General features: G+C 38.9%; 3 protein-coding genes across 9 annotated transcripts in view; 2 read left to right on the forward strand and 1 right to left on the reverse strand.

The window, feature by feature from the left end:
* The window catches only part of slc25a23b (solute carrier family 25 member 23b), an 11710-nt gene extending 6479 nt beyond the window's left edge, over positions 1-5231 (forward strand). The window contains exons 6-10 of the mRNA XM_053648765.1: positions 9-155; positions 2387-2500; positions 3916-4083; positions 4278-4428; positions 4647-5231. Of these exons, the coding sequence (XP_053504740.1) occupies positions 9-155; positions 2387-2500; positions 3916-4083; positions 4278-4428; positions 4647-4828 (762 nt within the window). The 3' untranslated portion in view covers positions 4829-5231. The remainder of the gene's footprint in view (positions 1-8; positions 156-2386; positions 2501-3915; positions 4084-4277; positions 4429-4646) is intronic.
* Positions 5232-11748: 6517 nt separating this feature from the next.
* znf207a (zinc finger protein 207, a) lies at positions 11749-25325 on the forward strand. Of its 5 annotated transcripts, XR_008388387.1 has the most exons (13): positions 11749-11892; positions 14089-14215; positions 14918-15056; positions 15155-15328; positions 16373-16448; positions 18097-18167; positions 18309-18469; positions 18837-18917; positions 19384-19602; positions 19830-19986; positions 20114-20298; positions 20509-20595; positions 21293-25325. XR_008388387.1 is itself a non-coding variant. In XM_053648795.1 (12 exons), exons 1-11 carry the CDS (start codon positions 11852-11854, stop codon positions 20272-20274), a joined length of 1407 nt encoding a protein of 468 aa, XP_053504770.1. In that variant the 5' UTR covers positions 11749-11851; the 3' UTR covers positions 20275-20303; positions 20509-25325. The 5 variants fall into 5 exon arrangements, 4 of the variants coding, with proteins under 4 accessions (XP_053504770.1, XP_053504760.1, XP_053504752.1 ...); XM_053648795.1 differs by having other exon boundaries at positions 20114-20303; positions 20509-25325; XM_053648785.1 differs by having other exon boundaries at positions 20509-25325.
* A 15810-nt stretch (positions 25326-41135) lies between these two features.
* tnrc6c1 (trinucleotide repeat containing adaptor 6C1) lies at positions 41136-108744 on the reverse strand. Of its 3 annotated transcripts, XM_053648819.1 has the most exons (22): positions 108111-108741; positions 94032-94134; positions 90194-90215; positions 72782-73087; positions 61110-63467; positions 54918-55103; positions 53382-53545; positions 52817-52894; positions 52596-52653; positions 52354-52502; positions 52127-52258; positions 51885-52025; positions 50926-51045; positions 50684-50767; positions 49861-50113; positions 49569-49733; positions 49276-49464; positions 49008-49157; positions 47396-47611; positions 44423-44493; positions 44194-44333; positions 41140-43140 (listed from the first exon to the last, which is right to left on the reverse strand). In XM_053648819.1, the coding sequence occupies exons 2-22, from the start codon at positions 94092-94094 to the stop codon at positions 42771-42773; spliced, it is 5415 nt and encodes a 1804-aa protein (XP_053504794.1). In that variant the 5' UTR covers positions 94095-94134; positions 108111-108741; the 3' UTR covers positions 41140-42770. The 3 variants fall into 3 exon arrangements, with proteins under 3 accessions (XP_053504811.1, XP_053504803.1, XP_053504794.1); XM_053648828.1 differs by lacking the exon at positions 72782-73087 and having other exon boundaries at positions 41137-43140; positions 108111-108744; XM_053648836.1 differs by lacking the exons at positions 72782-73087; positions 90194-90215; positions 94032-94134; positions 108111-108741 and adding an exon at positions 66553-67445 and having other exon boundaries at positions 41136-43140.
* Between the last annotated feature and the right edge of the window lie 35435 nt (positions 108745-144179).

Genomic DNA, 144179 nt, shown 5'->3' on the forward strand with positions numbered 1-144179 from the left:
TGCTACAGGTTCATGGGTCAGCAGGTGTTAGCCTGTGGTGTGCACTGCAGCGAATGGTGCGGGAGGGGGGTATCATGTCCTTATGGAGGGGCAATGGCATAAATGTTGTCAAAATTGCTCCTGAGTCTGCAATCAAGTTTATGGCATATGAACAGGTAGGACACTTCACAGTCAATATGTGTGTGTGTTTTATTTATTTTGTGTCTGCATGTACAAAAGAGCCTCTTGCTCGTTTGCCTCTGAGACAAATATGTCTTGCAAGCTTCCCTTGTTAGCTACGTTAGCTATATTAGCGCACCCATCGGGCATTATAAAGCTTCTAAACCGCAGCTTTGGCCGATGGTGTGATGGTTATCCCCTCTGCAACTAGATCACTGGAGCTTGATAATAGACCAGTTGCTACTGAGCACAGTCCACAGTGTATTCAACTGTCATTTACAGTTTCATCATCAACGATCACCAAACAGAGGTGCACAAGCCAATTGGTTATACTAATTGTGGAAGTGCAGTTGGTACTAGACAAACAGGCAATACTGTAGGAATGGTTGCACAGACCACAAAGCCAAACAAATTTTTTTCAATATATTTTCTGATTCCAAAAAGGGGGTTGGATGAATGAAAGTGTAAGGAACATATAAATTATGACTCAACATCAGCATCTTTTTAAATGAAAGCTGTGTCGCTAGCACTTCAACAGGAACTCCTAAACGGTCTAATGTACTAGTGCAGACCAACAACCCCATGGTGGTATTTTACATTAACTATTGGGGGTCACAAATTACAAGTGAAATTCAGCTGGGTGAACATGTTCTGGAAATGGGCCGATGCTCCTGTCTCAGAGAGCTGCATATCCACCAGGCTGAAACAATCAGAGAGCAAATGTGCTGCGAGCCTATACCCAGATCCATAAGCTTATACCCAGATGCACAAGAAGGCATACTCTCCCAGTTGAGCAGGCAATTGTGGCAAAGCAGACCTTGAAATTTTAGGCATGGCCCCATGCTCTGTATACTGGTTATGTAAGCAACAGCATCTTATCACACAATGTTTTAGAGCTGACTAAAAGTGGCTCCTTCTAAGTCTACACTAACAGTGTGGCAGCACTGGCTGTGAACAGGTTACAGATTGATGGAAGCATATAAATTAGTCCAAACTTTTCTTAAATGTTTCTGAATGTGCAGAATGGATCCAACCTACATGCGAAACAGTGATCCCACAGTGGGACCCTGAATTGGTAATAAGAAGCTTATGTCATATGAACAAGTGGAAAATTAAACTATGACATCAGCTTTTAAAAAAACAACAACTGGCTGTCACTACAGTCAGTAGTAGGTGAATTGCTTGTGTTATTGGTTGTCACACATTATCAGTGTTCGATATCCAACTTAAATGTCACACTGTGGCCAAACCCAGCATTCATTCAAAAGAATTTGATGCTGAAGTATATCAAAAACCCTATCAAACTGTCTATGCTTCTCAGAAAGAATGTCACCAGACCAGCCCTGGGTCTAAGTAAAGTGACTATCAGGAGTCAGGTCATTGACCAACTGTTTATTTGCTTTGGTGAGCACCATAAAGTGTTTGTATAGGCATACTTGAAGGCAGGTCAAGAAGTGTCTTCTTTCATTAAATACCATTTGACAAGCACCAAGTCCCCTAAGAGAAGTGTCTTTGTGGACATTTGTGAAGTAGCAACATGGAGTTCAGCATCTACACCCAACAAAATACAGCATTAAGACTATGAGCCAATGTTATCCTTAAAAGAGTTCAATGTCAGTAACATGAGTACTTTTATCACTCTCAAGAGAGAGTAGTATCAGAATGTTGAGCGATTTCTATCCTCAGTAAGGAACATTATCAGTACAAGAGTGATTTTTATTCTCAACTGTCTAAAGAACAGTATCTAATGAGTCTCTTCCTCATCAAGAAGCAGTATTAACACTTCAGAAACACACAGAAAGTGTTTCTCAGTCTCAATATGTCTGAAGTATGGTATTTGAACCCTCATGATGACTTTGATACAGGGGATTCACTAGTTCTGAAGGAAACTGCCACAAGAAAACATCACATGACTGAAACAGGTCAATATATATACACAGTTTTGGGAAATGGTCAGTGGTATGTAAGTAATACAGTGACCATTTAGTGTCAATCCAGTGGGGTAATGAAACCAGTTCAAATTGGTTCATTGATGTCATAGTGTCAATTTCAATTTAATTTGTGATCCTCTACAACTTAAGTTATCTCGTTCAACTCCTTCTTCATTTCATTACTGCAAAAATAGCATTCACTGATCTCCTGCAGTCTTATAAATTCACATATTTACAAAATGTAACATTTGTAAACATCTTCTTATATGTCATGTCATATCCTTTCATATCTGTAGATAAAGTGGCTAATTCGAGGCACAAAGGAAGGGGGCACACTGAGGGTTCAGGAGAGGTTTGTTGCTGGCTCATTGGCTGGAGCCACTGCTCAGTCTATCATCTACCCCATGGAGGTAAGAAAGTGAGACTGAGAAAGAATAAGAGAGAGGGGGCTCTTAAAAGCTGCTGTCAATATAATTTTTATTTGTGATTTTTGCAGCTTCCAATTAACTGCTGTGCTATAGCACTTGGATATACTTGGAATAAGTGGATATAAACGTCATCATAATCTTTATTTATATTGTACTATTTGAGTTTCAGACTGCTTTACATCTAAAAAATTAGAAAGTCAAAACATTATTTATTATTTAAGTATATATAGTAAAGACACAGTAATGAACCGATTATTGTGATTCTACAATCTTCAGTTAATTAACTATAAATCTATTAAATTTATAATGGATGTGGAGCCCTGGGTGCAAGGTGGGAGAGTTCATCCAGAATGGGATGCCATTCAATCGCAGGGCACCATTCACACACACACACACATACACACACACACATACACACACACACACACACACACACACACACACACACACACACACACACACACACTACTACAAATCATGTTAAGGATATTTAACAGCATAAAAGGGCAAAGAACATGAAACCAGAATGCTATTAATCTGGATTTTAAAACACGTTCTGTGTAGAGCTTGCACTCTTTTTTTTTCTTTTCTCTGGAACACTAGGGCCAATATAAGAAAAAAACATCTTCCACACACTGTGAGTGATCTTTGGAATTAACATTAGGTCTGTCTCAGCTGAGCAAATGTCACAGAACAGACTAAACGTGTTTAGGAGATTAGAAGATTGCTCATATGCTGGTGCTAAACCATTTAGAGCTCTACAACTCCTAAGCAGGACTTGTGACACATTGTGTCTGTGGACACCTCCGTGGGCGGCTGTGGCTCAGTTGGTAGAGTGGGTTGTCCACTAATTGTAGGGTTGTAGGTTCGATTCCCAGCCCACATGACTCCACATGACTCCACATCCAGGCCCATGTGACTCCACATACCGAAGTGTCCTTGGGCAAGACTGAACCCCAAGTTGCTCCCGATGGCAAGTTAGCGCCTTGCATGGCAGCTCTGCTACCATTGGTGTGTGAGTGTGTGTGTGAGTGTGTGTGTGAATGGGTGAATGAGACACAGTGTAAAGCGCTTTGGATACAAGCGCTATATAAGTGTGCCATTTACCAATTTACCATTACCTCCAGGAAGCTTCTCTGGATGTCCATTAAGCATCTGCATGGCAGCTGTGTAATCAAATTGGACATGGCTGTGTAGAGCAATATCATAAAATGTGGAATTTTGTGCCATTAAATTGAGAAAATTGGAATGATTAACAAAAAAAAAAGAAGACTTTCTTCTGCTTCAAAATATATTGCACCAGGGGGATCCTTTGCTGTATAATTATCATCCTGTTTTCTGTAATTCTTTTTCTACTAGTTTGTTCCTTAACCACTGTTTCTACAATCCTTTCCTAGGTATTGAAGACGCGTCTAACTCTACGGACGACAGGGCAGTACTCTGGGATGGTAGACTGCGCCAAGCAGATTCTTCATAAGGAAGGGGTGCGAGCCTTCTATAGGGGCTATGTACCTAACACACTTGGCATCATTCCTTATGCTGGCATTGATCTGGCTGTTTATGAGGTATGTTCATGTAAGTGCCACACGTCATTGATATGTTCCATGAAAACCCTAGCTCATTCTGTCTTCTATCAGGGGGGTAAGTTTGTAGGTTTGTACTCAAGTCCATGCCTTTTTTTGTCTTCCCACAATATTTCATGGTCCACTCCAATTCTCTCTCTCTCTCTCTCTCTCTCTCTCTCTCCCTCTCCCCACAGACTCTGAAAAATGCCTGGTTGCAGCGGTACTGTATGGGTTCAGCTGATCCTGGTGTTTTGGTGCTGCTTGGCTGTGGCACTGTGTCAAGCACCTGTGGCCAGTTAGCCAGTTACCCGCTGGCCCTTATCCGTACTCGCATGCAGGCGCAGGGTGAGTGAGGTCCTGGAACATGTGACAATGAATTTTTAAAACGATTGTGAACATCACTTTCATAAGATTACTATTTTGTTCTCCCATGGTATTCAGTGTGTAAGGATAACCCTGACAGGAATTGGATAGCATAAACACAAATCATTGATGATTGCTTACATCTATTTAGGGGATTCTTTCATTTTCTCCAATGCTATCCTGTACTTTTGTCTCTGCAGCTTCCACAGAGGGTGCTCCAAAGCTATCCATGGTGGGTCAGTTCAAGCACATAGTGACCCAAGAGGGTGTCCCAGGTCTGTACCGTGGCATTGCCCCCAACTTCCTGAAAGTCATTCCTGCTGTTAGTATCTCCTATGTGGTCTATGAGCACATGAAGAAAGTCCTGGGAGTTGATTCGTAGAAACTGCTACCACAGTATGACAAATGACAAATGAATATTAGAAGAAGTGGGCATGCCTTAGAAGACTCAAATGAAGAATAAACCAAGACGAAGCAGACCGATGACTTGGTGATGAAGCAGAAGAGTAATGCTCAAAACCTAATCTACATTATATACAATCATCTGCAGCATATTTACATTATAATAGATTGGAAGGATGGCACTTAATTTGAATAGGTCTACAAACACATGGGTGTTACAAACACATTCCTTATTCCATTTTTTATTGTAATTACTAATTGCCACAGCGGTATACTAAAATGTTTGTTTAACAAGCTCAGATAACTATTTTTTATTGAATAAAACAAAATGTTTTATTACTGGACGTTTCACAGACGATGCTCTTTTGAATTAGTTTTTTGTTTTAAAATACAGTGTTTAACTTTAAACTGATATCGCCTTCATCAACTAACTTGTGCATGTTGATGTTGGGAATTTTTATAGGATTGAATTTTTTAATTTGCAGTGGTTGCTCTATATGTTTGGTTCAATGCATAGTTTCATGAATAGTGCAAAACATCAGAGCACTGCAAAATATGCTTTAAACCTATGTTTAGACATTTTTACTAATTTCAAGATTTAAATTTTTTGCAGTACACCGAATTTGGAAGTTTTCATATGTAACCTTGATTCTCTGACTGAGTGTAGGACCACCTGGGCTGTTTCCTATGGAACTAGTGGAGGCCATATGTCAAGGTTGCCACAAGGGTTTGTAATGTGTTGTAATATTACTCCCTGTTGAGAATGAGAATCAAAGGGTGATATTGTTCTTTAGTGAGGATAAGAGTCACTCAAGTGCTGATCCTGTTTTTTGATGAAGGAAAAGAATTGCTCAAAATCAGCGTGGTGCGATACTGTTCACTATTAAGGAAAAGAATCGCACAATATTCTAATAGACTTATAGGCTTACCACAGAGTCCATGGACTGTGATAAAACATTCAGTCTGTGAAGTCTGGCGAATATAGATGATGAACTCTCCACTTAGTGCTGCAAGGAGGAAGTCATAGCACGTGTCAAATGGCATTTAATGGAAGGCACCTGCTATACTATACTTGCACAATGACTTACCAAACTTTGGACATTGAAGCCCCTTTACAGCTCTCCTCAAGGCAAACAAATAGCCAGTCACTGACCCACCAGCAGGCAGTCATGTCCACAAAATGCTTGAGAGCACTCACTGGACAGGCCTGGGTACATTGTCATCTGTAAGAGTACTCTTACAAGAGTTTGTGGCGGTTGTGGCGCAGGTGGTAGAGCGAGTTGTCCACTAATCGTAGGGTTGGCGGTTTGATTCCCGGCCCACGTGACTCCACATACTGAAGTGTCCTTTGGCAAGACACTGAACCCCAAGTTGCTCCCAATGGCAAGTTAGCACCTTGCATGGCAGCTCTGCTACCATTGGTGTGTGAATGTGAATGGGTGAATGGGTGAATGAGACAGTGTAAAGTGCTTTGGATAAAAGCGCTATATAAGTGCACCATTTTACTCTGGTATTGATTGCAGACTGAATACATGATAAACATTAACACATGCAATTCAACAACTCATCTGGCTGCAATGATGTACAGAAAACTACTTCCTTAAGTGACGACCACCTTATACGTGCATACGGTTCACCTAGTTTGGAGTCCAAGTTCCACTGCTGGACCATTGTTTCAAGTGGATATTGGAGACATTCTGCATGATGACTGCAACTCTGCACTAAGAGCTCATGAGTTCTTAGTGGTAAACCCTCAGACAATCCCTGATGTATGAACAATGCCAAAAATGACCTTTAGACACAATAAGCTTTGCTGCTGCATTATGGTGCAGTTAGAGCAAGGCTCATGAAGATGCTCTTTTTTGGCTGAAAGAGAAACAAATCTCATGCTCTAATTTCTCATCGAGATGCTCATAATCTCCCTCACTTTCTGTCAAGGTAAATGGGGAATGTTTAAAGTTCATTAATGTGAAGTAAAATCTATCAGTATATATGTTTAACTTGTCTAACATTAGACACATACAAATGCTTTCAAATGTCTTAGCAAAGGGCCTGAACACATATGTCAATGTGATATTTAAGTTATTTTTTAAGTTATCACAAATCTGTTTTTTGCTTTGTGATTATGGGGTATGGAGTGTTGATTGATGTGGAAAAAAATGAAAGAAATAATTTATATCATTTTACCATAAGGTTGCAACATAAAATGTGAAAAAATGAAGGGGAAAACTTTCTGAATGGATTGTATATAGTTCACATTGGTTCATTATATTTATTAGGAATGTAAAAATTACTCTGATTTCAGCTGAAAGAGAAAAACATACAAAAATTGTTTACCCAAAAAGATTAAATAGGACTACAATGAAGTGTCAAATCTAACAATTTCCAAACATTGTTAATGTTAATGTTGATGACAATTAGAAAGTGATTAAATATCTACCCCCTCTGCTACTCTCTCCTGCTCAACAGTGAGCGGTATCAACAGAGAAAATGATGTCCATGCAGACATTAGATATTCAATTTCTAAAAGGATCATATCAAAATATGATATGTATTTCTAACTGTTTACTGCATATTACTGCAAAATCAGTTTTTGATTGCACAGCTGATAATGTTATTCAGCACTCCTTGAGCACTCCTTAAAACTGAAATGATGGACATGCATGTTTTCCTGTCTTTTAAAAAAAATATTATTATATTGGGTCAAGCTGAAGACCAAACACTGCGGACTATTTGCAGTATTATTAAAAGGAAAATCGCAACCAGGGATGTGAATATTGTACAAGTCTAACTGTAGTCAAATCTGAACAGAAAAAAACATTTTTTGCAACTAAGAAATAAGCTCTTTCTGTATCTGAGCTAGTTAGAACTGAGCTAGTTGGGTACCAGTGAGTGTGGCACAAAGCTCTAGGTGTGCCATGGACTCTTGTTTCATAGTTTCAAGCACAAACACTATGTGAATCTGGCCTTGATAATAGTCTGTTCCATGCACGTATGCTACGGATACATATGCCGACTCCAAAGCATCACAACAGATATGGAGGTCATGTGTGGCTGCAGTCATATACATAGCTCCTTGGAAGACTGATAAGCAGGGATGTCACTAGAGATTTATGAATAGGGGGGGCTAAGCCTCTTTTAGGGGGGTCTGGGCATTCCCCCCCCCCCCCCATTTCTTAAGTCACCAAAACATCTTTCTAGTCATGTATGTTTCAGAATAACGATGGGTGTATCTATAGAAATAAGGTATTTTTTTGGTCAAGGCATATCTGTTTCATAATTTGTGTTAGAGACTGATGTAATATGACTTACTTAAATTATATCAAAATAAAGAAATTAAGTCCAATTTTTCCCCATCAATCCAACACCAACAGGGCAAAAATGGCTATAGCCAAAATACTTTTTGGATTATATTTAGAGTGTGAGCGAGTGAGTGAGACTGTTGGCAATCAACACTACATTACTGCATATATATATATATATATATATATATATATATATATATATATATATATATATGTATTTGGACACTAGTATTTGCTATTTGCCTGTTTACCAAAACATATTCAAGTTACAGTCTCTCAACTTTAATTTAAATGTATTCACATCCACATTGGAGGAAAGGTTTAGGAATTACAGCTCTTTAATTTGTAGCTCCCTCTTTTTCAAGGGACCAAAAGTAATTGGACATTTGACTCAAAAGCTGTTTCATGGACAGGTGTGGGCTATTCCTTCGTTATTTCTTCATAATTTAAGCAGGTAAAAGGTCTGGAGTTGACTCCAGGTGTGTCATTCACATTTGGAAACTGTTGCTGTGAACCCACAGGATGTGGTCAAAGGAGCTTTCAGTGCAAGTGAAACAGACCACCCTTAGGCTGCAAAAAATACAAAATCCATCAGAGAGATAGCAGGAACATTAGGAGTGGCCAAATCAACAGTTACATTCTGACAAAAAAAAAAAAAAAAGAACACACTGGTGAGCTTTGCAACACAAAAAGGCCTGGACGTCCACGGAAGACAACAGTGGTGGATGATCACAGGATCCTTTCCATAGTAAAGTAAAAACCCTTCACAACATCCAGCCAAGTGAAGAACACTCTTCAGGAGGTAGGCATATTGTTATCCAAGTCTACCATAAAGAGAAGACTTCACGAGAGCAAATACAGAGGATTCACCACAAGGTACAAACCTTTCATATGCCTCAATAATAGAAAGGCCAGATTTAGACTAAAAAAGCCAGCCCAGTTCTGAAAAAGCATTCTTTGGAATCAGCATGTACCAGAATGATGGGAAGAAAAAAGTATGGAGAAAGCTTGGAACAGCTCATGGTCCGAAGCATACCACATCATCTGTAAAACATGGTGGAGGAAGTGTGATGGCATGGGCATGCATGGCTTCCAATGGCATTGGGTCACTAGTGTTTATTTCTGATGTGACAGAAGATAGAGGCAGCCGGATGAATTCTGAAGTGTATAGGATTTTTAAAAAAGCTACACAAAATATACACAATATAAAAAAATATAATTATGGTACACACAAAATATACCATAATTTAAAGCTCAATAGCATTTGAAGGAATGACTTACAGTCATAAAACCAACTGTAAAGTGTTCATGTAGGTTATGTTATGTCATGTTTATGTAGGCTATGTCGAGATCACAAGAAAATTAAGTCAAGATCAATAGAAAATCAAGTCAAGATCACAAGAAAACAACTTTTGTTATGTCGAGATCACAAGACAATTAAGTCGAGATCATGAAAAAAACACTTTTGGTTATGTCAAGATCACGAGAAAATTAAGTCGAGATCACGAGAAAATTAAGTCGAGATCTTTTGTTATGTCGAGATCACGAGAAAATTGAGTCGAGATAACAAGAAAATTAAATCGAGATCACGAGAAATTTAAGTCGAGATAACGAGTCCCTCCTTGGATTCTTTCTGTCGAGTTACACATGCTACTCCTGAGATACCAGTGATCCTGACTCCTTCTGCTCTCTGGACCAACTGATCCATCCTGATGCAATACTTCTGGCTGGAGAAGACTGAAGTCTCCAATAGTTGATAACAGGACAACAAAATAGACTTAATGTGAAAACTATAATGAATTTCTTGGTTACACAACTGCACATTTTGACCATGTCTTAGGTAAAGTCTTAGGTAAAGGAGCAGATCTGGAGGGTTCACAAGCCTAGAGTGTTGTGGTGAACTGGGATGTTCTCAGCTCAGAAGTTACTTTTATCACAGGAAAAACAACACCATAGATTGGTTTATGATCCTGTTCATTTGTAACTGAACACTGTACTTCCATATTTGGATCAAATCTATTCACGCATACCAACTGTACACCTGTACCAACATGATAGACCAGGCTGATTCTTCAAATCTGGCCATCAAGGTCCACTGTCCTGCAGAATTTACATCCAATCTCAAACTCAATTTTTTTGCAGCAAAATACTACTATGGAGGACTTATTTCTGTCAAAATCTCAGGTTTGTATCTGGTCTCCCACCAGAGATATTCAACCCGAAAGTGAGGGGAATTTTTAAAAAATTGCACTTTCTCGCCCCCATAAAAAAGAAAAAAAAGAAAAGAAGTCTCAAACCTAAAAAGTTCTGCATGCAGACTATACTCACCTAGGTACCCTCTAAAAATGAAGACTGAAGCTCGAAACCTTCCCATTATAAATTGACCCTAAATGTAGAACTGTGAGCAATCTTGAGCATTACATATGGACTTAAGTGCTAAGTTTAAGGAACAAGAATTTGCTAAATGTTTATATACAGTACTGTCAAAGGTTTTATGCAAACGCAAATAAATTTTGTAGAGCAAAGATACCTTCACAATAATGAAATTAAATGTTTCTACATTTTTAAAAAATACTGTAAATAGCAATAAACAGTAGTAAAGGAAACAAAGTCTATATTTGGTGTGACAAAAAAAATAAATAAAATAAATAAAAATAGTAGTCTCTGGTTCAATTAGTGCAGTTTTATAACGAAATGAGCTGTAAGGTTTATTGATCAGCTTGCAGAACCAGCCACGGTTCTTCTGGAGACTTTGACTTTTGCACTCGCTTCTTATTTTTGCAGCGAAACCCAGCAGTCTTCATTGTGTTTTTTTGTCTGAAAAGTGGTCTCTTATGTAATACACTGCTTTCTTTAATGACACACAAACATTTTTTCAGTAACATTTAATTTTGTGCTGGAAAACTAATGTTTGGGAATCTAAAATGTTTTTTGTACTGACCTGATAATGTAGAAGTCATAAAATAAAAAATCTTTAACAAATTTGTACTGAAAAAAATAGGGTGCTAAAACTTTTGCAGCACACTGTATATGTACATGTACCTTGTAATGTGCTCTAGAGATATGTTTTTTTTTTTTTTTTGCCAATCCTGAGCTGAGATATTGAGGTTTCCATAAATATTCTGGTTGTGCAATGCCAGTACATAGAGGCATTCACTCTGAGATCTGCCCTGGCCGTTCTCAAGGCTGCCGTGTCACCTGAACTGAAGGCTGCACTGCACACCCTTTATTAAAAATAAAAACACCCAAAACTGTATACGGTTCCATAACGAAGACGAACTTTATGTCGATACGTGAAATTCTGGAGGGAACGTCGGATGGCATGACGTGGGGACGTAATGACGTGTGCTGTTAATCGATCTATGTTCTATAACATATAAAAACAGGAGCATGAAAGGAATATTCTAAAAGAGACTCATGTAAACATCTTAATCACAATATTGTCTTATTCAGAATAAGATCAATACTTAGATCACTGCTGTCCATGTAAACATAGTGTATCAGTACATTTGTTCTTGTTTCTCTCACATTCTTACACTCCGCTCCAGTAGGGGGCGAAATCGCAGCGCTACAGTTTCACACTTCCGGTCGTACACTTTCATACACTTCCGTCTGCGCCATTTTCTGCTGCCAAATGTTCGGTCCCTGTACCGCGTCTTGGTGATTCACAAACAAATCGTCCACTATAGTACTAAAACATGGGAAGGAAAAAGAAGAAGCAGATGAAGCCGTGGTGTTGGTATCCTTTCTGAGAAAAGCTGTTACGTTATACGTTGTATGTTAGCCAGGTAACAAACAAATCTAGCCAAGCTAGCAAAACAATGACGTCCGGCGCAGGGTTATCCTGTTAGTCCGCTTGACGTATTATAGCTATAATCTGCGTGTTTGTCGTTTATTTGATATTTCAAAGACTCATCACTACCTCTGTCTTTGTAGTATAATAGACCCGAGGTTCTCATAGGATCCGATTAAGTGTGCAATAAGTTGTTGTACATATCGGTATTCGAGATTGTGTTGATTTAGTCACTGACGCATTCGTAGCAGGTTCACACACGTGAAACGAAATGTAGCCACTCCAAAGACTGTGCATAGCAGTATTTAGTTCATTAACTTTTTAATACTAGTAATATTTTGTATATTCAATAACGCGTTAGAGCAGGGGTGTCCTATCTGATCCGGAAAGGGCCGGTGTGGGTGCAGGTTTTCATTCCAACCAAGCAGGAGCCACATCCGAGTCTATTGAAAGCCAAATTTAACTGATTAAACAAGTGGAATCAAGGTGTGACTCCTCCTGCTTGGTTGGAATGAAAACCTGCACTTTCCGGATCAGATTGGACACCATTGTATTAGAGCTTTCTATTCCTCAACTTCCTGCTGACAGTAAACATCAGGTCCTAGTTGATATTTTATAGACATGCTTGTGTTTGAGTTATTGTTTGGATTAAACCTATTCGATTCAAGGCTTAAGGCCCTTTCACACCGAACGCAAAACCATTGATCGCCTTCAGCTAATTTCACACCTGTACACTAAGGGGTGGTGAAAGAGAATGCATTCCCCTCCTGCACACTAGGGGGTGCTGAAAGAGAATACATTTCACACCTGTACACTAGGGGGCGCTGAAAGAGAATGCCTTTTACACCTGCACACTAGGGGGTGCTGAAAGAGAATGCATTTTACACCTGCGCACTAGGGGACGCAACCCACTATTTAGCTGACTAGTCTGTAGTCTTTGACCACAGAGAATAATCACATAAATTTTGCTGTATAGCCCCACAACACAAACTGTTAAGAAGCACAGAAACTAACTTTTCTTATTGTATGTATATTCTACACAGAAAGGGAGGCAGAAAGTTTTTTTTAAATTTTATTTTAACAGCACCATCGATCTGTTTTAGTATAAATGAAATAATGTGAAGTATAATGCAAAAGTGGGACAAAACCTGAGTTTAATGCCCAAGACCAGCCCAATTTTTTTTCCATGGTGGAGGAACTTTGATAAATGAAGTGACAGTTTAGTTTTTACTATCCTGTTATATTTATTACTGACATTATTATTATTATTATTATTATTATTATTATTATTATTATTATTGTTGTTGTTGTTTTCTGCTACAAAATGTCCTCAAACAAATATGAAGTATTTCAGTAAGAAATATACTTTATACTACGCCTGTGACGACGGTTTGGTATGTGCAAACGGCACATTTTAACGCATAAGTAACTGATGCACACCATTTTATCGGTAAAAGGCCAATTAGAAGGAAACAGGCGGAAGACAGCAAATATCGCAAACTATTTTTTTTACGCACTTTCACTTTGTCAATAACAGAAATTGATGTAACAGAAAGTGGAAGGAAACTTGGCAAATGATAACAAGAACTCAATATCCATTCTCTTCTCTCTTCCGGAATACTCTTCTTCGGTGTTTATACTGGCTTTCAAAACAGGTTTCTGTCCTATAGCGTCACCAATCTCGCCCTTTAGTGCAACAGCAACGTCTCTGGGCATGTGATCTAAAGCTCAAATCTAATTGGACGGCCCGCTTTGTCGCCGAGTGACACACTGGACGAAAAAAAAAGTGTCGTTTTGTTGCTCCGTGAATGCTTGCACCCGGTGTGAACAGCTCTATAGGGATCTATTGTTTCGATTCAAGAGTGTCATCAAATAAAAGTAGAGAAGGGGTACTTTACGCTGTTCAGTGTGCACAGCTGTTATTTGATGTCACTCCGTAAACAGGGAAGGAGCTGGTAGCTGAGAAGACTACCCCTGGTTGAAGTTTGAGGCAAGAAAATGCAAGTTGCAACCATGCCTCAAACACAGTATTAGACCACCCAAAAACAATCCATATAGGTGCACTCAATACAACACCATAACTAGCTACCTAGATAGTACACCATCCATCTTGCTCCAATATGACCTTAACTGTCAATGCAGGTATTGTAATAGGGATTTTGATGATGAGAAGATTCTTATTCAGCACCAGAAGGCCAAACATTTTAAGTGTCACATATGCCATAAAAAGCTGTACACGGGTCCAGGCCTGGCCATCCACTGTATGCAGGTGAGTATTGGTTCATATTTCTACAGTGGTGCTTGAAGTTTGTGAATCCTTTAGAATTTTTTATATATCTGCAAAAATATGATCTAAAACGTCATCAGATTTTCACAACTGCTACAGGTAGACAAAGAGATCCCAATTAAACAATTGAGACAAAAATATTATGCTTGGTCAGTTATTTATTGAGGAGAATGATCCAATATTACAGATCTGTGAGTGGCAAAAGTATGCGAATTTCTGGGATTAGCATCTAGTTTGAAGGTGAAATTAGTCAGGTGATTTCAATCAGTGTGATGACTCAGATGTGAGCGAGTGCCTGGTTTTAGTCAAAGAACAGGGATCTATCAGTCTGATTTTTATAACACATATTTGGGTGGAAGTGAATCATGGCACCGAACAAAGGAGATTTCTGTAATATTGGATCATTTTCCTCTATAAATGAATGACCGAGTATAATATTCTAGTCTTTTTGTTTAATTACAAAAACATTAAAAAAAAAAAAAAAAATAGACAAAAGAGCCCTTTTTGTCTACTTTGAGGACTTCTAAAAGTATGTTTAAAAAAAAAAGAGTAAAGTTTTTGGTAATATTCATGCAGAAATGTAGGAAATTCTAAATGGTTCACAAACTTTCAAGCACCACTATATAACTATGACCCCCTTGATGCTCGAGTTAAAACAAAATACTATTTTCTGCTGTGTTGAAGGTTCACAAAGAAACAATCGACGGTGTTCCCAATGCGATACCTGGAAGAACAGACATTGAACTGGAAATTTATGGGATGGAGGGTATTCCAGAGAAAGATATGGAAGAAAGGAGACGGGTGCTCGAGCAGAAAACTCAGGGTAATTTAGTTTAAGCTTTTCTCACATGCATTCTCTGTGCCCTTTTATGTATACGTTATAGATCTTCCCCTAATTCCTTTTCCTTTTTTTTGACTCAGAAAATCAGAAAAAGAAACAGAACCAAGATGACTCGGATGAGGATGATGATGACGAAGAGGCAGGACCCTCATTCCAGCAGGCAACAGCACAGCCTCCGGCTGCTTACGCTCCTATGGCACAGCCTGGAATGGCACCTGTGCCCACACCAGGAATGCCACCTGGGAGCTACTCAGGTGAGCCAAATAGTTTCTCACATTTAAAAAAATAAACAACAACAACAAAAAAAACTGGCTTTAATGATAAAAATATGGACTGGAATATCTTTTATTTAATGTGCATCTTGATTGTCTGTTAGCCTCCTTACTATCTTCAATCAGCAGTCTGAGTAAAGTGTCTAGTGCTTACCTTTTTGATTAATTTGTTCCATTGGGATTTCTTTGCTAACTTTGTTCCGCACATGGTACTGTAGCTTTCTTTCGCGTCTTTCCATAACCTTTCTTTAATGGGAGATGCTGCGCTCTGTACATTTTTTTTGTTGTTGAAAATTGTAAGCTTTGTAATTGAAAATGTAGCTTTCTCAAATTCACCATTCCCTTTTGGGACTCCTGCTTATCACCTTTCTTGCACAACAACCAGAAAAAGAAAAAAACAAAACCCACCACTTTGTAGACTACATGGAACAATTTTTTTTTTCACTTCGTATATAGCTTTGATTAAACTTAATGCACTTCACAATCTTGATTAATCGAACTCGGTGAATTCTGAAGCCTACTACACTTCACCCACGGGGCTACAATCTGGCTGATGGTAGAACGATTTTTACTTGCTGAATTAATTAGTGCATAATTGAAATACAGCCTATATATGTTGTATGCCAGGAGAGATCTTTATATTCTATAGCTGAAATGTTGGTCATTAACTTGTTACATTAACTTTACAAACTGCTACATTGCAGGCTTTGTTATAAGAGGCTAATGCATTACAGGCTGTGTCTGTGTCTTTTATGCCTAGTGAGTTCCAGGCAGCCAAATCATGGACTTAGGAAGCACATTTCAGTGCTCACTTGCCAGTGGGCTGTCTATGAATTTATCATTCATCCACCCTGATATAGGCTGAAATATAACTTGTGCTGTATGGACTATGTGCAGCAGCAAAGCTTGGATATTGCATTTGGTAGTGTTCTCTAGCTAGGGAAAAATACACTTGCAGTAGGTGGCGGAGATTAACATGGTATTTTAAGTGGTGCCCCTTAAGTGTCTGTGCAATTTATTTTCCAGGAATGCCACCAATGATGCCTGCAGTCCCTCCAATGATGCCAGGGATGCCCCCAGTCATGCCAGGAATGCCACCTGGGTAAGAATTCACAGCAGAACATTATATTAAAGCAAATGCGGTCCCCTCTAAAAGCTTTGGAATGGCAATTCTTCTGTTTTTGCTATACACTGAAGATGTTTGGGTTTGAGATCAAAAGACGAAGGAGACGATGGATCAGAATTTCAACTTTCATTGCATGATATTTACGTCTGGATGTGTTAAACAACTTGGAACATGGTACCTTTTTTTTTGTTTGAGGTTTCTTTTTCCAGTGATCAGAAATATTGGAACATGTGAATGACAGGTGTTTCTTTTTGCCACGTATCCCGTTAGAGTGATTGTTTGAACAATTAATGGCTCTGAATGTCTACCCTTGGTTTGAGCCCTGGGTTTCGCCTGTGAAAAATCCATTAGTGAGCCGTCTATTGGAGAAAAACAAGCTATTTTGAAGCTGAAAAGAGAGGTACAATTGATCAGAGCGATTGCAAAAGCATTAGGCATAGACAATAGATTTAGAATGCCCTGAAAAAGAAAGAAACCAATGGTGCACTAATAACCAGACAGGGAACAGGTCAAACAAGGAAAACAATAGGAGTTCATAACAAACATTGTAAGACCTGTGAAGAAAAACGCAAAAACAACAGTCAGTGACATCACTAGCAACCTCCACAGGGCAGGGGTGAAGGTGTCACAATCCACCGTTTGAAGAAGACTTTGAGAGCAGAAATATAAAGGCCAAACCACAAGATACAAACCACTCATCAGCAGCTTGAATCTGGAAGGCCAGATTGGAATTCGCAACGAAATACAGAGACGAGCGACAAAAGTTCAGGAACTAAGACTAACCTCTACCAAAGCGATGGAAAGGCCAAAGTGTGGAGAAAGAATGGATCTGCTCATGATCCAAAACATTCAAGCTCATTAGTCAAGCATGGTGGAGGTAGTGTCATGGCTTGGACTTGCATGGCTGCGTCTGGAATGGGCTCACGAGTCTTTATTGATGTAAATCATGATGGTAGCAGCAGAATGAATTCAGACGTTTACTGTCAAAATCTGTCAATTTACAGAGAAGTTTATCTAATCTAATTGGGAGGAACTTAATCGTGCTGTAAGACAATGACCCAAAACACACTGCAAACACAACAACGGACCTCATCAGAGGGAAAAGTGGAAGGTTTGTCTGATCAAGTCAATCACCAGACCTCAACTCAGTTGAGCAGCATTTCACCTCCTGAAGAGGAGACTGAAGGGAAAAATCCCCTCAAACAACTGAAAGAGGCTGCGGTAAAAAACCTGGAAAAGCACCACAAAAGAAGGATGTAACAGTTTGGTGATGTCACTGAGTCGCAGGCTTGATGCAGTTATTGCAAACAAGGGATATGCAACCAAATATTAAGTGTTATTTACTTTATCTATTCATTTACTTTACTAAGCTGTTTAAAACATCTATATGTAAATATCAAGGAGTTAAAGCTGAAATTCTGATATTTTGTCTCATATTCATCTTTTGATCTCACACCTTAATATCTTCAGTGTATAGCAAGAACTTGCTGTTCCAATACTTTTGGAGAAGATTGTATGCAGCATGTATACTATCAATGTCACTGTAGTCCTGTTGTATTTGCCTTCCCCCATTCTGTGATTGGGGGGGGAAAAAATCCTGTTCCTTTGCTCTTTTTTTCCACAGCATGATGCCCATGGGTGGGATGATGCCACCTGGACCAGGAATGCCTCCGATGATGCCAGGCATGCCACCAGGTTCAATAGCTCCTTACTGACTTTATCATAACAATAGAAAAAATTGTCATCAAGCTTGTCCTATATGAAATGCAACCGAAAGTAATTTACGTAGACTTAATAGAAAATTGTGACAGACCTCTGATTTGTTGCTCCTGACAGGCATGCCCCCTCCTATGGGTCATCGTCCAGGTATGAACCACATGCCACAGGCTCCTTCCTCCACCACGTCAGGCATGATCCCAAGAGCAGCCACACCTGCAGCCACAGTGGCTGCTCCACAGCCTGTTGTCACCAAGCCCTTGTTCCCTAGCGCAGGACAGGTGTGGATACAATTCATTTTCGCTATATTTTGAATAATACTTGATAACTGGAGATGCGGACACCTAGCTTAAATTATTATAACTGTAGGATTCACATGCAGATTAACAATGATGCACAATATTCAATTGATTAGGGTGTTTTTCTTAGCTGAATAAATGCTTATGACGAAGCATGATAACGATTAAAATTAAAGGAATGAATTTTGCTAGCAAAGATTAGTAGCTTGCCACGTTTCAGACACCTTTCACAGGGTACGTGGAAGTACGTTGTAAGCATACACCGATTTGTGAGAGCATGAAACGCAGTGAAGTCATTGATGCAGCTGTGTTGAGGGATTTTGCTCTTTGCTTTTTCTCCATGCTGCAGATGGGGACTCGAGCTCCCAGCACAAGCTCAGCCTCCTCCAGTATGGACACTTTGTCAGCACCCTCTAAGCCGCTGTCGCAAGTACGCAGCAGCCTGCTGACCTAGTGAAACTAGGCTTTTACAAAACTATTCATGGCTAGCAGCAGATATACTGGTGCACTTGTATGCACAGTGCTTATCTATATAATGTTTATTCCCCAGTCTCTTATCCTTTTCCACTGATAGGGTGCCGGTGCCTGATCTCATATTTTACTGCAAAAAAAAAAAACCTGCTTGGTTCCTGCAACCTCTTTGTGGGTTTGCTGGTTCCAGCACCTTGTCAGTAGAAAAACAATAGCAAGTGCAGCCTTGGAGGACCACAGCACTGCACAGTTTATTGTTTTCCCTGTTATAAAAAAAAAAAAACTAACTTGCAAATGCTCCTCATGAAATAAGCTGTTTAGTGTCATGGCCCTCCAGGGCCAGACATGGGTAACAGGAATTCATCATGGATACTATTAGATGTTTTGGTGATTCTGGTTCATTTGGGACCCTTCTGTGTCTCCAGGCTCAGCAGGGGGTGCCTGGGGCAGCAGTGGGGCTTTCAGCCTCCTCTTCTGCTGCTCCCAAAGCCACATTCCCAGCCTACAGCCAGCCTGCACCCTCTGCTGCCAACACAGGCAGCACTGTGGCCAAACCTGCGACCCCCATTACAAGTAAGCCTGCCACCCTCACCACAACCAGTGCAACCAGTAAGTTGATCCACCCTGATGAGGATATCTCTCTGGTAAGTGTCCATATATGGCTCCACCCTTGTAAAGTAAGTAGTGAAATCAGAATGTAATATGTTACTAATTTAAAGTACCATGAATGCTATTACATTTTAGGTATGTCTTATCCACTGTATCTTAAAATATTATTTAGCTTGAACAGCATACAATTGCTGTCATGCCTAATTGTGCTTTTTGTGTGTGTGTGTGTGTGTGTGTGTGTGTGTGTGTGTGTGTGTGTCAGGAGGAGCTGCGCGCTCAATTACCACGCTACCAGTGTAAGATCCCTAGTACAGCACAGGCGCACATCAGCACTCCTCCTGTTGGGCCAATGGGAGGGGTGATGCCTGCTCAGCAGGGTGCTTCTTCACAGCAGCCAGGAACCAGGCATCCCATGCATGGTACAATCCCTTTTTTGATTCCTTTTTATATGAAGTAGGAGATGAATATATGTAATTGCTGTTATGAGTAATTTGACACTATTACATTACGAGTTTGTAATTTGTTGCATTTTGGTATTTTTATTAGGGCCATATGGTACCCCATCCCAGGCAGTGCCTGGCTATGTGCCAGGGGCAATGTCACCTTACGGGCAAGGCCCCCCAATGGTTCCTCCTTACCAGGGAGCTCCCCCAAGGCCGCCCATGGCCATGAGGCCTCCTGTAATGTCCCAGGGAGGCCGTTATTGAAGCTCAAACACCAGTCTCCGATAGGTTTGGTGATTCAACCATTTTCTCATGTAATGGTGTGCTTAAGAAGCCAGATCATTAAGCATAATTGTAATTCAATTTGTTTAGTAAGGGAAATGGAAAAAGCACTGGTTTATGCATGAAACTTTGAATTTTGCATAGTTTTTTATTTGGACCTCTATATGTTGCCGATTCTATAGTGTGGCTTTTTTCCTCCCCCTATGTTCCGTTTAGGTTTTTAGAAGTGAAGTTTAGTAAATATGGTTCGTAATAATTTGAAGCGGCTGGAGTAACGTGAACAGTACTGCACCTTTTATCAAGGCAAGTCTTTGTAAACATACTACTGTACTAAACAAATTAAGCCTTCACAGCACCTTTAGGTGCTGTTGGACTTCATGTCCCCAGCTTTGCTTGGTGAGGGCTTCAGTTAGCTATAACTGTTTTTGTATGCCTGCTTATCCTTACCTACATAGGAAATCATACAAGTAATAGCTGATGTGAAAAGTGTCTGTATTATTATGTAAACTGTAATAAACAGTGTTGAAAACCTAAGACTCTTTCTTCATGACAGAGGGAAGGATCTGTACAAAGGTTTGTACTGGCTGCATGATTGCAATAATGTGGCAGCAATGGAGTGTCTTCTGTTCACGACATCAACCTAGTCATCCACATTCATTTTAATTAACCCATACAATAGTGTCCTTTTAACACCTGGCTTAATGAAGAGAACAGTGTCAAGGGGGAAAAAAAAAAAAGAATTTGGATGGCTTTTGTCTGTCAAATTCAGTGCGTCATATTCATTGAAGTAAGTCACACTCGAAGACCTTAATGCACATTCACTGTGGGGGGAAAAAGGATAATCCTAGTGTGTGGTCACAGAGGGGTTCAGACAAATGTGGTTTTGGTTGTCTAGCTTGGGTGTGATTTTGGGGGGGGGGGATGTAATTTGAAACAGAAGTACTTTGGACCCAGGTGACTTTGTGTGTTGCTAAACTGAGGATCTTTCTTCTCCCTGTAGCGATGCCATGGGACCGGCTGAGGTTGAGTCTCACTGGTGCCCTGTTCAGGCTGAGGCAAGTCTCATATTTTTCTCTTTAAATTCTTACGAGCGGGGGGCCCTCACAGCCTCATGGCTGTTGGATTCCAATGTCCCCAAACTTGTAGCAAGTTTGGTGATGGCCCCTGTTATTATTCACATTAGAGAAAACCTATAACTAACCTCTTCTGCTTTTGTTTCCGAAGTTCAGAGGTGGGAACGAGTAACAAGTAAGTTTCAAGTCTTGATAATCGAGTCCCGAGTTAAGATAGAGGAGTCAAAATGCGTTCCTTCCCAAATTGAATCCCATTTCAAAATTTAACATTTAACAAAGTAAATGTGTAGTGTATTAAAGCCATGGTAAAGTATTTAACTGTTAACAACAGAATAAACAAAAATGTATTTTTTAACCACACATAAAATGACATGTAATGATTAAAAAAAAAAAAAAAAGTGTAAGCAAATTTTCAGGTGATTTGGAATTGACCCTGCAGTGGTATATGGCATTAAAGGCACTTATCTGTTTGCCTTCGCTTCACAAAATCCGTAAAATAACACTGTGTAATTTCATTTTTGCTTTTCACAAACCTATAATATGCATCTTGCACACTGAAATAATACAGTAATATTGCTTGGGGATGTAAAACGCCAGCCCTGGTGGGATACAGCCTTACAGATATTAGTTTTTCCTCTTCTAACACACCAAGTATAGTCCATGAAGGTCTCTGTAAGCCTGATGAATTTGTCCAGGTGTGTTTAAATATAGATTAAATGCAAAACTCTTTACAGCCCTCCAGAACTGGAGTCTGACACACCTAAATTAATAGTATTTATCAACACTACTCGGTTGGTAAATAGCTTAACTTTAAGGTGAAACTGATGGTGCTCTCCTTTAGGAATTGTGGTTAAAATATCTTTCCTACTGTCCAACACTGCCAACATACAAGTGTAGTAGACAAATTATTTTACTTACCCTTGGGATTGCTATAAGCAGATCCTTCTTACCTGATATTGGTCAACTTGAATGCTCAAGCTTTCTTAAGTTATCAGATAAAACTGGCACTTAAATAACCACTAAAACGTATATTTCTTAATTGTTTATATAGGTCTAACCATACTGTTCTTTATGTAGCCTCTAAGGCCAAATGAGATTGGAGGTAATGCTTGAATCAAATTTTTTACCAACGTTTATTGTTAACGGTGTAGACTTAAAGTTTGGTAGCATGTTTCAACCTGCTCAAGTGTACCTTTATTTAAACACTGGCATCATCCCTCCAAGCCCAAGTTATTGGTGTTAGTCAAGTTGTAAGTTTAAATTATTTTTAGGTTGAGTCTTTAGACATTTTAATTTGTGACTCCAAGCCATTTGTCTCGAGTCCACTCTTCTGCTACCCAGTTCTCTAGGTGGTGCTAGTGACTAGCAGATGTAATGTACTAATTTTTCTAACTTTCATAGAGTCCTCAAACGTATTTTTTTAACTCAGTATTCAGGTATGTGGTGCCTGTATTGGAGCAGGTAGATATATTGACATTTACAAAAACCCAAGCTAATTTCTAAGCCTAGGTACGATGCAGCCAATAAAATGTTTTCTAAAATGGCACTAAAGGAATACTCACTTATACAGTATGCACTAGCAATTTCTTTAAGATAATACATGACGTTTGCAGTGCTGTTTGTTGGTCTTGCTCTTCCTGTTTGTTTTGCATCAGATCTGATCACATTACCTGTTGTAGGTAAGTGTCATTGTCACTGGTTAGTCTTTTAAATGGCACACACACACACACACACACACACACACACACACACACACACACACACACACATATATATATATATATATATATATATATATATATATATATATATATATATATAAAAACACAGTACAAAAGTCTTAGGCATCCTATTTTTTTTTATTTTTTAGTACAAACATTTAGATTTTTTATTTTAATTTCTACATTATCAAGTCAGTACAAAAAACATTTTAGATTCCCGAACATTAGTTTTCTAGCTAAATTAAATGTTGCAGGAATATGTTTTTGTCATTAAAGAAAGCAGTGTATTACATGAGACACTTTTAAGACAAAAAACACAATGAAGGCTGCTGGGTTTCGCTGCAAAAATAAGAAGCGAGTGCGAAAGTCAAAGTCTCCAGAAGAACCATGACTGGATCTGCAAGATGCTCAATAAAACTTACAGCCCATTTCCTTATAAAACTGCACTAATTGTACTGGAGACTAATCACCAAAAATTTGCTTTTTCATTTACTACTGTTTATTGCTCTTTACGGTACTTTTTCTTTTTTAATGTAGAAACATTTAATTTCATTATTTTGAAGGCATCTTTGCCCTACAGCATTTCTTTGCATGTGCCTAAAACTTTTGCACAGTACTGTGTGCGCGTGTGTGTGCGTGCGCGCGCGCATATTATAGCACCCATGTGCTACTGCTGGATTACATTAGACTTACTGTGGACCAGAGCAACTTGTATAGCTGTAGAAAAATGACCTCAGTTGCATTCCTGTAATGGTAACTTTACACCACATATAGACTAAACCATCAACTTTTTCTTGAATAAATATTTGCTAAAATATCAACAAAACTGTGTGCAACTTAAATTGAAATACATTTTTAATTAACTTCATTTGAATATTTGTTGTATGGTTAGTTTAGAGGGATAGATGGCCAGCAGTATTTTGTGTGGAAATTTAGAAATTTTTTGACCTTGAGACGCTATACACCTGAATCAGGTTTTTAACATGAATTTATATTTACTCTAGTTAGATGGCTTTGCTCATGATTTAACCCTTGTACATCCTTATGGACATTTTTGTCTTTAAATTTTTTTCTTTTATTTTAATTGTTTTGTCTGTGTTAATGCAAACCGCATACATTTTGCAAAAGGTGTGGTTTTTTTATTTTATTTTTTTTAGGAATTTTAATATTTCACCCACCTTTGCTTTCATAAATCTATTTTAAACTAGGTACACAAAATAGTTCCACTCGGGACCTTAAGGACAAAAATGTCCCCAATGAAACCCATTCAAACTGCGATATTTAATCCCAGTGACGTTTAAGCATAAAATCATGCATGCTGTGTTAATAGGCTTTTGTTTTGTTGACAAGGTTTCAAAACATTTTAGTTTTTTTAAATTCTGAAATGTGTATTGTTTTCTCAGGTTTAGCCTATGGGGAAAATATATTCTTTTCCTTTTTTCTGATTCTGCTGTATTCTAGAGCACTGCAGACCAACTGAATGAACAATGCAGCTATAAGTGTGTGTGTGTGTGTTTGTATGGATATCGGAGTTGTGGTTTGTCTGTGTATGGAAAATTTGACGAGTGTGAACAGTTTGAAAGAAGTGATATTGTACTGGAAATCACAAATCCCGCTCCATGTATATGAGTCAAAGAAGGTTCCTGAGCTTTGAAGATTTTTGCATTTATGTAAAGAAACCAGCGTTTAAATTGAATGAAAATGAATGAATGTTTGGTAATTATGATCAGAACTGATGCTGGTAAAAATTTTTTTTTAAAAATCGAAGTAAGTGAAAGTGGAAGAAATAATATATTTTGGACAGTTTTTGGACATGGACATTTTTATCCCCTATGAACCTGAGTATAATTTTTTTTTTTATTTAAAAATTTTTTTTTTTATTTACCCACATGGGTTAATTTTTTTTTTTCATTATTTTTTTTGTCTGCTTCATTGCTGTTATGTTGTATGTCTATGAACTTGCACACAGTTGGAGTAGTACTTCCATCACTTTCAGAAGTAGTCTACATTGAGCGATGTGTCCTCAGCTCCAGTGGTATGATGTGGATATGTAATACGATTTAAAACATGTTACTTAATGGATAATAATGAAAAGAATGTGATTACATTTCAAAATCTTCTGTTTAAAGCTCTCCACTGTATTTTTGTAACTTACAAAATATTAAAGGTAAAATGAGTTTTTAAATACAGCACCAGCAGAGTTTCCTCCATCAGTGAAATAAAGTATACATAAAGACTACATTGTATGTGGGGGTTTTTTGTCTGTTTTCTCTTTATTTAATATAAATCACTGTGTAATTAATGATTTACTTAAACTTTCTGTGCTGTGACAGTGTCAAAGTACAGGTGCAAACAGGTAGCAGCAACACAAACCTCAGAGTACTGCCCATGAGGAGGACATACAGCTGCCTGGGTCACTCAGTGCTGTAAAGCATGTACTGGGCATAGTAAGGACTGCTCGGGTGCTTTCTCTTCATTGAGAGTTGCAGGGTCACCCGGGTGGTTCTTGAACGGGAGTCACATCACGCAGAAATCCTGGATTTGAACACAGGGTTATCTGGAAACTAGTGCATGCAAGGAGGATTTATTGCCAAAGCATTTATCTTTCTTACGGTTTTGGTTCTCTGGATCTCTGAAATATCGACTGACAAGTTGGGACTCTTTGGGGAGAGTAACAGGTGAAGGCATCTTGTCCCCTTCAGGATGGTTTTAATCAGCTTATGAGGGCCCAGTGAGACTTCATCCAAAATCTGGGACACTACTGCAATAGTAATTGGTGTTGATCCAGGATCATATTGGCATCTAGCTGTGTGACATCTTAGACCAAGTCCCCTACTGAAAAGAGTGCAGTATCAGCCAACTTTTAGTGAAGGTAGCTATATGTGGTATCTTTTCTGGTGAAGGACACATTGCAAGCATCGACAGCTAGCATGCTGCCCTTTTGTTTTTGCTTATTCTTTGAGTTTTTGTAAATTTCTGCATATATTTCTTCCTGATCCAATACAGGCACCCCACGGCAATACACACTGAGCTGGTAATACCTAGATTAACTTCCAGACAGTGTTAAGACATGGCAGTTCAACTGTTTTGCGTCTCCCAGAGGCGCTACAGACATGGTGTGCATAGAGAGAGACTTTAGTTTTTTTCTTGGTTCAGAGTCAAGATCGAATTTTGCCAGCCAGCTTTCCATGTCTGCCTCAGCATTGCTGTGTAATTAGTGTAGTGGATGCTTGAACTGAAGACTGTTTGACTGATAGTCAAAGCCAAGGTGGCAGACACATCAATGGTGCTCATTCATGGCTTCCAGTGAGCTTAGGCATTGGCTGCATGAGTGTGAATCCTGATGCATGGCTTGTAACCACGCAGGGTTGAAGCTGTTTATATAGTGGAAACCAGCTATCTAGGTGGTTAACCATGAAGAGCCCGCTTTATGCTGGGAAAACCCACGTTTCTAGTAGAACGGGTCACAGGCCCACTGGTCTTAAGGCTGTGGGGCATGTGAAAGCTAAATAAAGTGTTGAGTGAAAAAAAATGGCTCAGCAGGAAGAGAGAACAGCGGGAAGAATTGGCTCTTGAGCTATGCGGAGTATTTTGTCAACAGTCACAAATTCGTGGCCTCAGTACCAATTTGGTTGATCTGGTTACTGATCAGAAACCACTGTTGGGCCCTTGTGATCAGTAATCATTTTATTTAGCTTTCACATGCCCCACATGTGATACCAAATTCCTAACAAGCCAGGATATGCGAATACATTTTCACTGTACTGTAATGTATATGTGACAAATATATTAAGTGTTAATTTGTTAAGGCTGTCTGTTCTGATACTTTTGCTCACCTGAAATTAGGTGGTCTGCAAACAAAGGTGCTATATTCTAAGTTGTTTAACGCATCTAGATATAAATATCAGGAAATGAAAGCTGAAATTCTGATCTGTTGTCTAATATTCATCTTCTGGTCTCAAACTCGAATGTCTTAATTTTATAGCAAAAACAAAATAATTGGCCTTGCCCTTCCAATAGTTTTTGAAGGGACTGTAACTCAGAGTTATTATTGTACATAAATTTCACATAGTGATAAAAAATTTGAACTTTAACAAGTGTTAATAGAGACCCATGCTAGTTCTATGAATGGTTTCAAAGAATCAGAATGAAGTCTAATAAATTTCTGCAAACAAAGGCAAAGTGGAGAGTGTGTCTATCATGTAGGGAACCATTACTACTGTAAGATGTATTGGGAGAGGTTAAGGGGATTATGGAGCGGATAATCAGAAATGTGTGTGCACCACTGTGACTGTGTTTCCCCACACAAAGTTTGAGAAAAAGAAGAAAAATGTTCCTCCCTTTTTTCAATGCCCAAATGGTTTTTGTATAGTTTCAGGCCTTTTTTTTTTTGGCATTTAAAGTTGAAATTTGCTGAAAACTGGCCACCCTGGTTAATGATATTAGTGCTTCTACAAAAGTACCTATAAAACCGCTCAAAATGGGCTGCTGGCCTGTGCACTGGACGGCTGTATGCTGTCAACTCTGACAGCCTATTATAGGGTTCCTAACACAAAGGACCTCTAGTGAACTCTCTACAAATAAAGCAGAGCAGGCACAGGCATCTTTTCAGTCTAGTCAGTCCTTCAATGTGTCTGTTATAGAATATGTCATCTATACATTTATACAGTCCTGACATTGTACAGTAGATGACATACAGTGGGGGGAAATAAATATTGGACACGTCAAGATTTTTCTCAGTAAATATATTTCCAATGAGGCTATTCACATGAAATATTCACCAGACATCAGTTTTAACTCAAGAAATATAAATCCGGAAATATAAAGAACTCACAACATTAAAGTCCATAAATTAAGTTATGTGCAATAAAGGGGAATGACACAGGAAAAAAGTATTAAACACGCTAACTGAAAATTATTTAATACTTAGTGGAGGAGCGAATCGCCTTCTTCCCCTGAATCCACCTCGCCGTGCGGTGACTCTGACTTCGCCGCACTCATTCTTGAGTTGCTGGCTTCGCTGAGGAAGGACATTGCCGATATTTTTAAAAAGGAACTCCAGGAGACTCTCAGGGATGCGCTGTCAACTATCAGGCTTGACCTGCAAGCCGTGAAAACACGGCTGGTTAGTGATAAAGTTGCTACCGATGCTACCATATCAACACTGATAGGTACTGTTGGGGAAATGGAGCACGCTCTCTCCGGTTGTACCGATGCCATAGCTCAGATGAAGACTACTATCGAGTCTCTCACTGCGACCGTAAATGAATTAGAGAATAAATGTGAAGACTTGGAGTCTAGGTCACGGCGCAATAACATTAGGATAGTGGGAGTTCCAGAGGGCCCTGACACCTGTACAACTGCTACTGTAGTGGTCTTGCTAAAGGGGGCGTTTGGTCTGGAGAAGGAGCCGGTTTTGTACCGGTTGCACCGGACCCTTCAGCCTAAACCCAAGCCTGGTGAACAACCACGAGCTATTGTGTGCAGATTACACTATCACAGTGACTGTGTTGACATTTTACGTTGCGCAAGAGAGCTCCAACAGGTTAAAGTGAGGGATTTGACCATTTCAGTCTTCCCGGACCACACAGACAAGATAACCCAGGCCCGGGCCGCATTTAACGAGGTTAGGCGTCAACTTCGTGGCATTGAGGGCGCTCGCTATGGAATACTTCACCTGGCACGGCTTCGTATTACGTATAACGGTGTTCAGAAGGACTTTGTTTCAGCGGAGGAAGCAGGGGACTATGTAAAATTTTTGACATCTGGGTGAACTGCATCACCTACAACAGCGGCGTCTTTTTCGCTCTCCTTAAATCTACCTCTGTAATAATGTGTTCTTTGTTTTGATGCACTGACTAGGTTAGAGTTTCTGTTTAAATTATATTTTTTTTCCCTCAGCCTTACGTGCTACACTGTTACATTATCTGTATTTCGTCTAATTTGTAACAAGTCTTTAAAAGATTATATTTGTTATTGCGCGCAGACTGTTTTTCAGACTTGAAGTCAGTAGGGCCTTTTTTTTTTTTTGGTAATATTTTTTGGTTAGTTCAGCTTACTTTGAGTTGTTTTCACATTGTGGACAACTTTTGGTTACTGTGGGAAACACTGCTGTTTCCTTTGTACTTTTGTTTTATGGAGACTTTGTGTGTGTGTGTTTGGGGGTTTGTTGGGGGAGGGGGTCCCACTTCGGCTCTAATTGGCTATTTGTATTCCTATGGTTTACTTTATTTAAATGGTTAATAGTAATATTGATCCCAGTACAGCTGGGACAGGCACACCTCTAAGATGTATTAGTTGGAACGTCAGAGGTATGGATAATCCTGTCAAGAGATCTAAGGCTTTTACACATTTGAAACGTTTAAACTCCGATATAGTATTTTTACAGGAGACTCACCTATATATTAAAGATCATCATAGGTTACACTGCCCTTGGGTGAGTCAAGTCTTCCACTCGAATTTTAATTCGGGGGGGGGGGGCTATTTTAATTGGAAAAAAGTCACAGTTTCGTCCACTAACGTTATTAGTTAACCCTAACCCTAACCCTGATCCTGATGTGAATGGTAGATATATTACAGTTGCTGGTACCCTAATGCAAAGACAGGTTTTGTTGGCAAATGTATATGCTCCAAACTTTCATGATGTGGAATTTGCTAATAGATGTTGAGCAACCTCCCCTTTTTAAATACTCACCTGTTGATTTTCGGTGGAGATTTAAACTGTGTTTTTGACCCAAACTTGGATCGGTCTAATCCCCGTACTCTGAATCAATCTGCTATGTCTAAAACATTTTCCGATTTTATATGTCAGAACGGTCTCGTTGATACATGGAGATCCCGTAACCCCTCTCTTAAAAAGTTTTCTTTCTTCTTCCAGGTGCATCATTCCTATTCGAGGATTGATTATTTTTTTTTATAGACAGCACTCTTAATTCTTGTGTAGTTTCTTCGGACTATCTGGGTATTGTAATTTCTGACCATGCACCTCTACAATTAGATATTCAACTTTCTATTTATAACCGTAGCCCACCACCTTGGAGATTTAACTCTCTTCTTTTGGCAGACAGTAAATTCTGTGAGTTCATTTGAACTTCTATCGATGACTTTCTTTTCTTCAATCAGAATGACTCCACCTCTTATTCATTGTTATGGGAGACACTTAAATTCTATATCAGAGGGAAGATTATTTCTTACTCCGCTCTCTCTAATAAAAGGCGCACTGCTAGGCTTAAGGAACTCACATCGGCGATCAGTAACCTCGATCAAAGATACGCATTGAACCCTTCTCCAGAACTTCTTAAACAGTGTCTCGACTTACAGGCGGAATTTAATCTTATTTTGACTAAAGATGCAGACTGCTTGTTGTTGCGTACTTGTGGTTCATACTATGAACATGGCGACAAGCCAAGTCGTTTACTGGCACATCAGCTACGGCAACAGGCCATTTCCTGTCTCATACGTAGTATTAAAAATACTTATAATACTGTCACAGAGCTCATGGAAATTAATGCTACTTTTAAATCATTTTACTCTTCACTTTATAAATCCAAATTTCCTGCAGACAATACTGAATTGAATGCATTTCTTCAAAGCCTTTGTAACCCTGTTATTGATTGAACAAAGCTCTTGGCCCGGACGGGTTTCCAATTAAATTTTTTTAAACGTTTATTGGAAAATTAGCTCCATTGCTATTATCTGTGTTCAACGAATGCTTGGAATGTGGGTCTTTGCCTTCAACTCTGACACAAGCCACTATAGCTCTCCTTCTTAAGGAGGGTAAGGATCCAACCTCCTGTTGTTCTTATAGACGCTGTCTTTGCTTAATGCAGTTGTAAAGTGTTGGCAAAAGTAATTGCATCTCGTTTAGAGAACGTGCTCCCTTATATCTGAAGAGCAGAACGGTTTTATAAAGGGATGTCAGTTGTTTTTCAATACCCGTACACGCTTTAATATAAATTATTCAAAGCATTCGTCTGAGCTTCCTGAGATCGTCATTTCTTTAGATGCTGATAAAGCATTTGATAGGGTTGAGTGGGAGTATTCGTTTGCAGTTTTGAGGAAATTCGGATTCGGGGATAAATTTATTTCTTGGATTCGCCTCCTTTATTAATCCCCAAAAGCCGGAGTTCATACGAACGATATTTATTCAGATTATTTTGCTCTCGGACGAGGGTGTCGCCAAGGTTGTCCTTTATCCCCTCTGCTTTTTGTGGTCGCTGTCGAGCCTCTGTCTATAGTACTAAGATCTTCCCACTTGTTTAAAGGAATAGTCCGATACGGTGTAGAGTACAAATTGTCTCTATATGCTGATGTAATTGTATGTAACTGATCCTATTGCCTCTAAGCCTGCTGTCTTTGGTGTTCTGGAAACCTTCAGTTTTGTCTCGGGTTATAAATTAAATTTGGAGAAAAGCGACTGTTTTCCCATCAATACTGCAGCATTTTCTCTCCAACAGTCAGATCTACCTTTTCGATTTAGTCAGTCAAGGTTTAAATACCTAGGTATCAACGTGACATGTTCTTTATCTAATCTTGTATCAGCTAATTTCACTCCCCTGATCTCAAAGGTTAAATCCAACATTGGGGTAACCTCCCCCTTTCTCTAATTGGCAGGATCAGTGTTGTTAAAATGAATATATTACCGAAGTTTCTTTTCTTATTTCAGCAAGTTCCTCTTTTTCTGACAAAACAATTCTTTGAGTCATTGGATAAAAATAATTTGTTCTTTTATTTGGGGTGGGAAGCCACCAAGGGTTCGTAAAACCTTATTGCAGAGATGTAGACTTAGTGGAGGACTTGCATTATCCAATTTTCAATTCTATTACTGGGCTGCGCACATCCATAAACTTTGCTACTGGGTTAAATCTCCTGGATCTTCTTGGTGTAACCTGGAACTATCATCTTGTAGGGAATCCTCTTTACCTGCTTCACTTTATTCCTCTCTACCTACAAAACTCTCTCTATATACACTGATAACCAAGTTGTTCTTAACACACTTAAGATTTGGTATCAATTTAGGTGGCGCTTTAAATTTGTAGGTGCATCCTCATTGGGTCCTTTAAGCAACAACCACTTATTTCCTCCATTGCGTTTGGACTCTACATTTTCAGTGTGGTATGACAAGGGCATTAAACAATTAAAAATCTGTATGCCAATGGTGTCTTTGATAGCTTTGCCAATCTGTCATCTACTTATGACCTCCCTGTGACGCATCTATTTTGTTATTTTCAAATTCGAAGTTTTGTTTCCAGATGGTTTCCTAATTTCCCCACTGGGGGTGGTTTGATTGATTGTACTCTTTGAATTTGTTTTTCTTTTCTACACTTTGTCTGTCTGTCTGTCTGTATGTATGTATGTATGTGTATATGTAAGTATAACGAAAAATGAGAATGGTATTGTTGCTATGTGACAGGAAGTATGTTTTCTTTCTCAATAAAAATATTTTGAAAAAAAAAAATGGAGAAGCCTTTGTTTGTAATGACAGCTTCAAGACGCTTCCTGTATGAAGAAATGAATCGGCCGCAGTATTCAGGTGTGATTTTGGTCCATTCTTCTAAACATATTGTCCTTAAATCTTGTTCAGTTGGATTCAAGTCAGGTGATTGACTGGGCCATCCTAACACCTTGATTTTTTTTCTCTGAAACCAACTGAGAGTTTCCTTTGCTGTATGCTTTGGATCGTTGTCCTGCTGGAAGGTCCACCCACGCCTCATCTTCATCATCTTGGTGTATGGCAGCAGATTCTTCTTAAGGATCTCCCGGTAAAGGGCTCCATTCATCGTTCCTTCAATTATATGAAGTCTGCCAGTACCATGCGATGAAAAACAGCCCCACACCATGATGCTTCATCCAAACTTCATTGTTGGTATAGTGTTTTTAGGGAGATGTGCGGCGCCATTTCTTCTCCAAACATGGTGTGTAGTATGACAGCCAAAAAGTAAAATTTTGCTCTCATCTGACCAGACTACACTCTCCCAGTATTTCACAGACTTGTCCAAATGAGTTGTACCAAACTTTAAACAAGCTTCGACATACCTTTTCTTTAGTAATGGAGTCTTGTGGGGTGAGCGTGAGCAGTGGAGTGCATTGCCTATTGTTTTCTCTGTGACTTGGCACCTGCTGCCTCCAAGTGTTTCTGGAGCTCTTTCCAAGTGTTCCTTGGCTCTTGGGCTACTCTTCTGATTATTCTTCTGACTCCCTGGTCAGAAATCTTGTGAGGAGCTCCTGTGCATGGCCTGGTCTATACAGCTCGAACGTTGCAGGCGGGGCCACAGGAGATCTGCCCATCTGGTCAGCCCATCTGGTCCGTTCCCATAGAAGAGCTAATGTACCACAAATTGCTGAAAAAGTTCATGCTGGCTTTGATCGAAAGATGTTAGAACACAGTGCATCACAGCTTGCTGCGTAGCCAGTCAGAGCACCCATGCTGACCCGTCTACTGCCGAAAGCTCCAACAATAGGCTTATGAGTTTACGAACTTGACTATGGAGTAGTGGAAAAAGGTGGCCTGGTCTAATAAATCACAGAGTTCAAGGCCTGGCCTCCACATTCCGCAGATCTCAATCCGATCGAGCATCTGTGGGACATGCTGGACAAACGAGAGTGAAGCGAAGTCGTGTGACACTTCGCTCAATATCTTGCGCTTCACTCATGCTCACCGGTAAAACAAAGTTCGCTCAGGTTCCGCTTCGACATGAAATTTCTCTGTAGTATACTTGTTTTTATTTGTAATACATTGTTAGAATAAATGTCTCAATAACAGTATTAGAGATAATAAGATCTTTGTGGGTGACTTTCTGTTTCAGGCTGTGCCTTTTATTACATTTTTAATGCTTATTTTGCATTTTTTCAAGCCAGCATATCACAAAGTGCATTCTGGGTTGAGTGAGCGGAGCGGAATCTTCAAACAGCCGCTCTCCGCTCCCTACTCATCATGCTCTGATGGAGGCCCCACCTCTCAATTTACTGCTGCTAATGTCTTGGTGCCAGATACCACAGCACACCTTCACTCTTGTGGAGTCCATGCCTCAACAGGTCAGAACTATTTTTGTGGCACAAGGAGGACTTACACAATATTAGGCAGGTGGTATTAATGTTCTGGCTGATCGGTGTTCAGAGGAGTGTATTTTAGGTGGATGCCAGAAGTATTGGGAGTGGTGATGGGGATTCAGAATCATGATTTAAACACCACCTACTGCCAACTGATCTTGCCATATTAATAACAGTAATATATTATTGACAGTTTCATTGAAAATGATTTTCTTCACTGCAGTACCTCACCAGCGGTTACCTCAATATCCCTCAGAGCTCAGACAGCAATGCAAGTCGTCTTGTTCTTAATTCTCCCAATTCTTGGAAAAAATGCTCTCCACATGAGTAGTGCACAAGGGAAATGCTCTGTGAATGCAGAGAAGTTTGAAAACATTGGGGTAAATAATTTGTATTAAATTTAATTCATTTAAGTCACTGAGTTGGGGTTATTTATTTATTTATTTTAACATTGAGTGTAGCTAGCTGGCCAGAAGCTTACCAATAAAAACACAATGTCTGCATGATCCTGATTGGTTAATCCTGTTTGTCACCATAGCAGCTGGTGGTCAGCAATACGTGATTAAACAAACTAACCAACATGTTTAGAATGATCATTTCTTTGCCCTTTTAAGAGCATTCCATTGATGCTGTAGGTTGGTTTACAAATTTTGTATTTGTTGGGCAGCTAATGTCAAATTCTTATATCTTTTACAGGCGCAGGGTTTTCCACACTGGGCAAGACATTGAACTTAACCTTTTGGCATTTTCTTTAGATTTTGCTGAGTGGGCAAACTAGCTGGCAGTATATGATATTTTGTTTTGTAATGCCTCTTAACATTATACTCCTTCATTGGATCGGAGGGTGAGGTGCAGAGAGACGGGGAGAGCTTGCCATCATGGGAGTCGGCTGAAGGCCTCACATACTCAGTTACATAAATACATTGACAGAATATTACTTTACTTTTACACATATAAAAACAATTCTGTACTTAAAGATTAAAAAATAAAATCTTACAGCCAAAAAAATGCAATTTATTAATAGGTTGAAAGAAGCTCCATTGTTCATGAAACATTTCGGTGCATGTCATCAACAATCACATTCTATGAGGAGAGAGACAGAGAGACAGAGAGAGAGAGAGAGTGAGAGAGAGAGAGAGAGAGAGAGAGAGAGAGAGAAACATTAAAAGCCACTGTCATTTTAAAATCTCAGTACAGGCATTTTCCTTAATATTTTAAAAGGCAAAAGCAACCCTCTGCCCACCCCCACCCTAGGTAACACAGGAACAAAGATAACACACAAGACACACCCTTATCACAGGCTACAAAAACCCCACAGTGCTTTAGAGTGAGATGCTCATTGGTTTAGGAATTAACAGCATGGTAAAGTACTGGTACTGTAGTACATGATTAATAAGTGATGCTGACAGGAATAAAGAGGCAACATAATGAGTACAATGGAAGGAAAGCCCAAAAGTAATTCCCCGAATCCCATGAGATGGGTCACAGAGGTCTTTACACCTCTACACCCCACTTGTGCATAGATCATGATCCTTAAAAACCAGCTCACTTTCAATCCTTCAAATTGATGCAGAAGAAATGCTTTTATACATTTGTTTTCCGTATATAATACCCGCCACAAGAGAGAATGGCAGAAAGGAAAGAAATAATAATGCACAAATGTTCCTGATTTCAACAGGAAGGGACCTCATGTTAAGAAAATACAATAAAGATTACCACATACAGTACTTGTATGCTCTTTTACTGTCTTTTGAACAATCAAAATCATTGATCACTTTGTCTAAAATGTAAAGCAATTTTAATATATAGACTTTTTTTTTTAATAATAAAGCACTCCATTGTTTAAAGTTCATTTAGAGTCCATTATTTGGTAAATATGTAACTGCTACGGATTTAGAAACAAAAGGTATTTTTCTTCTGAAATCCATAACCTTCAGTGCTTCATTTTCTTAATTGATTTTTTTTCTTCTTCTCCTTATAAAAATGAACATGGTAAAATGGTGTGGAGTTGGTACTCTGGAACCCTTGCCTTCCTGAGACATGATCCACTTTTTATGTATGTGCAAGATAGTGAGCAATTATTTGCACAAAGGAAAAACATACAGACTTCAATAGTCCATGAACTCAACAATGACAACACAAAAATAAAATTTAGAAAAAAAATAAAAATAAAAAAATAAGTGAATCACAACATGACAACACTGATCAATCCCAGAGTTCTGCAAGTAGCACAATAATCTTCATTCAGTAAAGTGTTTTTGTTATTCATGATGGAAGTATGTCCTTTCTTTGGACATTCCCACAGTAATTTCCTTTTCTTTGAACAACATGAAATGCTTGTAAACTGTTGGTGGCCTTGGAGGAAAAAAATTATGATATATATATATATATTTAAAAAAAAAAAAGAAAAAAAAAAAAAGTTAGGCACCACTGAAATAAACCTTGTAACAAACTCCTCTTTTATCATTTTCCATTTAGCGTGGAACTGACACTGAAAGTTACAAGTCCATCTACACCAACCTATGGCCACAATGATTTATTTATTAATTTTTTTTTTCTTTTCATTTTTATAATCTTGGGAAAAAAAATGGTGCAATACTCAATTATTTTTCATGAAAGCAATAAAAGCCACTATAAAGTAGATAATCATATTACAGATAAAAACACTTTTTTTTCCTCTAAGTCCTTGAGTAAACATTAACACGTGAATTGTCACCGTATCCCTCAGTACGTTATTTCATGTTGTACGATTAGCTGAAAGAGGGGAGGCAGACACTCAGTGCAACGCTAGAAGCTAATAACAACACATCCAAATAGGTTTCTGACTACAGACTAGCAAAAAAGGCAAAAAAGGGCAAATAACCTGTAAAGATATTGAATTAAACCATAAGGTGGGAAACTAACCCACTATAAGAGCGCACACTATATTTTGAACCTTTGCCCACTTGTACAGACATGAACAATCACAGTCATTCACCCATCAGAACACACACACACAAACACGCAGCCTTGTGCAAACACATATACTATAGATGTCATTTTGCTTTTTTTTTTTCTTTTCTTTTTTTTTTTAATATCCACACAAATGTTTTTAGTTCATTTTGAACTGATGTTATCAAAAAGCTTGGAAGTGTATGAATGACAAAAATCATTACAAAAAGTTTCACATTACATTATTGGCGCTTCTTTTGATTCAAGTATTAGTATATCTTTCATTTTGTATCATTTTGATATGTTTATACTTTCAATAGGGGTACACAGAGAAAAATATAGGAGTTGGCATTTAAATTGGCCTGGGAGAGTAAATGAAGGTAAAGTGGAAAGAGTTAACCAGCTATATACATACATACGTTTTCAAATGTGCATGTATATAAACCAGTATGTGCATAATCTACCCAAGACCTTAGAAAAGATCGGATTCTCTTTGAGCGGATCGCTTTCCTTCCCTAACCCCCCCTTTTTTTGTTTTGTTTTTGGCTCAGCCATTCTGATCATTGGGGAGCAGGGTGCATTAGTCCTAAAACAAATCCACAGTAGTGGACTGGATATTTAGTGAGGTACAGAAAGAGGAGACAAGCCTTATGGGACTTGGGTGTTCACGGGGATTACTCACTTTACCCCACTTGTGAATGTGACAGTCAGGTGGCTTTGAGTACAGTTTAAAGCAAGGCAGTTTGGAATAAAAAAAAAAAAGGTGTGTGTGTTTGGGGGCGGGGGGTGTTGGAGACCAGCAATAGTGATTGTTACTAGTGTCACTCACTAGGGCCTTTCCCCTTTCAAGACTTGGTACCAACTGACATGTGCTCTTGTCCTGATGCAATAGGTCCATAGGCACCAACTTATGAATATCACTGGGGTGTTAACAACCTCCTTCAAATGTGTGATGTTCTACAATTTCATAAAAACAATATCCCAGCCTTCACATAAAACTAGATTGCTAAAGGTTGACCCTTTTTTTTTTTTTTTTTTTAAATAAGTGTTTCTGATCACAGCACTCATCAACAGCATTCTATTTCTGTTAGAAACACTCGCACAGCACTGCGAGCCTCAGCAGCTGGTTCAGGAGCTGTGAGTAATCAAAATCTGAAAACAAATAACCTGGATGATTTTAATGACAGCGGCACCTCCTGATGCTGGCTCGGTCCCAAACTGCAAGCCAGCACTATGTAAAAAGTGTACACTGCTGTAGCTTACCTACAATAGGTGGTATGCTAGTTTCCCATATTATTTAGGATGCTAGTATGCAGTGTGGGACACAGCCTTTGAAGGGCCAGCTTTCGATGTGAACCAATTACAGCCTCTTTGTTACACAGTGTCACTGACTTTGTGAACGGGGAATACAGAAGACAGATGTGTCTATAGCAGACACTACAACGAGAGGTTAACAAAGTTAACAAAGTATGCATACTAGGGATGGGTGATATCTAATTGTTTGCGATATACCGGTAGACATTCTCCCCACAATAAGAATTAGTCTTCCTGCGATAATAACGATAAAGCTTAGTTGATGACGTATTTCTGTGTGTGACCCATTCGCAGCTCACGTGCAGAACGAAAACAAGTAAGGCGGAAGGCGGACGTGAAGCTGAGGAGGAGTTTATCACTAAATGAGGAGCTATCTCTACAATCTGGAACTGGTTTGGTTACAGAAAAATCAGTTTTACTTTTAGATCAATGTTTGTGTTTCTTAGGCTCTCAAGACTGTATGCAGTGGTCACTTGTAGCCAAAAACAGTGGTGAATGGTAATATATTTATATCGTCACTGATATCATTATCGCAATAAAATACCAGAAAATATCGTGATATAGTTTTAAGTCCGTATCGCCCATCCCTAATGCATACATTTTAAACTTGGCCTAAATCTGAGATATTTAATTCTGAAATATTGGAGGCGCTTGAGCTCCAGAGCAGTCATGGAGCTGGCACCTATGTGGACCTCGAACTGTAAAAAATAGTCTGCTCTTGGTCAGAACAGAAGTGAATACCACCAGTACAGTATCTCCACAGTCAGCTGTTCACTCCCATATGCCATAAAAGGCTTGCTGAAAGAAGCACTTCAGCCAAGAGAGTACTATAGGTTTTAAAGTTTCCTAAAAGCAAATCTCAGGCCAAATCTCTCATTTTCGGTTTTAAAAAAAAATGATGCACCCCACGTTAACATAAACCATCTACAGCATACCTAAGAATCCCTGTTTGCAGCAGTCCTTCCTGGAGAATTTTAATGCCTGGGACAAGGTGCCACCCCCGTCTGTCTTGATGCCAGCCTGCATTCTACCTTTCCATCTCCATGTATTCAACAATCTATTGGAAATCTTCACAGACATTTCTCTCTCTCTCTTTTTTTATTTTTTACTTCATGTTCGAGAAATTAACATTTTTGGTAACATCACAGAAAAAAGGATGCATACTGAAGAACTCGTACCTAGAAAGGCAAACGCAAAAAGAATATCCCGATACGCCCACCATTATAGACGCACTAATTCTAACCAATATGAAATACATCTAAAGCAATATAAAATTGCAAAAATAATAATAATAATAATTAAAAAAAATCACTGAACAATATATGAATTCCCTCCTTTGGATAAACTACATTTGGAGTTCTCCGAGTCTGCCCTGAGATTGCATGCACATAGTTTAAGAAGTCGTTCAGAGAGAAAGCAACAAGGGCGAAATTCAAACATATAGGATGATTTCTCAGGACTGGCGTTCAGAGATGCAAACGTATGAACACTGAAGGCCACAGTTACAGGAAGCTGCCTGCTCAGAAACCAGCAAACGCTAGACAACAACAAACAAAAAAAAGTCAGGAAATGATGGGCTGTATTGAGTGACCGTGAACATTAACCTTTCACTCAGACTTTGCATAGAAAAAGAGGGTCTCTCTTGTAATTTGCTTTTATTACTACAATAAAGAGAAGTGGTAAAGAAAGAGTTGCGCTGTGTTGTTCCTCTTCAGCACCAGTATGAGTACAGCCTTGCAGGACAGTGCCAGAATAAACAGGAGGCAAACAGGAGGCAGACAGAAGGAAAGAGAGAGACTGGGTAATGGAGAGGTAGCAGGCAGGCTGAGCATGTCTAATACTCTTAAATACAGTTCCCTAATTCCAGTAGGATGTGCCCTAAACTCAGTCGATCCATAAAAGCAACCCAGAAAAAGGAAAATCCCCAAACCGTCGTTCTAGATCAGCGTGATTTGCTGACATGGCATAGTAACATGAACTGTTGCAATTAAAAAGTGTAGACATGCCTCTCTCTCCAAATGATCCTGCATATGTGCAGTGAAAGGGGCTGGTATAGAGCAGCTACTGTAAAAGACCACTGCATGAACTCTCACTCAGTTCAACGCTCACTCACACAAACACACACACACACACTTAAAGAGCATAAAGTATCATAAAGACAACAATAACAGCAATGTTGACAAAAAAAAACAAACAAAAAAAAAACAACACTTGCAATTCCAGGGAATAAAAAATAAAATAAAAATACAACCAATAATTGAAAATGACGTGAAAGGATCTTGTCCACTTCCAGCTAAAGTGATCTTTGCATGAAAAGAAAGAGAGTTTTAAGAGAGTTGAGACGAGGTCAAATGCTGGCGCAAGAGTACTGTCGGGCCATTTCTGAGAGAGCTGCCACTCTGCGCCAGGCCAAACAGCAGCTCCAAGTACGCTCTGGCATCGGGCGCACCGGTCTGGCACAGTGGCGTCAGAGTCAGCGTGGGCACAGTGGGCACCACAACAGATAGGCACTCAGTGGCCACACTTATTATCCAAGGAAGGTGGGGCCGCCAGGCGTAAGGGCCCCGCAGGATCTATTACCACATATGGACATGTCTAGCATCTCCAGACAAAAGGCTAACAATTTTGGAGTACTGTAACAGTAATAGTTACTTTGAGAGATTATATATATATATATATATATATATATATATATATATATATATATATATATATATATATATATATATAAACACAAGAATGCTTCAGAATCAGTTTTGCATGATTTTTTTTCTCTTTAAACTACCCTTCATTTGCTACCATTTGACGTCCATCCGAGGGAGGGACATAAGGAAAAAAATAATCCATTTAGAGTTTAAAAAAAAAAAAAAAAAAAAAAAAAAAAAAAAGAGCATGGAAAAGCTATGTAGATTGCTTTTTCTTTGCTTTTTTTCAGTTTCAGCTTTCCATGTGTGATTTGTTGGCATTGAAGTTGGAGCTTGACGCTCTATGTAAGTGCTATGATAAACCACCCATTTTTCAAACCAGTCTCTTTGTTCTGTTATTTTTGTACCAAATACAACAGAAAAATGCACCTTGTCTACTGGGTTACAAGAAACACTTATTTGGTTTGAAGCCCACATCCTGCTATGGTCAATTTGTGTCTTTTAAGGAAGTGCTAGTGATCGTCTTCACTACAAGCTCACAGACCTTGAGGAAGTCTTCCTCTTTGTCCCCGTACTTGGTGGATGATGGACAACAACTGTTTTTGTGCCCCAACCTCCGATTTTTAGAAAAGAAAGGAAACTTCACCAGCATAAGCTCTGTATAATGATGGACGGAAGAGTCTGTGGCATATTGCACGTCCGACAAACATGATTCTTTTTTTTTTTCCACCGGGTCACAAATAACTGAGATCATTCCTGGAGCAGAAGAGAAGGAAACGAACGTGTTTTGACCATTCGTTCTGTGTGGTGTGTTCCAAGTGTTTTGTTAAAAAGTTCTGAAGACAGTGGTTAATGCAGCACACAAACACACACACGCTGGCAACTAGTTGCTCAGCCTGTCCTGCAGATGAGTAAGCACCAGCCGCACGTCTGTCCCTTTAATAGTGATGTGGACAGACGAGGGTGATGGCTGAGGTCTGGAGGAAAAGCAGATGTGTGCTGTGGCCTGTGTGCCAAGTCAAGCATGGAACTTTTCTTCTCTGCTGGCTCGAAAGTGAGATAAATGTGCAATTCTCTGATCCATCTCTTCTGTAAGCCCAGAGTGAGTGTGTGGGAGATGGGGCTGGTAAGCAGTTAAGGCTAGTTTAGTGCTGTTAAACGAACCCGCCAGGCTAACAGATGAACAAAAAGCAATGGATACAGTCTAAAGGGAAGGGCTGATAGGAATGATGCATTTCTTTGGGGGAGTAGGGAGGAAGGCTCGTACGGTGTATCTGGGGTGATGAGGGGCTTGTGCCAGGGGACATTTAAAAATGGCAGCTTGTCTGATCAGTTGTAGTAAAATACAGTTTCACACAGTTTTCAGTTATTAAGAGAAAGTTTGTAATTAAAGGTTCTATTTCCTTTTAGTTTAGTCACTTGCTCTTCTCCAAAAGTCTTAGAAAATACTGTAACCAAAGCCTCACATGAAAAACAAAACAAAACAAAAACAACAACAACACAAAAATCCACTGAAATGATGCAAAATAAAAAGGAGGCGAAGAGGAAGAAGGTCAGCAGCCTCTACAAGTGTATCTTCAGCCTCCTGTCTCTTGGTTCACAGTTCCACTTATGCTGATTATCACCACATGATTTTGCTTGGTTTTTGCTCCTGCGTAATTATATTTCTTCAAGTTTTTTTTTTTGTTTGTTTCATGTTCATTTTTATTTTTAATATTCATAATTCTCCTCCTGAGTCGACTCCCTCACATGGACTCTCCACTCAGCAGGTCTCCGGGAAGCAGCGTGTTAATAGGGGTTGGGCTGCCTACCACTCGGCCCTCCTCTGTACTGGGCGGCCCCCAAAGGCTGGAGTACTGCTGCACACCCCCCCATAGCAGCTCGTTGCCTGCCTTAGCTGCACTGCTAGCCCCGCCTCCTCCCAGGCTGCCAGTGTTCCAGTGGCCAATGGGGTGCGACGTGGCAGATGCTCCACCCCCAAGCCGCGTCTGATTGGTGCCTGGGTTGGCCTGCCAGCTGGTGGTGGGTGTGAGTGATTGACCCTGTGCAAAGAAGCGGTTCACCTCCTCCTCTCCAGCGAATTCTGCCAGGATGGTGGTGTTGCCCAGCACACACCTGCACAAACAGAATGAAATCAAGTCAACTCTGATTCCCTCCCACACACACAAAGATTTGCCTTGAGCATCATGGAGCAGAATATAGCACAGGGGAACTGGACACAGAATTGGATCAAGTGTCAGCAGTACAACAAATGAAGAACAGCAGCAATGTAAAAAAATAATAATTACGGTCTGTATGTAAAACTGCTACAATTTACTAACCAATTGTGAAGACTGAAGTAAAAAAAGAAAAGCAAAAAACAAAAAGAACACCATGAATCATATATATGAATTTGTTCTCTTCGATAGCATCCAGGATGTACTGAAATTCTGAGTTGACTTTTTCCATCAACATGTTGGTCTATTTTCACTTTAACTGTTTCCTACTTGTCCTACATTACCCACAATGCCGTTTGGCCACCTGCTAATACTTGTGCAGTGGGATTTGGCCCTCTCTTTATCTCTACCTAAAGAGTGATGCAGCAGTGTTTCAGAGTTTTAGTTTGTCCAGTTCTCTCACCTTCCCATCTATACACTCTTCTCAAACAGCTCAGCTTCCTACTATTCAACTATCAGAAATAAAAAAAAAACCAAAACAAAACCCCAAAACAAAACAAAACCAACTCATGCATTTATTTTTTAGTTGAAACTTACCTCTTTTAAAAACAGGATTTTAGCTTGAGAGTATTCTTAGACACTGAACTAGCACGAGAATATTTTTTTTTTTTATGGAGACCTAAATGACTTTGCCAAAGTCACTTTGCTGTAAATGTAAATGGTGCAAATTGCTCCATTGTAATGCACTTATGATAATTATAGTGAACAAGAATAGCTCTAGGATATATTAGACCGTTGAACTGCGCAACGTCCTGCAAAACAGATATCTGCATACATTTGAAAATGAAGCAGCAAAGAACCCAAACTGCAGGTCTGAACTGTAACTCATCAGTGGATCTAGTGTACCTATATGAACACAGAGTGTCAATTAGCTACAAATAAGGTTTTCCCATCTCTACTATACACCATCTAATAAAGAAAGAAAGAAAGAAAAAAGCATAGCAGCACATACATGTGCAGGGACTTCTGGGCTTTGCCAGCCTCGTCCTTGGAGCTGTAGCGCACCACAGCGTTGCCCTGCGTCAGGTTGAGGTGGAATGTGATTAAGGGGCCATGCTGCATGCACAGCGTCCGCAGAGTAGAGCCGTCAATCTAGAGAACAGACCCAGTCACACACAAGGCCAAATAACAAGGCATTTTAATGACAGAATGTGTACGTTTATTTAGTCTTCCTGCTGTACCTGGGGTGTAAGATTCCTTAGTACCAGCCAGCTGCTGGTCCTGTTGGAGCTGTCTGTACTCCATGTGGTACCTGTTTAAATAAAAACACATATGATAATGATAAAACTAATGAGCTATATTTTAAAAATGGCAACCAAAAGACCTTCATGCTTGTCTAGTTTCAACAGGTATAACCGAATTAGGCTTCTGAACACCGCATACTGTCTGAACTGTATTCTCAGTACATTTTCAGAGGCTGTACTGAAGGAAGAGACATTATGGCTGGATTTTGAAAAAAAGAAGTTGTTGATAGTTGCGTATTTTCTTCAAGAACCAAAAGTCTAAGAACCTTCAAACTGACCAGAAAATGGTGTGCTTCGATACAGGCAGGGCTCTACGGTAGCAATTTCTTTTAGGTGAGCATAGTGTAAGCCATGACAAATTAATTTACCTTCTGATAAACTAAATGTAATATTTTCAGTTAATTTTACAGACCGTATGCAAAAAAACAAAGAAACAAAAAAACAACCATTAATCTGTTCTACCTTGTAAACAATAAACATCAATGTTCAGTCTTTGAAGTCTGCTCCTCTTAAATATATTTAAAGCTACACTATTAGACATTTTCCACTGTCATGGTTCTGGGTTGGAGTCAGTTCTCGAACCACACTGTGTATATTGTGTATATATCTGAATAATCTCATATAGGATGTGATTGGGTGAGTTCATTTACCCGTCAGATGCAAAGCGCTTTAGTTTAATGGTGTTCATTAGGGATGCTCCGATCAGGATTTTTACGACCAAAACCGATCCAGATACCAATCATTTTTTGTTTAAACTTTAAATCAGAAGGTCTGTCATGAACAGTTAAATATAAGCTCTCTGCTCATGGTGACTGTTAATTGAATTAAAATAATAGCAATGAGGAATACTGTTGGTTAATTGATAAATAAACAAGCATAAAATATTTATTTTTAAATATCTTAAACAATAAAGAGTCCGAATTAAAAGTAGACTAAGACAAGCATGATCCATATTAGGAAAAAGGCTAATAGCCTTCTAAGGAAATAGCGAACTAAGCTTAATTAAGCAACCCATAGTAATTAAACATCATGTAATTTCTCATTTTATTCATATTTTATGAAGTTATTATAATCTCTATTTTTTATATTAAATAACTTATTTATAACTAAGCACATTTTCTGTCTTTACATTTTTATTTTTTTGTTCGTTTGCTTATCAGTTGTTCCTTTTAGATCGGTTCCCCCAGTACAGTGTTGCCATGTCTGCTGATAATATTGAGTTATTTTTGGGGTTTAAATCAAAACATGGAAACTGGAGTTGACTTTTCTAGTGATATCTGGCAACCCTGTGTTTAAATGATGTGAATGCGCTGTGTATTAGAGTGCTGAAGAGAGTGAAGGAGAGTGGCAGTGTACTGTATGTTTACAGACTGAACAGTTGCTACTCTTGATTATGATTGGTGAGGAATTATTTAATAAAGAAGTTTGAATTAAACCCACTGTGTAGCATTAACATTATTATGTAACTGTCTCTACACGGGCATGTTGCAGGTCTTTTTGCAGAATCAATAAAAGATGGTGGTTTGAGAGAAGCAGATGATGTACAGAGTTACTCTTGTCATCATAAAGGCTTCTGTGCAGTATTTACACACTTGTTCGGTTGACTGAGGTGAAGAAAAGCAGTGTGAAAGTAACTGTTGTGTGGTGTAGATGCATTTTGGAGTTTTAGTTTTTATTCCAATTGTATTATACAACTCACTCAGGTCACTCGCACCGGTGCGCCTAAATATTTTTTCACAGTCGCACAAAGAACTTTTCAGTCGCAAATGTAAGTGAAATGGTCGCACTCTAGAGCCCTGACAGGTAGCGTTTGCTGGTTTGGTCCGACATGACAGCACGGCTGTACGCAAGTGTGCCAACTGCAAGAACATGTAAGAGAAGTGATTTCTGTGTGAAGTGTGAAGCTGATGAGGGGCTGCATCATCACTGTAGATTCGAGAAGGTGTATCATGGCTGATGTTGCCATGCAGTATTTGTACATCAGTGCTGCTTTTTGTGTTTTCCTCCTTGCTTGTTACCACATCACATACGGCAGTTTCTCTCAATGTTTTTGCCTCAAAATGACAAACAGCTCAAAGTTTATTTATCGGAAAATAATGGCTTAAACTAGGGGTGTCCAATCTGATCCGGAAAGGGCCGGTGTGGGTGCAGATTTTCATTCCAACCAGGCAGAAGCCACATCCGAGTCTATTGAAAGCCAAGATGAACTGTTTAAACAGGTGGAATCAGATGTGGCTCCTGCTTGGTTGGAATGAAAACCTGTACACACACCAGCCCTTAGCGGATAAGACTGGACACCCCCGGCTTAGACGGTACAAAGCAGTTTTTCTACTCATTTGTTGTGACACAAGTTAATTCTCCAGCTCAAGACGATATTGTGAATTTGCTGCATTAACATCCTGAGCTTGGAATGTGAAATCTGCTTGTGAGTGTAAAATGTCATTCATTGTGCTTTTGTACCTATTGGCAGACTGCACCAAGCTTTTCACACAAATGTAAAAATTATTTATGTTTTGATGTGCGCCATACAGACCTGTTTTCGTGTGTGTGTGTGTAGCAAGAAGAGAATTTGCCTTGAAAACTGTAAACAGTATTTTACAGTCAGAAGTTTCTGTTAAAGGACTACCACCATTTCAAAAGGTCTTTATGTGATTCGCTAATCAACCAACAGATCCAACAACATTGCACAACTGTTCAAAAAAACAAAACAAAACAAAAACCAAACAAACTACATAATGGAAATGGTAACCTTATACAATGTAAAAACAGCCCACAGCATCAGGACAAGACACGAGTCACAATGATGGTTTCATTTCAAATCAGTGAATTGCTTTTGTTCACTTACGTCACTCAGCTGGGTCAGTTGTGTGCATACACTCATGCATCCAAACTGTTTTATTTAAGAAGTACCTGAGGAGTAAGAACCGCTCCAGCCGGGCACCAAGCCTAGGCTGCTGCCCCCCCAGGTGGAGGAGGGCTTGGTATTGGTCAAGCCAGGTGGAGGACGTGTGGGGGCTGTAGTGTTCCTCGGTCCCTGAGGCACCTTCCATAGCTCATGGGACAGTGAGGCCTGTGTGTGCGAGATGGGCCCTGGCGACCAAGTGGACTTCATGTCTGAGAGCTTGCCTGCATGAGCAGTCAGAGGTGTGAAAAACAACTGATTAATAACAGAACATTGTAACAACACATGAAATGCATTTTATTAGTTCAAAACTACAAGAAACCTGTGAAATGGGAGTGAGGGGTTCTCATAATGCAGGACGATATTTAAGAAAAAAAATAAATACTGCGTACAGTTATCTTTCCACACTAATCCAACCCTACATATAGCTGCTGATCATGCTACACACCAGACTACTACCCCACTAACACTCAGAAACATAAATGGTGAAACAGGGAGTTCTATGTCTTAGAAGGGGCACACTGTGAGAGCAGAACTACTGTGCTACAATATAACCTTATGCTCACACTAGTGAGCGACAAAGCAACAGCGTGAAAAGTAACATATGAGCTTGGATTTTCAACTTGATGCAAATTAGGGATGATGGGATAAAGTAACAAATCCAAACAATTAGTTTGAATGCTTCCTCAGATGTGCATGATACAACATTTTCTGACTGTCCCTCTCACAACTTTCCTACCTGCAATTACTTCTTAAATTCTGCTTGATTAAAAAAAAAATGCAAAAAAAATTTCAACTGCGTTTTGATCTTATCCTGCCATAGACAACCTCTCATTAAATGTATGAAGACATTACAAAGGAAAATGAAGCAGGGTTGGAAGTATCAGTGTCTCTGGTGAGTGCTTGTAGCTAGTACAGTAAGCTTTTGCTGTAAATCTATTAACAGCTAATACAAAGACTGACATGCAAAGTTTAACCCAATTTTCACATTGATCAGTTGTTTCATTTTTGTTTAACTAGTTAGAAGAAGATCTATAGGTATATAGGTATATGGTTGCTCTTCTGGTAAGTGAATGTAGATAGATGTTACAGTTAGCTGGCACTGCTAATCTGCTAACAATGCTAATATGAAGCATGGCATGTGACGTATATCAAACAACCAATTAACACACTAGATTAAAATATTAATTATTTAACAAATTTTTAATTGATTATTATTTTTTAAATCCATATTAAAGACAGTTAAATATTGCATATATTATTTGTATAGTATATATTATATATACATACATATTGTAGTTATTCATGTGCTGTAGACTATATATTTTTTGCTACTTCCCTCTCTCTTTGGAACTAAAACTGGATGGATGGTACATGTTCACAAGCAAAAGAAAGCAGCGCCCAATCCAGGAGCCTGTGTGGCTCAAAATAAATCATGCAAGAACACAAGGGAGAAGGAAGAAATGGGACAAAAAATGCAATAAATAAAAACTGGTGGTGCTGACTTTGAAATACGAAATAAGCCCATTGCAGCCTGTTATTTGTTTTTGACCAAATGTTTTACTATTAAAAGGTGGCTAGATCATTGCTAAGACTTTTTTCCCTTCTTTGTCTTCTCACCTCCACTCCTGTCTCTGAGCAGGTAGCGGTTCACATCCTGAATGTTGGTGTTGATGGTGGGGCCACTGGGGACACTTCCTGGGGTCACATTGGGGTCCGTCTCAGGGTCAATATTCTGTAGTCCTTTCCAGGGCACTCCTGGGCAGAACTCTGATGTAGTTCAAATTGGTCATTACAATACTTAGAATCACATAAGCTGAGATACTGCATTTTAGTTCATTATTAGTCTACAAAGGGCTGAGCAAGATCACGTTCAACAGTTACTGACCTGGTGGCCAGCTGATGTTGGTCCCATTGGACATCTTGTCATTGGCATTCTTGCTCTGGCCCCAGCTGTCCGGGGTCACCAGTGGACTGGCAGGAGAGTCAGTGCCCTGCATCAGGTTATATGGGTTGTAGGAGTCATCCAGACTGGGTTTACCTGGAGCACCAAGGTTTGGACCTGCAGAAATGGCACCTGAGAAAAACAGAGAGGGGAAAAGACAAACACATACACTGTGTTAAATCTGTACTCTGTATAACCAACGTCTATAGATATAGAAAGCAAAATCAGATCTGTACCATGCTTGCTGAGGCCAGGTTCCATAGGCGAGGAGCTGCCAGAGAGATTCTCCATGGAGTTGGGGTGCGTCCACTGTGACAGGCGCGACTGAGGCTGAGGAGAGTCCTTCATGGACAGACCTCCCACCTCCATGCAGTTTACATTCATGTTGGGGTTCAATCCAGCTAGACAAGCAAACATGGCATGAAGATCTAAATGGTTATTTCACATAATGCTATCAACACTGGCAACAAAATAAGCTGTCTATTAACACGAAAATGGGAGAGACAGAAAGATGGAACCAATTCTCACAGAGAGTATAAGAGGAGAAGGAGTTGGGAGAAGACTGCGGCTCTTTGGTCGGCAGGTCAGAGACAGAGAGGCCTGATGCCTGTTGGTGTGAAGGAAATGCGTCCAGTGCTGATTTGCCTGCGCTGGGATGCAGGCTGGGATGAGAGGGAGGAGGCTGCTGCTGCTGCTGCTGCTGCTTCACCAGCAGAACCTGGGCCAGCTGCCGCTGGTGCTGCTGGATCTGCTGCTGCATGTTATTGATTGTACGTGCAACCTAGCAAACACACACATACAAAGACATGTTAAATTAGGATGTTGTAACTATTCTGATAATCTGCAGAACGTCTCAAGTTCCCTCCATAATGTTCACAACCTGATGCTCCTATTGCTGACACGATTACGTCGTGATTCAACCACTTAATAACTGCATCCAATGTTCTTAAAGTGGGATCCATGGTCCCCAGGGGTCCATGAGACATAGCAACAGGGCCTACGATTTTGCTACTGTGGTGGAAACCATTGGAATCAAATAAATTGTAAAAAGGCTGAGAAACACTTTTATATCCTATATCACGTGAGCTTGGTTTAACAAGCATTACATTTACGGCAATTGGTAGATGCCCTGATTCAGAGTGACTTACATTTATCTCATTTATACAACTGAGGGTTAAGGACCTTGCCCGAGGGGCCAACAGGGGTAGCTTGGCAGTGCTGGGGCTTGAACTCCTGACCTTCTGATCAGTAACCCAGAACCTTTAACCTCTGAGCCACCACTGCCCATGTGTTATATCCTTCTGACTAGAAAGCATGGACAGGTTTTCCTGAAAGGAAGTGATAAGCTTACTTGCTGCTCCTGTTGTCTGATAGGGCCAGAAACGTTACGCTGTGCCTGCAACATCTGCTGTTGAATTTGTAAACGCTGGTATGCCTGCACAAACAGACACCACCACACAATTAACACCTTACATTTCATGCACCAACATCAGTGTGAATGGAGGAAGACTTTGGTTTGTCATCTTTACTTTTAAAAGACCAAAGGTCTTTTTCTGATCTTGACATGTAGTACTGCCTCATACTGACACTCACCAGTTGCAGATGGTAGAGTTGGTTCAACAGGGTCATATGCTGAGGGTTTATTGGTGAGGTTAAAAGTGCAGGGTTGAGACCAATGTTTTTTGCTGCAAACTGTAAGAGCTGTGCTTGAACCTATAAGACAATGAAATACATTAAAACAAGTCACCACATATATCTCTAGTTGTTGACACATCACAAGTTGACATGTCTGTTTAGAGTGACAATACTAGTGTGTGGATGTGTGAAACTCAGTGCATGTGTCCAGACCCATAGCTAGGGGATGGAATTTCAGGTTTTCAACCTGCCAAAATGATTATGTATTTTTTTGACAATTCTGACTGCTTATTCGTGTCGTGGGTGCTTTGATACACAAAGTATCAAATATAGCAGTGTTTTTCTTCGTAACTGCTCTACAATTATGTTCATAAAAGCTCAATGACCAATTCCATATTTAACTGCCCCAGATGTCAAATGAACACATCTTTAGTTTGTTTAAAGTCACATTTTATTCACTACCAGCTGCTATATTGAAAAACAGGATTAACCAAATCACCATAATGCATTTTTCCCCTGTTTGAAAGCTACTAGCCAGTTGTTACTTTCTGAGCATAGAGCTATCGTGGTGACAGCCTGTGGAGGTCTATATCAGTAGGAGGAATGAAGGATAGATCTGGTTTTACAAGGTAAGATGAAATTTCCCCCTTATTACTAGCACGTTATTTTAATCACGCTAACTGGAACAGTCATAATTTATTTCCTCTGCCTATTCATGTCATTCATATGGCAAGATTAGTTGGTGGTAGATTGTGCCTTAAATAATTAAAACGATACCACCACTGCTTCTACTACTGTCTAGTACTCACCCAAAATGGATGAGCTTGTAACATTGATCAATTTAACTGTACAGATCAAACCATGATTTTTCTTAATCCCCTTAAAATTAATTCCTGGCTACACTGCATTTGTCTCACCTGAGGGGAGAGAAACTGAGGCACTTGAGCACGTAGACTAGGCTGGGAGGAGTTGAGAGGTGGCACTGCTGGCTGAGGAGGAGGCTGCTGCAGGGCCCGGGTTTGTGCTGTTCCACTACTGCCAAACATGCCACTCTGCATCTATACACACCAAACAACAATGAGGAACGTCGTCTTTTAGGATGATGGAGGGAAATATGGTATGTCAAAGAACAACCAACATTCCCTCTCTTCTCCCTGACCTGTCTGTTGTTCAAGTTTTGCATTGTGACCCCAAGACTCTGGCCAGGGAGGGCAGCACTAGCCAACGGGAGCTTCAGGCTGGGAGAAGGCATAAATGGTGAAGTTTGGGCATCGTCCGCTAGTCCTCCGTCCTGTAGTGCAGAAGATCCCACAATAAAGTTTTACACCGACTAGCGTACAACATGCCATTTTGAACAGATATGGAAGAGAAAGATGACTAGGCTACCTTGTCCAGGAAGGCAGGACGGTCTGAGGAGGAGTCTTTGGAGATGATTGAAGGCCTGCAGCTCATTGGCTTGTTGACGAGGCCATTACTGTAGTCAGAGATTCCCAGCCCTCGCTTATCTAATTCAGTCTTCTTCTCTAACAGGGCACCTACAACAGAAACAGGCACCAAGTTTTAAACTTGAAATATGTTTATAAACCACGGCACTGAAGTGAATCTGGCAAAATGCACTAAACACATACTCATAGCCTGGTCCAGGTTCATATTGTTGCTCTTCAAAGCCTCCTCTGCAGGGTCTCTCTGTAGACGCATATTGAAGAAAATGCATCAGGAATTTTGGATGCAAGTAGCACATTACAAGCCTATACTGTCTTTGGTGATTACTGTATATTAATTAGATATTACAACAGGGAACCCCCCCCCAAAAAAAAAACATGTTTAGTGAGGCATGTTTAACACTTACAGGGAAACCCATATCTGTCAGCTGCTTAATCAGACGGGTCATAATCCAGGCATCGTCTTGTTTGTTAGGAACCTTCGGCTGCAAAATCAGAAAAGATTAGCGTTTGCTGTCTTCATCCACATTATTTGTATAAGCATTTACTTAAAGCGCACCTATTATGGTTTTGAAACGTGCCTAATTTTGTTTTCTCATACAATAGATTTACATGCATACAAGGTCAAAAACACTTTAATGTACTCATAATACAAACTGCAGCATTACCTGCCGATGAAGACCAGAGGTGGGTTTTTTTGTTACCAACCTACGTAGGTTAGTACAGGAAGTAAAGTCTGGAATTACTAACGACGCGTTTCGGCTGTTCAGAATCGCTTCCTTCTTTTGTGAGTCAAAAAACCCCGTTTGATTTTTGAAACATTTTTACATTCACAAACAGCTCTAACACACTACATGAAAGGTAATATTTGAAAAACCATAATAGGTGCACTTTAACACACCAATTACACTTAACCTATAAAAGAAGAATGTGAACGTGAGTAAATAAACTACTTCCTTTGTCTTTACTGACCTTCTGAGAACCTTTCTTGGGCTGGTTGCCCCATGAGCTGCAGGATGAACTGCTCTCCTGAGAGGCTGTGCTGTTCCACATGTCACTCTCATCCTGCTCCCACTGCCCTGTCGACAGGCCCATGTCCTCTCCACCTCCCCAGCCATCTTGCATAGATTTAGAGGCTGTAAAAAAAATAAATAAATAGATACTTTAAATCTACAACAATTCCTGCAAATACCAAAGGAACCAGCTCATCATCCATAACTGGAATTCAACCAAATACACAAGATCATGCATTGCATTCACTCAACAGCAGAGGTCAGTATAGTTCAGAGTTCAGAAATCTTATGTTTAGAATGTATTAGCATTACACCAACAATAAAAAAAAAAAATCTCAATGAACTTGTTATAACATAGCAACCTTCAGCGCTGTTGGACAGAAGGTGTTTTCTTTAACAGCGTGGCACTGACAGCTGGCTGAAAATCACAGGTTTATATTAATGCTTGTTCTAATATGCTATTGTATGCTAGGAACAACTTGCACAGGATTCAACAAAATTTTTTTTTTTTTAACAGTCAGAAGTAAAGTTGCCCACCACAGGAAAGGACAGAGGACTTTGCATTTTGTGGTTATATGGTAAAAGGACAATCTGCATTGGTTTCTGTCTTATGAACTCAAAGAGAAAGTGAAGGAATGTTATAACATGTATAACGTGATATAAAGTGATAAGAAGAAATGCTTGTTTTACGCTCCACAACATTAACTGCCACTATAAATAATTAAACAATATGACACATCATTGTTCAATAATTATTATGGTAAACAAAGTGCTGTCGCATAAGAGAAATAACACACTCAATTAAAACAGGATGCTTTGTCATGGTTTATTCTTTACTTATACCACAGCGCTGTTTAATACCTGATTCTGATTGGCTGACAGATGTTCTAAGGTGTGGAATAATTTTTCAGTTAATGCTAAAGTAGTTCCAGGCAGGTCTTGACTGCATTACAGTTCCAGATCACTTCGCCGATTTAATTGAACTAACAGAAAAGTTAGCCTACTGTCCAGCACAGCACACAGAGGGGCACACCCAAGGTGGAAATGTGGCCATGACACGAAGCGGAGGCTTGAGCCGTTGATATGCAGTTATTTGGGGTGGGGTGGAACAGAAAGAGCACGAGAGAGCACGAGAGAGCACGTGTAATTGCAGAAATGAGAGAGAAGAGCCTGTGAGCAAGTGTCCATATTTATTTGTTTTATTTCTCTACAGTAATGAAAAACAAAAAACCCTATGAACAAGTTGGCCTATTGATATATAATTATTTATTTGTTTGTTCTATTTTTATATTTTCAGAATGAAGTTACTGTTACAGCCCCATGGCATGCATTATTTTCAAGTAACCGCATGGTCTGTTGTGTGTTACACCTTACGTATCCTGTATACTGTAGACCATGCTGGTAAACCATATACTGGACTGATTCATGTAATTTACAAGTACATCATGAGAAGTTACAGGGTATTTGGGATGTGGATATGCTGGTGAAAACTAACCTGGCTTGCAGGGGGCAGATCCTGGTGGGCCTCCAGCTCGGCCATAGCCTTCAGGGCTACTGTCACCCCAGCCCCCAGGGGGTTTGCCCCAGGCTGATGTACCATTGTCCACGCTTGCTGGAGGGGGCACTGGCTCTCCCCATGAGGGCTCAGGTTTGGCATGGACATTAGGCATTTCTCCCCATCCTGTACAGAGGCACAGGTAACCTCAGGAACACTACAATTACCATATATTCCACAAAAAGCACTTTTTATGGAGTTGTACAATAAGCATTCAGTGTTGCAACCATGATGTTTTTACTATTGTGTGCTACTTGCTGAAGAACATTTCATAACGTGGGTTGTGTTGCATCCTTCTCCACGGCGCTGATTAATTTTTACAACTGTAAGAGGTAAGTAATACAATTTTGATGAGAATTATTCTATGGGCTGGATCCCAAGCTGCAATCTATGAACTACTGTATATAGTATTGACACAACTGTTATACTGACATATTATTTAGTATGGCACCGTTAGTGATAAATTGTGCACATCTTTTCAGAGACTTGAGTCATTTAAGTCTGTTAAATGATTTGTTCAGACAAAGCAGACAACAAAAAGCCTGAAATGTTCAAAATAGCTAATAATCATTACTTTTTAATAGGCTTGTACAAGCTTGTTTAGAAAAAGATTTCTCTCACACCCAGCCCAACACGGACTATTACTGCAATCTCCAAATAGGACCAAATAAACCTGATCGGGACTCATTGCACTGACTCAACTAACCTGGTAAAAGAGAAAGGATCAATGGAAAAAAAATAATTGAAGTACAAAATTATCTTAGACACACGCACAACTACAAATAGGACTTAAATCCGGAATGGACGCCTTAAAATTCCTGACGGTAATGCAAACTTATGTATGTTCATAAGTAGTGTAAGATTGGGAGGTGACCCGAACCAGAGGATTCGATTACCCGCTGCCCTTATTGTAGGATCTCCCCACTATTAGTGTTGAGAATAGTAACTTTACTGCTCGCAACAATGTGACGGTCACCGTCACTGTTACTGAATATCAGGTGAAGGAGCATAACCACTGCACTTTTCCTAGTAGTAGGAGTTGAATGGAACAGAGAATAAATTGTACCAGTGATTTGAATCCCAACAGCTCAGACACTAAATTAATGTAAATTACTATTATCGGTAACCAGGGAGTTTTTAAACCAAACATCCTACACACTACAGTTTTAAATACATTTAGATGAAGTCAAGAGTGCAGATACGGCAAACGCATCAGAACTGCTTAAACCTGATTATGTCGGACGTATACCATTCACAAATTCCTTCTTAAAAAGGAAAAACACACTCCTTGAAAGGTAACTGTCAGTAGAAATAGCTGACTATAGTTTGTGTGGACGGCAGACAAAGTGTGTTTAATTTTTGGCACCAGCAGGCCTTAAGATTCCAGGTCTTGTGCTGACTTGGCAAAGTGGATGCAGAGCAGGAAACCAGCTGTAGAGGGCATCAAAGGTTTTCCAACCAACAACCTTCTCAATTTCTCTGCAACTGCTCCAAGACTCTCGATGCACACTTCCTACTGTCTCACAGTGCACAAATAAAACTAGTTTTAATTCAACTGACTTATAAGCCACCTCTACGTTTACATGACAAGTCTCATTAATCAAGTTTCTTTTTTTTTCCCTTTCTTCCTTCCTGATATGCAATCTTAACTGTAGGGCAAAAAATTATATTTACAAACAAAATTTGTGGTAATTGACTAATCTTAAAATTATCTTCAGGTCCAATGACCATTTGAAATAATGATGCAAAAACCATGTATGTGACAAAAAGTCACGCGTTATAAAGGTTACTTTACCTGCAAGTCAGCCTAAAACCTGAAAGACTGATTGAGATTTAACAATGTTTAAATTACTTATTTGTTTCACTTCCTAATAATCTGACAGACAGCAATCACTTCAACCTTTCTTAAAAGATTACAGTTGCATTTCTGTGAACAGTCTGTAAACAGATGCCAGCTCTGAAACAATCCATGTGCACATTTCCAAAATCATTTACATGCATGCATGACCCACATGCTGGACAATCCATGATTGTAGCAGTCAGTAGTTTTACATGGGGACAGCAATATTCCGATATTAACCCGATTAAGACGATACTCAGATTAAGAAACTACCATGTAAACAGCGAAATCTGATGACCTTAATCCGACTAAAGTTATACTCGAAGTAAACACAAATCGAATCAAGAAGTGTGGAGCATTCCTATTTTAGACGCATTATTGAAGTGCATTACAGACATGTACACGCCTTAATCACACTATTAACATCGTGTGGGAGTTTTCACCGCAGTTTGTGACAGTACACGTACACACACAGCAGCGCTCAACCGTTTGACGGCAAACAAGAGAGCACGGCTGTGTCCGAAACTGCGTACTTACCTGCTATATAGTAGGAGAAATACACATATTTTGGCTACTATATAGTAGGCAAGTATGCGGTTTGGAACACAGCCCACGGCTTCAAGCAGTCATCTATTTGCACATATAATGTGACAAATAATTAACTGCACTTGAAGCTTTCGTAAAATGAAAAATGAAACCCCCAAAACTGTATACGGTACCATAACGAAGATGAAATGTACGTTAATATGTGAAATTCTGTAGGGAACGTCAGACAGCGTGGCGTGGGGACGTAATGACGTGTGCCGTTAATCGATCTGTGTTCTATAACACGTAAAACAGCAACATGAAAGGAATATACTAAAAGCAACTCATGTAAACACCTTAATCACAATACTGTCTTCAGAATAAGGTCAATAATTAGATTACTGCTGTCCATGTAAACGTAGCCAATGAAAAGCGGATTAGTTGCAGCTCCATCAGTACATCTGTTCTTTCTTTCTCTCACATTCTCACAGTCCGCTCCAGTAGGGGGCGAAATCGCAGCACTATAGTTTCACGCTTATTAGATTATTGCTGTCCATGTAAACTTACTAAGTGATAAAGTGATCGCACAAGCAGAATAAACCTTCATTATAAAAATTTTTTTTGCTCCACAGGTCATCTGACCACTTGATTCAAGTGAGAAGGCCAGATGTATTGCGTGTGATGTTACTTGCACAATGTTCAAACTAAGGATGTGCACCTATGTTCAAACACTCAGCGAACCATTTGAGGCACCTGTATTCAAATATGAAAAGCACTATCTGGTGATTCGTCATGCCATATGCCCAGAAGTGATTTGTGATAAATTATAAAAAGAAAATGTCCAATATTTTGATGCGGAGAGCAGTACTGTCATAGTGTTTCAGGACTGGGGGAAAAAAGTCTCCGGAGCAAGCAGTTTTTAACCCTCTTGCTGGTGGGGACGGACGAAAGAAATGCATGGTCACTGTCAAGTTTGTTAATTGGGTGAAATTTTCACTCCTAAATTCTGTGGCAGCTAGAACGTTCACTGAATTTTTAAGTGAGGCTATTAGCAGGGTCACAGGCTGAAATACTGACCTTATATCCAGTGCAGGTGATATCCAGTAAAGCGTTTGCTGTGAGTTTATTATTCTTGTTTATTTTTTCCCCCTCTATATCATCATCATCAAACACAAACACATGCACTGCTGCTGATGAGAAAAAAAAGAAAAATGATAATTACCACAATATGCCTTTTTGCCTCTCGACTAGCAGCTCACCAAATATTAAAAATCAGGCATAAGGCACATCCCTATTTCAAACAGGCAGCTCAATTCTGATGATCTGGCATATACTATGTGAGCAATAAAGAATTTCTGCTGTTTGAAATAAGGGGGGAAAAAAACCTCTGACAGTTTGACCAAAATTGTTTTTTTTTTTTTTTGGGTGGGGGTCATTTGGCACTTCTTAACAATATAAATTTTTTTTGTTGAACAAATCTGTGATATACAATCAGAATTAATTTTGGCGTTTGAGGAGACTAGTTTTCGAATTTCAATAATTTGTCTATTCAGAAGCATGCCAAAAAATGTTTGCAATACCAAGCAAGTCCATGCATTAAAATGGTAAATCGATCTAAAAATCTGAATTTCGAAACGTGACAGTACATTAGCTAGTTAACTATACTATTCGCCTGCCCCACAGGCATGTGCCTTCTGACCAATTTTGATATTCAAATAATCATAAGAGTTAATGAACACATATTTGCTTAACTGCTAGAAGAGGTGGAAAAAAGTTCTGTACTGTAGCATAATCAAATTTTTTTCTGAGGCAGTGCATGTATTTGACAAATGTAACAGAGAGATAATGACAAATATTAAAAGCACAGCAAAAGCTTTATAAAATATTTTATTATTGATTTTATTTATTGATTTACTGAATGCATGTTCAGTATTTAGAACACAAAAACTCAAACTTTGTGAAACTTCCAAGAATGGAGGAATGAAAAGCTAATCTGACTAACAAACTTTGTGCGATCACAGTGGTAATGCGAGGTTTTAAATAATTGAATTATGAGTAAAGATTTTTGTATGTTATATTTATTAAAACAAAAATGAACATTCCACACAATAGCAGCATTAGTGTTGTAGCATGGCTGCAATACACCATGCATGCAGCATTGAATCTGGTGAAATGGGATTGATCTCCAAACCCACTCCATCAATTTTTTTCATCCCCATTTAAATTGCACATCATGACCGTGCTACTCTCTGTATCAAAATATCACCAGACATAGCTTTTCATTTGCAACATAATTTTCTAAGTGACTTCCTATGGACATAGGGCATAACAAATACCTAATTAGATATTTCAGTATATGAATACTGACATCTCAGTTAAATAAGAATCTGAAAACCCATGCAAACATCTATATTTACTATAACAACTAATATGCAGGGACAATATGCTTAGAATGTAGTTACTATGGAGGCAGAACACTACCTAGGGAAAGGCGGCTTTGTACTAGTTATTTTTTTACATATTTTATTTTATATATATATATATATTTTATTTTATATATATATGTATTTATATATATATATATATATATATATACACACACACACATATATATACACACATACATATGTATTAATGCAACACCATCTTGTTAATTCTTTGCATGCCTTTAATGCAAATTCCTAGTGCATTATATAGCTGGAAACTAAAAAGTTTGTTCAAATGTTTCAACAAAGACAGAAGAAAAACACAATGCTAAAATAAGCATTTCATGGATATAGCAACGCAAGAGAACATTGAAAAGAAACTCGCCACACTTAACACAGTTGCATCTTAAGGATGATGCTAAAGGCTAGGGCACATGAATGCAACTGTATTTTGAACACTTGCACTGCACTGAGCAGTCTCCAATGTTACATACACCGGTATGTAACATTGTATGTATGTCTCTTCAGAACACACAGTACCTAACACTCCATCATAATATCACTAGATGTCAATGACAGGCAAGTGCCCTAGTCAAAGCACATATTTTGGGGCACTTCAAACACAGACCAGCAAAATGCAGCCAAACATGTACAAACAGCAATTTGCAAAAGTAAAAATCTTTTTAGTAGCAAATTTAATTAAGCAAAATTATGATGCCATTTTAGTTGCACGTAAAAAAACATAACATCCTCAGATTCGAGATTCGCTCTCCTATTTCTTAATAATAAAATATACAAAAGGACAAAATGTGTATGAAAAATATATTCAGTTGTACTTTGTTTTCTCCACTCCAGAGCAAGAAAATACAGTTTTTCATTTTTGTGTTTATTTATTGAGAAATAGAAGACAATCTCAAATATGCGAATGTCCAATATAAAACCAACTTTACCGCTGTGTAATGACTTTATTCTCAAAATACTTCGACTTTATTCTTGTTTTACTACGACTTTATTCTTGTAATTTTGACTTTATTCTCGTAATCTTAACTTTTTTTTTTTACGTGGCACTAAAACGCCACCATACAAACCCCCCACCCCAAAAAACCCCGAACAGAATTAATAATGACATATAACATCTATATTTAGTTTTGTGCCATACTGTTCATAGCATGTGGTCATTCTGAACACATTCTTAATGCTAAGAGAGATGGTGAGCTTTTTACTTAGACAACAAAAATCTATGCATCTTTCCATAATGTTCCCAACTTCCCAAACCCATCCCTTAAATGAACTGTATAAAGTGTGGTTAATATAGAACAAAAGACAAAGTAGTTAATTTACCTGTGGTCATCAGGGGTGCTCTGCTATGAGGAGCCACAGCTTGATGTGGGCTTGTATTGTCAGGAGTGATATGGCTGTTGGTTACAACAGGCCCTCCTCCATGTCCCTGCAATGGTGGTTGATTATGGTGGGTGTGGTGGTGATGGTTGCTGGGGGGATTGTTGGCAGTTCCAGGGCCTGTTTTACTTTGCATTCCAGGATTGTTCCTGTCCCACAGGTTAACTGTCTTATTATAACTGCTTGGATCACCCCAAGCTGAGGTACCATCATCAATTTCCATCTTGCGTCGGATGGAGGGTGGGGAGGGCTCTTCCCATCCTGTGGGCTCTGCAGCATTATGTTTTACTCCTCCCCCATTGCTTCCTCCCCAACCAGAACCACTCTGTTTGAGAGAGCCTGAACCTCCCCATGAACCCATGCTTCCACCAGCATTACTGCCATTGCCACCCTCCTGAGACTTGTTGCTCCATCCCTGTGTTGAGGCATTGGAGCGTTGTGCATCTCCCCAGCCTCCACCTGGGGATGGTTTTCCCCAACCACGAGGGCTTTCTTTCCATCCTGTTCCATCTCCCTCCCAGGAAGAGCTGGATGGTCCATTCTTCTTTCCTTCTCCAGAGTCACCCCACTCATCACCAGCACCACTGTCCCCTCCTGGGTCGGTGCCCCAACCATGGGATGGCTTGGGGCCTTCACCCCAACCCTGAGGTTTACCCTTGGCATGGGAGTCATCCCATGTAGGAGACTTGTCTTCAGAGCCCCAGGACTGCCCACTTTTTTGCAAGCTACCACTGTGGCCACCTTGTGGAGGGTTGCCCCAACCACCAGGACCAATAGGGGGTTTCTTGGTGTTGTCACCCCATCCAGAGCATGATGGACTGGGAGATGTTCCCCAGCCTGATGTAGCTGCTGCAACAGGGCGATGCACATCACTCTTGCCCCCAGAGTCAGGTCCAGAACTTGGATTGACACTACCATGAGATGGTGGTTGTGCCATATGAGGTGCATTTGAAGATGAGCCCCAGGCTTCAGTACCAACATCATTCTTCTGATTTGAGCGAGCAGCTTCTTCCGTCTCCCAGGCTGTGTGCTGACGTACAGGGGTCTGTCCCCATCCTGTGTTGCACAGAACCCTTGGGTCCATGTCCTGGGCAGGCAGCAGAGGTGGGGCCATATCTCTTGAGTGTTCCCTCCTGTGAGAATGACCATCCATGCTATCACTGCTTCCCTCACTAGCTGGAGCATTGGCCCCACTACCCCAAGAACTGAGTGGCTGCTCTTGACTGGGAGATCCTGCAGACTCCCACCCTTTAGATTCACTGGAATGCTTGCCCCAGTCCCCATTGGATGAGGCTTGTCCCCAGCCAGGGGTGCCTGAAGCCACTCCTTGACCCCAACCACTTCCGGAATTCCAGCCTGAGTCCTTAGAGCTATTGGAAGTCTTGGCATCTCCATTACCCCACACGGACCCCTCCTCCCCATTGACCTGTGAACTTCCTGCTGGAGATTGGACAAAAGAGCCCATGCCAACAGGGGTGACACCCCAGTTAGGCAGACTATTGGCAGGGCTCATGGGCTCTTTCTTAGTGTGATTTGGTCCTTCAGTGTTAAGGTTCTGAGGTTCAGAGCTAAAAGACACATTCGTGGAAGGTGAGGAGTGTGGCTCAGAGGTGTCACTAGACACCATACCACCCCAGGCGGTGCTGCTATTAACATTACCAGAATTTCCAGCAGAATTTCCATTGCCACTGACTAAATTGCCACTACTGCTGGGTCCAGAGGATGGAGCACCCGGTTGGCTGCAGATATTAGAAGGAGCTTGGCTGGATACTCCAGAGCTGCCACCCACGCCTGTCCCCTCATGTCCCAAGACTGGCCAGGCAGAGGGGTTGGCGTTGGGATTCAAATTCAAGTTAAAGTTGGAGGAGCCCCAGGTCCTGGCTCCCAATGATGCACCGCTGCCATCACTTTTTCCTTCTCCAGCAACAGCAGGAGATGGGCCAGAGCCCCAGCCTCTACTGACCCCACTCTGGCTGGAGAGGATTCCTCCTGAGTGGCTGTTACTGGCTTTACTGGGATGATTAGTGGAAAAGTGTCCTTGCTGGCTGCCCCCTGTGGCCATGCTCATGCTGTCTTTGTTGCTGTTGATGTTGACAATCTCAGTGTCTGATGTGCATCCTGCAGGGATGTGGCTTTCGCTGTGAGAAATAGAAGGCCACTCCTCTTTATCACTTTTGTCTATAATCAGTTGATCCCAGCCACTGTTACCGGTTGTGACTATAGTAGCACTGCAGTTGATGGGTGTATGTCCCCAGTGGGGACTCTCATACTGTGCTGAACGGCCACTCTGCAAGGGCAGGTCTATAAAGAGCAAAGAAAGACAATGAGTGGAAAAAAAAAATCATGCAAACTACATATCTGACATAACTACTGGATCACTTATTTAAAATAATTACTAGTTTATGCATTTCATTTTTGGGAACTATAATGATTACTTTAAATTATTACTTATTTCAACACAAAACTAGGCAATTTTTGCCAAATCATAAATGCAGCCTATGGAAAACACTGTCTACTGTCTATTCTGTTACATACTCATTAATTAGCTAACAAAAAACATAGGAATACTGGCTACCGACTCACTACCATAATTATTCATTTCAATTCAATTCAGTGGACAAGACATATATTGAACATTATTTGTACAATGCTTTTAAGAATAAACATTTTCATAAAGCAGAAATTGCAGAAATCCAGATCTAGATCCCCAATGAGTTAGCCAAAGGCAAGGAAAGACTCTGAGATTAAATTAGGGAGAAACCCTGAATGGAACCAGACTTGAAAGGGAACCCATTCTCTTGTGGGTGAAACCAGATAGTGGGATTATAAATCATGACAATTTACAGGTGAAGAATAGAATATTAAAAAACAATATTAAGTGTGCTGAAAGGATTTGCACAGAACAGTCTTTATGATAACAGCAGCAGTTCTTAGAATGCAGAAGAGTCTTTTTTAGGAAGTCCACAGATCTCTAAGTTTTTTACTAAGTATAGAAATCACTTATTTATAATTTTTATATAACTATTTATACCATGGAAGGTGTGCATCAAAACCATGTAATAAACAGGTAGTTCCAGTCAGTTTAATTACAGTTCTAAATTAATGTGCCGCCTATAAACAACTGTAACCATAGTAACAATCAGTTACAATTGCATACTGTAGTTAAACTCACAGCTTCATTATTGATAGAATTGTGGCACAGGCTGGTAATTCACACAAACAATCTCTCTCTCTCTCTAATATCTATTTATTAAAATTCATTCAAATAAATGTAATCTTATCGCACTACTTTATCTCCGTGTATGATTTACAAAAAATTTGCAAAATTTTAATCTAACGATCCGTATTTTTATACTAACTAACAAAAATTAACTGTTATTTTTATCCTTTTAGTCAAATTTTACACTGCAAACATCAATGACAGCTTTAACTTGTCAATGCTGGCAAGTGACCATGATATAAGCGGGATAACCCATGGCTAGGTGTGCATTACACGGTTTATTTTGCCTCCATGTCATGCATTAAAATTGTGTAATGCACACCTAGCTATGGATTATCTCTTACATAACTAGCCCTGCTGGGTAAGATAGTTTAAGGAGGAGGGGAAAAATAAACAAAACTTTTTAGCTTTTTTGTAATTTAACAAAAATACAAGGTCAAAGAAGCATTGCTAATATGGTATTCACAAATGTACCGAGTTCATTTTGAACATTTGCTTCTGTGAAAAAAGGGAGCTGGACAATGCTAATGTGGGAGGGAAAATGTATGAATGTGTTTAAAAAAAATAAAAAGTGCACAAAATAAAGACTTTTTTTAATGTGCAGAAAAACAACTGTTTTATTTGTAAATGCATAAAACTGACACGCCCCCCACCGATATTTTTCTCCCCAATTTGGTCACATGCCAATTCAGTGAGGGTCAAACTGCTGCTTTATGCTGTGTCACTGGGCAGCATAACACTCTGAGGAGAACGCTATCCGTCCTTGTCAGCACATAAACTCACAGACGTCCACGGTTGGCTAGTATCACCATGACTGACAGGGGCAGGAGAGTATGGAATCTCTCCCTCGGAGTGTGCACAGGCAATAATTCTTCGTTGACTCCTAGCCACTATTGGCTGTTGCACTGTTAGGCACTCATAATCTCCCAACAAGGGTGAGTGCAATCCTATTCTGTCCATGTACTGTTTTGCCACAGGAGTGACTGCCAATAATAAGAACTATCTAACCAATCAGGTGGTATAGTTTGATTTATTCAATCATAGCCAGAACAACTAATGTTTAGCCTAACTTTAGTCTATAATAAAATGGAAAGTAATTTCCTAAACAAGTAATTTCCTTAGATTTGCTCCACCTCACCCTCCTTAACTTTCAGAATTAAATGCTCATAGAAAATCACTTATTTGGTAGATGTTTTTGCTTAGTTTTGGATTTTGCTAGGTTCTGAATATATATATATATATATATATATATATATATATATATATATATATATATATATATATATATATATTTATTTTGAATTAATGGCAAGTTACGATTTGCCAGGCAAATCAGTGATTCTACACATCCAAAAACAAAATATAAATATAAAATGGTCAATTACTATAAAATTATGCATAACATTTACCAGGTATGTTACACTTGCTAAACATGACGTGCTTTACGTCTCCGTGTACACAATTTTGCACTGCCATCACTACAATTTTTACCTTCCGAAAGCCTGACCACCTGGAATACACACCCATCCCTTTTAAAGAAACTGGTAACATTTGAAAGTGTTTAAATGCTCCATGTGGGGCCTAAGATCATGGGTTGTTAATTACTTGGCAAGCACTGCCCATTTTCCTGGTTCAGTTCTGTTGTTTTCGTGTGCCTTTGCATGTGCATACATTCAGTGTGCTTCGACTTTAGGGAAAATCAACAGCTTTCCTGGACTCCAGGCAGGCAGCTTGCAGAACACACTTTCCACCAGTGATCAGAGAAAAAGAGACACATTGTACACAAGTAAAAAAAACATGAGGCAAGAGAGAGAAAGAGAGAGAGAGAGAGAGAGAGAGAGAGAGAGAGAGAAGGCAGCGTGCTTCTGACATAAGCACCATCCTTTTGAAGAGTCACTGCGTAGCAAAGGACGCCATTTTCTCAAGCCTGAAACATAGCCAACACAGCCTAGAGCTGTCGTCAACATATCAGTATCGCTCAGGAGCACGTTCAACAAACAACTCTTATACCTGGCATAAAAGCGCTTTCTGTGGCTTTGTGCTTTATTTGTAGTCATCAGAATACCGCGAGACCAAAATAAACAGAAGCAGTGCTGCACAGAGAAGAGAGCGGAAGCGAAACGTTCTATCGCCTAGAGGGGGTGGGGAAATGAAGTGGAAAAGTACCTGAAGAGAGGAGCCTCCCGACCATCGTCCCATGGGCTTTAGGTTGTGCACAGAACGTCAGGCATTCCTGATACAATATGTCTCCTACAATATGTCTTCCAAGGCTCACTTCTGAACCGCTGCCAAGAAACTGCGGCACAGCATGCAAGCGACCGCCCCGTTCATCCCACACTGCTTAGACAGGATCCGACCCTGCTCCCTCACTCCAGCCTTATTTATATCTCTACGCTCCTGAAGCGGAGAGCAGACTCGTGCTTGTGTGCAGGGGAGTGCACCCTGGGTGAAGGTTAAAACAGGGAGTGCTTTCCAGCATGCGATCACACGGGAGTAGAAAACAGAGCCGAGCAACACGGCGATTTCTTTTCCTGCCATTGTTCAGTGCTTATTTTATGCTTTTACACTGTAACAAAATCTTAAACGGAGAGCACTTGGGCTGCAATTAGCACACCACAGCTGGAGTCCGCTCAACAGCAGCACAAAGACAAAAGCAGTATGGTGTCTTGGCATAGGACTGCGCCGGAATGAGATACTGGTGTATGAAAGTGAACACACATGCATACAGTCTCTCTCTTACTGCTACAATGCTTAGTGTTTGTTTAAAACAATCTGGGGTTTTTTTTTTGCTTTATAAAAATGGATAATACTGGAACACCGAATATCAGATGAAGGCTTCCTGCACCCACCCCCAAGAAGAGAAACACTCCAACGCCAAATGGGAAACAGGCGGACATGGATGCAGGCAGGTGGCCAAGAGCTAAATGTCTTTGCAGTGTGCCTGCCCTGTGAAGAAGTGGGGGAGGAAATTGTGTGTGTGCGCGCGCGCGTGTGTCCGACCATAGGGGGAGCAAGACAAGCAAGTGATAAAAGAACACCAGTTTTAGTCATAAAGGATGTCATTATTTACAAAATACCTGATACACATTCCATAGTTAAGTTCATAAAGATCATAAAGACTTTTTACTTGGCCCAAAATAAAGCCAGCTTTCTCTGGCTAAACATATAATGATTAAATCAGGAGTGTTGCTAGGGTTTGATATATAGGTCAGAAATAAATAATAATAATAATAGAAAAAAAGGACATGATGTGAAGAAATAGGATGAAGCAAAAGGAAACTTGACTAGACTAATTATATTATTATTGGCTTATATAAATCTGCAGTCAATTAGTGCTTAATAGAAGGAATACTACTTAATCATTTATCATATGCTGAGAGGGACCATAGGGTGGTTTTACTCTTTCATAAATAAACAGCCAGTTTTCCATGTAAATGAGAAGGAATAACCCTATGGAATACATTAAATAAAAGCAAACAAACTCTCATTAAAAAATATATATATATTATTATGATTTTTTTATTAAATTTTTTGTCCCCTTTAACCATGTCCAGTTTCCATATGGTATAAATATAAAGGTCTCACACATACAAAATCCCTTTATGATGAGAACCAAGAACTTTAACCAGGCAGATGGCTGCTGACCTGCAATAATCCAGAGTAAGACATTTAAGGCCACAATTAAGGCCATAAGTTGTCTGAAACAGTTGGAAATTTGTCCCACGAACACACTACTCTCCACATGATGACGAGGAGCTGCACAGTTTAGCTGATTATTGTGCTCGTTTCAAAAACGACCATTATATGCCAACTTTCATAACACCAAGCTATTTGGAATTGTTACAAGAAAGCTCTTCCTGAGATCAACTTGCAAAATGCAGCACCTGAACAGCATCATTACAAATAAAATTGTCACTGTGTACCTTTTTTGGACACGCACACCACTGATAAGTTTGCACCTTATACCCACTGTAAAATGTGGCTTATGTTCACTGACACTCCTGTGCCATTTTGTCGCACTTAATTCAGGTTTGTGTGAAGATTGTAAGCGTAAAGAATTCTACTGCCAGGTGCTGAAATTTTGAAATCAGTGTTTTGTAGAAAAAATTAATTGTTGCACAGTACATTTTGGTTTATACATTTAAATAAATCTATACGCCGATCCTGAATGTTTTAGCTAAAAATGTCATTTACTGTCTACTGCGTGTTATTCTTTATATATAAAATTTGAATTCTTGCTTACTAGCAGGAACGGGGGCCAAACATTCTGGAGGGCATTATACATCACTGGTACAGTAGAAATAAACGTTTAATTCTAAGAGATAAAGAGAGACTGGAAATTTGTCATTCAAAATTGATAAGGACATTCTGTTACTTACTACAACACAAACAAAAAGTTGAATTCAGGCACAAAAAATAAAGCAAAAGCTCATTATTAGGTTTGTTTTGATAAAATGTCTGCTGTGGGTGGAAACAGCAGGTTAGCTGTGAGTCTAGGAGCCCTAGCACTCGCAGCAGTGGGACTCACTAGGGGATCTACCCCATGGACTCCAGTGAGAACCAGGGCTTGCTCCTGCTAGTGAGACCTCAGATCACATCCACCAGCACAGCGGTATGCACTCCAAGTGAGCTCTGCTAACACGAAAGAACAAACAGTACGACTGTGGTATACGATGTTTGATATCAACATATCAAAAGCAAAAATCCCTACTGTGCCAATGAGATTTGACTGATTATACTGGACAAGAACCGGCTTTTGTTATTATATTTAAATTTCACATAAGCCCACACAATATGATTGAAAAATGCTTTAACACCTAGGTGGAAAAACCATATCATGGCTGTCAGTGCATTGGCCATGTTTATCTGAAATGTCCAACAAGGCCTTCTGTGACGCTGCCTAAGGAGGCAAAAAACCCTTGAGAACAGTATGTTACCACCTGCTCCACTCAGAGCATGTTAGCGAGTTCACATACACACACACACACACAGCGCCACACATCCACATACACACGGAACAATAGAAGCACTGTGCAAATGTGTTGAGGGAGCTGTGCTGACGGCCGTGTGCGATGGTTACACACAAGCTTGTAGGAAGGAGGCAAAAAGAAGGGGGTTGGTAAGTGGGAGACTTATGCAACCACAGTTTAGTAGCGCACTCGCTTCATTCCTCCAGCACAGGATGTGACGCACATCAGCCTGCACTCTAGCCAGGTCCAACAGCTGACAGTAGGGGACGACACAAACATGTTTACTGGATATATACAGTATGTTTATTACATTTTTTTAAATCTAAAAAACTTGTGTTAAAATGTACCTTTAATGTGAAGTGTTGCAATAAGGGAGAACAATAACTGCCTGTCACTCGGATATGCAGTCTGTATAGGATTTCGTAGATTTGTTTTATGATTGTTGCGGCCAAACTTTTATTATTTTTTTTGCAGAAATCTACTTCAATTGGCAAAATTGCAATTGCACTAAATTGTTTTGCATGGTCTCTGTTCGTTTTAAATGAGAGTTTTTAGCTGTTCTACGATTGCCGCACATGAATCGGAGAGCTTTGACTGAATGCGCACTGTGATGATGTCAAACGACGTGCCTTGACCCAAATGTGCGGAAAAATACAGCAAAACAACAAAAGCGAAAAGGAAAGTGTCTGCTAGCACACTGATAGATTACATGCAGATAGATTAGATGCAGCCACAGTTTACATTCAAAGGTGAATTTTTATTTTTATTTTTACAAGCTATAGTAATAAAGCATAAAATATAAAGATAAAATAATTAATTCAGTGCCTTGGATGAACAGCCATTCGCTGAGGTCAAGAATATTGGATTTCTTCAGCTAATAGAACATTGCCTCATTGCTTTCTAAACCCAGGTGTTCTTTATACACATTTTTCTTATATACTATATGAAAAAAATTTCATTACATCAGTTTTGTCCAATTGAACATTTTTTTTTCAACTGTGCTTTATTCAGGCAAAAAAAAAAAAAAAAGTTCAGAATTATCAGTTCAATGCATTACTATCCCAAATGGTCCATATTGGCACGTCCATGTGATAGGGATGTGAAAGGAATGAGGAAAAGAACATGAAGACGAGAGAGAAAGTGAAAGCTTTTCCTGAATACAGGACTGTACTGCTGACAGCTTTGGGTAGAGCTGTGGCTACACTCCAGAGGTTTCCAGTAAAATACTTGCACATGTAAAGTAAGGAGCTTCTATTATGAAGCTGGGTTTCGATTTGTTAAGTAACGTGCAGCGGAACCACCGTTTGTTGCAGATTTAAAAACCAGGCAAAAAAAAAAAAAAAAAAAGCAACCAGGAGACTGAGTGAGCGAAGCGGACGGAGAAAAAATACAATCAGGACCTGGATAGTTTTCTCTCTGAATCACCACTTTCCTTTGAGAGAAACCTTTAGGGTTATGTGGGGGTAGAAAGTGCCGAGGAAGAAAATGAGCACAGGAATAAAAGGAGAGTACGCTGTTGGCAAGCATTGTAAGGAACCACTTTAGTATCAAAGCCTCAGCTTGCCTATTTACCAGCTCACAGGACGTCCCTTTCACGTAGACACCCCAGGGACCAACCGAAATCCAGTCTTGAGCAGGGGATCAGCTCTGTCACCTTCAAACAGTGTTTAGATAAGTCAGGTCAATCAAAAGCAGCCCACATCTCAGTTGCGCACGCATACCGTAAGCAGTGAGTCACCGCAGCTCACCAAGCTGGGCCGCTGCCATTTTCTTGCTCTCAGCAGCCGAACAGTCACCCACAAACCGATAGAACGTATTCGTACACACACCTTGCAAACACAGGAAGCAACTAAGCGCAGTTCGAGTCTTTCTGCTCTCCTTGCAAACCAGAGTTCGAAAGCAGCCACATGTATGCGTAGGCACAAGACTCCAAACAAGTAAACGGGATGAAAGTGCCAAGATATTCAATATGGAAAGCCTATTTTGATTATATGAGGTAACATTAACTGTGGATATTAGATATAGCTGAGTAATTACTGCAAACTGGACTCCATGTTTGCCAGAGCAATGCCTGGGATCGGACGGACCGCACAAAGAGCGTTGGAGGAAGATTCAACATCAAATGCTGTAATTTCTCAGAAATGTCACTATGTTCAGCTGATACTTCAATTTCACGACAACCAAAAGAGACACAATTTACAGAACTATCTGTAACATTACATCATATATGCAAGTTAACACTGTACTAAACTAGCTACAAAGCTCGCTCAATTAACAATCATACTGAGATCAATGGCAGCAAAGAGAGATGATGAATGGGGGTAGAGTGCCGGGGAGAAGTAGATTATGGATCCGGGCCATCAGTTACGCATTTACAGGTAAGCAAGTACATCAATCTGTCAATATGGGAGTCAACAGCATTGTTTTTTTAGTTTGTTTGAATTAACAACCAACCGGGGGGTGGGGGGGACCACAAAAAACTCTACTCCCTACTGAGTTTCTCAAAGAAAAAAAAATGTTTAAATGTAATACACGACAACTGGTTCATATATTTGTATTTGGTAATTGGTCTGTACTTATATAGCGCTTGACGTTAGCTCTACAAAGCTCTTATTCACCCATTCACACACCAATGGTAGCAGAGCAAGGCACTAACTTGCCACCGGGATCAGTGTCTTGCCCATACACACTTTGGTATGTGGAGTCACGTGGGCCGTGAATCAAACCGCGAACCCTTCGATTAGTGGACAACCCGCTCTACCACCTGAACCACAGCCGCCCCATATATTTCTCGAAGGCGCAAAGCACGTCAAAGAATCCCACCACCCACTGCTACACTGTCTGGCTCGCCGTAGGAACTATTTTTACCAGCCATATTGATTAGCTTGAACAGATGCTAGACATTATCTCCAGAATCAGGAATATGAAAGGATAAGGAAAGAGTGGCTAAACTGCACAAAATAAATTTCAGTTCAGCACAAAACTATAGCTGTAATTCGAGCACAACACACAGACGCATTTTAACATTTCATTGGGGGAAAATTAAGATGCAAACCAGGCTCAAACATCTTCGGTCAGATGAGGCGAACACCACACCACATCAAATGTTAACTAAAGGCTTGCTACTTTTTTTTTTTTAATCACCAGAGGTATTACCAGGGTAATATCTAAGAGGTGCTACAAAGTCACCCCTACCAGAGGTTCAACACTGGCTTATTTTTCCATAGTCTTATCTTATTAGTATAGTTATATTGAATAGATAATTGAACTTCCATGCAAGAAAAACATGAAAATGGGCAGCACAATGGAGCGTTCACTTGCCGGTTGGGCTAGCTAATCAATTTATGATTTCTCCACCCCTGAGAACATTTATTCTTAATCTGATTCTTAAAGTGACGGGTGAATGTACTGGACTGGCTGCTGACCTGGGTGTGACTGGCTGGGGAAGGACTGCACAGTAGGGCTGGTTGAGGACAGCAGCACAACAGCAGGACTCCCAGCAGGCAGAGGTTGTCCTCTCTTCAATAGCTGCTTGTGCTCGTGCTGGCGGAAACGTGGTGGCACCTCTCGAGGCGGGTAGCGCTGTACTGCCGACTGCTGCTGCTGCTGGGTGCTGGAGGGCGCACGCTTGCCATTGGCACCACTGCTGCTGGCCGAGGACACAGAGGGGTTGGTAGCGCTGGGGTTGGCAGGGAGAAGAGGGGCAGGGCTGTGTTTGGCAGAGTCTGGCACTGTGAACAAAGATGAGAGAGGATAGGTGTATTCAGTTAAGATTAAAGCACAAAGGAGTCAGTAATAAATTGGTGGAGATGCAGGAGATACAAGCGGAGTTGAGACAGCAGTCTGGTGTTTACTTATAATTTGGTTTTGTTGCTGCTATTGGTCCTCACATGGGGAATCCTACAGAAACGTCAGCACACATCCATTTTATCAAGGTCACAGCCCAAAGGCAACTTAATAAACACCTTAGCTTTACCAACTACACAAGCATTACATACAGAGGTGAAGCAACACTTTATCTTAAGGCTTCAATGGTGATTCGTCTCAAATCACGCTGTTGAAAGTGCGACAAAAATGAAATGGCTTTTTCATGAATCATTTAAGGTTAAAAAAAACCCATCTCATTTGCTCCTTCAAATCTTTTCATTAATTCATTTCACCACTGAGCTTTCATTTCTTTTCAGCCAAGCCAATTTTATCCAAGTTAGAGTGCATCCTGAATCTTTTTTCAGTCTCAGATCTCAAAAGAATATAATCTATGCCCATTAGAGAAATACTTGACTGGTATTAAAAAATTAAGTATTAAAAAAAACAATAGAAGACCTAAGACTTTCATATCAGTTGGCGTTGCCATGAGTGCTAGAGCAATTTGATTCTAGAAAAAAATACAGTCAGGCAATACATTTTGTCACCTTTGAAGTGATGGAAGAAATAACTTTGTATGCTAATACGAATGTTTAATTATTCAAAGCAAAATGTTTTCCAATGGCATTATCATGGCCATCTGTGAATTCCATGGGATATAGGTTGCCTGTCTACATCTACTGAGATATCCCCCCCCCATATGGTAAGTAACAGTAACACCAACTTATATTTAATATATGATTGGGAAGTGGGCGGGAATTTTACTATTTCACTGTTCATTTTTTAAAACTATTTAATAAAGTTTAAAGAACATTGAATATGGCTCCTATGTTAAATACAGTGGCTTACATAGAGAACACAACATAAGAGTTATATTAGATATCAAAGAAATGCTAAAATATAATTTCACTGAACACTGTCCAAAGAAATCTTTGCAGAGAAATGCACTGTATGGAATACTGCTGCAATCTTGAAAGTATATGGCCGGAATATGTATAATGAGGAGACAGGATTTCCCCCAGACTGTCTTTAAACCTACTGGACCAAATTTTATCAAGTGAAATGCATTTTACAAACTCTAAACAATTATCACAACCTGTATGAAATCTGTTTTTTCAGTACTATCCACTGAAAGACAAAAAAATCTCAATATGGTGTATGAAATATTATGCTCCCACTTTAGTTAGCCTCTGTATATACATAGCCTTATAACATCTACCCACACAGTAAAGTTTAAAGAGCACCTATTATGGCTTTTCAAATATTACCTTTCATGTAATGTGTTACAGAGCTGTTTGTGAATGCAAAAACATCTGCAAAGTTTCAAAAATCAAAGTGCACTACAATCTGAGTTACTGACTCCCAAAAGAAGGAACCGATTCTGAACAGCTGAAACGAGTCGTTAGTGATTCCAGACTTACTTCCTGTACTAACCTACGTAGGTTTGTAACAAAAAAAAACCCTCTGGCCTTCATCGGCTGCTCGATGACAGCGGTAGACCAATCACAACAGACTGGGACATCTGACCAATCAGAGCAGAGTATGCTCTCTGAAAGAATGAATCTGAATGAATCCTTTAGAACGGATCATTAATCGAGTCTTTTGTGACACTGGGGAAAAAAAGGTAATGCTGCAGTTTAAATTATGAGCACATTGAAGTGTTTTTTTGACCTTGGATGCATGTAAATCTATCGTATGAGACCTTTTAGGCACGTTTCAAAACGATAATAGGTGCGTTTTAAGGGATGGGCTACTACTAATGGTCACTGAATTTATAAGCTCATCACCACATCTTGTTATTTTCCATTAACAAAACTCCATAATTACAATATCCTACAATGAGTGACAATGTAAACACTGCTATGAGAGGAATCAAAACCAGTTTTCACAACAAATCATGGGAAAATTTAGGTGAACAGAAATTCAGGGGCTCAGTGGAGACTACAATGAAACACCACTGTAATGTGTCTGATCTAGTATCGATACTCCAGCAGACAATCATGCTTCCTTGTAGGCTGACAAGAACAGTACGTACTACCAGATAGAGGTTATAGCTATCTGGTCTTTTTCCAGTCTTTAACCTCCAGTTTTTGGCAAGCCTGTGCCCACTGCAGCCTCAGATTCCTGTTCCTGGCTGACAGGAGTGGAATCCCATGTGGTCTTCTGCTGCACAGCACGTTGAGCCAAGAGACAAATGGGTAACAATCTGTCTCGTGGTTCAACATGTTGTGCGATCCGAGATGCTTTTCTGCTCACCACGGCTGTAAAGTGCTTATTTGAATTACTGTAACCTTCCTCAGAGTCGTTTAATTTGGTCTGGTGTAACTTGGAGAGGAAAAAAAAAAAAAAAACAATAATGGAACAGCCTGTAGTACACAACTGCTTAACATTTTCACATGATCTAGGATACACAGTAGATCCAGAGTGTAGCGGCTGGGTTGACTGTGGTCTGAAATGCGGGTTAAAACGAACATCGTGATGGAACTCACACTCGTGTCTAAACACGATTCAAAACTGCATCGTGTGTCGTGTTGTCTGTGGGATTACCAGAAATTCACTTTAGTGGGATGAGGAAATATATGAAATTGTCACGATTCTTTAATGATGATGATAATTTATTGATTATTGAGTCTTTATTAATCATATATACATAATGCACAGTGAAATTCTTTTCTTCGCATACCCCAGCATGTCAGGAAGTTGGGGTCAGAGCGCAGGGTCAGCCATGATACAGCGCCCCTGGAGCAGAGAGGGTTAAGGGCCTTGCGCAAGGGTCCAACAGAGGCAGCTTGGCAGTCCTTGACCTTCCGATCAGTAACCCAGAGCCTTAACCGCAAAGCCACCACTGCCCCTGCCCCCTTTTCCTGATTTATACAATAAAATTGGTACGTGTGATGCGCTCGTGCATTTCAGGTGGATGACAGAAAGCAGTAGGAGGATGATGATGATACAAATTTGTAATTTAGCTTAATCGGCACAATCTACTGTTAAACTGTGAGCTGTCTGTCAAACTAAAGATTTATGGTTTACTTAGTTTATTGCAAGTGTTTTCTTAGATCATCATGAAAATTATTTAAAAAAACAAAACGTCGAAATCTGCTATTTGTGATCCCAGCTGCTGATTAATTCCAGCTCAGTCTGCCTGCCACAAGCAGAGGGAAAGGAGGGGGAGGAGTGTCCTCCTGCACACACCATTTATCTCTCCCTCATACAACGCCTCCCCTCCCTCTCTTTCTCCTGCATTCTGCATGTCTGAGCTGTTCTTTTGTTCCTGCTGGTTATAGATTAGGAGTCAGGAATTAAAGATGTCCTCAGTGACAGCCTGATCCTCTGCATGTCTAAAGGATCCATCCCTCAGCTTTTAGAATTCCGCAGTCCTACATCAGTCCAGCAAACTGACTAACTTAACCTTCGTACTACAGTAGGAGCCTTCTAGAAGCTTGCTTGTGCTCAGCCAATGACAGCGTAGCGTTAGCAAGGGGAGGTCTGAGGAAAGAAGGAGGGAGACAGAAATACTTGAAGGGGAGGGAGAGTGTGCTAACCTAGCTGGCTGTACAAACACAAACACACACACACACACACACACACACACACACAACAAATCCCCTACGCTGCTATTATTAGAACCAACTCAATAGAAATGCTTTAATTACTCTTCACCGCTGTGGCTTCTTTTTAAGCACGGTTTCTGTGATGAATATGTTCATATCTCTAACTGCTGGAATCGAAAGCGTTGGCTGGTGAATGGAAATGTGAGAGGGAGGAGTGAGATCATGAGATCAGTAAGAATGCAGTGCTCAACACATTATGTAGGGTAGACACTCACAGACACACACACACACACACACACACACACACACACACACACACACACACACACACACACACACAAAGGACTAACGAATGCTTAAGCTACTAACAAGTCTCCATGGAAAGGGTCTTCAACTGCCAAACTGCTGTCTGTATACAGACCTAGCAAAGTATTGCAGTGGATTGAACCGAGCACTCGAAAAACATTGTATCCAAAAATAAAAGATGTCTGTAGTTCAACAACATTTTTTTTTTGTTTAAATACACATAATAAACCATTGTGGCTTCTGCAGCAGATCCTCTGTTGCGGATTTTCCAATCACACTTATTTATGTACATTATTTAGATGAGGGCAGCCCATCAAGATTATTTCATTTACACTCTCGGGCCTGATTAGCAAATTGACAACATGGCTTAATAAGTAGAGCTTGTTCACACCCGGGCTCGTTTGGAGCGGTTGTTTCGGAACCTGGCGCGTTTTATCCCTTGGTTCGGCTCGCATAGATGTATACGAACACGGCGATCGCGCTTGGATCCACAAAAAACAAATTTTGCAAATGAACTCTGGAGCAGTTCGCTTGTGACGAGAAAGCAATCCGACCCAACGGACCAACCTGTATAACAACGTTTAATGGGAGCTGTGTTACATAAAAAATCTATTTATTATTTAAAGTCTCGCAACATGAATTGCGGTTTGACTTGGACCAAAGACGAGTTAAAATGCGTCATTGAAATTTGGTCTGAAGAACATATTTCTGAACAACTTTTCTGAAAAACGGATAAAAACACAGGTTTACAAGGTGCTTAGCGAGTGTCTCAATGAGGTGGGCTTTAACCACTCTGTGGAACATATAAATTAGATCAATAATAATAACTACAGCTAAAAAGAAAGCCAGAATAAGCTCACAGAGCTGCTGTCTATCCATCTGGATGGACGACTGCTGTGGGCGGAACCCCAGAACATAAACAGGAGCATTCTGACCAATGAGAGGACAGTTCACACACACGTTCGGAACAAAGCACAGATCTACAGGTCTGAAAACGCCACGAAAGACAACTGGACAGAAGTGTGCGTCACTTCTCTGATTCAAATTCAAAACAGCCATTTCATCTCTTCAGAGTCTGTGTCTCTATTCAAAAGTGGAAAGATGATACATTAGTGTGAAACAACAACAAAAAAAACACATCTTATTTATAACTATGAACTAATAGTTAACAGTTCAGCCTTAATTAAAATGTTACTGTAGTCACTGTTCTATGAAGCAAGTTGTTTATCCAGATTTCACGTATCTGGACCTTTAGATATGTTATTCTAATACCCCATGCTCTAAGCGGTCTATTCATTTCTTTGAAGACATGGACACGGAAAACAGGAAGAAAAAAAAAAAAAGAAGAAGAGTCAGGGTAAAAATATTTCCCCCAAAGGCCCAATTCCTCTGCTTAAATTAGCACCGAATTCCCAACAAATTAAGAAGCACTTCATCTGAGCTTCACATTGAATGGTGGCCTGGGGCCATGCTCTCCTCACAGCAAGTATCACATCCCACTTTCTACCACTTTCTAGTGTAACGCCTTCATCTCATTACTGACAGTCAAATAAGCTGAAAGCCCCAGACAGCAACAATATCTGATCTGAACAGTCAGGTAGGCTAATTTACAGGATGCCTATACAGCAAATCAGTCTTTAAAAATAACTACTGATTATCTACTGAGATTTGTTCAAACAAATCGCTTCTAGTACAGAAAAGTGTTTTGATGAAGAAGCAAGTCAAACACCCAGCATATCAAGAACATGAGATGAATTATATCTGGCTGGTCTGTCAAGTCCAAGGTTTGAATATTAGTGATGCAAACCATTTTTTTTTTTACCTCTACTAACACCAGCACACCAGTGTGAAGTGTCTGCACCATGCGTGCGGTCTACAATGCAGTGTGTGTGTGAGAACATGTTCCTTGGGGTGCCACTTAACACGAAAGCCTTCTGAAGCCTTGTGCGTCCCTGGGTCCCACAATATTCCTGTTGCTATGGAGATGCACACAATCTTACACTTTTTTTTTTTCTTCTTCAGTGCACAGACCTCACATAGATCAACACAGGAGATCATCTGCCACTTGACTCCCAACACAAACACATCGCCAACACATTCTTCTCATCTGTTTCCATAATACTGAAATATTTAAAACAAAAAAATGTCTTGGTGAAATAATGCATGATGTCTAACATACTAGAAAAATTATAATAAATCGAAATTTATATCACCTGTCTTAAGTCTTCTGATTGATATAATTAAAAAATTTTTACTAGGAAAAACTCAATAATTAATAAGTAGAGGCCATGAAGAAATTCTAGTGAATCCTAAACTCACTGGGGCAGCTGTAGAAAATACTCCAACGCTCATTACTAAAATACTTGAGCCAATTACCAGGAACGTAACTTTAATGTATCAAGTATGATTGAGTACTCTGACACAAAATACAACACTATACTATACAGAGATAGTCAAGGATTATTTCTTTCTTGTGGAAAAAAATGTTCAACAGTCAAGCTGCAACTACAACACAAATATAACAGAACATAGAATGTTGTGCTTGTCATCGTCAATGAAGAAACAATAATAATTCATCCCAAAAAAGGGGGAAAAAAAAGTGGGAAATTTCAAACATTTTTCACCCTACGTCAGGCTTTTCCAACCAGGGCTTTGTGAGCCCCTCAGGGTTCGTGGTGGCATAGAGTGCTGCAAAAGTGAGTCCTAAAACCCGGACATTTTCACATGTTATTCTACAACATATAATACAGCAGTAATAACCCACTTGTGATTTGTATTTACTTATTTTACACTTTTACTTGTATTGAAAAAGACGGCTGCTAACAAGTGGTTAAATGGGACTACAGAGGCTGCTGGGGACATTAAACGTCATCATGCCGAAGAGGAAATCTCATCTACTACAGCTTGGTTGTGTTTATACTCGTGCTCTTATAAACTATTCCAACTTAAGCCTAGTTCACACGACATGATTTTAAGCCTAATTTGCAAGTCGCCGAGCAATCAGCAGTCGACTGTGACGTGTGAAGTACTCAACAACGTATCAAAGAGGCTCACAGACACATCGCGTAGGCATCACCGACGCCAGACAGATATTTGGCATGCCAATATTTGGCATGTCAGGCGACTGACTACACATCCTGTGGTGTGAAAAGTGTAGTCACTGGCAGTGAGTGCGGCGATAAGCTGCAGCTAATGAGAGAGCAAGGCATGGGGTGAGGTCACTGTGAGGAAGGGAAACCTGTGAAAAACATATGGCAGAACCATAAAGTGGAGAAGCGGTACAACTTTATAACATATAGAGAAGAAGACGATGACGAAGACGCAGCAAGAAAGATGGCAACAAGAAAAGTGTGAACTCAGGTCATGGAGAAAGCTGTCCTACGTCCAGCTTCAAATAAACGACACCTGTTTCGTGCGTGGTTTTCGCGTCATATATCCGTGTCACTTCTCTCGTGTGTTTCTGTGACAAGACTCCTGATTACAAGACAGCAAGTCGTGTAGCATGAACAGCACTGTGATCTGCTGACGTTGAAAGTCATGTAGTGTGAACTAAACCTTACAGAATTATCGATTTAAACAAATGTAGTGTTTTTTTTTTCCTCTGGGACCTTGATTTCCAAATGAAAATTGATTGTGGCTGTGTGTACTGAACCAGACTGAGAGATTAAAGGCTCAGGAAACCTTTGAAGGTGTTTTGAATTAATTATCTGATTAGAGCCCTTCTCAGGTTGACATTTCTGTATTATAAATTCTTTATTCTAATATTTTTGAGACACAGGATTTTTGATTTCTATGAGCTGTAAGCTGTAATCATCAAGATTTAATTAAAAAAAAAAAAGGCTTGAAATATTTCACTTTAAGTGTAATGAATCCAGAATATATGAAAGTTTCACTTTTTGAATTAAATTACGGGGGAAAAAAAAAATTCACTTTCCACGATACTCTAATTTTTTGAGAATTTTTTGTATACGAAAATTCTGAGAAGCACAAACTGGAAATCTGCTGTGTGTGCAGACATTCAAAAATGTATGCCAATATAAAAGTCTTTCTAAACCCGTTTTATAGCTCGTCATTATCACCATCAAGCAGCACATGAGTGCCAGTGATTCCTTCTCTTGCATGCGGCACTTACAATGTTCGTCGTTATCCTCAGTGGGCCGAGCCGAGCAGAGCTTAAATACGCAGCTGTATTTAAAGCCTGTATTTCTCGGAGGCATGCAAACGAGTCAGAGAGAGCAAGAGATGAAAGAGGAGATGAAAAGGCTCTGAGCTCCATTATACTGGGACCAGCTTGAAACGAGAAGCTGGAATGAGTGGGGATGAGCCTCATGGGACAGCTCTGAGAGATTCTTACTGCAGTCATGGGCAATTAAAACAATCCCATTCCTTAATCAAAACACTTGCTCATAGGAGAGCACAATTAGATCCTTTTCCCCCGTACACTTCTTCTAATCAGAAAAACCCACAAGTTTCAAAGGGTTAGAAAATAGATGGCACCCATAAACAAATTGAAAATACAAGTGTTGTTGTTGACATGGTGACACTTTCAGTGAGGAGACATTTGTTTAGCATTTCTGAAGGAGACGAGCGAGGCTGGAGAGGGAACGATTGTTTATAGCTGGTTTATACCAAGGTCTGTCTCAATACTCGATTCTGATTGGCTGGAAGGTGTGTGTTCAAACCGTATAATGTAAAGGTAGTTCCAGTCAGTTTAAGCACTGTTCTAAATTAATGTGCTGCCTACAAATTCTATAAACTGTAACCATAGTAACATACAGTTACATACTGTAATGAAACTCACAGCTTGGTTATTAGTAGAGACGTGGCACATATGCTGGTTTGCACTGCAAACTATGCTATAACTATGGTACAAGTAGGATAATTCATGGCTTGGTGTGCGTCACATGATTTTAAGGCACTCCACAGAGGCAATCAGAGGCTCTTTGCCTCCACGTCGTGCATTAAAATCATGTAATGCACAACCATCCGTGGATCATCCCTTACATAAATTATACCAGGAACTTGTTTTGCAAACGTTCTACAACAGTAACTAATTAAAAAGAAGAAGAAACAACGAATTCAGTGGCAAAAAAATTAAACATGGTCTTGAAATAAATTGCATTCTTTGTTTTATAAGCTTCCTTTTTTTGCTAATCATGGCTTATGAATGGGCTGAGAAAACTTTGAAAGCATAAAGGCCATTCATAAAAAATCTCACAGCCAGGAAACCTACAACTGTTGGGGCGGGACACTTCAGAGTCGAGAGAGCATTTGATTGGACAAAAAAAAAAATCTGATGAAAAAAAACTATTTGAAATGTTGACTTGTCAGGCCCTTCTCAGATGAGACCGAGCCCAGAGAAGTCGGCTGCGCTTCTGGACAGTGTTGATGTATGGCTTCTGCTTTGCATAGTAAAGCCTTAACTTGCATCTGTGGATGCAGCGGCGAATGCTGTTGAGTGACAAAGGTTTACCAAAGTATTCCGAGCCCATTTCAGGATATCCATTACAGAATCATGATGGTTTTTATGACGGTGATGTCTGATGGATTGGAGATCACGCTCATTCAGAAGTGGTTTTCATCCTTGCCCTATACGAACCGAGATTTGACCAGATTCCTTGAATCTTTTAATTATATTGTGCACTGTAGAAGGTGAAATGCCCAAAATCCTACTGATTTGTCATTGGGGAACGTTGTTTTCAAAGAGTTGGATTATTCGCTGATGCATCTGTTGGCAGATTGGCGAGCCTCGATGCATCCTTGCTGTTGAAGGACTAGGCCTTTTTTGGAAGCTCCTTATATACTATGATGCCTCACCTATTTCACATCACCTTCTTGTTTCAACTTATCACATCACTATTAGTCCTAAATTGCCTAATTGCTTATTAGTTCTAAAAACTTTTTTGGAATGTGTTGCATGCATCAATTTCAAAATAAATGTTTACCTTAAAAAAACACAACTATGCAGTCGATTAGGTAAAACATCAAATACGTTGTCTTTACACGTTTTTTTTGTTTAAATACAAGTCAAAGTACATTTACAAATCACTTCTCTTTGCTTTTATTAGTATTTTCCAAAATGTCCCAACTTTTTCGGAATTGGGGTTGTACATTGCCTATCACTTTTAGCATAGTCAGTTTCCAGGGCCCAAAAATGTGGAACTTTTACTTGCCTGGTGGGCCAGCTTAAACATCTATACACCCCGGTATCTGGTGGTTCCATAGTCAGTCAGTCAAATGTCAAACAAAAGTGTGTCATATTTGGATCGGAATCTCCCAGCTTGATGCAGAAGGCATAAACCAAGCTCCAGCATGTCAGGAAGTTGGGGTCAGAGCGCAGGGTCAAACATGATACAGCGTCCCTGGAGCCGAGAGGGTTAAGGGCTCAAAGCTTGGCTTGAACCCCCGACCTCCTGATCAGTAACCCAAAGCCTTAACCGCCAAGCCACCACTGCCCCATGTGGAGTGGATGACCTGCAAAAAGCATGAGGCATGCTGAGAGGCTCTTTCAGTTTGGCTTAGAAATAAACTGAGGGCTGCCAACAGGGACAGTTTGCATGTGTTGCTTGTGTCATATCCAAAATAGAAAGGGTAAAAATGGAATGCTGATTGAAGGAGGGTAGTAGTTATGTGGTCATTACAGCCACTTTAGCATTCAATAGGCACGACTGCCATTGCAGAGTTCCCTACTGATGCACTCGTTACATACACACACAAGAAAGTCTAAGATCTCAATGTGCAAAAATCAAACTTTAGTCATCTAAAGGAAAAAGCTTGGAGACATGTAACGTCTCCATATTCACTCACATGCAAAACAACCTGCTTTTGATGTTTGTGAAAGTTCACAAGATGACAAGGTAAAGGAAACTTTGGCGTTTAAAAAATAAATAATGTAAAGCCAGAGAAAGAGAGAAAAGGTGAGCGAGTGGCAGTGTGGAGGAGTTAGCAGGAGCAAGGAGCTCACTTTGTCAGAGGTGAAATGCAAGGTCCCTTGAGCAATGCACCTGCCAAAACCCAGAGAGAAAGAAGACAGGAAAGCAGAGTGTGTTCTCCCTTTTTCACACCATTCCCTCCTTACATATCTTCTCTCTGCCAGCATTCACAGGACAACAAACACATATAGTCTCACTCTGTCAGCCATGTCAGGGTTTTTCTCATTCTCCTAACACGACCTTCACTTTCTTGTGACTTCCCACTGCTCTCCATTTTCTCTATGGCGGTGTGTGTGTGTCCGTGTTGTCCTAGAATACTTGCTGGTGAATGAGTATCCAAATACACATACTCAACATCACTCCAACAATAAAACAATAAACATCACTCCAACAACAACCAATCAATAATATTCGATTATGAAAATCGTCGTCAACGAATCCAATTATTATTGATTAGTTGGTCTGCGCACGGCACATTTACTCTCTACATTACTTCTGTTCCGAAAACACACTTCTGAGAGTAAATACTAAAGTTGTATCCAAAACGACGTACTATACACTTACACTATGTACTCTACCATCTTGTGCATGAATTTTAGAAAGGTAATATCATCTCAAATGGAACACTAGCGTTTTTTTTACTACCCGGAAGTATACGCCGCTTCCTAGTCGACGGCACATTACGTCATTCGCACGCTAGCTTTAGCAGATACCCAGAGTCACAGACAATGACTTTCTTCAGTTACCTTTTATTCCCAACATGACCTCAGTCACCATCAGACTGAGGCGAAATCATCGCGTGACTGAGGAAGAAAGTGTGCGACCTCCAAGTCCTCTAAGGCAGGGGTGCAATTTATATTAAACACCACAGAGAAGATCCAACTTTTTAAAGTGGAGCGTGTGTAGCAGGGAAACACGACAGTGCTGCATGAGCACAAACTCATGTTTATATCCAAAATGCTCCACTGTGTGTAAGGGGCAGGGGAAACTGGTGTGAGTTGCTTAAAAGGTTTTGTTTAATTCAAGTTTATTGTCATTATATGGTATATTTGTGTGCTTGCAGTGTAAATTCTGTTGTTTATTATAACGGAAGTGATTTATTAGTAATGAGGCCACGTTGCTCCTCACTTGCAGTGCAGACGCGTTGATACACAGTGGGAGCGCGAGTAAGATCTGTAATGTCAGATTAATACACTATGATCAAAAGTAAACACAAGTAAAATAATATGTCTAAAGGCAGTGAGTAACAAAAACCACAAGGTGCAGTGAAAGTGAGTTTTTATTATTAATTTAGGACTGGAGTTTAATTATCAGTGCGTTTTGTGCATCCATAAAAAGTAATGCATAAATACCATTATATAATATAAACTTACATATAATGTAAACTAATATATACAAGTATTTATGCATTATTTTTTATGGATGCACAAAAAACACTGAATTAAACTACAGTCCTAAATGAATAATATATATTCTGGGGTGTGTGTGTATGTGTTGGGTTATTTTCAGTCTTATATAACTGGACAAACAGTTGTGTAAAGTTCGTTGGAAGTTTATATTTGGAACAGTCAAACCCGTCTCAAACCCAAATGTCTTCAATCTCTAGCAAAAACAAATTAATTGGCCTTGCTGTTCTGATAGTTTTGGAGGGAAATGATGCTTCATGGCATCAGTAAAAGTTCACGTCAGCAAGCACACGCTGCTCATTAAATGAACACTCCCAATTTTTCTGTATTTTATATTTTTCAGTAATCATAGTTGGACAAATCAGTATCTTGGCCACTCAGCAGACTTTATGCCACCGCCAGCTGCACTACACACATCATCCGAGGAGTAGAACAATTTTAACTATGATTATTTAGCATGATGACTGATGACATATCTTTTCATACACATCAGGAACACACGTATATCGAAACCATGATGAAACCCAAGTTAGATGTAAATCTCTCATATGGCTCTGTGGCTACTACACAGTCACAACTGATGTGTGGCCAGAGATACACTACACTACACTACAGCCACAGGACACGGAGAGATACAAAACAAAGTTAAATCAAATTAGACCTCATTAGTGGAACTGTGCCAATTTCCCAGATGTATCCTAACCGAGTCTATGGGAATTTTCTGCACTGACTCATATGCCAACAAAGACAGATGAGGGCAGAAATAAAGAGCGCTATTGCTCTAAAAAACCCTACAACAGAGGTTCAGCCTTGACCACATGCCCACACGCAACACCATTAACAGTGAAATCCACACAGACACAGGCTTCCCCTTGTGTTCAGGCTAGTGTTGGAGGCTTCCAGCTTTATCTCTAATGAGATTTATGAGCGTCTACTTTTCACATGTCATAAGCCCCTCTCCCATCTGGCCACGAACAGCTCTGGAGGCGGCTTTACTGAGGTCTTAATGCCACATATTTCTGCGCATGGTGAAAAGTGCACGCTCAGTACTTACGGTCCTGGCGGAACACAGTTTTTCCCTCTACCACTTCAGCCTTCTTTTAGACTATTATTAAAGTCATGTAGTACACTTTTCTCACTTAAAATGTGCTTACTTATTCATGGCTACTCAATGTTTCCTGTCATTTAAATACCTTAAATGACTAACATACTTCACCATCTTACTTGCTATTAGAGCTGAACACTGGCTGATGTACAATCCAACTTTTCTCACACATATATTTATAAAAATGTACATAAGATTTATAGGCTAGTAATGTATCAATTATGCAGACATCCCAGTAAATATACTGGGTATATTCTATTATATTAATATTAAGATAATAAGTTCCAGTTTACACAATTACACTTTCTGACTATAAAGTACATGTAATTTCTACAGTTACAGAAGGGAAATGATTTATCAGTTTTCACCCAGACAAAACTGCAACAACTAATTGATAAAATTGAAAATAATCAAAGTGTGTACCAAATTACATACTATACACTTACACTATGCACTCTATTGTCTAGTGTATGAATTTTAGAATGGTAATAACATCTAAAATTGAACACTAGTTGTTTTTTATTAACCGGAAGTATGAGCCACATACGATGGCACATGACGTCAAACGCACGTAATGTGACTCCCGCTGGCTTTAGCAGATACCCAGAGTCAACGACAATGACTTTCTTCAATTACTGCTTATATCAGCGTTACCTTTTATGCCCAACATGACCTCAGTCACCATCAGACGGAGGCGTAATCGTCAAATGTCAGCGTAAAAAAAGTGCGCGACCTCCGAGTCCTCTAAGGCATTGGAGCATTTTAAATTAAATGCCACGAAGATGACTGTAAACCTGTGAACTTTACAAAGTGTAGCTTGTGTAGCATGGAAGCACAACAGTGATGCACGAGCATAAACTTATGTTTATATCCAAAATGCTACACGGTCTGCAGGGGGCTCTGGAAACTGGTGCGAGTTGCTTAAAAGGTTTAGTGCAAGTAAAATTTATTGTCAATACATGCTGTATTTGCGCGACTGCCATGTAACTTCTGTTGTTTATTATAACAGGAGTAATCTGTTAGTAACAAGGCCGCGTTGCTTCTCACTCGCAACGTAGATGCGGAGATAAACAGTGTAGCGCAAGTAAGACCTGTAATGTTAAATTAAGACGCTATGATCAAAGTAATCATAAGTAAAACAATATACCTAAAGGCAGCGAGTAACAGAAACCATAAGGTATATAAACAGTTGTGTTAATGTAAAGTTTTAAGTCTGAAGTTTATATTTGTAACACTCAGGTGTGGATTTTATTTAAAACAAACAAATAAATCGTATTGAAAGGTTGGTTTTTTTCCCTGTCAGATTAATCTAGAAAAAAAAAATAACCAGCCGATTAACTGTTTATGAAAATAATCATTAATTGCAGCCCTACACCCAGATAAGGTTGGGTTCACTTTGAGTCTGGTTTCTTCCTCACGTCATCTCAGGGAGTTTCTCCTTGCCACCATCGCCACTGCCTTGCTCATTAGGGAGAAAATTTATCAAGTAAAAAATTATATCTGTAATTTATATACTTCTGAAGCTACTTATTATAGCTACTACAAAGTGCTATACAAATAAAATTGAACTGAATTCTGATTGGTCAGAAGGTGTTGATTAATTCTGTATGATGGCAACTCTGACAATAATGCTCCAAATGTGGGGCAAATCACAGGTTTATATTAATGCTCTCATTCTAATACATTATTGTTTCTATTGAATAATAATAAATACATCGAATGCGGTGTTATTTAAGAAAGAAAATCATACAATATAATTTAACCATATCAACCATTATATATATATATATATATATATATATATATATATATATATATATATATATATATATATATATACACACACACACACATACATACATATATATACATACATACATACACACACACACACACATATATACACACATATATATATATATATATACACATACATACACACGTACATAAAATATGAAGCTATTTGAGATGTTTACTTAACATTTACAGAAGTCTCCAGTGTCGGTGCTTCTTGAAAGGCAGTAAGTTTTCTAACATTTGAGAGTCTCAAGGACAAAGGACTCTCAGAAATATGACAATGTGTGTCTTATTAACTTCAAAAGAGAGGGAGAAAAGAGAATCTGCTGAGAAAATGATTGAGTAATATGTTTATAAAGTAAGTAATAACGGGCTGCAACTAAGTTCATGGTCATCCAATGACAAAAATAACTCTAAACAGATCAAAAGTATGATGGGTTTTTCTTTAATAAATATAAACCATTATAACCTTTGCCAAATTGCTGTCGAATAAGAGGTGAGATTTGTAGGAATGTATTGCCAACCCAAAGTTTTTTGCATGGCATATTTTGTATTTCTCTAATATTATGTATAATATTCTTATGATTAAATCATAATTCTATATCAATCAATCTATCAATCCAATCTATGTCAAGCCTTTAGCAGCACAATCTACTCTCAGACACATTTGAGAATGATGGAATCAGCTGAAACCATCTGGCTACTGAACCACTTCAATAAGGAGTATGTTACAGTTCATCACTACAGTTTATTTCCCCACCAAAATGTTCTCTCATATACTGACATGCACAGACCACTGCTGGTTATTTTTACATTCTTCTACTGCAAACATTTCAAAATCGCATGCTGCAGGCCTTTGTTAAGGAATGAAATCATCCAGTGATTATATTCAGGGAGATGACAGACCTAATGACTGGGTAACACTGCTGTAAGCAAGCTCATAACACAGTCAAAGAAAAAAAAAACTCTCGTATGAATAATTACTATGACATGAACAGGAATGACATAATGAATCATAACTTTAGGCAACAATCAGTAGGTTTACATGGACAACAATATTCCGATATTAACCTGATTAAGACAATATTCTGATTAAGAAACTACCATGTAAACAGCGATTTCTGATTGCCTTAATCCGACTAAAGTCATACTCGTATTCCTATTTTAGTCGCATTATCGAAGTAGATTACAGACATTTAAACACCTTAATCACACTATTAACATCGTGTGGGAGTTTTCACCACATTTTGTGACAGGACACATCACACACGGCAGTGCTCAACCGTTTGACGGTAAACAAGAAACCGCATACTTACCTGCTATATAGTAGGAGAAATACACATATTTCAGCTACCATATAGTAGGTAAAGTACACGTTTGGGACGCAGCCCACAGCTTCAAGCAGTCGTCTATTTGCATGTACAGCAAAACAAATAATTAACTGCACCTGAAGCGTTCATAAAATTTAAAATGAAACACCCAAAACTGTATTCGGTACCATAACGAAGACCAACTTTATGTCGATACGTGAAATTCTGGAGGGAATGTCAGATGGCGTAGCATGGGGACGTAATGACGTGTGGCGTTAATCGATCTATGTCCTATAACATGTAAAACGGGAACATGAAAGGAATATCCTAAAAGCGACTCATGTAAACACCTTAATCACAATATTGTCTTATTCAGAATAGGCTCCATAATTACATTACTGTTGTCCATGTAAACGTAGTCAGTAAGGTATAATAATATAGTCGCACTGACTTCTTTTTAAGAAGAATAAAACACACCCACATTGTCTTGATTTCTGAAAATCTTGTCCATTTACAATGAATAGATTTAGTGGAAGAAATTTAAAGACATTAGGATGAGAACTCACCTTTGGTTTCCTGTTCAGCAGCCTGGGAAGAAAAAAAAAAAAAAAGACAGCCATTGTAAATGCAGGATTAAAAAACCATAGTAAATGTCAATGTGACAAAATAAGATAACATGTAGTTATTGACTTTTGTTTAAATTGGTTATTCTAACCACGACTAAAAATAAGTCCACATTACTTGAATGTGAATTCATAACATGTTCCTAAATGCTGATGACGTGTTGAACTCTGGCCACCAGGAGGAAATATTTGAACTCTCTTATGAATTTTGCCACTTAATAAATCACAAACGTTAATTAAGTAAGGAATAACAACATTATTAAGCAGTAAGTAAGGAACAACCCACAGCAGACCACGCTTATAAATGAAAATAATGAATGCTGGGGGTGTTATATGGCAGAGGATTGCTGATAACCCCCACATAATATCTCCACATTGATGATTATGCATTTTACTTTGTTAAACACATTTTTTAAAAATTTGTTTATTATTAGTCTTAGATTATGTGGACCATCTGCCATACAAGTACCTGTGCATGAGCTGTTACTATAGAAACAATATAAACAACAACATATTAGCTTAAGCGCATTAATAGTAACCTACTGTCCCAGCCATGCTGTTACACAAAAGTAACGCACACTTTCTGACAAATCAGATTCGAGCATTCAACCTGGTGTTATAAATAGGCGTTAATTAAATAGCATAGTCATTAACCAATATTTATCCCATCCATAAGTAAATATAACTCCACAATGACAATTATGACGGGGGCCGGGGCCGGCTGTAGCTCAGTTGGTAGAGCAGGTTGTCCACTAATCATAGAGTTGGCGGTACGATTCCCGGCCCGCATGACTCCACATGCCGAAGTGTCCTTGGGCAAGACACTGAGCCCCAAGTTGCTCCCGATGGCAAGTTACCGCCTTGCATGGCAGCACTGCTACCATTGGTGTGTGAGTGTATGTGTGTGAACGGGTGAATGAGACACAGTCTAAAGTGCTTTGGATAAAAGCGCTACATAAGTGCGCCATTTAAGTATGAGCCAACACCTATAGCCAAGTGCACACTACACTATTTTCACAATCTCACAATCGGTGGCGACGATTAGACAACGGCTTTTTTAAACTTAAAACTGCGTAACGATTAGGGATCTCACGAGGACCGATGCCAACATTCAGAACCAACATTGTTAAAACGTGACGGTACTTGTTTTTCTGCAGTAGCATAGGTACCGTTGGTAATGAAGGTAGCGAGGTTGCAATTATTCCGGAACTGAGGGGGCAGCAAATACGCTCAAGTATTTTAGTCGGTCCACAAGTGGTAAAGAAGAAGAACAACGCCTACAAGCACACGGGAAAAACTACCGAAGATGGCGACAAGTTTAGCTCCACCCCGACTTGTTGAGAGGAAAGGTGGTATGGAATATGGAAATACTTTGTATTCGAGGTGGTTGACAAGAAACACACGATCGATGCTCTCGTTCATTTCAAACAAAGCAAGTAATTTGGAGAAGCACCTGAAAGACGGCCTTATATTATGTTTGTTTGAGGCAGCTGGCATTGTTGCCATGAAACCAGCTAACGTTATGCTCCATGTAATGTTTGCGATAGCCAGTTATTTGTTAACGACGCTAACGCATTGCAATGAAATAAACTACATCCTAATGGGCCACCATGCATCGCCATTCAGCCCGTGACCTGTCAGCTAAATGTAGCCTAATGTCACGATTAATTATTCAAATGTTCATGCTTTTAATAAATCTTTTTGGCCAGCCACCATATCAGTGAATTTAATCTAATGCTTGCATTCAGAGTATAAGGTGTATGTGTGTGTTTAGGAGGGAACCTTAGCACTTGTAGCCTCCACTGTTTTATTAATCATGGTCAGACAGTGATTGATAACTAAAATATCCCCCCTGCTCGCTCTCTCTCTCTTTTTGCCAGTATCAGCCAGAGGAGGATATCCTCCAGGAGAGTTTTTAATTGAAATTTTTTTTTTATACCACACCGTGGTATCGAGTATTGTGTACTTTTGGTGGTACCAGTACCAACTACTAGATTTTTGGTATCGTGACATCCCTAGCATGGATAGCATATTTCAAAAATGTAAAAGAAAAATACATGCATCACCTCTACTGATGTCTTCAGTATTTTAAAGTGCTACAAATGAAAAGGTGATTTCATCGAAAGCGATTCATATTTTTAGAACTCATTTAAAACCCTGCTTTTAACAATATTGATGGGTAGCATATCCTTGGCTAGGTAAATGGTCATCGCATTTGCAATGTCTTTCCAGCGCTTACTTGTTTGGTCATAACGAATGCCTTTTTCAAATGCATTCGTTGACTTGAGCGCTGCTTCTTCCCGTGTTCTCTGGATGCATTTTTGGTGGTTAAACAAATTTTCCTCGACATGCCAGTCTCATCTTTGCATATTATACAAACAACTGTTGTTTGCACCGTGTCCATTGTGTAAAAATTCAGCAGTTCCTTATAACTGATGTTGAATTTGTTGGACACCAACGCCTTTGTGTTGTCAGCCATGCTACTGTGTTGCCAAGCAAAACAAAGAGGAAACACCTACTCTTAGTTATTATTGGTTTGTTCATGTGACTGTCAGGGAGAATGCGAGCTGGACTTGTGGATAGATTAAAGTCTGGTTCACAAAACAACTTGGAGCACAAAACAAATATGAGTTTTCAGCGCAAATGACAAAATGTGTTTAGTATCATGGTACTCACAAGCTGTCTGTAAAAACAGATCGTTACCCTTTTATGATCTAAAATTCTCATATCCAGGGTGAGGGATGTTGAAAATCATGTAGTGTGCACTCTGCTTTAATGCTTAATAATGTTGTGGGTTATTCCTTACTTAATGCATAATAATCAAAATGAGTCAAATAGTAAACATGACTGGTCAAAGTTGGTGTTGATTATTTGGCTTACGTGGTCTATTATTTAAGAAATACAATCAATACAAGTGTTAGTGTGTTAATGTATATGCTAACTAATGGATGAATAATGCCTGCTAAAGGAGCCTAACACAAACAATTACCTAAAATCAGTCTAGCTGCATATGGACTCACAAAGTTACAGTGGCCTTCAGCAGGGCAAACTTGGACATTAGACATCGTTCCACAGTGCTGAGAAACTTCACGTTAACAGGCCATTTGTGGTTAAAATGGTCTCTAATGGATCATGGACCATTTCAAATACAGCAAAGCTTCCCCACATCTGTGACGTTTCAGTAACATCTGTTTAAAAAAACAGATGTTCAACAGAGTCGCACTGTTGAAATGCGATGTTCTACTGTAGTTATCAAAAGACAACGATGTCATATTTATATAGGACAACTATATAAACACAATTATGAACAATATGTAGATTAGCATGTTATCATAATAATTATATTGCAGGTATTGAGTGTTGTTTTATTAACATATTAAAAAAGCTAATATATTATATAAAGTGTAACGAAAACACTATCTTAAACTCAAACCAATTCATCTTTCCATTTTCACATTTAGCAACATGTACAGAGTGCCAATTTCATTTGGGAACTGGTTTCTCAGCTATGCTGGCAGGAAGTTGAGCGTATTCTGATGGGAGCCCCAAAAACAACACATTCTGGATCGGTTTGATACCTAGGGCTTTGAACCCTCACCTCATTCACACCAAACTGAGAATTAAAGGCTTGAATAATTCAACCCTTTTGGGCATGTAATATGGACCAACTGCAAAGATGGCGGGTGGAAATCCCCCTCCAGCGTAAGAGGCGAGAGGATGTAGGAGGTGCTAAGTAAACATACTTTACTCGGATTCCACGTCAAAGAAAAACACCCCTCACCTTTTTCTGAGCAGCTTCCTTTTTCTTCTTTTCTTCTTGCTTTTTCTTTTTCTTTTCTTCCATCAAATGTATCTCTTCTTGTGTTTCTTGCCTTGTCTCCCAACTGCAAAAAAAAGGCAGAATGTGTAAATGTTTACTGTTTCCCAAACACAAGTCATTAACCTACATTTGACACAGAGGTACTTAAACTAGTGCTGAAGATTCACTTGGAGCACGTGCAACGGAAAAAGCAAAGAGATGATAAAAAATTTCGTCTGCAATGGACAAGGTGTGTTTAAATTAATTTAGATTTTGGTTAACTTAATATAAGAAATGTATTTCCTTAATACTCACTAATAAATCAACCAAGTACCTGCTCAGCACTAATAGTATATTAATTACACATTTTGCTCAAATAGATCATTTAAGACTAATTATACCCAGGGCTGGGAGGTATACAGGTATTAAAGTGAATAATGGTATGAAGCAACGCCACAATATGCATTTTCTCATACTGTGAATACGGGGATAAACCACAAAATGATGAATCAGCAACAGTCCCAGGCCAACTGCTTTGGCCTGGTGTAAAATGGGCCTAAGAGGTGCTCCAAACTGAATGAAGGCTAATAATAATTACAATTAAATTTAAATCTTATTTTAAAATACTCAAGTATAAATCAAGGTTATATGCATAGAACTACAATAAACAGTTGGTTATATGAACCTATTATAGTCCATAGATTGAGTTATATATTAGTTTTTAATTAATTTTTATTATTGTTATTATTATTGTTGGTATTCTTGCTATTATCATCATTATTATTGCTGTTGTTGTTCTTATTATAATATATATTATTAATTATTGTTTATTTTTGGCTGTACCCCAAACTAATCGATAAAATCGCAAATAATGCATACTTAAAATAACAGACAACGAGTTTCATTATGGATTAGTCGGGTCTGTGACGTCACTGTGGATAATCCCGCCAGTGATGTCACTTCACAACGGTGAAAAACGCATTCCCATGAATAAAACACGTGAAAAACAGCGGAGATCACAGTGTGAGCCGCTGGGGGAAAAGTGCACGATCCAGGTCGTACATAACACGACAATGTTTTATATTAAGCGCTTCAAACAAACTCGTAAGTGTATTAATGTGGCTTGTCGTGTCAGACGCTGCGACAGATGCGTTTGCTGTTTAATGCGTTTCAGAGCAGAAAAGACATTTTCACCTTTATATCCTTATCTGTAAATGCTAGAAACTTCTGCCAGGATTTCCATTTTACATAAAAGCCTCGTCCTGAGAGAAAGTGAGTGTCCATTAAACGTTTTAGTCTGAAGTTTATATTTGTAACACTTAGTTTGTGGATTTTATTTTAAGTAAACGAAATAAAGTGGTGCTGAAAGTTTCCCCCGACCCCATCCGATTAATAGGTTAATCAAAAAAATAATCGGCCAAACTAATTGATTATGAAAATAATCGCTAGTTGCAGCCCTAATGTAATTTAATGTTAAAACCTGATTTTGCTGTCACAGTAACATTAAAAAAAATAAAATAAAATAAAAAAAAAAAACTGAAGTGGGGGAAAAAAAAATACCCTTTTCATAACCAAATGGACCTCAAACAAAACTGACTGGTCAAAGGTACACAAACGAAGGTCGAACACTGACACCATACCCCATTTCTTTCCGTCTGATTTACTAAACTCTTGTAGCGAGTTTTCTTTAAAAGAACAAACAAAAATAGAAAGGAAAGTGTTTCTTGTTTGTTGGCACAACAGTGCAGAAACAAAGTCTATATGCAGCTTAAGGGCAACGATTTATTTTTCTTTTAAGAGCAATCATTTTGCGTCTATTAACCTTGTAACATGAACCACAAAGCAAGTCTGTATGTTATATATTCATTAAGAGGCACTATGGTCACTGTTCTTGTGCACAAGATAAGAACTGGAAAAACTTCCTGCATGGAAAAAACAAGAGGTTTGTTTGACTAGAAACTTGAAATAAAAACAAACAAAAACAAACAAACAAACAAAAACAGGCAACAAACAAAAACAGGCAACAAACACGTCTAAACCATTTTTACTCAAATATGTGCTCTCTCTCATGCTGCACATTTCAGCTGCAGATATGAAGAAATCACGACATAACTCTAGATATATCTCTCAACTCCTTTCATTCATGGGAAAGTCTACGATAAAACAAGTCCAGATATGGCAAACTGACTCCATGGGGGAAATTCAATTGTTCCAATATCCCCTATAGAGAACACTCATATTTGCCTCTACTAGGGCAACAAATGTAATTGATGAGTTCATCCTGAAATATGATGTACAAGCCATATCTGAGGAGGTTAACAGTAAATTCAGGACACTTGAGGTAAGTAAAGTATAAACTGGTGCGATGTTTAGACAATTTTCTTTCAATATTTATATTTGTGTGTGCGCACGCACTGGTGCAAGATAATTTGATTCATGTGTTTAATGATGACTAAACTCATTGCACAAAAAAAGTTTTAATTGTACAATTAAAACTTCACTGTGTTACAGTGTGTACAAATCAATGAAGAATGTGAATGTGTACACATAATTAAATTGTGTTAGCAAAAACTGAACACTTTTGTCTTAAATGAACATGAAAGCATGAAGGAATGCATGAAGGAGTTTGATGAACGAGTATGTCTGAAATCTTGGAAAAGCATGCTGGAGTGGAAACACGCATCATTGCAAACTGAAATAGAAAACGTTCTAGTGTCTACATCTTACAGTTTTTTGTCCCAAGCACCTGGTAGTTACCATAAAATGCTGTGTATAAATGGGCACTCCAGTTTCTACTGAGAACAGCTTGACCGTAATAAACAACAGGTTACCAACAACCAACCAAAGGCCTATTTAATCTTCTGTCAAAAGACTGGCATTTTTTACTCTTTCAGCCAAAAATTTACCCCTTTCGATGCAATTTCTAACAAACACAGTTAACTGATGTCAGCTATATACTTATCAAGCATACACTTAGCATACACCAGGAAAAACATTACTTATATGAGACAGGGGAAGGGGGCGGAGCTTCCAGGAAGTCAGTTAATAGTGGACTGTTCAAAACACCTATGCAATTGTCAACCATTCCAGATTCATATGTCGATTGGTGATTGCTGTATTTCTGAACAAGAAGTTGTAGTAGTGTACTCCAGTGTTAAATTGCACAGCAACTACACAAAACGTGCAGCAGTTTTGCAAGCAGTTTACTACTGATTAGATCACTAAAAGTCCCTTCGAGGCAAAGGCATAACTGAAGTGATACAAACCACAAATACCTGTGTTCGCCTGAGTGATAAGTTGTGATAGATGGACAGCCTGAACAAGAAAAGCCAGAGATAAATCTGTTCTCTGAGGAGGCTGAGGCTTTTATGGTACTGAGTGCTAAGGCAGCTGCATCATTACAAAGACTGGACACAGTTTTTGTAATGCCAGGGTCAGGTCAGCAGGCCAGGGTTCACCTCCAACTCCACTGTGTCCAGACTTTGTAATGATGCTGCTGCTTCAGCACTCGGTACCGTAATAAAAGACCGACCACTCCTACACTCTCAGCGAAGGCCACTGAGCAGTAGGCTCGTCTTACTTCAGTGCTTTTGCAGGTCCATTTTTCCCAGCAGACATCAGACTGTATATCACCACCCTTACACAAGGGTGAATCAAAAATTAAAAGTGCAAAACATAAATTAGAATTGAAGCTCTTTTTTTTCCCTAGAGGGATACAGGCCCTGCACCATTACTATTACTTTTGCACTAATAGTTTCTCAGGTACTTAAGTACATATGCATATACCAGTCAATACAGGATTTGACTGAGTTTTTTGTGTGATTGTTGCAGCCAAAAATGGTCGATTTTGCTGCGGGTTTTTTCTTCAAAACTTTTTTTTGCGGAAAACTCCTTGAATTGGCGAAATTGCAATCGCACGAAATTGTTTTGCGCTGTCTTTCCCAGTGATGTTTGTTGGTAAATGAGACCTTTTAGCTGTACTCATGATCGCCCCACGTGAATCGAAGAGGGCTTTGGCTGAATGCGCACGATGATGATGTCACACGACGTGTCTTGGCCCAAATCTGCGGAAAATCTGCGGTAATTCTGAAAAATTGCAAGCTCCTGCTTGCGGAGTTTGCCTGATTATGTGTTCATTTCTGCGATCGCTAAATGATTTATGCACAAATTGTACATTTGCATTCTGGTGAATTCTCAATTCTGACTGCTCAGAAGGTGTTGATTAATTTTCTATAACAGCAGCTCTGACAATAGCACCAACTGTAATTCAAGTAGCAGGTTTATGGGTTTTTTTTTTGATGCTCTGGTTCTAATAGTATTGTTTCTATAGTAACGGCTCATTCAAATGGGATGTGTATGGCCAACTCCGCATAATCCATGTTTAATAATAAATCGATTTTAAAATGTGCTCTTTTATTTAATAATGTACAATTGTTGAAATGGTGATGCTTTCAGTGAGGAGACATTTATTTATGGTAGGAGTCTCCAGTGTCGGTGCTTTGCAACAGTCAGCAAGTTTCGTGACACAGGAATGTCTTTGGGACATTTCATGCTTTTCGCTGTTTCTTGGCAACAAGAAAAAGAAAAAGGCTGGGTGAGGGACCATACATTTAGAGCTGTTATAATGTCATATAAAGTGAGAACAACAACAACTAACTTGAGTCATGGACGTTCCACAACAGTAAGTGTGTAATTATAAGCTGATAAAAAGTCCAACATGTTCCTTTATTAAAGTGAATTTTTTAATTGTTTGCCAATTGCTGTGGTATAAAAGGAATAAAACATGACCGCGTCTGCTGTTATTGGAAAATAATAAATTTTGGGGTGGTAAAAGTAACCGTCTTGGCCGCATAGTTTCCCATGACAGCACGCCCCTGTCGTGGTTTATTCCTTACTTAGTAATTGGTCCAGTAGCAAATTATATCACAAGTCCAGTGGTCTACTATAACCAGGCAATGCGATGACCGGTGATTGAAAACCTTCGTCCTGAACCAAGATACATGATAATCTGAAAATCCTTAAAAAGCATTTTTCTTAAATTAGTCCATCTAGGTTTTCCCATACTTCCAAAACCCAGCCCTTTAATAAAATGACTACTGGATCTTGGTACTTTGTTTTACATAGCAATCTGTGGGAACTTGGGCAGGAGCTGTGCAATGCAATTTATTATTTTTTTTAGTTAGTGTTGCATTTTTCACATTTATTTAACAATCTGGAACATGCAGCTCTTGATTGTGTTACAGCAGGATGTCACTATATATGCACATTAAATACAGTCTTTCACAATTAAATAACTACAGAAGCTAATATCCTGATCTGATTAATTTTGCAGCCCATGTGCACTCAGGAAGCAATATCCAAGCGATTTACATGAGCACAGCTTCTATAGCTTTAGAATTAGTCTGTAACTGTAATGGCCACAATCATTACAAATGACAGATTAAAAGCAAAAGTACTTTTTACTTGATTGTCGCATTCGGCAGCTGTATGGAACATTACTGTAACTAAATTGTACAGGCAGGCAAGAGGTGGCGAGAAGTGAGAAGACGAGGAGCACGGTGCAAGCACACAAGATGGAGGAGATGGAAGGGGATGGTGTGGGGGGTGGGGGGTGGATTCTCCCTGGGCACAATGCCAAAAATGCCAGTGCTACAACACAAACAAGAGTGCAGCAAACCCCAGGGAGCCCAGTGATTAGCAACGGCAGTGCTCAGAGGTAGAAATCTGCAGCTTCTCCATCTGAGAGGCATTATGTAGCCATTGCTTCCATGTCATTTGTGAAGAGTAAAGCTGACGCACCATCCAACCTCTGGGAACCCAAAATCCTCTCTCTCTAACTCGCGCATGAAAACGAACAAAGGCAGAGGACAGGACGGTGCCAAGAGTGAAAGTAAAACAGCTGTGTGATCAAGTCTGAGCGTCAGCAAAGAACGACATGAACTGACGCTCAGACTTTCCGTTTTAAATATGGCCGAGTTCAGAAGTGTTCTACAATATCTTTATCTTACAGGTAAAAGATGAAGTCATGTAAAGAAGAACCAATCTAGCATGACCAACAGGACTGTTTTATACACAAAGCATCTAAAACAGCACACGTTGACTAACTCACTGTTGTAGTGCCCTGGTGACTTTAAAAGCACTTTCACGAGCTTTCCCAATTTACTGCCTTCAAAGACCACACAAACATCCTTTACAAAAGGTCTTAGTCGTTACACTCACGTCTCTCAGGGCATTTAATGGTTGAACTAATAAAACACATAGCATGAAACAGCCAAGTCCTGACATTAGAAGTAAACTGGTAGGAGGCCAGTTATCTACAATTAGGCTTCAGCTCAGAATCGACAGTGGCATAGACAACAAGGTGTTAACTCAAAGCAAATGATAAACCACTCAGGAAACATGAAAGGCCCAGCTGATGACTTTCAAACATTAACAGTGCATAGTACAAAGTTTTTGAGATAGCTCATGGCGAATACACTATGGCGAGGTCCACCGTGTGGACACCTGATCAGCACACCCCAACACCCCATTTCAGATTTAGTACCTATTTCCTGTTATAATAATGCCACTCTTCTGGGAAGGCTTTCCACTAGAGTTTGGAGTGTGACGGTGGGAATATCCTCATTCAGCCCTAAGAGCATTATTGAGGTCAGGCCTGGCATGCAGTCGTCAAGCCCCTACATATGACCATTACGCTACCTTGATCGTATACATGACAACCTGGAGACTGAACCACAAGCTTTGCTGGCTTTGTTGTCATTCTTAGCAGCCACTGTGCAGTTAAAATCTGTATTTTATAATTCTGCAGCTGCCTACATGTGCAAGAGGCGAGCTATGATTAGAGCAACCGGCACCAAATCTCATTTCAAAGCCCTACATGGAAAGCCGGTTTTGTTGTGCCTGCCGGTGACTAGCAACCAACTTCCTGTTTACACTAGTATGCACATGCCGAGTGTGCATCAATGGCCATGTGACATACGTTTTCGGCCGTGTAGTGTGGACGGAGATCGTTTCTGAAACACAGCGGAAACGATAGTGTGGACAAGGATCGTTTTCATTTTAAAACGAAAACGCACTAGTGGAAACAGGGCCTCAAACTGTAGTTACAGCATACAAGTGTCACACCAATACATCCATCCATCCATCCATCCATCTTCTATACTGCTTATCCTTCCTTCAGGGTCACGGGGAAACCTGGAGCCTATTCCAGGGAGCATCGGGCACGAGGCGGGGTACACCCTGGACAGGGTACCAATCCATCGCAGGGCACAATCACATACACATTCACACACCCATTCATACACTACGGACACTTTGGACATGCCAATCAGCCTACCATGCATGTCTTTAGACTGGGGGAGGAAACCAGAGTACCCGGAGGAAACCCCCGGAGCACGGGGAGAACATTCAAACTCCGCACACACAGGGCCACGGTGGGAATCAAAGCCCCGACCATGGAGGTGTGAGGCGAACGTGCTAACCACTAAGCCACCATGCACCCCACACCAATACATTACATTTACTATTTATACATGCCAATGAATGTTTGAAAACGTCAATAGGAAGTTGAGTTCATTCGCTGGTTGTTTAACCTACTTGTCTAGGCTACAATATTACGTGCATATTCGACTCAGATAGGCAAGACGTAGAAAATAACTTGAGCGGCAAACAATCTCGACAAAGCGTCTGCCCAGTCAACACCCTGACCTCTTCGTAAAGCTGAAAAGCAGAGTGCTAATAACGTAATAGCAGCTATACACTGGGAAGGTCTGTAATTATGAACGCTTTCTGTTGAACGGCAGAACAGTTTTTACATCAGGGATTTGTTTTCTCTGTGTAGTGACTCGTGGCACTACTTCCTTCTTTTCTAGTGCCATGACAAATTAATGATTTAATTTTTGGAGAGGTTATTTTCAAATAAGCATGTTCGCAACAGAGACAGGTGTTGAACACGGAGAAGTGCAACACAGTATGTGTGCGTGTTCAAATACATATATTTTGTTTATGTTAGCTAGCTTGTCTTTGAAACGTTAAACCGCAGGTGTGATTGTTTACCATGTTATTTATGTCTTAAATTAACACTTTACAGAGGTGTTTCTGCTTCAGGCATGCTCTAGCGTTGTACCAGGCGAGCACATTTTCACAGACTACTCTGAACGTTACCGTGTCCCCGTACTTCAGATGTTTTCATGTGATTTTGCCAACTGTCTTGATTTTGTTCCCTGTACGAGGGTGAGTCAAATGAAAACCTTAAAAGTGCGACATATGTTAGAATTGAATCAAATGTGTTTTCTAGAAGGAAACAGACTCTTGGGCAGCACTGGAACACTGGCAATGAGTAAAAATGGAGATTATGGCAAAAATTTTCTACTTTTGTCACACCTATTTGCAATCAACAATGTGAAATAAAAAACAAAATGGGGTTTTCAATGAGGAGTCACCCTCATATTTAATTTAGCTATAGTGAAATAAACTTTAGTGGCACCAAGGGGGAAAAAATTTCCTGAACACAATAACTGGCACTAGGGCAGGTCTATGAAAGTTCGAGCAAAAACAATGATGATTCAAATTACTTTAGGCATCTCCTCACTATTCAGATGTGCATCCGATCAATAGTAGGACTATTTAGTTATGTCCAACGGTCAGACTTTTTCCCCCCTTCCGATTCCAGCACAACTGTGTAGACACCCATGAATATTTAGAAGGGATTTCCATATGTTAAAACAATTCACAAAGTCAAAAACAGAGATACAAAACAAGACTTGGTCCTGTGTCCTGTGGGGTACACCGGCAGCACAAAAATCTATTTATGCTGCTTGACCAGTAGGTGGCCCTAAAAGAAACAGGAAATCAATATAAGGTCAATATAAATGGAACTGTAGATTAACGAGCACGTTCTCTCGGTAGAGCTTTGTGTACTAATGGATCATATGACATTTAGGGGTTAAAAAAAAAAACAACTAAAAAAAACCCATTACACTTAATCCACAAAGAATATGATATGACAGAGCAAAAGACTGAATAACGTGAAGAACTCTGAGAACATTACTTTCTGCCGTGGTGTTGCACAGAGCTACAATGAACCCAGCACAAGCTCAATCACTGGCTGAAAAGCATTAATGTTATCTGTATTTTAGTGAATTTTCACTCATCTATTGTCATCTCTAAACTGCTGTTATCTGCCGGTCAGTACTCAAATTCCTGTGATTAAGTGTCACAGGTGTCACAATGCATTCATATCGATGGGGAAAGCGAACGGTAAGATCATCAGCATAAATTATTAGAGATTGAGCGATTAATCGGAACAGATAACCAACTGCTGAAACAATCGCTTATCTGCAAAAATCCAGTTTTTCCCCGGTTGCTTCCATTGTGGGAGCAGCTGAGATATAAAAACTATAACAAATTTTGTGTTATTTGAAGTGGGTTTTTTAAAAAAAAAAAAAATTCTGGATGTCTCTATATTTATTTGTTATTTGGAGTGCTACTGGTTCAGTTTGGATGCATACCTTTTATTTACTTTAATATTTATTAATAGTTTATATATATATATATATATATATATATGTGTGTGTGTGTGTGTGTGTGTATACATAGATACATATATACACACACACACACACATTTTCATGGTACAGTAAGTACTGTATTTTTATAATAAAGTTTAGCAATATTTTACTTTTTGTTATGTAAAATATATGAGTTATGTTATGAATGTTATGTTTTCATACAGAATCAATTTTAAAACCTATTGTTTGATTAATTGGCTAATGGCAAGTGCTGCCCAACTTAGTAATCAATAAAATCCACTATCGGTCGAAGTCTATTAATCATTAGAACATATTATAGTCATAAATAAAAAGATTTTTAATCTGTATTTTTATAAATATATTATAAACCATATGCCTATCAAATGCCCATTCAGAAACAGGAAAAATGTGCAGCATTGGAGCTGCCCATGGTGTTGTGTGTTGGTGTTTCCCAGAACAGACTTGTCAAGTTGTGTGTGGCAGAGCAATTGTGTTAGTACCCATCAAAAAACCCAAAATGGCAGATTTTGTTTTATTTATACAAAAAAAAAAAACGTTATTTCTTTTATAACAATCTTTTTTTTTTTTTTAAATAATGATGCCATGTTCGATCAATGTAGTTCGCTAATAAGCAAATTTTATTCGGTTTTTGTCTTATACTTTATAAAACACGACAGTGGACAATAAGTGGAAAGTTCAGTTTGGTTTTGTTAAACATATTATATAAACAAATACCATGATTGTTTTATTGTGATTGTTGCAGATTGTACTTTTTTGTGCTTTCTTTTGCAGAAAACTACTTGAATTGGCAAAAACACAGCTGCACCAAATTGTTTCGCAGTGATGTTTGTTAAACATAACGAGATATTTTAGCTATATGCATGTCCGATGCACGTGAATTGAAGAGGGCTTTGGCTGAATGCACGTTGTGATGATGTCATACGACTCGTCTTGGTCCAAATCTGCAGAAAATCTGAAGCAAGTTTGAAAAATTGCAAGCTCCTCCGAATATTGTGAAGTTTGCTTGATTTTGCATTCATTTCTGCGAAAACAAAACGGAGAAATCCTGGAGGGACGGATTAAATTATATTGTGATATTCAGTTTTACCGCCCTTATAGCTTGGTTCGCACTGATCTCTGCTTGCATTTAGATTTTTACTATGATCAGAGCTATATAATTCTAACACTTCATATACACTCTTGATTAGGCTGTTTGATACACAAGATGAGTCTTTCCACGACATTTTATTATTCCATGGTCTTTACTTTGTAAACTACTTGAGTGTTCCTACATACTATTCCCACCTACGTACTAAAATAACTGTGTAAACTATGTATTTGGCAGCATATTGCGCTTTTCCAACTAAACTATGTCACACCAGAGATGAGTCTATGACAATGACTGCCTTTCACAGCTGTCTTTGCCTGGTCAGCAACACTATCTGTGTTTTTTTCTCTCTTCTTTTTAAACAGCAACATTCAGATGCATTAAGCCCAGCACAGTGCACATGGCCACAACAATGCTATTAAGGCTGTGTAAGAGCATACAGGGAAAGCGTGTTGTGTGGTAATCTGAGCATTATGTGGCCTCTTTTTGTCTGGTTCTCCCAATAGCCTCTTTCACTGCCAGAGAATACACAGTTTCTTTAATACGCTTGCACGCTGACACGGGGGCCCTGATCCTGCGAGGGGGCCGAATCTGCTCTCCAAAATTAGCAACTACTTCACCACACTATCCAACCGTGAGGCCAGGGGGCTCACACAGTGAACAAGCACGTCAGCAGCTTGTACAGAGTCTTGTACACGTTTCCCATAAGGCATCTGTAAATCCCACACAAGCCAGGAGTAAATAACAGCAAGACGGAAAACAATCAGTACAGATAAAATCTCACATCAGCTGATCCTATTAGGAAGATTGTACTCCATCCCTCGGTGTGGGTTTGTGTGTGAACACCCACTAGTGTGTCTGTAACTAATTTAATGCCAAATGTACCCAAACATTTATCTAACCACGATAACCGTGGTTCTCAACCTTTTCTGTAGCCAAGGACCGCTATATCTCTAAATTAAGTTCCGTGGAAACCCTTCAGTACATATTGATTTCATGAACATCATAATATTTTGTATATTTATTAGAGCTACTGAGCTTTTTATTCCTGAAACTCTCACACTGACATTATTTATAAGCTGGCTAGTTTTTGAGTTATTGGGCTTTAGATTAAAAGCATTCCATTCATGTGCCCTGATGAAACATAACTATAGGAACTCAATAATAAATATAATACACGTTTGATAATGATGGGTTGAGATTTCCACTGCTGCAACCAAATTAAAGGGATGAACTTCCCTATAGGACTATTTTAAGGCAAGACACTACAGGTAATAAATGTCTTCCCGACATGTCTTCTCTTAAACTGTTTAAATAAAAATAAATAAATAAATAAAAGCCAAACCTCAACAGAACTGTGTTTATTTCAGTGTTTTTCCTCGACTCACTACCTTGCATTGTCTGAAACTTGGACCCGCGTGGTCAACTCACATCATGTCATACATCCCTGAAAAGCTTGTTTCCTGATATACATGTCAATTTGTGTGTCAATATGGCATACAGTACTGTGCATAAGTCTTAGGCACCCTTTTTGTTTTAGTACACATTTTGTTAAAGCTCACTTCTGCATTATTTGAGTCAATACAAAACCTTTCAAGCTTTCCAAACATTACTTTCCCAAAAACAATAAATAAATAAAATTGACATGTTACGGAAAGATGCTTATATGTCAGTAAAGAAAGTAATGTTATGTAACAGACCACATTTCAGATAAAACATACCATGAAGGCTGCTGGGTTTTGCTGCCAAAAAAGCCAACAAAACAAAACAAAACAAAACAACAGTAGTCATAAGTCTCCAGAAGAACTGTACAGATTCTCCAAGATATGCAGTAAAACTTACCGGCTAATTTCGGTACAAAACTTCACAAAGTGCACCTGAGACTACTAATGTTATTTTTCTGATAAAGCATATACAGAGTCATCACACCAAATATTGACCTTGCTTAGTTTATTACTGCTCTTTAGAGTACTTCTTAATGGAGAAACATTCAGTGGCATTATATTTGAAAGCATGTTTGCGCTAAGCATTTCTTTGCAGGTGACTTTTGCACAGCACTGTACATGTCAATTTCCTTTATAAACCGTATAAACCGCACTTGCTAGGGTGTAAAGACACAGAAATCACTTTGGGGTTTTAAACAGTTTTTCCTCGATATCAGTTTTTCTCTCTCTCTCTCTCTCTAATATATATATATATATATATATATATATATATATATATATATATATATATATATATATATATAATGATCACCTGCATTCATAATATTTTGCACGTTCCTTCAGAGCCACAATCAGGATACAATTACAGAAAAATTCCATAAAATGTTAGTAACTGGATTTATGTCATATTTAGTGAAATAAACCACAAACAAACAGTTGCATAAAAGCGCACGGTATTTTCATGATTAAACAAGGAATTTTTTTTAATTTATTTTTATTAAAAACAAAAGATATTCCAACAAACATCCATTAGAGTATTTCGTTAAAAACTGTTCTCTCTCTCTCTCTCTCTCTCTCTCTCTCTCTCGGGAAATAAACATCTGAATTCCAACATCATCTAAAGACTAAATTTTTGTTTGTATTAAATATGCAAAATAGATGAAGTCATATTTGCATAAGCAAATGGGGTAAATTAATGGAAACCTTCCAATAAATAAAATATTTGTAAGAATCTCAGCAATCAACTGACTGTGCACGCTGTTGTTTTTAAAATAAATATTTATATATATTTACTTATATAAACTTTATGCACTTATCTCTTTGAGTATTACTGTGGTATTGATATGTTGCGTCATTATTATTATTCTGTTCGTCTCTTATTTACAATTTTCAAACGTGTTTATACTTGTGACGTCTGAGGTGAAACGATGACGTCAGCTACAACCGAGCACCACAGATAATAAAGATAATCAAGTCAAGGTTTATTTTATTTCGCCCGTAATGTTTTCCTCTGCAGCAGTCCCAGTGCACAGTGAGTAGGACATGTGTAGAAGAAATAATCAGCCAAGAAAGCAGCAGATTCTGCAACGTGGACTCGTGCGTTTTTAGACAACAACAACAACAATAACAACAACAGACTGCATTTAACTGGATGTGATATTGGCAAATGAGACTGAAAAACAACCAAGCATGCTTGTCCCAATCCGATTCCCTCCTATGACTGATACAACACTACAGATCGGACTGTTCAATCCTTTCCTGATGTCCCAAACAGTCTGATAAACATTCCTAATCCCAAAACTTTCATAACGACTCGTTTATTTTTGTCCAGTAAAAAACGAACAAAAAACCCAGCACGCGAACGCGCATTTGAAACAGCTTTTCTTTCAAAACAAAAAAATGAACTAGCTCTTAAAAGTAGCTTAACACCCAGGTTTAGATTGGTAATTAGGTCCGTTTTGGATTCCCCAAACCTTACCTTGAGTCACACGTCCAGCAATGGCGCTTTTCTGTCCGGAGAAGTGCTCTATCCCCGCACTGACACTTCAGCCAGTCTGGCGCAGCTCGCGATACGGTCCAACTGAAACACTGCAGTCAAACACCTAGCTTGTCTTTTCCAGTTCAGGGATTCAGCTCGACATTTTCGCAGGAAAACGAAGCAAAATAATAATATTTTTTTTAAAAAAAAAAAAACCTCACAACAAACCGCCAGTGCAAACAGAGAACCCGACGGCTTTTGCTTTAGAGCACGCGAACGAATATCTCAGCACTTGTTTTCGGCGCGTGCAGCAGCTACACCGCCACACCGCGCGCTCTGCGCTTTTTCAGTGACGTGTTCATGTCGACAAGGCGATAAAAGTGCGAAACGGGCCGGAGTGGTGGTGGTGGTGGTGGTGGTAGTAGTAGTGGGGGGATGTTTTTTTTCTTCCACCGTGCATTTATCTCGTTAACACGCATGCAAACGAGTTACGTGCTCCGAGTGGAGAGAAACTCCGAGATGTCCATTTAAATTGCTCTGTAGTGACATAAAGGCGTTTACTGCGCGTTCGATTGCGATCCTCCAGCAGCCATTTTGTTGAAACTGACAACAGCAGCTCGCTGCAAACAGGAAGTACCCCCATTCCCCGGCGCCGTGTCACGTGGCCTCACGGCGCAAACGAGGCTAAAAAAAACCAGTGGTTCCACCTTCTCGTTACTATGGTAACGGGATTTACTAGCTCCTGCTGAGCCGTCTCGGTGCATCTCGCGCTCGTTCTTTCTCTCTGTGTTTGTCTCGCCTGTATATAGGCCTTTGACTTCTTGTTTTGACAAACAGTGAGACGCTTTTTTTTACCCCCTCACAAAAACAATTTCAGATTACAGCCACAGCTGCAGCTTCTATTTTGGCCACATTAACACACAAAGCCAAATCTGTTCACCAGCAGGGGGCGCAGTTTCGACATATGAAAATATGGGTCCACTGTAATTATTTTCAATTATTTCACTCATTCATTTTTAGTAAGAGTTTTACTAAACTTTTTTATTAGTCGTGGTGCAGACAGAGTCTATCCTGGGTACACTGGGTGTGAGGTGGGGAATTAAACACTCTTGATGGGATGCCTGTCCAAACAAACACTTACTCATGCACACTTAGGGGCAATTTTTCTTAGTCGGCGATGCACCTGTTTTGAAAGGTGGATGAAAAGTGCAGGACCCAGAGGAAACCAATTCAAACAGATACATGCACAGAACTTTGTACGAATAGTAACCCAAGCTCAGGATCAAACCAGGGAACGTGGAGCTGTGAGGCGGCAAGTCTACCATCATTACTCCAAGCAACTTCGTTCTCAATGTTCTCAAAAAGTCTTCTGCACAAGCTTGTGGAGTCCATGCCAGCTCGAGTGCACACTGTCATTAAAGCAAAAAGGGGACTTGCCAAATATTGGTATAAATATTTGAAAGATTCTACTTTTCACTCAGATTGTTGTCAGTAATATAATGTGTAATGAAAATTTAAAAGAATGCAAAATAGAAGCATTTTCACTACTAGTGTTCTCAGACATTTGGACCCAACTATGTATATGTATATACATAAGCAACACCATTTCAAAGATATATATTTTTTCTTTGTTACATAACAACACATTTTAAAAAACGGTTTATTATTAGCCTTAGATAAAGTTGGAGGACCCACTATACAAATCCCTGTGAACATAATTAGAATAAGTGCATTAATATAAGCTTGTGATTTGAATTACAGCCAACACTGCTGTCAGTGCTGTACTGTTATAGGAAATTAATCAACACCTTCTGATCAACCAGAATTAAACAGTGCTGTGGTATAACCCTATGTGATAGCTTGATGGCTTATATCGAACAGAATTAAGTTTGGGACAAAAAATAGGGACAAAATTGTCAACAATTCAAATTACGAAACTAAGAAGACTGCAAAGCAACTAAGAGGGATATATATCTCTCTCACTAGCACTCATCTACCTCTGACAGTCAGACTATACAAATTATCCAGGTAAATTAGAAGGGTTGCTGAATATTTTCAGGGTAGTTAAAGGACAAAGCCTTGTGGGTAAAGACCAGGTGACAGGTCTTCAGGAGACCAATTATTAAGTAACAGTCTGCCCCTATGTCATCTGCCAATGGATTATAGCCCTGGTATAAATTAAACAGCGAGCAGCAAAACATAATTACTCATATCACAAGTATAGAGGCATGGAGCTTATGGTAATTAATCTCGCCTGTCATCGTAATTCAGATCCATAATTCATTGGCGTGGGCTTTGCAGCTCTGAAGCCCAAGCTGCAGCAGGGTGTTAAATGTCACCTAAGGAGAGTGCTGAATTAAGTGGGAATCTCCCTCCTCTCTATTGATTAAGGTCAACAGGAGTCAGAGTAAAGATGTATGAGATTTAGTCACTACAGAGCACATAACATCTGGCCTCGAGGCACTGTAAACTGGATCAGTGCTTGTGCTTTGGCAGTGAGTTAACTCAATAGGATCATTGTTTATGTATGAGCCAGTAGATATTTTACTGTTGTGCTGGTAGGTCACAGGGCCAGCTGGTACCAATGGGCTAAGACCTCCTTATCCTTCAGGGGGAAAAAAACACCTTTAAAGGGGATCTTATTTGCTCTTAACAATGGGTTGGTTATTCTTTTATTTATTTGTTTAACTTTTGTGGAAACCAGAAACAATAGCACCACCAGGGGTCGTAAGCAAAAAATACACACAATATAATACACAGAGGTTTGGGCTGATTTCTTTCTAACCCAGAGTGTAGATTCACACAGCAGACAGTGAGTGAAATGACACTAGATTTTGAGTTTTACTTGGGGCTAAATTTCTTCAACCTGCTTCACTGACATATCCATAGCATGTACAATAGTTTGTGTGTGTGTGTGTGTGTGTGTGTGTGTGTGTGTAAAGAGCTGGCTGACAGCATGCACAGTTTTTCTGTTTACTGTTTATGCACTGACTTGAAACACTTGGCATAAAAACAGGAAGCAGGAACAGTGTTTCTGCTTAGTGTAATGAGCATGTGTTCCTATGTTTATGCATAATAATAATTTCATACCTGTGAGACCCTGTGTGAGGCTTAACCATAATGGTTTCATAATATTACTGGCAAGTTACCGATAGGTAGTAGGTCATTTTTTAGCCTTCCCATTCAATATTGTGACGAGTCATCACTGGTAGTTTTTGTGGGCATATATGAGACTCACATTATGCTGTATACAGTCTGAAAATAAGGTAAATACTGTACTACAAACAGCACAACAGTGGTGTTAAACAGCCCATGTGGAATATTATAGGGCTGGATAAAGGACTCTGACTGAAGCAGTTATTTAGTGTGTAGTGTGTGCATGTGTGTGTGTGTGTGTGTGTGTGTGTGTGTATGTGTGTGTGTGTGTGTGAGGTGGGGGCTGTTATGACTGGCAGTCCAGTATAATAGGTTGGGCATCTCTGGCTTTGCTTTATTTCCCCTGAGGCTGGAAAGGAGGGTGAGGGCAGAAAGAGTGGGGTGAGGCAGGCAGCAACAAATACCCTCATCTGATTGGATGGCTGATGATGAAATTAGGTACTGATGCTGCCTTCTTCTCTCATTGGGCTGTTTCTGCACCATATCGCAGAATGGCAATTAGTGGGAAAAAAAACTTGGGGAAAAAAAAGATTATAATATTCACATTTTCAACTATCCTACACAAAAGCAAATTTAGCCTAATGCTTTGGTAAGGTGCATGGAAAACTAATCCTTTGGTATGAGAATCACTAATACTATGTACTTTAACCATAACTGAGGTTTCTAGTTGTTGAGTTTGTTGTGAAAAAAAAAATCAATAAAAAAGCTCACCAGATTAAGCATGGTATGAATTGTAATAGGAAGATTGCTGTTAAATGGTTTATTGGACTAATTGTGTCCTATTGACTAATTATAGAGTGTTTGTGATCAATCGCATTAAATGGTCATGTGATGATGCCTGTGTAAAAAGGTTTCAGGGATGAAAACCAACCTTTTATCCTTTTGAAATCTATGTCCTATTAAATTTTCTTTCTTTTTTTGCAATGTTTGGCTGTTTTGCACTTGATTCCGTTTTGGAGAGTTTTGGTGGCATTTGTGAATAAAAATGAATCAACATAATTAGTCTTAATGCTTTATTAGTTTTAACTTATCAAGTAAATAATTGCCGATCAATCAGTGCCATTATTCTTCTCTCTCTCTCTCTCTGTCCCATAGACCTATGCATTCCTGTTGACTAAGCATTAGACCACTGTATTTGGAGAACTGTACAGAGAGGTTAATCAGATTTACAACATAATTGGTTGCCTTTATGGATTCAAATGAGCAATTAACTATAACAGCCGGTGTTTGCTTCTCATCAGAACCCTGAGAGTGAGCTGTTGTAACAGTGAAGATAAGAACCCCACAGAGCCAATCAAGCTTCCTCTTAATTCAGTGAAGGTAGAGTGTATACAAGCACCATTCTATTCTTCTTTCAAATTATACTGTTTGAGTGTGTGCTACGATTGCCCTATGTATTCAATTGCTGATTCGTTTAATGAGACTTACTAGCTGATTGATTTTCGCAGTAATAGGGTTTGTTCAGCATGGGCTGAATGAAGCATCCAATTTTTAAGCAAATAAGACCAACCAATACAAAATATTTTAAGCAAGACTACATAAGAATATTAATAATGGTAGTGATTTTTTGCAGTAACCCTGCTGAACAGCACATAGGAGTTTTAGTTAGTGAAATGTGTTCTAAGAGCAGAAATTGCGCAGAAGGGTTGGAAATCTATTCCTTCATTCATCATCAACATCCACTTTATCCTGGTTAAGGTTGCGGAGGAACTAGAGCTTATCCCTAATGTTGAAGGGAAACATTGAAGAGACAATAACACAAGCTTCTGATTGAACCAGGGACCCTGAAGCTGTGAGGCGGAACATGCCACCTGGTTTCGAAGTTGCCCCTCAAATTCATAGGCTTTGGATTCAAGAACCAATACGAAGTAACCTATCAATTTGCTCAAATTATCACTGACATGATCATGCAGCACAAATTAGCTCATAAATAATGAATAGAATTCTTCTTAATATTGGATACAAAAAATGAATGTACAAAAAACTCTTTGTTTTATATTACAGAAAAGTATCACTGAGTGGCTGCTGTACATGAAGCATTGCTTCTGGTGTAAAACAGGCTTAATCTGCAGACCTAAGATACCTGATTTTTAATTGATGTTGCATTAGATATATTAGAGTAACAAGTGTCCACAAAAATCCTGGATTGTTTGCCCACAATGCACACCATAATGGTGCTGTTTTCTGCATCAAAATATAGCCAGATTTGTTACTTTTTCATATTTTTTCAATGACATCATGTAGACATATAGCATAATGAATAATTATTTCTGTATTCTTCATAAAAACATACATGAAACATCTTAGTTGTCTTGTCTAAACATGGACTCTGGAATATAGTCTATAATCCCAGTGCCACCTTAGTTTGGAAGATTTTCGCACACATTACAGCACTCCCGAATCCTCTAATAAGGTCTTCAGTCATAAAGAGACATAAAGTGATTTGACAAATGCCATGCCCTATTTACAATATGTACTCCCATGACTTGTGACCTGCAGCTTAACAAGAGGAAGGTGCTGTCCAGACCCATGTAGCTCACACGCTTAAGACATGAGTACTAGCTGCACATTGTGTAAGATGTAAGACTATGCCGGGTAAAGGACTTCTTCTTTTTTTTTTTAATAAAAAAAAAATTTAGTGGAATGTTATCATTTTGATATCACTTAGTATAAAGTGTACAGGTGTGTGTGGGAGGTTTTTTAAGTTGTTTTTTTAATCTCACACCCAGCCACTCCTGAAATAATTCCTGTAACTGTTATTTTATTTGTCCTTTAAAGCTAAATAAAATTTAAATAAAGCCTTGCACAGTACCACAATGAATTGCTACTTAGCTAGTTTAGAGCGACGCATGCCAGGCCAATCCATATTCATTTTAAGATTCTGCTGAGGTTGGCATTTAACATGGCAGTTCACCTTAGGGTCATTATCAGTCTAGGAAATCCTCCCACACTGCTGTAGACATAACATGCACCATTCAAGGAAGAGCAGTCAGCTATAAGTAGTAGGGCTCTGTTGATGGACAAGAGCTTCCATGCTGTGCAGTCTCATTTCCAGATTTAATTATTTTGGAATTTGTACATCCTTGGATAGAGCAATATGATCCACAGATTTATTATTTTGCACTTTTATTGCTCTGATTTATTTATTTTTATCATTAGCCCAAAAAGGCATTAAAGCTAGAAATGTAATTTATGGGGGACACGATGGCTTAGTGGTTAGCATGTTTGCCTCGCACCTCAGTGAATGGGGGTTCGACTCCCACCTCTGCCCTGTGTGCGTGGAGTTTGTTCTCCCAGTGCTTTGAGGATTTCCTGTGGGTACCCCGGTTTCCTCCCCCAGTTCAAAGACATGCATTGTAGGCTGACTGGCATTTCCAAATGGTCTATAGTGTATGTGTGATTATGCCCTACGATGGGTTGGCACCCGATCCAGGGTGTCCCCTGCCTTGTGCCCCAAATTCCCAGGGATAAGCTGCCAGCAACCCTGTGTAAGATAAGCAAATGGATGGATGTAATTTGTAGCCAGTCCGTGCTTCCTAATTAAAATGCAGCTTGAAATCTTCTTGCTGTTGTTTTTTCTAATTTAACTGCAATAAAAAAACACCTAAAATAGACAAAGCTGAGCTTGAATTCTTTGAACACCAGAGCAGCATATCAGACTGTAATAACCTGTTCGAGGTGAGGTCTGGCTGGCAGTAATTCCCTGTTAGATGTGTTAGATTATAGACAGAGAGAAGGGATATGACCTTGATTCCCCTAATCAATAGTCTCATATGCTACCTTGGGGGAGGGAGGGGTTCAGTCTGAGAGCCTTTCCTCTCGATTTCTTATTCATTAGGCTGTATTGATGGAGGTAGATGAAGAGCGTGGTAGACGTGAATGAGGAAAGAGAAAGAGGGGGTGTGGTAAATAGTGGCATGTAGAAATGAAAAACTAAAATAGAACAACAAGGATTGGAGGAGAAATATATGCAAAAAATGATCATTAGTTGTGTGAATGCCTGCCTACAGATTCTTCTCCTCATCTTTCCTGCAGCATACCTGTGATAAATGCATCCTTTCCCTCCATGACCCTCAAGGTCATGAGCGCAATGGAATGAAGCCCCCGCAGCTGCTTCACTCCCAGCCTGAGCAGGTAACAGCAGCATAATTCATTCCCTGTAGACACACACCCAGCCTGCACCCACTTTAATCTCAAATGTAATCAAACTGCCTTCTAATGCAATCGGTCCAGACTCAAGTGAGGTTTGGAGAGCAGAGGACAGAATAGTAGAGGGGTCATCCACACACAAATGCCATAAAATGTAATATATTGTAAAATACGGTCCAATAATGGATGAGTAAGTGCCACAAAGGGAGAGCGCTGGATTCTCCATAACGCTCTTGCAGAGATTGGTGGTGCCATTCAGCACCATTCCCTTATGTCACACACGACAAACCCAGCCAATCTGACATGCTTCAGTGCAAGCGACAACACATTTATTAAACATCAGCACTGGGCAAAAAGGAGATTGCGCATGCGTGCGTGTTCAAATGTGAAACTGGAGGTAAAACCATCCAACCTTGACTGACTGGAGTAGTCCTGTGAGATATGGCTGGAGAAAAGGAAAGGCTGGGTGAACGTGTGGAGAGAGGGGTGAGAATTAGACGAAAACACTGGCAGGCAACAAGAGTGTTTATTAATGAGCAGACAGAACAACCGCAACAGCGTAACTGACTGGGATGGGGAAATAATGGCCCAAGGGGAACAATGTCCGACATTTTATATAAGTTACACACCAGGATACATTTCACTATAAATGAGTTTTCTCTGGTCCCAACCTATCCACTAACATTTTACAGTGATATTTCAATTATGTAGAAACTATATAGAGTAAACGTATTGCATACTGTTTTACTATCAAGAACAATGGAATGTATAACTACATACAGACTATACAATCTCACTCTGTAGACGTGTGTGTGCATGTAGGTGACATCATAGGACTAGGACCACAGTGAGAGAACGTTCACACGTGAACAGCCAAACACACTCCTATTGTTAACTGTTAAAAGACACACTCCTTAACAAACACACTCCTATTGTTAGTTGAAACGCACGAGTGTTGCAGAGCCGGGTTTGTTACACTGTAACACGAGGCAACGCTTGTCATCTGACTATTCCTCTCAATGCACAACTCAGTCTCTTGGCAAGAACATGGATGAACATTTTGTAACTTGGGTTATGCTGCACTATTCTCTGCCCCACAAATTAATCTCATGGCTGGCAGTGCTAAGCCACTATACATACTGAAAGAATTCAAAGCTGTGGTGTAACTGTACTTATTTTACAGTACGATAAACACCACAAGACATACATGATCAACTAGTTACCTGATGCTAGCTAGCTATATAAAATATAAGTTCTGGTTGAAGGGGAAAGAGTTGCTCTGCTGTGAGCTCACAGCGCACCACATGCAACTCATTCAGCTAGCATGTTAACTGTAGCTAGCTAGCTAAAAATCAGTGTAGAGAACAGATTGATGGATGATATCAGCATATACCAATGCATTATATGCTAATTTAAAGTACAGAAATACACACAAAAAACCACCAATAACATTCATTATCTCATTAGTTAAAACTACTTTGCAACTGGGTAGCAAAGATAAATTGGATGACTATCATTCACTCCCTTCCAACAAAATTAGAACTATGTAAAATATTTCAAGCAGCAGTTGCTTTTTAAAAAAAATCGGACTTGCAAGAGTACTTTTAATGGGGATTACTTTTTAATCTTATCTGAGCAACTATATTAAGTCAGAGAAGATTTAAAATATATATATATATATATATATATATATATATATATATATATATATATATTACATATGGCTCTGTTTCTGTATAGTGTCAATTCTGAGAGCAATTGATAGTTTTTTATAATATTTAGTCAACCTTATCCTGTTTTTTTTAGTCAAGTTTTAGTTGACTAAAAATCTGGGAATTTTAGTCTAGTCTTGTCAAACTGTAGACATTTTGTTGCCATAAGATTATTACTGAGTAACATTTCATTCAATGTAGTCTCTCTGGTGGGGGGGGGGGGGGGGGTTACAGCAGGGGAGTGGTCTATATGTGTGTAGTGGTGTACATGTGTTCATTCATCCTTATCTACCATATCACGACCCTCTGCCCCCTCAGTCCTAGCTTTTTTTTTTTTTTTTTACCAGGTGGTCCAAAGTAATTTAATATAGTTTTTTTTTTCATACTGCCCTACTCACTGTCTCTCTCCACTTCAAACTCTTTTCTCTCTTTCTTGCCTTTTTTTTATACTATCAATAAATATAAAAGTGACAGCATGTGTCAGTGAAATAAAGAAAATGAAAGTGGTACAGTAAAGGCCCATAGAGGCTTGAGAATCTGCATAAATGACAACTAAAACACTTTACAACCATTACGTATCTCTCTTTGTAACTATTGGCCAAGTTTCTATCTATATGTAATAAACATGTAGGCTTGTATAACTGTGGATATAATACTTAGCAAGCTAAGATGGTGAAAATAAATTCAGATGAATATGGACATTCAAAATAGATTAAGCCTGGATCATTTCAGGTACGTGCACTCAGCTTTATCCATATCAAAGGTTCTACTATCGCATCTGTTAAAGTAACTGTGTCAGTTTTTTGGCTCTGTTAACTTACCTGAGGTGGTCTGATCGGTCCTGTGAGGATGAGCTTTGATAGAGAAGCGTTCCTAGTGGCTGCAGCCTGTAGGTATTATGGCCAATCAGTTAAAGTCCACACTGCACAACCACACAGAATATTCCTACTATTCACTATGCTTACGTGCGAAACTTGCTTTCGGAAAAGGGGAAAAAAAAAACAATCTAACATTTTGTCTCCTCTTTTTTTTGTTGACAAAAATGAAGAGATTTTGGTAAAGTTATTATTTTTTAAACTACATTTTAGTCTCGTCTTTTTTCGTCAACAATATTGCATGTTGAGATAGTCACAGTTAGTGTTTAATGACGTCGTTGTCGTCCCGTCTTCATCGTGGAAAAAAGGTAGTCATTTTTTTGTCATAGTTTTAAGGAGATTATAAAAACATCAAACGTAATGTTAGTGACAGTATTATTTTCAGGAATATAACATGACTTAAAATATGAAAGTTCATCAGATAAAGATGAAAAAGAAGAAGGGATGACACTTTTACCAGAAGCACCTTGAACGGGAATGTTCAAATCAAAGTGAGCTAGCTAGGCAGCTAGTGGATGGGCTATAAAGTGAGTCTGGCTTCTTCGGGATCTATTTCCACTAGCGGAGCAAATTTATATAGCCCAGTTAGGTCCATTAGTATTTGGATAAAGGCACAATTTTCTGCCTCTGTACACCACCACAGTAGATTTGAAATGAAGCAATCAAAGTGTGATTGATGTGTAGACTTTCAGCCTTAATTAAAGGTGTTTAACAAATTTTGGAATTAAACATTTAGGAATTACAGCCATTTATTTTGCTGTACAACTGTTTGTTGCTGAAAATGGAGTCACTCCATTTTCACAGGCTCAAAAGTAATCGGACAATTACTCCTCCTGATAAGGAGTTTCATGGCCAGGTGTGGCCTGTTTCCTCATTACTTCATGGCAAATTAAGGAGATAATGGGCTGGATTTGATTCCAAGCATTGAATTTACATTTGGTAGCTGTTCATGGAAACTTGCTGTCCAAATACCTATGGACCTGACTGTATATTAATATTTGGCCATATTGTGTCTGAAATGTCACTTACTCAATATTAATTTCTTGTTTATAGAACTGTTGTATAAAAGCAATATCACCTTCATAATCATGCGGTTATACTGAATATCAGCATTGCTTTGATTAACTACGGCCAAATCACAGCCGTGTCAATATTCAGTATAACTGCACTCTTGCTCGTGTGATATTGCTTAATTAACTGAGCAAATTGCTCTACTTCTTTGTTAATCAGCCATGCTTAATCACGCCACAGTGGCTGAAAACAACAGGAAAGCCAGTAAAGAGAATAGTCTTCCAACATTCTCCTCCACCTGAGGAGGAACAAAAGAGGACAGAGGGTTGATGAGCATCAGTGGGGACTGGAGTAGGATTGATCTTCAGTCCAGTTAACTAACAGTGTAGTTCAAAGCACAGAATTAGAAAGAGAGAGAGATTATTGGCTAAGAAGACTAATATACAACTGAGAAATGCATGCTTGGTAAGTCATGCTTATTTATCTTTTTCTTGTGTGTGGCTGTCATTGTAATCCAATGAAGAATCTTTTCCCTCCTCAACAGCAATGTTTTGTTCTCCCTAAGCTCCTCTTTCCTCTGTCCCATCCCCTGCTATCTCTCCTGCTCTATTTTTTATACAGAGGGCAATGAATTATAAGTGCCGCCTTGAGACTTGCAAGCCTGCTTCTGCTACCTAATGCCACAGAGATGGAGAGGGAGGAAGGGACAAAAGAATGCGAGAGGGGGTGGGGGTGGGGAGGGGGGAGAGAGAGAGAGAGAGAGAAAGAGAGAGAGAGAATATGATGGGAGAAAATAAAACAAGGGTACACAGGGGAAAGAAGGGAACTTCCAGTATGTGGTTGATTTTGTGTATTTGCGGTGTGTGTGTGTGTGTGTGTGTGTGTGTGTGTGCTGGATGGGGGCGATTTGCTAGCATTTATTAACCAGAGGCATAGATGTGAGAGAGACACCAGGTCCCTAAATAAACACACAGACCCTCCCCCATCACGCCACCCACAGCATCCTTGTTCAGTCCTGCATGATGATTCTGAAAAATTCTCTCTGATCTCTGCACTGTTTGTCTGCATAATTGGAGAGCTTCTCTTCTCATGTTTTCAGTACACACAACCATCCTGGAAGAAGAGGTAATAATGATAAGCAGTCCCTCCAGGATTTTGTGATTTTGCAATCACAGAGATGAATTCAAAATCAAGCAAACACAGCAATATCCGGAGGAGCTTGCGATTTTTCAAAGTTACAGCAGATTTTCCACAGATTTGGGCCAAGGCGCATCGTGTGACATAATCGCAATGCGCATTCAGCCAAAGCCCACTTCGATTCACGTGTGTCGAACATGAATACAGCTAAAAGATCTCATTTACTAATAAAACATCACAGCGAAAACAGTGCAAAACAATTTCATGCAGTTGCAATTTCACCAAGTAGTTTTCCACAAAAAAACTTGTGGAGCACAAAAAACTCCACAAGTTGCATCACAAATTTTGAAAAAAGCCACAGCAAAATGACACACTAAAAAAAAATCCCCCAAATCCTGTACAGACTGGATAATACAGTGGAGGAAATAAGTATTAAACACGTAAAAAAAATAATAATAATTCAGTAAATATTTCCAATGAGATTATTCACATGAAATTTTCACCAGACATCAGTATTAACTCAAGAAATCCGCAAATATAAAGAACTCACAACATTAAAGTACATAAATAAAGTTATGTGTAATAAAGTGGAATGACATGGGAAAAAAGTATTGAGCACGCTAAGAAAAAGCAGTTCTCCAAGGCAAGGTAAGGCAAGGAATCAGCTGAAATCCGTAAGTAATTACACCCCCTATCTGTGCAAATTATTGTCAGCTGGGTTAGAAATTCATGGTCTAAAAAAGGCTTTTTGTTACAAAGGTGTCACACAAGAAACATCCCATGATGGGTAAAAGCAAATAGCTCTCCCAAGACCTTTTTATGTCAATATGTCAAAAAAACATATTGATTGAATCAGATACAGACGTATTTCAAAATTTCTGAATCCTTAATCCTAAATCTTTCTTAAACACCTGATTCTAATTTTATGGATTTGAAGGTTTGATAAATGTAGGAGTGTACGTACTTATTCCATGTGGCCGATCTGGTTTTTTGTTAATTTAATGAAAATTTCTACAAAATGTAAATTTTATGTCATTTGATAGTGCATCACCTTTATTAATAGGCACTGTTTCAAAGAGGATCAAATGTTTGCTTGTCCAAATGTGTCAAAAAAAAAATTCTATGGGGTGTACTTTTTTTGTGTTTGTGTGTGTATATGTATGTATGTGTGTGCGTATGTGTAAAAAAAAAACAAATAAAAAAAAAAATATATACATATATATATATGTATATATATATATATATATATATATATATATATATATATATATATATATATATATATATGTGTGTGTGTGTGTGTGTGTGTGTGTGTGTGTGTATAATATAGTATGTATGTATATATGAAAGCTGAAATTCTGATCTATTGTCTCATATTCATCTTTTGAACTCAAACCTAAACGTCCTTCAACGTGCAGCAAAAAAAGAAGAGTAAAAAGAATGCCAGTACTTACGGATGGTACTGTATAATGCATGGCTCATAGAAAAGGATGTTTCAAGCATGTGATGTTAATTGAATTCACAAATCAATAAAAATTACTATGATTTTTAAGGTATTGTAATGATTGTATTTTAAGGTAAAATTTTGTGATAGTTTGGGCAGGTGTTTTATTAACATTATAAGTAATTTATCTGAAATATGTGTATATGTTGTTGTGAAATACTTGAATGTGATTAAAATCTTTTACTTTTACTTTGCGCACATATTTGTAAATGTAATATCAATGGGACACAAATGGTATCCCACTCATAGAATCACTCAAATACCGATTCATTCCTGAGCCACTCTTATTGATTTCTGCTGACAAATGCAAAAACAAATGCAAAAACCTGCTTTGATATACTGTGTGAATGGAAGTTGTAGGTAGTTTCACTCTCATTGTCTGTGTGCTAACTCAGTGGGACTGAATGGTAAAACCCGGTGGTTTCCAGACTGCACCCTGTACTGCACTTCAACCTCACAGGTCATTAATAGCATTATTTATAGAACAACTTTACAGCTAAATATCAGTAAGCTTAAACATTCTCCTTCCATTCATTCCCTACATTATTTTCGATTTAAATAGTTACTTTGGAAATTTATTCATTTTGGACTGTGAGGATGCTATATGAGAATAATTTCATGCAAATACTAAGATGTGGAAGATGGAGAATGAAAGATAGATGCCATAGATTAAAATAGGTAAAGAATCATAATAAGTAGGAAGAAGTAACATGCAGAATTCAGCCAGTGTAGTCTAATTAGCATCACTCACTGTCTGATTGTTGTTGCATAATTCAACTGAGAGGACAATAACATTTTTAAAGAGCAAAATGGGATATGGTCTGGAAGTCAAAAAGAGTTTATGCTCAAAACAAACATGTACATACAGTGTCAATATGTGAGCGTGTGTTGATGTTATGAAGGCCAGTTTCAAAATGCGGGACCATGCTGCTCCTGTGCTGCACACACACACTGATTGGGAGGCTGAGGAGTGACTGGTTGTCTAGCAGCGAAGTGATGGAGATAAATGAGGCAAAGAAAAAAAAAACAGAGGCATGAAACAGAAAAAAAACACATGGGGTTTCTGGACATTCACATGCATAATGATGTTTTTCACATACTGTATTTCATGTTTCTTTTCCACGGCCTGTCCTTCCTTCCTTCCTTCCTTCCTTCCTTCCTTGTTTTCTTCCACCCATCCATCCATCCATCCATCCATCTAGTCTAAGCCTAATAATAAACTGAGTCATGAGGACAGAGGGCTTTGTGCATTTCTTGTAGTAAATGTCATTAAGCTACTGTTTTCATAAAGCTATTCACAAAGCATGTGAAAATATCTTACAAATGAACTTGCCAAGATTGAGTCAAGAAGAAAATAGAGCAAGTCAAGTAATACTGGTTATCAATATTTAATTAATATAAATCATTCTGTCATTTTCTTCACATTCTCTGTCTCTTCTTCAGTTAGATATTGTGATTTGCCCTCCTGGAAAAAGGGTGAAGGAAGGCACGGCAAATAACCCGGGAGCACTGCTGATTTGAACAGTTTTACATAATTTCATGGTAATGAATTCTATGACTAAAGGAGACTGACCCATGGAATTTGCAGGTAACTTCTCCCAGGAGCTATGGTGCTGAGGTAAAAATATTCTCATCAACATTTGAGTCACAAATTTGCAAATGTCAGACCATTTTTTTGGGTAAATGAAAGGTTTTCTTTATTTTCACCCACATGGCACCTTTTCCTTCACCTCCGCTTCTCCATACTTGCATCCCTATTTTCCCAGCTTTGATGTCTTCATTGGAAAGATGGGTAACGCGGAGGAGGCTGCAAAAAGAAAATGCCTAATAGGAAGGGCAACCTGGCACAAGAAGTGAGTGTCTCTGTGTCTTTGTGTGTCTGATGAGCACTCAGCATATAATTACACATTGCCATAGTAGTGCCGCAGGGCCAGTTCCAACCTTCTTAGACTCTCACTGTGTTTAATAGAGAGAAAGTGCTGGCGCTTTAAAAACACACATACTCACAGTGCCAGGACCAGCCCTGGCTAATGAAGACTCCTTTTTATCTGTAGCATTACTCCCTCCTCCTCTCTATCTCTAACCGTGACCTCATGCCCCAGCCTTTGACTGCTCTCTAGGTCCTGGCACTGGCACACTGATGGAACTAAAGCTACAATAATTGAGAGGGTTTCAGCAATGCATTAATAGGTTTTGTGGAAAGGTGGGTTTAAAAAAACAAACCCACTATTATTAAAAAGGGAAAACGTAAGAGGATTAGAACAAAGAACTCAATCATTGCCTTTGTAGTGACTAGTTGTCCCACTTTATATTAAATGTTTCAAATAACACTCTAGTTAAACTAGATAAACTATAAAGTTATCTGTAATATACCATCAATACTGAGGATGTCTGCACTGTTACAGGTTGATTATAGAAGTAAATCTTATGTAAGTATATGCATGTGTCAGTTTGAACCTGTATAGGTAGACAAGTGTATCAGGACATCAGGTCTCTCTCAGGTGCTTTTCCAATAAAATTTTATTTCTGATTATAACACAGAGCTGTAAATTCTCTAATCTGAAGGTGTACCACATGGCAGTGGAAACACTAGGCAATGCAAAAAAAAGGTTCCTTGGGGTTCTATATAGAACCCTGGGGTTCTGTACTTGGCCAATTGAACCTTTCCCCCCAGAAATAGTTCTATATAGAACCCTTGAAAAGCAAAGAACCTTTTATATTAAAACTCTTTATTAAAAGCTCATATCTGCACTTGCATCCGTCCTACCCTCCATTACGTCCATTAGGTGACATGATGAGTGTACTTGTTGACTGTACATTATCCTTTACAAATATCCTTTTATAGTTTGTTTCAAACTGTGTGCCTATAACCTATGTTTTGTTGTTTGTTTACACTGATGTTGCAGATCTTGAGAAGAATGCTGCACTGCTTGTTTTACCATCTTTATTTTGAGAAAATTACAAGTTTCTCTTCTGTCTTTTTTTATGCTAAAATGAAAAAAAAAAGAAAATTCTGTTATTTTCTCAAACACGTTGTTCCAAACTGTATGACTTTCATTTGTCTTTGATAAGCAAATGTTTGAGATGGCCGAATTTTAAGGAATTGACTGCCGTAGTCACCATTCACTTTGTATGGAAAGAAGGATGCACTGAAAGTGAAAAATGATGATGCCCAGGAAGAGATGGGTTGGATTAACTTAGTTTTATTGTGGACATAACAAATTAACTCATGGGAATGTGATAATATATCATTTCCTCAACACAGGATCTCTAGGCCATGACTTCACATTGCATGGCCATAACTTAAGGACCTTGACAAAATGATCTTGTGGCCTCAAAATAATATCTCGTGGCTAAGACATACTATCACGTTCCCATGAGTTAATACTGTATGTCGTGCCCACAACAAAACTGGTCAGAACCCTTTCCCTTCCCAGGCACCAAAAAAAATGACTGAGGCTATCATTCTACCTAAGATATTCTGTTTCACCAATTAAAAAAGTCAAGTTTGGGGCAAAATGGGTTTGACTAAATAATGATAGTTTTGATTTTTGGTGACATATCCCTTTAACTCAAAGGTCTTTATTGTATTCTCAATTAGCCATTAGCCAATTAACTTCCAGAAATCAGCAAAGCCAACACCAACAATAATTTTTCATGGAGCTTCAAACCCCTTTGATGCAAAAAGAGCCAGCATTAGAATGGATGTTGTGAGTATCCTGGTGACAGAGGCACTGGATTGTCTCTTTGCTGTCTATTTCATGTTCAGTATGGCATATCCAAAACCCATCATTCACACAATGAATTTCATTGAGCACTATTTGTTTAAACTTTCCACTGGCCACAAAAGACTGTCTATCCCGGTTCTCAAAATGTATAACCAGTTATCATAGTTATACTATATTATTATAAATTGTTGTTGAAATATATAAATAGTTTAGCCATAATGGACCTTATTTGTGGTTAATGTTTTAATGTCAGTTGGTACATATTAAGGACTTACTGTTGATCTTTAATGCTTCAACTTACTTTTAGTATTTTGTATGCATAGTAATAATAATTCTTATAGTTAACATATTTCTTAAATTCTTACACTATGTACTATTCATTTAGGTGTTAATATATATATTTTAATTGTCATTAGTTGACTGATATTTGTGTCATGTTTACAGACATTGAAATCTACCCCATGCTACTTTATTAAATACAATTTATTAATTAAAATGTAATTCTACTGTGTGTTATATAAGCTGTCAATAATGTAAAATATTTATTTCACATATCCATAATAGTTTCAATAAAGGACAAAGCAACAATAATACATTAAATCCATGAAAATGAATGAAAACATAAAAATAGGTTTTGTATAGCATCTTTTCACAGGCTACTAAGAACCCTGTAGAGTTCTTTTGATTCTTTTGACCCTCTTAAAAAGGGTTCTATAGCGAACCTTTTAGGGGTTCCAAATATGAAGCGCATGATAGAACCCTTTAAGGTTATATATAGAACCGTTTCTTCTAAGAGTATAGTCTCTGATGATGGATTTCTGTGGTGATGTTAAATTGGTTATTTTGTAGGCCATCATCAAGGACTTACTGTTCACATGACACAAGCAGCTACAAAAAAGCAATAAAATTATATGAATAGGAGTCATAATCTATGTATGGTTTGGTTGATTGAAGACCATAGGTGCCACCTTTTGGATCCTATACAGGGGAGTAATTACATGCCAATACATTGATTCACTCATTCATTCATCTTCATAACCACTTTATCCTGATCAGGGTTGTGGTATGGCAACATGGATGGTACACCAGTCCATCATCTTGTACAATGCCATCATCTATGGACAATTTAGTGTAGTCAGTCCACCTACCATCATATGTTTTGGGAGATGGGAGAATTGAGGAGAACCTAGGGGATTAGAGATTAGAGCTGTGCCATACTACCTTAAATGCCACCTTGCTGCACTAAAACCTTGATTTATTTTTTAAAAATAACTAAATGTATGCTTTGTATTTATTAATTAATGAAAAGTGAATAAAGGGTTCAAGACATAAAGCACAACCATGAAGTGACTTAGATGAATATAAACCAGAAATCAACAATGGCAAGTATACAGTATGTACTCAAGGCAAATAATGACACATGACACAAGGCAAATCAGGCAACGATCACAACAGCCACAGTCATATTTTTTCTGTCACTTTTGTTTTATATCTACCAAGTAAATGAGTTAATGAATATCAAAAGTTGCCATATTTCTCCAAATTATTATTAAAATATTACAATAAAATAATATAATATTATTGTTAGTGAGTTGCTAGTGTATTAGTTTCACCCATTTCATACCTAATGAACTAGCAACTTAAATGTTACCCCGTCTGTGTGAGGGGAAATCGGCATGATGTAAACTTATTAAAACATCTATGTGCATTTTGTTGGCACTAAATATGTTGGTTTAGTCCATTAAAAAAAAAAAAACCTCTAAAAAAAAAAAAAGCTAAATCTCTCTACACTTATTACTTATTATAATACTACCCAGCACATATATTTAAATTCAACAGTGTTCACAAGTTATGTTGTGCTTTTTTTCTTTTGCAAAGGATCTCCAATAAACCAACAAATAAAACAGACAAAAGTACTGTATGACATCAGCTCATAAAGAAGACACACAACTTGCGCAGCTAAAAGACAAGCCCTGTGACAAAGCAATTAGCCCCTTAATGACTGGGCAATCATTTGACAAATGGACATGTTATGGTTTATGTGCACAAAAGAGTAGTGTTGTTGATATTAAAGACTGAGCAGAAGTGATCATTTATTATTATTGTTGTAATTTCAAAAAGTTTTACTTTATGGGTCCTAGTAGCCTTACGAAATGTGTGCTGTCAGCAATAAAATTGTGTCTGGTACTTTAGGGACTTTTCATAACTCGGAAAAGAAAAGAAAAAACCCCGCTGAGATTGTGTTCCAGGGAGATGTAAAGAAGTTCCCGCTTTCAAACAGGTGACGTGCGGCAAATCCCTCACTGCAAAGATCGTGCAGAAAGAAATGTGACACACGCCCACTCGATTTCTGAAAGCAGGTGTGACACATAGTATAGATAGCAATTCATACTGCTGTATAACCTGAAGTATTGTTATATTTACTGTTATATCAGACTCTCAATACTGCTACATACAGGAGACACACACCCACATTAATTCAACATGGTATTAATGACTAGCACCCTATGTGATCCAACCGGTCTCATCAGTTAGGGGCTGCTTCATGGTAATTTGGCTATAATTAAGAGAGAGAGAGAGGGGTTGAAACTCCACTTAGTAAGAGAGAGAGAGAGAGAGAGAGAGAGAGAGAGAGAGAGAGATTTGTCTCATAATTCTCATTTCCCAGAGTGAAACCAGGAAGTAGTTAATTGAGCCCTAAAGCTTCATTTGCATATATTCAGTACAGAAGCTCTCAAACCTATTTTTCAAAAGATTAAAATAGTATTTCGATAGTATTCTTAAAATAGTATCTCCTTTGCGGAGCTTCACATGTTCTCCCTGTGTTTGCATGGGTTTCTTTCCAAGTTCTCCATTTCCTCCCAACTCCACAAAACATGCTGGTAGGCAGATTGGCTACACTTTATTGTCCCTTCCCTAGATGTGAAGATGTGATTTAATGTATGTTCATAGCGCCATGTGATGGACTGGTGTCCCTAACTGTGGGAATTCTCCCATCTTGTGCCCAGTGTACCTGGTTAGTTCTTTATCTATCTATCTATCTATCTATCTATCTATCTATCTATCTGTTAGCGTAGATAGTATCTGGGGTTGTCTCTCAGCAAGATTTATCTCAATTAATTATTATGTAATAGGTAGTAACAGGTCACCTCAGAGTATAAGTGATAAAATGACAATGATTACAAGATACGTGTAATACATGTAATATTCTGGCAACTGACAGTCCTAACACCATACAATTTAATATTCCCAGTGTGTGTTGTGTGTGACACAATCACACATTGTTGAAGTTAATGTCAGCAGCCAGCAGTTTGCAGACTATGCAGATAACTGTATAGTCTGCAAACTGTATATTCTACAAACTGTATATAGATAATTTCCAGTTGCGATAGAGAATCTCAGATTTTTATAAAAACACATGACTGTTTGCTGTGCAGTGTTAGCTTTACTGTATAGACGGCTTGTCTCTTGGACTTTTGGCGTGTCTTTTAGTGCAGAATGTGCCAATTTGCTTATTGTTCATCCTTTTAAAGATTTGCCCAATGTGCCAGTCTTTAGGTGTTTAGTAATGTGCTAGATATAAATGTATAAAAAATCTACTTCAATAAATAAACAGAAATAAAAAAATAGTGCAATGTGCATGTAGGGGGACTTATTCAGAAATCACAGATATTTAACCCGACCTTAGCTTAAGCAGAATTTGCTCAGAGTCCCAACAGCTATTATAGTAAAATATAAACATCTAGCATAAAAATCTATCCAAAGATAAAGAGTGTGAAAAGTGTGTGAAAAGTGTATGTTCATATACAAGGTGGAGGCATATTCACACATTGTAATCACTAATGACTTTTGGCTTTTGGACTTTTGCTAGGATAAGCAGAGTCAAGCTAGTATGACCCTATCGGTTATAACTAATACACTAAATCATATATTATTATAACTGGATAAATACATACATGGTTAAACAGATGATGACAAAAAAAAAAGTTTTGATGTTTATAACAATGCTGTATTGGTAATCTATATGGTAAAATATGAAGGTATATGTACAGTGCTGTGAAAAAGTATTTGCCTGATTTCTTCTGTTTTTGTCTACATCTCATACTAAATAGTTTTAGATCTTCAAATGCAATACAACATGAAACAATGGCAACCTGAGCAAACACACAATACAGTTTTTTTATTGAACCAAAAAAAAAAGTTATCCAGCACCTATCACCATTGTGAAAAACTAATTGCCCCCTTAAAATTAAAATCGGGTTGTGTCAACTTTATCAGCAATAACTGCAATCAAATGCTTCTGATAACTGGAGATCAGACTCTCACTTACTTCTAGGACTAGGATTTACTCCTATGCTTTGGATCATTGTCTTGCTGCATAATCCAGCTGCGCTTGAGTTTCAACTTTTATACTGAAGACCGGACATTCCCCTTTAGGATTTTCTGGTAGAGAGCAGAATTCATGTTTCCCTCAGTCATTGCAAGTTTCCCAGACCCTGAAGCAGCAAAGCATCCCCACACCATCACACTTCCACCACCATGCTTGATCGTAGGTATGATGTTATTTTTGTGGAATTCTGCATTTGGTTTATGCCAGATGTAACGGGACCCTTGTCTTCCAAAAAGTTCCACTTTCGACTCATCAGTCCACAGAATATTCTCCCAAAAGGTTTGAGGATCATGTTTTGGCAAAATTCAGATGAGCCTTAATGTTTTTCTTGGTTAGCAGTGGTTTTCACCTAGCATATCTTCCATGGAAACCATTTTATTCAGTGACTACATTTACATGGACAGCAGTAATCTAATTATTGACCTTACTCTGAGTAAGATAATAATGTGATTAAGGTGTTTACATGAGTCGCTTTTAGAAAACTCCTGTCATGTTCCCGTTTTACGTGTTATAGAACATAATTAGATTAACAGCCCGCTTCATTACATCACCGCGCCACGCTGTCCGACGTCCCTCCAGAATTTCACGTATCAACATACAGTTCGTCTATTTATGGTACCATATACAGTTTTGGGTGTTTTTATTTAATTTTTTTTTAATGAACGATTTAAGTGCAGTTAATTATTTGTCATGCTATATGTGCTAATAGACAACTGCTTGAAGCCGTGGGCTGCGTCCTAAACCGCGTATTTACCGCCTATATAGTAGCCGAGATACATGTATTTTTCCCCACTACAGGCCTATAGTAGGCAAGTATGCGATTAGAGACGCAGCCGAACTCTCTTGTTCGCCGTAAAACGTAAAACTGCCGTGTGTGATCGTGTCCTGTCGCAAAATGCGGTAAAAACTCTCACACGACGTTCATAATATGATTAAGGTGTTTACATGTCTGCAATACACTTCCATAATGCGACTTAAACAGGAGTACTCCACCTGTCTTAATTCGATTAGTGATTACTTCGAGTATGACCTTAATTAAATTAAGGTAATTAAAAATTGCTGTTTACATGGTAGTTTCTTAATTAGAGTATTGTCTTAATCGGGTTAAAAGTGTAAACGCAGTGAGTGTCTTTCTGATAGTGGAGTCATGAACAGTGACCTTTATTGATGCAAGAGAGGCCTGTAGGTGTTTTGATGTTGTCCTTGGCTCTTTTGTGACTTGCTGGATGAGTCATTGATGTACACTTGGAGGAATTTTGGAAGGTTAGCCACTTCTGGGAAGGTTCACTACTGTGCCAAGTTTTTTTTTCCATTTGGAAATAATGGCTCTCACTGTGGTTCTTTGGAGTCCCAGAGCTTTTGAAATAGCTTTGTAACCCTTCCCAAACTGATGTATTTCGATCATTTCTTCCTCAATGTTTCTGGAATTTCTTTAAATTTTAGCATAATGTGTTACTGGGTAAGACCCATTAACCAACTTTATGCTGTTGAAAAAGTTCTACTTAAATGCTAATTTGATTGAACAGGGTTTGCAGTTATGAGGCCTGGTTGCGTCTAGTCCAGTTGAACACCATTATGAATGCAGTTCCATAGACTTGGGGAATTAATATAATAACTATGGGGGCAAATACGTTTTCACACAGACACAGTTGGTATTGGATAACTTTTTCGCTTCAATAAATAACATTATCATTTAAAAACTGTGTTGTGTGTTTACTCAGGTTGCCTTTGTTTTAACTTAGATTTTATCTTTAATTTCTGAAACAATTTAGTATGAGTTATACACAAAACTGAAGAAATCAGCACTGTATGAAACATTTTCACGGCACTGTAAATAAACTCAAGTCAGTATCTGACCAGACTGATACTTTAACAATTTCATCATGTCATATGAGAGGTCTAATTAAAGGTCTGGGCCTTGATCTCTGAAAAGCCGCAATTTGATTTTTAAGTTGTGCACAAACCGAATTAAAGTACGCTTAACTGACATTATAATAATCACCCAGCATGTTTGTAAAAACAAAAAGAACATGCCAATTTGGCAGAAATCCCCATTTACCTTCCAATATATGGTGCAGGGTGAAACAATGGAAATCCTTGCCAGGATCTTGAGTGTATATATGAATTCCCACATTATTTTATGAACTCTTTTATTTGACAAATTTGAAGATAATGTTGCTAAGATATAGAAGCACCAACTGGAGTTATACACTATTGTAATTTTACTTTAAACTGAAGTAACCCACATTTAGCTGACATTTATATAACACCGGCTCTTGTTATGTCACCTATTATGTCAAGTGTGTATATACTGTAAAAGATAAATTTACCATATTAGCATCATAATATTGACTGGACAGTAATCTGATACATGTTCATAATGAAGCTGCTTTATTGAATAAGGCTGTCTTATTATTTGCCTTATTAAATAGTCCTTAAAAAGGGTAGGCTAGCAGGGAGGAGAAACGAGACAGCCTACAGGGCTGTAGCGTCAATGCGCCAGCTGAGACCCAGAGATTGTTACCACAGCAACGGCGAGCAGGAGATATAGAAGCCGCCAAATGGAAAATGTCAATTACACTGAGTATGTAGATATGGTGAAGCCTGGGTGAATCTGAGAGTAGAGGTGTGTGTGTGTGTGTGTGTGTGTGTGTGTAGTAGTAGTAGTAGTAGAAGGTGCTGTTAATGATTCAGCCAGTAGGCAGGAGACATTTGGAATGGAGTGCATGGGCAAGGACAAAGAGAGCAAATGACATGCTGCCTCATAATATGATTCCTTTGAAAGCAGGCAGAGCGTACTGAGACTGAACATATTCTCTTCACACACACACACACACACACAGACACACACACACACACACACAATTAAGTGTATGTTTGTTCTCTTCCAGCCACTATTATCCTCCCCTGGTCACTGAACAGAGGTTTCATGATAAGGTCTGGATCTCAGACAAGGCACTGCTGGCCAGACATACACTTCTCCAATCCAAATATTGATCCTTGTGCATGTGCAGACCACAGATCAATGTAGGCAATGAAATTCAGACTGGAGTCACAGAGGAATTAGGATCAGTAAGAGGAGAGGAGAACAGACACACCGTCCCATGCCCATGGGGATGTGGTGGAGAATCCATAATGTTTCTGCTCAGATATTTTAGAACAGTACTTCTGAGAAGACATTTTACAGGCTAAAATCAGTATGAACATACACACACACACACACACACACACACACAGACAGCAACAAAAAGGTCCACACCCTGTTTATCCATATCGGGGTCGAAACCATAACAGCTATCACACTAACACCCTAATGCTACATCACAGCTTAAAATTCACACACTCAACAAATATCTTCACGACCCAAATTAGGGAATCCCATCAGCTCTGACTGCTTTTGACCTTTCTCTTAATATGCTATCTCAAAATGACTCCAGATCTGACTGGAGATATGGAGGTTGTCACGCTACACTAGACCATCGGTTCCCAACCTTTTTTCAGTCACGGGACCCTTTGAAAATGTTTTTAAAATGTGTCGCATCCTACACAAACACTAATGCTAGACACCATTAAGCCTAGTTTATACTCGACGCGTCCGCAATAACGCGAGGGAGCGTGTGGCAAGAATGTCATTGCGGAGTGGGCGGTCCAGTGCGTTGAGTGCGTGAGGCCTCATTCTGCGTGACGGTGTGCATGGCATGTTTTGTAACTTGTCGCGCGGCACCGCATCCGGAAATGAATGACTTCGAGGTGACTCTTGCCGAAAGATATGATCGTACAGGCATCTCTATGATCCAGTCACATGGGACCATAGAGATAGCAAGATGGCACAAAATTCATGAAATTTTTTTTTTTGTTTTGTTTTTTTTAAATAATGATTTCGATTTGCTTTGTAGCCTACATACTGTTGAAAGAATAAAGCCAAAACTGAAGGTTTTTTGGGGGGTGCACTATGTTTTCATTCATCGTCAATTATAAACGCCTCGTCATTTGGTGAGGTGCTCGCGCAGTCAGTGGAGCCTTGCGCTGCAGAGCCAGGCTGAAGTATAAATGAGGCTTTAGCTACACGAGGATGAAGTTGATGGTCCAGAAGCACTGAAATAGAAATACACTGGAATGGCCAATCATAGCGCAACTAGTGATAATGAGGTGAGATCTCAGGCTGCCATCTTGCTCAGTGCTACATGGAGTCCATAGTTACTGGCAGCATGGCATCAGATCACATGCACCCAAGGAAAAAGCCCAAACTGAGCCAAGGGGCACAGTGTTTTGACGTGAATTGCTATAATTATCGCAATCAGCACGCCAAAGAACGCGGCATTACAATTCATACATGAGTATTGCGTCATATTAGCTCATAAATCCTGTCCAAAAGGCAAAACAGTACCACAGATACAGTGACATAGGCAGTTTCTATGATCTTCACTTTGTTTGGTTCAGTTTTTACTACAGTACAAAAATCTATGATATTTTAAATGAAATTGGTTCTTAACTTAAGTAGTTTCCATATTTCAGTTTCCCAAACAAAGATGTACATACAGAATACAGATGTAGTATTCTGCAGTTAATCCCACAGAGTCATTGTATACAACCTATGGATAAGCTGCTTAAGTAGTATGAAGGAATTTATTGAAATAGTACACTTTTTTCCAGTCGTGTGTGTATAGCTGGTCTCATGTCAGGAATTGAGGTTGTTCGGGGCCTGATACGAGATCTGTTACAGACCGGAACCTTGAGATATATCCTTATGTACAAATTTAGCCAAGAGCACATTGAATTATTTTTCAATACTGTACGACGTTGTGGTAAGCAAATTATTATAATTTCATATATTCCAATTTTATTTTTTTAATGTTAAATTTGGAAATTAGATTTATAATTTCATTTGTTGTTATTTTAACATTCTCCCAAACCAGGAAGTCCTGGCAACCCTGGACAACATCCTTGTATACATTGGAGGTTGGGTGGTTAGGAAGGCGCTGCTGAAAGTCTCATGCTCCACCTGCAGGGTGGCACTCGTGACTTCAGAGTCACCTCCAAGATACAGCTCCTCATACTACTTTATTCAGTTGAAGACCAATGGAGGACTTATTATGCCATCTCAGGGTGTCGTTACCATAGTGAGAGCTGTGGAAATGCATCTCAGAGAACTGACGGACAGCAATATCCTACCAAGAAAGAGTGTCTTCTCCCATGTCCAGTACTGAATCTTGTCAGATATTGGAGCCAGGGGTGTGTTTGGAAATGGCATGGCAGACCATGCTGCTGAAACTCAAGATGGCATTGACAATCATACCATCTGCCTGATCAGGCTTATGTTAGAAATATTCTGCACTCTAAGACATCATCACATTGCCTGACTTCAGAACCTTGGATTAAATCAATCAGTGAGACAGACCCTGAACAGGACTGTTATCTTTCTAGGACAGTGAACTGTATATACACTAATTTAAATGACGGGCTTTACATCCATTTTTGCATGTGAGTACTGATCAGATGAATATCACAATACAGCTTGGTTTCATTTAACAATATGAACATGAAAATAAAAATGTGATTAATACAATAGCTAAAGGTAGTCTGTAAAGTCACTTGGAAGGTTGTATCACAAGGTAGTGCCTGAGAAATGTGTGGGATTTTTGTCTGAATGTTTTGAATCTATTGCTTATTAACCGACCCTGATGGCTTGTATTACATAGTATATACAGACATTCTGTAATAATTTTTTAAACATTTTTCAAATGTTATACACTGTCATGCAAACTGTTTTTTTTAAATTACAAATCATATCAGTAATGGATAATTTAATAATATGTACATTAATAACAGTATGCATAAATACTGATGTATATTTATGCATATATTAATAATATTTATTATATGTACATATTAATTGAACGGTCAAGAGACTGCTTGATTAGAATGAATGGGAATAAAATTCTGCAGATTAAACCTCCATGTCTCCATGAAGCACTGAGCAAGATGGCGTCCAGGAATCCCGCGTGGCGACCCCTACGGCCATTCCAGGGTATTTCTCTTTCAGTGACCAGAAGCATCTGGAGTTTTTCTTTTAAGAAATCTGTCCATGTTCCTTTGCACTACACACGCATTGTCACATGTTAATTATTAGGATAAAAAACACACATACGTCACGCATACTGACGTTGACGTGCTGCTGAAAGGTCAGCGAGGGGGGGTTGAGGAGGAGGGAATTATTATAATTTTTTATATATAATTTATTATTATTATTGTTATGCGTGTGTGCCGCTGTTTTATTATTTCTGTGTCTGTGCTATTATTTCAGACATCAGATATTTCTCATATATATTAAATGTTTTACACACATTTTAGCATTTTAGAAATGTTTGAAGGATTTTTACATGGCACCCCTGCTCTCATCAGACGGCACCCTGGTTGGGAAACACTGCTTAGACACATCCATTGAAAGCTGATGTATATATACAATAAAACACTTTTGCTGTATAACTGGTTTGTTCTTTGTTTTACTCCTTTTATTCAGATAAAAAAACATGACGAGAAAGCAGACGATATATAAATGTGGCTAAATGTAATCAAGTCAATGCACAGTTCTTCAAGTTTAAGTATAGTCCTAGTGTGTATGATAATCCATAACTGGGAAAATCCAATTCTCAGAGGAAAGGCAGGAGAGGCTTTATGGAGGAGCATTAGCAGGCTGCACTGACTGTGATAACAGGGTTTCTAATGGTTTGTTGTTGATAGTTGGTGGAGACCCACATATATGATTTCATGATGCTGAGTTGACTCAGTTACAGCCGATGTGTGTATGTGAGTGAGAACAAGCAAGCAATGCATTAGAATATAGGCTACTGTATGTATAATTAACAGGTTTTAGTGAAATGTCTTCCAAAATGTTTCATACTTACAGTGCTGATTTCTTTTATTTTCGTGTATACCAACTGGGCCTGTGCGAAAATATATTTGCCCCATAGTTACAAATTCCCCGAATCTATAAAACTGCATTCATAATGGGGTTCAGCTGGACTAGACACACCTAGGCCCGATTACTACAAACACTGTTCAATCAAATCAACACTTAAATAGAACTTTTTCAACAGCATGACTATGGCTGCATCCAAAATCACTTACTGTGACAGTACCTACTGCACGGCCATTGAAACTGTACGTACTAATCAGTATATGTGTGTAGTATGAATCCAAGCCCGGACATACTACATCCACCATGTTGTCATTGTCCTGTGACATTCGACGTTATCATAAACATTAAAATCTTACCAGATTAAAGCAACTGCAAACGGCAAAATGCACATCAACAAAGTCAGTTGAATTAGTAATTTAATATGGGTGGGGTTAAGAGACTGAGGTAAATTCGCTGCTGTTAGCTTGGCCTTGATTAAGGCATGATGGAGATCACAAAAAGGTTTCAAACACTGTGACAACTGTTTTCTTGTTTAAACCTTCAACAAGTTAACAATTTATTTGGGTAATGTTAAACAAGTCCTTTTTAACTAAGGTTTAATGCTTAAAAAGAACTGATACACTGTCTTCCGCCATTTTTTACTGGGCTCGTCCGCACCAGCCCCCTTGCGTTATAGGATTTTTGACCTGCGTAGTGTCCATCGGGTGCACACTGCAAAATCTCACCGGAAGCAGTATGTCATCTGGTTATTTCTCGCCTACTGTTTCTCACCTACTGAGAATTCGGACATAACACCCCTTTGGCGTACTACTTTTCACCTACTGTGTAGTAGGATAGTATGTGATTTTGGACGCAGCCTATGCCAAAACTGAAAGAAATTCCAGAAACGATGAGGAAGAAAGTGATTGAAATACATCAGTTTGGGAAGGGTTACAAAGCTATTTCAAAGGCTCTGGAACACCAAAGAACCACAGTGAGAGCCATTATCTCCAAATGGAAAAACTGGAAATGGAATGGAAATGGAAACTCCAAATGGAAACTTTCCAGAAGTGACTGACCTTTAAATTCCTTTAAAAGCACAGCAATTACTCATACAGCAAGTCACAAAATAGCCCAGGACAACATCAAAGCACCTATAGGCCTTTCTTGCATCATTAAAGGTCACTGTTCATGACTCCACTATCAGAAAGACAATGAAAAAATGGCATCCATGGAAGAGTGGTGAGGTGAAAACCACTGCTAACCCAGAAGAACATTAAGGCTCATTTGAATTTTGCAAAACCCACTTTGATGATCCTCATCATCAAAAATCCTCATCTTCAAATCCTTATCATCTTTGGGAGAATATTCTGTGGACTGATGAGTCGAAAGTGGAACTGTTTGGAAGACAGGGGTCCTGTTATATCTGGCAAAATACACAGAATCACCAAACACAGAATTCCACAAAAAGAACATCATACCTACAATCAAGCATGGTGGTGGAAGTGTGACGGTGTGGGGATGATTTGCTGCTTCAGGGTCTGGGCAACTTGCAATAATTGAGGGAAACATGAATTCTGCTCTCTACAGGAGTATATCCGGTCTTCAGTTCATAAATTGAAACTACTACTACTACTACTACTGCGCTACTGGATTATGCAGCAAGACAATGATCCAAAATATAGGAGTCAGTCTTAGTCCTAGAAGTAAGTGAAAAACTGATCTTCAGTTATCGGAAGCATTTGGTTGCAGTTATTGCTGCTAAAGGTGGCACAGCCAGATACAGATTTTAAGCTTAAGGGGCAATTAGTTTTTCACATTGGTGATAGGTGCTGGATTACTTTTTTGCTTCAATAAAATTTTTTTTTTAAATATATTAAAACATATTAAAAGATATACACAAAAAAAGAAGAAATCAGCAAATACATTTTCACAGCACTGTGGTTTATATTATATATTTATATTTCAGATAGCCATTAAGAATTCCTTTGACAAAAGAAGAACATACAATATTGAAATCATTCTCACGGCTGGACTGGAAAGCTGTTGCAAGGTTGCAATGGACTTTAACAGGAAACATGGCAAGCTTATCAAACATCACAATGTTGCCAAACTCAAAAAGACTGGAAGTGTTGCAGACCAACTGAGAAGTGGACGACCATGAACATCCACTCACGAAGGCACAACTGACATGTTGCTGGCAAATATACTGTAGTCCACTTTGTAGGGAGACTTTTGGGACACCGAGTATATAATTATGTGTACATTTTCAACGACTGCCCATTACAAAACAAGTCAGACCAGTGGTTGGAAATGCTTTGCAATCTGTCAGTAAACAAGTATTTACCAATGACAGACTCATGAAATATACAGTAGATCCCTATTTACAATTCAGTTATATCTAAAAGCTGTTAAAGTCCTATTTTGTGCCTGATGAGATCTGCATGGATGTGCGTGCCAATGCTAGAACAGCATGTAGGAATGACAGAGCTGAGCTTCCACAGCGTTTGTGTTTTTACATGCGAGTCATTAACACTGGGCCTCATTTATCAAGCTGGATATGAACAAATTTATTCCTAAGGAGCTTTTACAGAGGAAATGTAGTGTTCATGAAAATCCAATTAGTTCGAAACCTACAGGCGCCTATAAGTCTATAAGGAGACTAATTAACATAAACCTGAAATGACAGGCTTCAAATCGTATAATTGGTGATGAGTTACTGCAAATTTATTTATTGATCACCTGCAGTACTTATTTTAATTTCACACACAAATTCAGTTATTTCATTTGAATGACTTGATAGAAAGCAGTCCAAAACAAATCCATAGATTACGACAAAAAACACTAGACAATCAATTAAGACAAAAGAAATGGCACCCTATGAAAGGAGGAAAAGTGTGTGATTGTAGTAGCCAAGATTCTGCAATTGGAAAAATTACTGGAAGGTTAAGAAGGTGCTTTTTTTTTTTGATGATGTGTGAATTTGAAAGATCTCTGATACAATGAGAGAGAGGGCCACTGCTGTTATTCAAGACATGATGAACATTCATACCATCAAAAAAAAAAATTCTCATGTGTGAGACAGGAGGCAGACAAAGACTAGCTGGTGAATAAATCATACAGCAGATGTGCAAGAGACAGTCACGGGTCAAGAAGTGCTGAGAAGCACACTAAACTAAATGGAATTGTCTGTATTTCAATGGACAAGGAGTGTGTATGTGTGTGTGTGTGTGTGTGTATGTGTGTGGGTGGGTGGGTGTTAGCGGGGTGTTGGCATAGACGTTTCTTCAGGGTCATTATCAGCCTAGAAAAATCTTCCAGACACTGCTGTAGACATAACATCCTCCATCCAATGATGGCAGGTCAGTGAGCTATAAGGAGGGCTCTGTTGGTGGACATGAGCTTATGTGCTGCGTGCTCTCAGTTCCAGAATCAGTGATTTTAGCTGAGCCATCAGGTTCAGATACACAAGTGCATCTTAAAGCGATAGTTCACCCAAAAATGAAAATTACTCGCCCTCATGTTATTCCAAACCCACAAGACTTTCATTCATTTTTCGGAACACAAATAAAGAAATTTTAATGAAATTTGGGAGAATTCTGTCCCTCCATTTAAACTTTCAAGCTCCAAAAAGTTCATAAAGGCATCATAAAAGTAATCCATGTGACTCCAGTGGCTTAATCCCAGTTTTACGAAGCGATACAAAGGTCAGGATACAAATGATAAACAAAAGTCTTATAGGTTTTGAATGACATGAAGGTGAGTAATTGATGACATTTTTGAGTGAACTATCCCATTAAGAATTGGCACATTATAAAATAGGTTTAAAATGTAATATGATGCATTGATTCTTTTTTGCACATTTATTGTGTTGATTTATTTATTGAGTATGCCTATGTGTATGGTTGTTAATTAAAATACAGTTTAGCATGTCCTGCTTAACTGCTTAAGACGACTAGTCGAGTAGTAAAAAAAACATAGTCATGCAAGAATAGTGAAGACCTGCTTCTACAAGGAAGAAGCATGTGTGCACTCGTTTGCATGTGTATGTTTTTGTGCACACCACTCAAAATACAATATGCACTAATGAGATTCAAACAATAGTGATTGCAAACAGTACATACAACATGTATAACCATTTGTAACACAGTGTTTGTACATGGAAGTGTGTTTGTTTTGCTTGGTTTAAAGGACTTCTGCATGTGCTTGTGTATGCCACTCCGGCTTGCTTCTCCACTCCAGTTAATGAAATGCAAACAGCCAGAGTTGAGACAGCCAGTGACGTGATCTATGTTTCGCTGCCCAGAGAGGAGGATGAGGAGGGGGATGAGGAGGAGGAGAGATTCAGATCTGCATGTCTGTGTGCATGTGTGTGTGTGTGTGTGTGTGTGTGTGTTCACCCCAGGGGATGGTGAGCACCGCACTGTGTGTGTGTGTGTGTGTGTGTGTGCTTCTGTGTTTGTATGGGGGGTTGGAGACAGAGATTAGCTGGTGAATAAATCATGCAGCAGGAGTGTGAGAGCTGCAGTCACAGATTAAAATCCCACTGCAGCTCCTCCACAGACAGTACCAAAGGTCAAGGAGAGCAGAAGAGTGCACACTGTCAAAAAGGTCACCAAGCATTAATAGACTAGTCCTCAATTTATGAGAGTCAGTTTCAGTGAAGGAGTGAGGCTTATGTTTTTTTTTTTTTGTTTTTTTTTACCCACCAATGTCACTGTGAAGGCTAGAAATTTAATTCGCTGGTTGTTGCTGCAATGTTTTTGTGTCTGTGAAGGCACAATAACACACAGACCACGCTCTGGATGCTTTTTGACCAATTTTATTAGAGATTTTATTAGAGATCTCATTTCTTGTGTGTGTGTTTGTGCATGCATGCTGTCTGGCTCCTCAGGCAGTGGCTGGGTGAATGTGTAATTAAATCTCACACACATACAGAGCAATGGGACTGAATTAGTGTGAGCTCTCTCTGCTCTCTTACTGGTTTACTGCCACTGATGACCTACTGCTGATAGGATTATGCTAAACACCTCCCGCACATACTACAATCAAATGATATTTGCCTGACTCTGACTCAACTGCAGCACAAACACACTCCGCTAGCAACTATATAAAAAGTAGTGATGGCTGGTCACAATATTGAAAGGGAGGGCTAAAAATTTCTACTACCTATCTAATGCCATTATTATGAAACCATTATGGATGAACCTTATTGCACAGGGTGTCACAGGAATAAAACTATTAACCACACACGCTCATTGAAAGTCAGATATGCAGCACCATTTAGTGTTTCAAGTCTGTAATCATGTTGTGTCTTTTTACCATTTTTACCAGCTTACCATTCTGTCATCCCTTTGTGTAATTTATTCTTTGATTAGATGATGTTTGCTTAGTCTGTTGACTTCTTGGTTTTCCTCTAAAGGCACTTTGAAAAATCAATGATCAAGAAAGTAATCCAATTTATTCACAAATTTTAACACCCATTATTGTATTTCATGTGTGCCTTCTCAATCCCTGCTGATGTGTTATGGATGGGTCAGTTCAGCTGGCTTAAAGAAATTAGCCATAATACACACAAAATCTAGGGGTGCTTAACCTGTTTAATCACCTGACACAACTCTCACTAATAGGCTGTGTACAGTCTTGGCAAGATAGAAATCAGTCCAGCCTCTAATTCATACCATTCTGTTAATTATTACTTATGCAAACATATATTTTTAGTATAATTAAATCATAGTACATTTATTTGAGTTTGTAAAAATAAAATCTTCAGCTTTGGTACATTTATTTTTGGTCACCGTTAAAGAGTTTTACAAAGAAACCAGAAAGCATAAATTCCTCTGTCCTTTCCTGTGCTGCAAAACACCATGACATACAAATCACAGACACCCTAGGCTACTTCCATAAATGTTAAATAAATGTCTCCTGACAAAAAAAAAACTTCACCACATCAATGATTATAGGTTATTCTTTGTTTAGCAAAAACACTAAAAAATGCAAAAATGACATCTTAGCAAGTGTAAATACCTCGAATATAGTCACATTTATCTAGCATTTCTTATTCTAAGATCACAATAACCCAAATTTAAGATTATTAATCCAATGCCAAGCCATTTGTACTCATTTCAAACTTGGAATAGTCTAGGTCTATTGGCAGATCATTTTCCTCATTTTAAGCATTTATTTCTAGAAAGCAGCAAAATTATCTGCTAATAGAATAAGAAAACTACAAGCTTGAAATGAGTAATAATGTCTACAAATAGGTTTAATGATCTTGTATTTGGTTTATTGTAATCTTGTAATATAAAATTCTAGATAAATATCACTATATTCAATATATTTTCACTTGCTAAGATGACTTTTTTTTGCAGTGAATCTGTTTATTATTAGTCTTAGATTAAATAACAGTGTGCAGATGAAGAGTTACGTCTAGGATAGAAGGAGAGTACAGTGTCACAGCTATCAGTATCTGATCTGTAAGTGTGTTTGCTGACAGCTCTGCCAAGGCTGCACAGCGCTACATTTGAGGCATAAATGATGTGATTAATCTTTTGTTTAACTCCAAGGTAATAGGCACCCAGAAACCACTTATAAGTTCTCTTTTTTTGATCAAGAATCTGAAAGATTTGATCTCTTTCACAGCAGTAAATGTACAAAATTTCCAAATGCATAGACTTCAACAGACCTAGCATTCTGTGTATCCAGTGTCTTCAACCTTGAACCTTCTTAGGGTTGGATATAAACAGAATGAAAATGGAAACAGAGACAATGAATTCAGAGCAATCATTCCCTTCCATTACTGTCTGTTTTATTTGCTTAACATGATGCACACATACACTATATGGCCAAAAGTTTGTTGAGACTTGACTATCACACCCATATCTGGTTCTTCCCAAACTGTTGCCACAAAGCTGGAAGCACACAATTGTCTAGGATGTCTTTGTATGCTGTAGCATTACAATTTCCCTTCAAAGGAACTAAGTGGCCCAAACACGTTCCAGTTTGACAATGCCCCTGTGCACAAAGCAAGGCCCATGACGACATGGTTTGCCAAGATTGGAATGGAAGAATCCAAGTATCCGCCTGTATAGAGCCCTGACCTCAATCCCACTAAACACCTTGAACAGAACTGAACTGGAATGCTGACTGCATCCCAGGCCTCCTTGCCCAACATTAGTGCTGACCTCATTAATGCTCCTGTGGTTGTTATTGTAACAGCACATATGGGTGTGATGGTCAGGTGTCCACAAATATTTCTCCATATAGTGTAGCTGTGGGGCTATCAAGAAGCATTTCAATGATGACTGAGCCAGCATAAATAGCACTGTGTGTGAAAAAGCAGTATTACAGTGTGCTCTTTCTCATCAGGGGCAAGACATGTAGGGATATTTAATGATTAGTGCATGTAATCATGCTGACAAGGGTTAAAGTTAGGAGTTTGGGTACATGTCTTTGTACCACCAAATAAACCAACTAAAATACAAACTGAAAATAAGTGCTACATGCTCA

This window comes from Ictalurus furcatus, chromosome 2, assembly GCF_023375685.1.
Source record: "Ictalurus furcatus strain D&B chromosome 2, Billie_1.0, whole genome shotgun sequence".
NCBI classification, from domain to species: domain Eukaryota; kingdom Metazoa; phylum Chordata; class Actinopteri; order Siluriformes; family Ictaluridae; genus Ictalurus; species Ictalurus furcatus.

Coding starts and splice junctions, on each gene's coding strand:
- znf207a (XM_053648777.1), top strand. CDS start 11,852: ATGGGAAGGAAAAAGAAGAAGCAGATGAAGCCGTGGTGTTG. Junction 11,893..14,088: donor CAGATGAAGCCGTGGTGTTG/GTATCCTTTCTG, acceptor CTGTCAATGCAG/GTATTGTAATAGGGATTTTG. Junction 16,449..18,096: donor ATGCCAGGAATGCCACCTGG/GTAAGAATTCAC, acceptor TTTTTTCCACAG/CATGATGCCCATGGGTGGGA.
- tnrc6c1 (XM_053648819.1), bottom strand. CDS start 94,094: ATGGAAGAAAAGAAAAAGAAAAAGCAAGAAGAAAAGAAGAAAAAGGAA. Junction 50,768..50,925: donor AACTCTACCATCTGCAACTG/GTGAGTGTCAGT, acceptor CTGTTTGTGCAG/GCATACCAGCGTTTACAAAT. Junction 43,141..44,193: donor GCCCAGAAGTCCCTGCACAT/GTATGTGCTGCT, acceptor CTGTTTGTGCAG/GTGTGTGCTGGGCAACACCA.